Source organism: Jaculus jaculus, chromosome 1 (genome assembly GCF_020740685.1).
Source record: "Jaculus jaculus isolate mJacJac1 chromosome 1, mJacJac1.mat.Y.cur, whole genome shotgun sequence".
Classification (NCBI taxonomy): domain Eukaryota; kingdom Metazoa; phylum Chordata; class Mammalia; order Rodentia; family Dipodidae; genus Jaculus; species Jaculus jaculus.
Genome location: NC_059102.1, coordinates 207,068,355 through 207,212,533, shown reverse-complemented (window position 1 = coordinate 207,212,533; position 144,179 = coordinate 207,068,355). Strand labels below are relative to the sequence as shown.

Genomic DNA, 144,179 nt, shown 5'->3' with positions numbered 1-144,179 from the left:
GAGAGAGGAGAAGAGGAGTTACCTGACAAGTTATGGGAGGACAGAATATTGGGGGTATTGGGTGGATAAGGGTAGGGAAGGTAGGAAAGGAATTACATAAAAGTTAAGACAAAATGAATAAGTCCCATAGAAATATTAATTTTAACTAGCATCCTACAAGATATAGCTACTAACAAGAGGGAGGGGAAACACTCCAGACAGAGGGTGGAGAAAGTTTAACCTTCTTAAACCATGGACTCTGGCTGGTAACACTGCAGGTTCAGTGTTGGGTTGCCCTCACATAAGCTGTTGTCCAGGGAGAGCCAGGATGTCCCCCAAATAATGTAGGCCTTTGCCAAAACATTTGATTACCTGCCAGAACTAAAAAGTAAGACCCTATTGCTGTGGTAACAGGACATCAAATTATTGTTCTAGACTCAAAAGGGAAACTAAGTCCTTCCTGGCTAGCCCTCATAGTGCTGTAAAGCACTATGGGAGCTGCTGAAAGAAAATGGTCACAAATAGCATGAATAAGCAGGGGACCTTGCAGACTACACGATCAACTAGCTAAACAAGAAGCACACACTTGTGCAATAGTGGCACACAGCCTCTAAGGATAACTAATTCTTCTCGGATTGATATGAGGCCTGCTCAGTGAGAGAGGACTCTTAAGTGGTATAGGAAAACAAGTCAGATTCCCATAGTCAGGAAACTCATATGTCAGAGAGAAATCCCCACTCTTCTGGAGAAGAAGGGTGGGCTTGCAAACCAAATATCTCTCAAATAACTTTACACACCCTCTATAACTCAAGCTGCTCTCAACTTTGGTGACAGAATCTGCCTTATCTTACAGATGGATAAGAAAATGGAGAGTCAATATCCATCCATAAGACAATAAGATAACTAACTGGCTGCCCACCACAAGACTTGGCACCTCTTCCAGATCTGCCAGGGCCCAGAATAACTTGTAGTTGAGTGGTGCCATGAACATTGCTCTTAATGATAACCTGACAATCAGCTCCAGGGTAATGGTAGCAGACACAGTGATCAAACACAACCTATCAAAGCAGAAAGCCAGAGGTTCCAAAGAACTCAATAATAAATCATACTGCCAATGGTCCTGCCAATGCTCAGGGAACAATGAGGAAGATTGGGCATAGTTGTTAAAGCCGCAGAGTCAGTGGGAAGTCCCTGAGGCAGTCCCCCTCTCCAAGGATCTCATTGTGACTGAGGCCTTCCTGACCCCATAGTAATTCCCCAGGGAAGCATGAATAGGAGAAAGGAAATTAAAGATTATAATCTGTTAAAAATAAACAAATTGTGCTGGAGAGATAAGATAGTGGTTAAGCCATTTGTCTAGGAAGCCTGAGGACCCAGATTTAGTTCCCCAGTGTGCACATAAGCCAGATGCACAAGGTGGTGCATGCTTCTGGAATTTGCAGTGACTAGAGGCCCTGGAATGCCCATTCTCTCTCTCTCTTTCTCTCAAATAAATAAAAATAAAAGTAAATAATTAATTAAAATAATCTTGCTGTAGATATAGGAATTTTACATATTTCTTATCACGTAGAACACATTTTTATTATTTTTAATTTTAATTATTAAAATAATATACAGTGCTGCTGTATTGTTTAAATAACCTTGAGAAAAATAAATAAAACATTAAATAACCCAATCTTTTCATGTGGAGGTGGCTTCATTATTTGAGATTTGAAGTATACATTTGCAACCATTTACGTATATATGTCATAAACACTACTGTTCAGTAACTCTCTCTTCCTCTACGGAAAATTTAAAACTATCTTCCAGGTATATTGGTGCATGCTTGTAATATCAGCCTTCAGGGGACAGAAAAACAGGACAATTACTACAATTCCTGGCTAGTCAGGTATATATAGCAAGGACCCTGTCTCAAAAAATACAAAACAAACTAACAACAACAATGCAAACTTTCTTAAGCCCTCTTCTAGTGATTCTCCTTCACAAAGCAGTAATTTTTATTCTGTGTAAACATATTGCTATCTGTACCTTGTACTAGCCATATATTAGCTCTTAAGTTTAATATTAAAATTTATTTGTATTTGTATATTTCAAGATATTTTAAAAATAACTTTTATAACATATAGTTCTCATGTTCTGGTACTGACAATCCTGAACAGGTATGTTGGATTAAAGTAAAACCTATGAACCTCACAGGGAAATCTTTAATAAAGAAAGAGGTAATGATAAAATAAACACTTTCTATGTTCTCTGCTTTGCACTAATTTTCTTCCATCTGGATTATCATTCAGGGAAAGAGGAAATCAATTTAGTTCCCAGATGTCTCAGTTACTATCTAAGATTGAGTATAATTATTTATTCATTTATTCATCCACCCATTCAAACATTTCTCATTTACACTTACCTAATAGAGGTAAACAATTAAAAAGACATGAAAGGCAGAACCTGTTTTTCTTATGGGACAGATAAGAGTGCACTCAAAGATAAAGTCATCCCTGGCTCAGCACATGAAGAGCCAGCCAACAGAGGCAGAAAGGTGCACAGATTTGAAAAAAGAACGTTCTAGGGCAATATGAAGGTTGCTTGGTGGGGAAAGGCCAACCTTGATAAAAGGAGTTTGATGAGTTTGGGTTTTTTTTGTTTTTTGTTTTTTGTTTTTTGTTTTTTTTTTTTTTTGGCTTTTCGCGGTAGGGTCTCACTCTGGTCCAGGCAGACCTGAGATTACCTATGTAGTCTCAGGGTGGCCTTGAACTCATGGAGCTCTTCCTACCTCTGCCTCCCTAGTGCTGGGATTAAAGGTGTGCACCACCACACCTGGCTGATTTTTTAATTTCAGATTTATTTCAAGTACAGGAATGAAAGTTATATATGCAAGAACATTGTTAAACCATTTTCTTTGGTTCAGTCACCTCCTCCCCTCCAGGAAAAGCCAGATTCAAAAGTTCACAAGCAGGTAGATTTTGGGCTTCATTCTACTATTGTTTTTAAAATGTGGTCCTACATAGAAATCTGTAAAGGGAAAAAAGAAAGTAGAGAAAAACAGTTCTAAGAGACGCCAAGTTGGTCAGTGTTATAGGTGATCTATCTATATTCAAGCCCAGGCCATCCCAATCACAATTGTTGTCAGAAGCAGCTTACTGTTGGAAGAAAATTTATCTATTGTTTCTTTTCTCCACTCGTCAAGATAGTCCCACCTCATTAAACCCAAATGTCCCAGAGATCCTATGAGTAGCATTATCAGTGAAAACCTACAGAGGAAGAAAGAGGAACATGGTGAGCATGGAGTGAATGTAGGTGTTGTCGAGTTTTTGACATGTTCTTACTGTGATCTGTAACAACCAATAGCAGATGAGGCAAATCAAAGGCTTAGTGACACTGTACTATGTTATAGCATGCATCTGATAAAGTATCAAGTACTATAAAATAAAACGTGTTTTTTCACTGGAACTATAGCTCAGTGACAGAGTGCTCAACCAACAAGCATGAGATTCTGAGTTTTATACCCAGTATGGATAGTTGATAGACATCAGAATTCTCTTATTACTATAGGTCTCTAGGAAAGAGAAACATGTTTAATATCATTTGAGCTGGGTGTGGTGACACACACCTTTAATCCAAGCTCTCGGGAAGCAGAGGGAGGAGGATAACCATAAGTTCGAGGCCATCCTGAGAGTGAATTTCAGGTCAGTCTGAGCTTGAGTGAGATTCTACCTCAAAAAAACAATGAATACGGCTGGAGAGATGGCTTGGCGGTTAAGCGCTTGCCTATGAAGCCTAAGGACCCCGGTTCGAGGCTTGGTTCCCCAGGTCCCACGTTAGCCAGATGCACAAGGGGCGCACACGTCTGGAGTTCGTTTGCAGAGGCTGGAAGCCCTGGCGCGCCCATTCTCTCTCTCTCCCTCTATCTGTCTTTCTCTCTGTGTCTGTTGCTCTCAAATAAATAAATAAAAAAATAAAAATAAAAAAAACAATGAATAAATAAATAAATATCATTTGAGCTATTTTAACAATCTTTACAGTTGGGTGAGAAGAAAACTAGGAAAGGAAAAAATATGTTTCTCTATTAGTTTTTGAAATGTATATTGCATTACTTTCCTGAATGGTTTTCTGGATTATTTTGAATATCTTAAATAGAATTTGGACTGTTGAATAAATCAAATAGTGAAATGAGATTTTGATTTTCTATAAACATAGATAAAACGATACTTAGTGCATGTGTTTAGAAATTATATTTGCAAATATATATTGAGACAAAATAAACAAATCTAAAATTCTAATCAACATTATAGTACATTTAAAATTCTGACAGGAATGAAAAGCATTCAAAATGAGTAGAATAATTAGATTTCTGAATCATTTTTATTTTTATAAATTTTTATTGATTAGTTTTGTATTCAGTGTATACAGTAAAGTTGGTGCCATTGTTAGGCTCATCAATGTCCTACCTCCTCTCCTCCTTGTTGAGGTATATGGGTCATGCATTGTGGAGTTAGCTCACAGTCATGGGTAGGAGAAATGTCTGTGCATATTATGACCAAACGTGTGACTCTGACATTTTTTCTGCCCCCTCTTCTGCAATATTTCCTTGAGCCATGTTGGGTTCATTTTGGGTCTGTTCTGAAGCATTTTTAAAATATTTTATTTATTTATTTGAAAGCAGAGAAAAATAAAAGAGAAAGAGAGAAAATGGGTGCACCAGGGCCTGTAGCTGCTGCAGATGAACTCCTGATGAATGCACCACTTTGTACATCTGGCTTGCAGAAACATTTTTAAAAATTAGAATGGTTTCTGTGATTGAGGAAAGTACAAGAAATCAATGTAACATTGTAAACAGTAGCGTTACAGAAAAAAAAATCACTGAAAATTAATGTAACTTTAAAGTAGATGTTACATCAATCTACAAAGCTTAACTTTTAATTGTATTTTTATTTGAATCACAATACTATCTTAGGAATACTATTTGTGTCTCCATGAGGATTCAATGCTTCTGGATAATGTATACTTTCTACTGTTAATTTCATTTATTTGTTTGTGTGCATGTGTGCATCTCTATATGCATGTATGTATGAATGTATGTATGTATGTATATATAAAATGTTTCTGCAAATATAGAGAGTACATTTTGAGAACTTTAATATTTTGTCATTACATTTATAATAATACTGTTGGGGATAGGAAGATGGCTCAGTTGGTAAGAGCATTGCTCACAAGCATGAGGACTTGAGTTTATACCTTAGCACCCAAATTAAGAAGTTGGACATGGCCACAAATGTCTGTAACCTCCGAACTGAAAACAGTGAAGACAGGGGGATTGTTGGGGCTCATTGGTCAATCAGTCTAACTGAAAACTAACAACCTCTAAGTTCAGTATGAAGCTCAGTCATAGGGAAATAAGGAGGGGGAACAGGAAAAGGAGTCACCAGTATCTCCTCTGGGTCCTCAGGGACAGGGTTGGCATGGGTGGGTATGCTCATCTGCCAAATACTTAAATAAAAATAAAACAACTAAATAAAGGCATCTATAATTGATTGAAAAGTTGTCTTAATGTAAAACCATAGGAAAGGACACAAAAAAATTAAAAGTTTATGCTGGGCATGGTAGTGCATGCCTTTAATCCCAGCACTTGGGAGGCAGAGGTAGGAGGATTGTCATGAATTCAAGGCCAACCTGAGACTACATAGTGAATTCCATGTCAGCCTGAGCCAGAGTGAGACCCTACCTTGTAAAACCAAAAGAAAAAAAAAAAAACTTTAAAAGTTTAAACATCATCCCTCATTACCTGGGATGATGAAAATTTGAGCCCAGCATGAGCTGTACAGAGAGATCCTGTTGCTAAAACCAAACAAGCAACAACAACTACAACAAAATAAGTAAAATAAAAACTTGAAAATAAAAAGAGGCAAAATGCTCATTTCTTTCAAATAAATGGAAAGATTGCAAATCCTATATATAAAGAAGAAAATGATGTTATTTATATGAAGTTCAAATTTATGGGAGAAACTGTGGACTAACTGAGGACAGGACAGAAACAACATTTTGATACTGAGGAAAAAACCTTTATGTCAATCAATATTGTAGCTGTCAGGTTGTTTCCATATATAAAAATTTACTGAATTATATGTGTAAGATTGGCCAATTAATGATAATGAGAAAAGTACTCTGAGATAACACCACTGATATTCTTAAATAAACTTATCTAATTTCTTTATCATAAAAACAAATGAAGTATTTCAATTACATAACTAGAAAAAAAAGAACAAAAAAGCAGACAAAAAGTAAGAGAGTCAGAAATAAGAGTCTTCAAATTAAAAACTAAAGTATACTTTTATTTTGAAAATTTGGCCATTTTTAATTCCTTACCCAAAAGTACTTACTTCTTCCCTTTTTTAGGGGAAATATTTTATTTTGTATTTTATCTCATTCAACTGACTTGGTAACAACTGATAAATCAAATATATTATATTATATATTCTTTATAATATGTTATAACACAATACTCCACAATCAGAATAAAAATCCAGAATTAAGGGCTGAAGAGATGGCTTAGCAGCTAAGGCACTTGCCTGCAAAGCCTAAGGACCCAGGTGTGATTTCCCAATACCTATGTAAGTCAGATGCACAAGGTGACTCATGCATCTGGAATTTGTTTGATATGGCAAGAAGCCCTGGTGCACCCATTCTGTCTTTAATAAATAAATAAATATATATATATATATATATATATATATATATATATATATATATATATATATATATTTTTTTTTTAATCCAGAATTTGAAACACTTCTTGTCACAAGTAGTTCAGATAAAAGTGTTGCCAGGGTCTTTTATGTATAGAGTCATATCATCTGCAAAGAGATTGTATAAAAGAAGGGTGGGGGAAAGATCTATCAAAATTCAAGATATTCTGAATAAGATATATAAAAATCTACTTTTTTTAAATAATGGCATATCCAGAAGATATAGACTGTTACTACAAAATTTTCAGTGCCAGGGATGGGATACCTTCAAGTGAGTAGTTGGCCAGGGAGGTCCCTGTTGCCTCCAAAACATTATAGGCTATTGCCAAGGCCCTTGGTTTCCCATGAGAAAGAGATGTTAAGACCCTATTGCTAAAGACTTCACATGGCTGAGTGCAAAGTCATTGAGAAATCAAGCTGGTGCTGAGCAGAAAACCTTCTCCCTATAGCTCAGCCAACTGAAATCTGGAAAAAGGTACACTGTATGCAGCCTTATAGGAGACAGATGTCATTAGCAGTGAAAACAGTGGACACTGGATGCCTCAAGTTTGGCAGACAGACCAAATGACTGAATGAGTGTAATATTGACATGTCTGCTCTGGGGGAAACTAACTGCTCTCTAATTGGACTGAAGGCCCACTCTAGGGGCGGGAATACATGCCTGGTACTGAAAACTTAATCAAAAGCCTATGGCAGGGCTGGGGAGATGGCTTGGCGGTTAAGCGCTTGCCTATGAAGCCTAAGGACCCCGGTTCGAGGCTCGGTTCCCCAGGTCCCACGTTAGCCAGATGCACAAGTGGCGCACACGTCTGGAGTTCGTTTACAGAGGCTGGAAGGCCTGGCATGCCCATTCTCTCTCTCTCCCTCTATCTGTCTTTCTCTCTGTGTCTGTCGCTCTCAAATAAATAAATAAATAAAATTTTTTTTAAAAAAAGCCTATGGCAGGGGAGATCATGAACCTTAGGGGTGTAAAGCCTACTCTTGCCTGGATAAATGTATATATTACTCTTACCAAATTGCCCTGAAAGCACTACCCTTAATGTTCATATTCATATATTAATGCTAGTCTCACTTCTGGTTAGAGAAGCTTCTCTTTTCACATGGCTTTGACCACTGGGAAAACCCAAAAGTCACCATAGTGCTGAGAAGAAGGGACAGAGGAGTGTCCAGCACTGAAGCATCTCACACCCTCCAAGTCTCAGGTCCTTTGAGGAATAGGTAGTGGAAAGAATGTAAGAGCCAAAGGGAGGGTACCACTCCTTAAATACAACTGTCCAGACAGAAATTGGCCATGATATCCAAGACTTCTCAATGCCTAGCAATACCTACACAAGACGCTCATAATATGAGAAAAAGATGATGACATCCAATTAAAAGAGAGACTATTGGAGAAAGGAAAAGGATATGATGGAGAGCAGAGTTATGAAGGGGAAAGTGTCAAGGAGGGGAGGGAAATACCGTGGTTTGTTGTCTGTAAATATAGAAGTTGTAAATATATATGTGGAGTCAGGCGAATGACCTTGTGCATTTCTTCTTGAAAGGAAAAAAAAAAAATCTGCCTACTTCCAGCAGGACAGCATTCAGCATTTCCACCCCTCCACTTAACTCAAAAACAGGAAAGCCACATGTGGTAGCACACACCTTTAATCCCAGCATTAGAGAGGCAGAGTTCATAGGATTGCTGTGAGGCCAGTGTGAGACTAAGTACGTAGTGAATTCTAAGTCAACCTCGGCAAGTCAGAACCCAGGCTATCCAGCCATCTTGATGGCACCCACTGTATCCTGTTTGCTGCTGGTTTTCTTTATTTTGATCTAAGCACTTACCTAACAACTGCTGGTGTATATTTCTCCTATTATTTGATTAATTGTCAGGAACCTGAAAACCCAACAGGTCATGGAGATCCCTACTGACAGTGGGATGTTCAAAACTACTGATCATCAACTCTCAGGTGAGAGATACTTTTATCTGAGCTACTTTCCCAATGGACTTGAAGAATGGAGAATCAAATTTCTGTATTTTTGTTCATTTAGTTATGATTCAATAATTCGGAAACAAAAATCACCCAAAAGAACAACTCATATCTGTTATTTATTATAATGATTTGTATACAAAAGAACTATCAAAATTTAACTTGACAAAATGAAGTACAGTGAGTCATGGTAAATGAGAGCTGAATCAAGCTGCTGATGAAGTGGTATTATTTAACTACATTGTAGTAAATGAATCTCACAGAAGAATTATTTATTCACAGTGCAATTTATATATAATGTTTAAAGAATATAAATTAATTTTCCATATTACTATATATATACATATATACATATATATGTATTATATATATACATATATATGTGTGTATACATATTTTAAAAAATATATTTTAATATATATATACGTTCTCTTTAAAATGAGTACAGAAACTAAGTATGGATATATATATGTATATACTAATTCTAATTCTAAAGTAAATTTCAGAAATAGTAACAGGAGTAAGAGAACATTTACAAAGTGCTGCAGCTAATTCAATTCATAAAAAGATAAGCATAAAAATGTCAAAGCAAGCCTGGTGTCATGGTGCATACCTTAAACAGCACTCAGGATGCAGAGGCACAGGCAGGAAAATCATTGTGAGTTCAAGGCTATCCTAAGACTACACAGTGAATTTCATGTAGGCCTGACCTATAGTGAGACCCTACCTTGAAAAACAAAACAAAAAACCCTAAAAGCATAAAAAAATGCAATTGAAGAATTGAAAGGCATACTCTGCTTGTTGAAACTTTTAGTGACCAAATTATTCTTAATGTTGTTTTCCTCTGGATAATTAAGAAGTAAGACAATTATTAGACCAAGGACTGAATTGCAAAAAAAAAAAAAATTAAAAAATAATTATGATTGGTATGGTAAACAAAGGTTTACTAACTTTTGACAGATTATTTCATTCCCATCTCTAATTTCTCCATGTTGTTTGGACAAACACATTAAAATAAGGATTCATTTGCCAAAATATTAAAGAATTATAATTTAATACTTTTACTTATCTATAGCTAGAATTCTCACACTTCTTATAATATTTTTAAATGTATAACACTATAAGCTGTCAATAGTACTTGCAGACTAGCCACTCATATAAAAATGTTGGTAAATTGAAAAAAAATAATTTTTAACTTATGAAAGAAGGACATTAAAAATTTTTGGCCCACAGAGATGGAAAGTATTTTTTCAGCTGCAATATGCAGCTAGACAATACTTTTTTAGATAATTTTTAGAAAGCTTCTGTGATAGACAGGTTTAAAAATATTAATTTTGAGTAGGCCATTTATTTTATGTTGAATTATGATAAATCACTGTATCATTATTCTATTTTAAATTTAAAGTTTTTGAATCTTAAAAATGGCTGACAGTCATGCTACTAAATGCAAAGTCATTATAAAATAGTTATTTGACATATCTGGAAAGAGACAATTTGTACATTAGAATGTCAGTACTAAATGTATATTCCTTATGAGTCAGTTATTTATCTCACCTAACCATATGTAGTCTTATGTGCATGCTAAATCTAGTCACAAATTATATAAGTAAATAAAACTTGTGTTTATGCATGGTGAACATTTTTCAGCAATAGTATACAGTTATGACTGTATTACTCCAAAGTTTGAAGTCAGCAATATTTTAATTTGTAGATCTACGCTCCACCCTGGTAAGATCTGGAATTCATTGTGACATTCATTAGTCAACAACCATGGAAGGAATCAGTATTGCTACAAAATCTTTCAAAGATAAAAAAAAAGAAGGCATATAAACAGATTATATCTATGTATTTTAAAATATAACAAGGATATATAATATTGTCCCATAACTTTAAGCCTCAATCAAAGTTTATGACATGGCATAAAATTTGATATAATTTGGTTCAATTTGTATTCAGTCAAAAAAGTTTACAAACATATTTACTTAGTAGTTTTATAAATAGTAAGATAGGTTAATTAGCATTCAATAGAAGTTTAAAGAAATGACAACACTATTTTTATCAGAAAGCCTCATGCATTTGGGGAGGGGATCTTGAGGTATGGTCTCACTGTAGTCCAGGCTAACCTAGAATTCACTATGTTGTCTCAGGATGGACTCAAACTCATGGTGATCCTCCTACCTCTACCTCTAGAGTGCTGGGATTACAGGCATGTGTCACCATGCCTGGCGACTCATACATTATTAAATTCAATACTGATACATGTTACCTCATAGTAATAATAACCTTGTTTTCCAAGGTTAAACACAAAAACAACATGACCATTTCAATAGATGCAGAAAAGGCCTTTGACAAAATACAACATCACTTCATGATCAAAACACTGGAGAGAATTAGCATGGTTGGTTCACATCTTACCATAAGAACGACTAAATACAAAACTCCTAAAGCCCAAATAATACTTAATGGAGAGAGAATGGAGGAATTCTCATTGAGATCAGGAACAAGACAGGGGTGTCCACCCTCACCTCTGCTCTTCAATATAGTACTGGAAGCCCTAGCTCAAGCAATAAGATATGAGAAAGAAATAAAAGGGATACAATTGGGCAAGGAAGAAGTTAAGTTAGCTCTATTCACAGACGACATGATTCTATATGTAAGAGACCCTAGAGACTCCATCCCAAAACTCTTGAAGGTGATTAACTCCCTTAGCAAAGTAGCAGGATACAAAATCAATGCACAAAAATCAGTAGCTTTTCTATATGCAAATGACAAAAATACAGAGAAAGAAATAAGGGACATTGTCCCATTTTCAGTAGCAACAACAACAAAAAAATACCTTGGAATAACATTAACGAAGGAAGTAAAAGATCTATATAATGAAAACATAAAAACACTCAAAAAAGAAATTGAGGAGAACTTGAGAAGATGGAAAGACCTCCCATGCTCATGGGTAGGCAGAATTAACATTGTGAAAAAGGCAATGCTACCAAAGGCAATATATGGATTTAATGCAATACCAAATAAGTCCCAAAATTGTTCTTCACAGAAATAAAAAAAATTGATCTCAAAATTCATATGGAAAGGCAAAAGGCCTTGGATATCCAAGCATATCCTCAGCAAAAGCAATACCTCTTTAGGCATTACCATACCTGATGTAAAGCTATATTACAAAGCCATAGTAATAAAAACAGCATGATATTGGCATAAAAACAGGAGTATAGAACAATGGAATAGAATCAAGGACCTGGACTTTGGGTCAAGCAACTACAGCTACTTGATATTTGACAAAGGCCCTAACAATACGGCTGGAGAATAGACAGCATCTTCAAAAAATGGTGCTGGACAAACTGGATAACCATGCACAACACTGAAGTCGACATGGATCAAAGATCTCAATATAAGACAGGAAACTTGGATACTACTGGAAGAAAATACAGGAGAAACTTTCCATGATATGGGAATGGAAAAATACTTCCTGAGCAAAACCCCAGTAGCACAGGATCTTAAACAGCCCCTGAACCAATGGGATCATATGAAGCTGAGGAGTTTCTTCACAGACAAACATACAATAAGCAAAGCCAATAGATTACCCACAAAATTGGACAAAATATTTGCTGAATATCCAGCTGACAGAGGCCTAATCTCTAGAATCTACAAAGAACTCAAAAACCTAAACAATAAAAAGTCAAACATTCCACTCACAAAATGGGGCAAAGCACTGAATAGGCAGTTCACAGAGGAAGAAAAACTAATGGCAAACACACACTTAAGAAAATGTTCATCATCCTTATTCATCAGGGAAATGCAAATTAAAACAGCTATGAGATTCCACCTTACCTCAGTAAGGATAGCAAACATCACACACACACACACACACACACACACACAAATAAGTGAAAATAAATGCTGCCAAGGATGTGGATAGGAACCCTCATCAACTGTTGGTGGGAATGAAAGATGGTACAACCATTTTGGAAAGCAATAATGAGACTCCTAAAAAAGCTGATTATAAAGTTACCAACAGACACAGTTATTTCCTTACTGGGCAGGTACTGTAAAACCGTCAAGCCTTAGTTGAGAGAGATTTGCTCAATCATGTTTATAGTGGCTCAATTTGTAATAGCTAAGAGCTGGAATCAACCCATATGTCCATCACTAGATGAACGGATAACTAAGATGTATATCTACACAATGGAATTCTACACAGCAGTAAGAAAAAAAAAAAAAACGACACAATAAAATTTGAAGAAAAATGGTGAAACATTCTTAGTGAACTTACCCACAATCACAGAAAGATAATTGCCACATAGTCTCACTTATCTCCAGCACCTAATCTGAACTCAAGATGCCCACATACACAGCCATCATTTGAGGACCGGTCAATATGGTGGGTGGGGAGGGATGGGAGAGTAAGGGAGGGTGTAGGGGACCCAAACAACAATGGTACCATAAAATTCTACAACCAAAAAGGCAGACCAAATGATTGTGCCTTTTACAGGCCCTTAGAGGGAACCCCTGAGTCACAAGGCACTGGAGAGGATATGATGAAGACTGACCTTAATTTTCTACTGCCTCTGTCTCTCTCTCTCTCCCTCTTGTCTCTAACTCTTTTATATTACTTAACATTTTCTTCCTTCTCTTTGGGGTTACTGACCTCTAACTTCCAATACCAAGAGGTGGCTATCATCCACAATGAGCTTTTGCTCATAGAGACCTACAGGGTTTCCTAAAAGAATGACAGATTTCTGTTAGGGTACTTGATGACCCACCAAAGGTTAGTGGTAAAACCCTACTGCTGAAGACACCATGTGTGATTGACACATACATGGAGTGTCATGGCTGCAAGCCAGAAGAGAATGAATTCCCGGCCAATCAGTGTGTCTAGTGCCAGAAGGTGTTACATGGGTGACTGGAGGAAAATGACCAATATCTGTCCAAGCAACCCATGGTCTAATCCATGTAGCTGCAAATAACCTGTCGTGATGCTCACACAAGTGAAATAGTGGTGCACAGCCATGGTGGGAAACCAACTGCTCTTGATTTGGCTAAATGATCCTCTCAGTGGAACAGAACCCATAGCTGGAGCTGGGAAACAAGTCACAACCAGATTCAAAAATGAGCCTGCTCTCCATTATCAAAGCTATAACCAATCGTGGGCTACAGGAGGCCTACACCTATTACATTCTGTCTAACAAAAATAATGGTTATCCCATTTGTCTGGTGCCAAATATACTCTCCATTGGAGAATCTTCTCTTTTTCAGATAGACACAGATCCTAAGGAGAGAACCACCCTATCATACCTCAAAAGGGCCCCAGCTGAAACTCAGAATAGTTGGTAAAACAAGCAAGGATGCTGTTTTCTTGGTGAAACAGGTACCAGCACAAGGGTGAAGGAAATCAACACAGAGAACAATCGACTCCTACCAAATCAGATATCCAGAGACATATAGCCTCCCAAGACCTCATCACTGAAGCAGACCTAAAATGAACCCAACGTGGCTCAGGGAAATTTGTGGAAGAGGGGTCAGAAAGAACATTAGAGCCACACGTTAGGTCATGATACACAGAGACATTTCCTCCTACCCATAACTGAGGGCTAACCCCACAATGCATGACCCATATACCTCAACAAGGAGGGGCCAGTGTTTGGGGTGGGACAGGGAGGAGGCTAACAATGGTACCAACTTCACTATATTCACTGAGTACAAAACTAATTAAAATAAAAATCTTGTTTTTAATCTTCTCATTTATGAATGTTGAAGATCTTGCTACACTTTAAATTTATTATCAAGATGACTGGGTAATTATTTAAACAGAATTTATTTTCAACCTATCATTTGAAACAGAAAATTCAGTTTTTCTTTATTTAGAATGTACACATTTATATATGCTGTGAATCCTCTAGTGATTCAATATTAAAGAAACTGGTGAGACACACACACACACACACACACACACACACACACACACTTTGCCCTCAGTATTTTCACAATTCCTTTTCTGAGTTCCCATAACAGTTTTTATAGATTTAATTATTGTATTATTTTCACAAACATTTCTGAATCGAATGTTCCTCACCTTGCTATCCATATATCCTTACTTTTTGCTTTCATTCAGCCCTCCTCAACATCAAAAGCTCTTCTCCATATGTACTAGTGTCTAATTAGAACTGGCAGTGTAGCTTAATTATAAAGGGTGCTTAATTCAAATCATAGCACCAGAAGAAAAAAAAATAAACAGTAAATGAGAATGCCTTACTCTGACCAAATCACAGCATCTCTTCTATAAATTAATATGCAATAAATAATATAGGTATATATTATATGCAAATATTTATAAGGAAATAGTAACACACACGTTTACATACCTTTTAGCTTTGCAAAATGCCCTTGGATATTTTTCTAATCTAATCACCACAGATATTATTGAATTCAATCATGACTATACCATGAAAAAAACAAGTATATGCCAGAAATTTCTGAAAACCAATATATGTATGCTAATTATATAAATTATTATTATTTCAACTTAAGTACAAATAATATTTATTTCTGTTTATATTCCAGCTCTATTACTTCTCAAATTATAATAAGATATAAAAATTACAAGTATCAGTCTCAGCCATCATGAAACTTACTACACCTAAATGGGAATGAAAAATCAAAGGCCTAGGATCGAATTTGATCCCACTTTGTCCAATTAGGGCTCGCCAAAGTGATAAAAAAATGCATTGTTTATCCTGTCTCATATAATTATATTTCCTAGTTTAAACACTATTACCTAGGAATATTTTATTAAAATGTTAATGAGTTAAATTTTTGTAGCAAAATGATCTGTATGTTATCTTTTATCTTTAATTAATATTCATGAATTTAGAATTGACTCAAATAATTCTTGCATTATCAACTAAGTTTTTAATTTTGTGCAATCAGCATGTCTTTTGTTTATCAGTGCTATTTGATTACATTCTTCTCAAGGCTTCTCTTTATAAACTGCAGAGTAAATTTCTAAGTTCCCATGGTAGGAACCATAATAGTCACATTGAGGATGCTGCACTGTTGATGGTGCATGATCCATTAGCTTTTCTCATTAGCTAAGAGATAGATACTTCTATACACCAGTTCTACAGCATATGTCAGCCAAAGTTTTGCCTCAGTTAATTTGCAAATTGCTATGTATTCTGAACCTTCAAGTTATTTTCAAATAGTCAACCTCAAATATGAAATGCTGACTCTACCTTTCTCGAACTATCCATCCTTCTTGTGCATTTGGGTTCTATTGCTGCAGAAAGGTATAGGGGAAAGCTTTATCCTAGATGTGAAAATTGTAAGGCAGATGATTAAGGGTATCTCATTGTGCTGTGTTTGGAAAAGTCAAGAAGACTATAAATAGGCTACAGTGACCCAGGGATGAGTAAAAGATAAAACAAGTATAGCAATAACTCTCCAGCAAATGTTTGCTATGTCCTTATTTTGCTATGCTGGCAGGACATTCAACATGTCCAGGGAGCATCAAAGAACTATACAACTGCTGAACCTGCAAGGACAAGAACAATTCTATTGGGAGGCAAGCAAATAAAAAAAAAAAATAGAAAACAGGATAACCATTTCATTCATATCAAAATAAATTCAATTAAACATACTGGAAAAAATGGCATGCTAACACTTACTCCCCAATATTTAGTAAAATAAAATGAAATAATCTGACCAATAAGCCAAAATATATATCTTAATAGATCACTCATTTAGGAAGTTAATATGGATCTCAATGATAAAGAATTAATGTTGTTTTGTTTTTTCTTAGTTTGTTTTGTGTGGTTTCTACTCCACACATTTATTTGCTTTTTGCTTTTTTGAGACAGTCTCACTGAGTAGCCAAGGCTGATGGTCTGGAACTTATTATGTAGCCCAAGTTGGCCTCAAACTTACCCTTAATTTCTCTGCCACAGCCTTGCAAGTGCTTGGATTATGTGTGTGAACCACCATGCCCAGATTTCAATGTTGATTTTATACTGTTAAGTTTTAATATTTTAAGTTACACTTTATGATTTAACACTACTCCAAAAGAGGGTATGTTAGGTATCAAACACATTACTCATGCTTTAAAAGCATGGAGTTAACCGGGTGTGGTGGCGCAAAACTTTAATCCCAGCACTCGGGAGGCAGGTAGGAGGATCACTGTGAGTTCGAGGCCACCCTCAGACTCCATAGTGAATTCCAGGTCAGCCTGGGCTAGAGTGAGACCCTACCTTGAAAAAACAAAAACAACAAGAACAACAACAACAACAACAAAAAAAAAACCCAAAAAACCATGGAATTAGCTACTGGGTTCAATCCCAGCACCACAATATTAATATTAATTTTAATAACAAATTAAAACTAAGTAACTGATAACACAAAGTAAATTCCAGAGGTAGGAACGAAAACCTCAATAGCTTTGTACTACCTGGTAGTAGCCAGACACTACTATCTTCATATTACTCAAGAAACCAGGCTGTTCAGAAAGCTAAGGCAGAAGAATGGCAAGCTCAAGGCCAGCATGGGATAAATACTAAGACCCTTCTCAAAAGAAAAGAATCTAGAAATAGGGAGTAAATTATCATAAAATTGTAAAACATATTTAGTTTCTATAAAACACTGAGGACTTTAAAATGGGTTTCTTACATAAAACCACTTCTATAGCAATGAATTTTTGCTAACTGATGTGTCCTCTGTCATTAAAGGTACTGCATAACTCATTTTCCTCATATTTTATCAATACAGCAACTGATTTGAATGCAAGGAGTTTATTGCAAAATGTAAAATATAATTATGTCAGTACCAATTTTCAAGGAATTCCCTTTAGTTCTCCTCAACTGATAGGTATTTGTAAATAACAAATGTGCAGTGTCTTGGTTATAAGTTTTCAGATGGAATAGTTTCTATAGCAGTCTGTGCCTCAGTAAACTAAAATGAAATAGCAAATATGCAAACAAAACTCTCTTCCATCTTATATAAAAACAGCCAGAGATACTTGCTCCCTTGGGTTAAAATAATGTCATGTAAGGTGCTGTGTGGATTTCTTAAAGCCATTATGACAAATATGGAAGAACACCTTTAGGTTTTCATAAAGCTTATGCCTTATAACACAATTTCCTTAAAATAATTTATATTCCTACCCAAATAATTGTAGCCTAAGGAATAAGCTTTGTGATTTCATTTATATTACAAAGAAAGATTGCATCTTGAGCCAATCATTCTAGTTCCATTTCTTCATTTTTCTAAATTATTATTTTCTTTGAAGTATTATTCAAAACATGGTGTTGCTGTTTTGTCCTCTGTGGAACATCTCATACTTTGGGTAATGATAAAATGTTGCTCTTTTCTTTAACCCAGCAATCAGGAGACTGAGGGGCTCTGGAAGATGAGTTCCAGGTTATCAGGGCCTATGTTCTAAGACCCTGAATCAAAAATAAGTAAATAAAGTATCTTTGTATCACTTTTCATTCAAAGTAATGTATGAGAAATATGTGCTGGATGGGAGTGAAGTTCAGTTATACACATGCTAGCAGACAGGAGGACTTGGGTTGATTCCAGCACACATAAAACATTAAGTTTTATTAACTACAGACCTGTTATGTGTGAGATGTATGGTATGCAATAATAGAGATGGTTTGTACACTAGGAAAGACACAAACATGAGGAATTACTAAAAACATTTTAATGTAAACTATATTAGGAGTGTGCATGTCCTTATTTGTCATTCTGTTTGAAAATTGGGGCTAAGAAATAAAAGATTAAAATTTTTAATAATTGTAATAGTAAGAAAGTCAAGAGCAAAATTTAAAACTTAAGTACTCTTTCCTGGGAAATTTTATTCCTGAAGCTTTGTAACATGAACTTTCTCTCTAAAATGTGTTCCTTTACCAGAAGTAAGAATGTGTTGTATCCTTCACTGTTGAATAAGACATTCACAGTTTCTGTTGAATGTGCTGAAGTGGGACATCCACAAGCCAGGAAGTCAAGTCCACCTTCTTCAACTGGTTGTTGTTGTTTTGCTGTGGTTAGCTTGATTTGGTTTGGGATGGCTTGCAGTGAGGATTCAGCACTCCTTGGACAGTCAGATTGCTGCATGTGCATATGATAGGTAAGGGGATCCTACCAGGAGGCTTCAAATCATTGGTACTGATTGTTGAACTATTGAAAACTTAGTATGGGCAGGATCTAGGTTGCCCTTTCTTAAAGAAAGTCTGTGAACCACTTTCATTTCTGCTGATTGGCTGTTTTGTGTGTGGTGGCTGGGGAAAGGGGAAAGAAGAATCATTTTATCTCAGATTATTTGTCTGGGGTGAGTGCTCTTTAATGGGCATGTCTCATATATGAGAACTAAATATTTCATACTATTGCCCATTTTGAGTTTGATTCTCAACTTTTCCTCAAAATCACAACCTGAGAAAAAAAGATATTTAAATATGTCCCTGACGTCACTAATCTTTTCACATATGTGGGTGCAGAATATAGAGATTTCTGTCCTGGATTACTCTGCCCAATGGAGGATGTTCAGAACTTCCCATCTGCCCCTTCCAACAAAAGTTTCCACTCCACAGCTCAGAAATCAATCTTATGGATCAGATTATTTATACACTCTTAACACTCATAACTCCAGGATGGGGCGTCAGTTCCTAAGTGGTTGTCAAATTTTAGTACACATTTTTTTAGCCTTTTTTTATGAGAGATATAGAGAGAATTGGCATGTCAGGGCCTCCAGCCACTGTAATTGAATGTGTGCCACCTTGTGCACATGTGCCTGTGCAAACTTGCATGCTTGTGTCACCTTGTGCATCTGGCTTACATGGGATCTGGAGAGTGAAACATGGGTCCATAATTGCTCAGCCATCTCTTCAGTCCTTTGAGCCTTTTTTGATAAGTCACTTTGTTCTGTTTCCTGACACCGTTGAAAGATGTCTTCAAGGAAGGTTTGCCAAATGTTTTTCATTATAGACAAAATGGATATTTTAAAATCTTAACACCCAATCTCTCAGGATTTGAATATACTTGTATATATTGACATAGCTGATTGATATATCCCTTAGTGAATGTTATAGTCATTATAATTTCTCATCTTACTGTATATTTCAAACACACAGAGGTAGTATCTTTAAAGAGGAAATTAAGCCAAAATGAAGCCAGTATGTCAGGCCTTAATTTTGATATGGCTAATGTCTTCATATGAAGAGAAAATTATACACACACACAGACATATGTGCTCTCTCTCTCTCTCTCTCTCTCTCTCTCTCTCTCACACACACACACACACACACACACAGACAGACACTTGGGAAACACATTCATGAATAGAATGAGAATATATGGAGAAGCAGAAATATAGAAGTTATGTGACATATGAGAAAGATACCTTAGAAGAAACCATAGCTCCTGAGACTTTGGTCTTATGCTCCTGCATCTATAATAATGAGGTACATATGTCTGTTACTAAGCCACTCAGACTACATATACCCATAAAGTTATATTTGTTATGACATCCAACCACTGCAATATGATCTTTTATTAGTTTGCTACTTTTGCTGTAACAACTTATCACAAACTTAAGCTTAAAAAACAAATTTTCTGTCCTAGAGGGACAGATGGGCAGATGTTTGAAATGGATCTTTTCACAGCACATGGCCACTTTTTTGTTCTCAATGTTTGAGGGAGAGTCTATATTCAGTTTTCACATGTGTACTTTTAGGGAGTGCTTTCCTTCTCCATTGCTACAGCCAATATCCAACCATATATTCCTTTGACCATTCTTTTCCTATCACATTGTCCTTGACTATATTCTGCCTTCATCTTCCAGTTTTGAATATCTTTGTAATTACAACGAACTCCCACAGATAATCCACAATAGTCTCTTTTTAATATCATCTGAGCAAGTTTATTATAAACAGTTTCCCATACAACCCCTTTATCCTGTACTGCAACAATTTTTCTGACAACTACAATGTGCACATCTTGGTAGGAAGGGAGTTATTCTGCCTATTACATGTCCTATTTTCAGCTTACGCTGGGGTCTTCCTCATAGAATCTTTTCTTTGAGAAGTGGCAGATTTTTCAACTGGCATAATTCTGGTACTAACATATTTTGAATTCCCCAAATAATAATCAGTCTGTACCTACTAGACCTTGAAATTTTCTCCTTATACAGATCAAGTAGTTCTTTTAGAGACCACAGAAGTTCTCAGACTATAAACACTTGCTTTGTTTTTTGGATAATTTGTATTGTGGTTCATAAGACATTAGCTAGTCTTCCTTGAATAAATATTCTGCTAAACATACCATTTACTAACACAGACAGTAGCTAGAACCCAAGAAAGACACTTGACTCTGACTAATTAGCCTTCTGGAAAAAGCAGAAGGGTGAAAGAAAAGGGGATATATGTCTAGAGACCTTTTACTCTCACAGAAACCAAAAGATAGCATCCTTCATGAATTTTAAAGAAATGACTTTCAGGTTCTTCTGAAAGATAATTCTGAGCTGAAGGAGATATATGTATACATCTTGAAGGGACATATCAAAGACGGAAACTTGAAAGTCCCCATAATAAATGCTCTGGAAAGTCTAAGGCCTTATTGTCAAGCATGAGCTAAAATAAACTGAATTTTGATCACAATCCAGAATCCTGTACATGAACTCAGACAAGAGCTAGAATGGCCTTAATCTGCTGGAAGTCAAGTCAAAATTTGCTGAAATTTCTATTTTCAGAGGCTAGAATGGAGTGTGCTCAGCGAGAGATTCTCTAGTACTTATGACCTTCCCTACATGGTTCCTAGTTAGAATTTGCCAGTAAATGGTGCTCTCAAGATCTGTTGGAGACAAAAGCAAATTCTTCATTCTTCATTCTATAACTGAAGCCAGATCAAAGAGTAAAGGAAATATTATAGCTTCAGAGATACTTCTAAAAATTATCAGCAGCAGTTTCTATAAATAGGTGGAGGGCAATGGAGATGGGTGGAACGTATATGGCAAATACTCAGGGAGGCTAAGTGACCCAAGTGTCTTAATGAAAAACACTCAGAGAATATACATCTGGTAAATGCTCTGCCATTCTCCAGGTGACACTAGTAATATGTGGACTTGCTTTTAACTTTTCTCTTTTCAAAATAAAAGCTGGTAGGGTATGGAGCTTGTGAAAGGGCTATGAGGTAAATAGCATCCACTTGGCTATAATCCACTTGACTAAAGTGTAATCTTATCCTATGCTTGAGTACCTAGGCCACTATCCCTTGAGTTCATAGACTATTCAGACTGTTCAGTAAGAGTGTGATAGATATAAGCTGCTCAGTCCTAAGTTAATTAACTCTTTTCTATTTATTCAAAGTGCATGGGTCCTTCATTACAATTTCAAAAATAGCACTTCCCTAAATTCAGTACAATGTGTATTCATACTTAAAAATAGTCACTAAAGTGGTTCACATTTATTTTCTTCCTTATATGCCTGAGTCTTTTTATTTTTGTAAGACTCTGTCATGAAGCAATGGTGAATTGCAGATATTGCTTCCAGTAGACAGCTGAGTTTGCAAGGAAATTAGTCAGTATTATTTGTATATAGTTGTGTATTCTACTTAACTAATTGTCTAATGAGTGTGAGATCTGTAGGACCTAACAAACACTTCCTTCTCAGTATGAGGTTTTGTATTAATCAAGTTAGTAATGGAGTTGTGCTTAATGCCCAGTCTCAGAAGCTAAATTTTCTTCCAATGTCCTTGTTTTTTGTGTGTTTCCCTACAAGCTTCTCTTATAGAAACGACCAGTTGCTCTTTCAGTAGCACTAGTGGTAGCTGAGAACTCTTTCTGGAATGGTCAGGTGTGGAGTGAAATGTTCTGTAATCTTATAGTTAAGTTCTGGTGTTGTAGGAGGCCTGTGTCTCCAGACAATGGTCTCTATAAGAGTTTCTTAACTTAGTTTTTTCTTTTCCCTATCAATGACTGACAGATGCATTTTCTATGTATTCTAAATTAATCAAGTTGACAATGAGCATTAACTATCACACCACCCTAATATCAAAAATATAAGATTTAAAAGTGTGGCCATATTAGGAAGAACAGATGAAGGGATCCAGGGATCTCAAGTTTGACTTTGGGGTATAGACATGTGATTTTTGTCTAAATAGAGGAAGAATTACAGCAAGTATAAAAGATGCACATTATTAAGGAGGCCAAGGTAAAAGTGTTGACTGATGGATCATTGGCCATGCTAGATCAGCAAGGCGGTTTTCCAATGTCTTTATTCCTTGAGGAAAATGACCTTGTTCCCCTGAGATGATTACTCCTATTACAGGACATAGCATTAGTGAATGCAAAATACTGACCCTACTTTGAGTTCATCATACTTCTACGAGCTTCTACCAGTACAACTTACAGCTCATAGGCCTTATGTAGGCAAGGATAGCTATGACTGCAGCCCAACATAAAAATGTAAACTTACCTAAAACATTATGAGGATGTGGAGTGTGTGTGTGTGTGTGTGTGTGTGTGTGTGTGTGTGTGTGTCTTTTTTTGGTAACTTGACTGCATATCTCTCAAATGAAAACCTTGTAGATGACAGCATTGTCACAATGTAAAAAGGTTGGACATGCCTACACCACAATAAACCTTTAGGAAGTCAACTCAGTTCTCCCGAATCATTTTCCTATTTGACTGTGAATGTGCATTTGAACACCAAGAAAAATTTTATGTAGCCATTCGTCTAAGTGCATATGTGAAAAGGTTAAAGAAATTGAGTGACTGGGATCCATGCCATCACAGTAGCTGGTGACCAGCCAGATAGCCTGGAATATGTTCATGTTTGTGTTTTGTTTTTGTGTGACATTTCTGATGAGAGGTTTTGAATGGTATATATGCTGACCCCAGATTAAGAAAGAAAGCATTTTTCTACATTTGGAATCCTGTATGTTTACTTGCCAGTTCTTCTAGTTCTATGATCTTGAAAAGATGTCTAACGTGTATCTGTAAGCCATACTTTCTTAATCATGAAAAAGTCCTGACAAAGTTGCTGAAATTAAATAGTCCCAGTCACTCAGGCATTGCTTCTGTTCTTTCAATAGATTTTTATTATTTTTTAATTTTTTTGTTTATTTAATTAATTAATTTATTTTTGAGCAACAGAGAGAGAGAGAATGATAATGGGTGTGCCAAGGCCTCCAGCCACTGCCAACTAACTCCAGATGCATGCACCCTCTTGTGCATCTGGCTAACATGGGTCCTGGGGAATCGAGCCTCAAACTGGGGTCCTTAGGCTTCACAGGCAAGCACTTAACCACTAAGCCATCTCTCCAGCCTGATCAATAGATTTTTAGATTGAACTGAATACTCTCTACCTGGTTTCCTGGCAAGGTGTTTTACATATCATATTCATAATAACTAATATATAATATGATGTTGTATGAGTAATTTAGAATCATAATTATGTGCCAACAAGATGTATAGATAGTGGATACTTATATAGATAGAAAGAATAAGAGAAAATTTTACATGAACAATTCTATTGACTAAATAATGTGAAAGTAAGCAAAAAAGGGAAATTATTAACATAGCACAGTATACTTAGATGCATAACAATGTTAGAAATATACTATAAATACGAACCTTGAAATTCTCATTAAAATAGAATTTTGGAAAGTTAGTATTATAATTTGTGAATTCCCATGTCTGACTCTTCTAAACCTGTTGTTTAAAAAACATATCCAAATCCAACAATGTAAGGAAGGATTCTTTATTTCTTAGGACATGATCTCACTGTGTATCCAAGTCTGATCTCAAACACCTTCCTGCCTCACCTCCTCACTATCAGCATCACAGGAGTATATCACCTGGAGAAAAGGGATTATTATACTCCAAATACTGTAGATCCCATGTTATAAAATAAGGCATATATTGAAATGACTATTAAGGAAATTGAATGAGTTCTAATGTTTGCAGTTCCTCTTCCCCAAGAGTTTTGTGCAAAGTTAAACCATTATAGCTATGAAATGGAACAATAACCTTTATGCTGGTCCGGTCTGGATGAATTTGTGATTCTACCTTTGGTATAAAGCTACCCAGCTTGAAATTATATGGCCTGTCTTAATGCCTCTTCTATTATTAGCCTTTCATTTATTTTTGTTTCTTTTGTGTCTGTGGTTTGAATAATGGCTCCCCCACATGCTTTGCCACTAAGCTGTACCTTTTCCTCAGTCTTAGCATTTTACTGATTACCTAGGAAAGGCTGGACTATATTCTGACTGTTACTATCATTACTGTGAGTGTTGTTTTTCTCTCAAATGCTGTGGTTTGCTTTTACATTCTTTGTATCACACATATTTCCTTATGAAAGGTTGTGACTCTGAGCTTCTGGCCTTGGCCATCTTTTGTTAGGAAGTATAGTTCCTTCTGTTTAGAGTACTAAGAGTACTTTTGGAATATAATATAAACATCTCATCTCAGAAATGTTAGTTGAAAAAGTCCTCTTACTGATGTAATATTGAATGTTCTTCATATTGTCATATTTGACCTTGTTGAATGAGAGGAAATGAATGCAATAAAGTATGTGCAACTCTGCCTTGAGAATGCAAAGGGTTTGCTTACTTATGATCTCAGACCTGAAACTCCCTTTGTTCTATGTTCTCCTTGGGGGCAAATAAATCATTAGGTTACCAGGAAAGATGATGCTACCATTAGGAAAGAGAGAGCTGAGGTAAGCATTATTAGATTATTGCTTTCATTTCTTTAGATATAATCTACTTTCCTTATGTTTTGGATATTTGACTTTACTCTGTTTATAAGAGTGCAAGGAAAGTGACAAAGAAGGCAAAGAAGCCTGAAGTCTTCTGTCAACATTGCTTAGTATGAAAGATTTAAGGGGCGTGTTACAGATAGCATACTTCACTTATTAAGAAGGAATGATCAGTGCAATGTTAATTATGTGCCCTGTGCTAAAATCCTTCTTTCTGTTCTTTTTTACTTCTGTATTTTTTTCCTTTTTCAATGTTCTACATGAGAATAGAAATGAGCAAACTGACAAATTTAGATTTTGCAAGCGTGTGCACTGGTGACTACTATTGCGATGTACTGCAAAGAAGGATTTTCAACACACTGCTCTGTCACTTCCTTTCCTTATGAGCCACATGCTGAAATGCTCTGAGATAAAGATTCTAAGTTTGAATTCAAAGCAGAAGGAAGTGGACAAATCAGTGCTGCTTTCTCGACAACCAACGGTAAAAGAGGTTTATCATGATTATTTTCTAAAACTGTTTCTGTTGAGTTTTTATGTCTATTCTGTGTGTGAAAGCATGCACAGGTGTGTGTGTATGTGTGTGTGTTAAGAGAGGGAGAGAGAAAGAAGCAGAGATAAGGATATACAAAAAGATATGCTGCCAAATTTGATCAATAACTTCTAGTAGGATGCTCTAATCTGTCACTAATAATTTGGGTTTGTTGTATGAACAGATAAAACAATAGGAAATGCCGTTAAATTCTATGAGTTGACATACATTTGTATATGCATAAATGTGAATGATATACTCCACTTTGTGGTTGGACTAACAAGCACTGCTTCATATGTTTAGGTATGTCTTATGCAAATAATACTAGAGTTATTCAAATTATGTTTACCAAGGTTCAATTATTTTTCTTCCTTTTCTTTTCATATAATATTTTAATTTAAATATTTATTTAGTTATTTGAAAGAATGAGAGGCAGCTAGTGAGAGAATGAGTATGGATGTGCCAGGGCATTTTGCAACTGGAAATGAACTCGAGACTCATGTACCACTTTGTGCATCTGGCTTTACATGAGTACTGAGGAGTCAAACCCAGTCCATCAGGCTTTGTAACCACGTTCCTTTAATGTTTGAGCCATCTCTTCAGTCATATATTTTCTTTTTTAAAATTTAATTTAGTTGTTTTATTATAACTACTTGTTCTATAAGGGATATTACTGGGTATCTACTATGAGGAACACCTTAAATTAGATATGTTGAAGGGATACAAAAAATAAATACAGTTTCTGTTTCAGGAGTTTCATAATCAACAGCTTATAGAGCAAAGAGATCTAATGAAATTGAGGCATCCTACATAAAATAAAAGTTTCATGTAAACTACCGTGAGAACATAAGACAGACGACAATCACTTCAAGGAGAGAAAGGACAATCAAATATACTCATGGAGTTGTTATAATTTAGGTTCATCTTAAAGAATGAGTAAAATTTTCATAGCATAAACTAGAGGTTGGTGTTGGCATTGTCATTGGCCATGTGGAACTAGTAGAAAAGTCAGAAACAGAAGTGATAGATGTTTTGGAGCTAGTCTTCTAAAACATACTGTGCACTTGCATAAACATTCCAGAATCACTAATCTTAGTTGGGTAATATTCACTATTTAAATGCTTTAGACCTTAGCTTCTTATGTTGTGTTCTAGAAATTATAACTACTAAGAAACTCAAATAAGAGAAGTTCTCAAAATAACATATAATTTTAAACTATTGTCACTGAATTTATTGCTAGATTTCTGTATACCAGGCAATTTAAAAAAATAACCTTCATAGCAATACTTGAAATTTATATTTTAGTCATATTTACTTATATAAATAAGCCATAATTAAAGGTTCCAAAATATTTACTTGAAATCAAATTGCTGGGTAATGTCACAAGGATTTTTGGATTATTGATTCTCATTCGCTCTCACTTATCTCTTCTCTCATCTCTCTTCTCTCGTCCCTCTCCCTCCCTCCCTCTCCCTCCCTCTCTCTCTCTCTCTCTCTCTCCCCCCCTCCTTTACTGAGAAAGAGCATCCTGTCATCAAGAACAATGTCCGTCCATTTCCAAGTAGCATCCTTCTTCAGACATGTTCCTTCAGCGTAGATTCTAGTCCCACACTTATGCTTGTGTTTTAAGTAGGAATTGATATGCAAGAACATGTAGTACATATGAAAGGATAGATCCCTGTAACCGGTGTCACAGGCTTGTGATCCCAGCTTCTATAATGGATAAAGTAGGAAGATCACAATTCCAAAGTCTGCCTGGCTAGCAAATACATTCAAGGTCAGCCTGGGTGAGATGCTTTCTAGAAATAAAAGTAAAAAGAGGGTTGGGAGTCTAGCTCAGTTGTAATGTGGTCACCTGGCATACACAAGGCCCTAGGTTTCATCCATAGTACCATGACAGCAGCAACTGGACATAAAGTTCTATTTATACTAGATATAAAGTGTGTATTTGGTCACACACAGGAATTAGAAAGTTCCACAGTATATAAAAGCAATAGGTATGGGTACCTAACAGTTAAAAGGGAAAAGAAGTAACAAATAATTACATGGAAATATCTTTTCCACACAAATAATAAAAATGGAAACAAAAATATGTTAAAATAGCATTTAACTTATTACCATCTAAATTATTCCAAAATACATAGTATTACCAATGATGATGAATTCAATTAAAAATTCCAGACAAATATGTTACTGAAATATATATAAATCTGCACCATCTTTTTAAATAACATTCATAAATTAATACTAAAAATTTCAAAATAGTTTTTCTTTATCCTAAGAGCTCAGTGTTTGTGAATTATCCTACAGAACTACATCAGAAGAATAAGGCTAGTTTATCAAAATATTTATGACATCATCATTTATAAAATGATGTATACCAGGAAAAGTGGGAGAAATTAAAAAAGTATAAGATACTTGCATTTGATTAAATATTATATAGTTCTTAGTTTATACTTGAAAAAATATCACTTAAGAAACATAATTTTAATGTAAATGCATTATACAAAATATCCTTATACTAACTGTGAAACATCAAAATATATGTATACAGACTCAATTTCATCTGAAAAGTGCAGGCATTTTTCTTATATCATAGTGAGGAAGTAAAAATTGTACTTAACTTCAGTTTTAGTATCATCACTTTTCTTTTTATAACAAAGTGACACAAATTGTACTTTACTTCACTTTTAAAATCATCACATTGTTTTTATAACAATCAAAGGAAATGAAGGTGATGGGTCCAAACTTGTCAACCTCAAAATTCTTTCATTATGGTTTTCCTGTTGTTCCCATGAACTTCTAACCCTTTAGAAAAAGCTGACATTGCAGAGATATGTTTCACTTCTCATGTGAACTCACTTTTAGTAGATTATACAAGCTAAAAAAGTTTAAGCCTTTTCTTGGTGAGAAAAGTAACTTAATAGGAAATTATTATTTTGTCTTATAAATCATATTGAAAGTCACACTAGAATGTTGTAAATAATTTCACCCACATAACAGGTTTAACATGTGTATATCTATATATTGTAATATTTAAAATATTAATGTCAGGTGATGATTCCTTTGAGGGATAGAGCTTTGCAATAGTTAAGAATAAATATTCTGGAAGTACTGTGTCTTCATAGTGAAAATTGCATTGTCCTCTCCCACCTTAGGAAGAGTTATCATTTACTTAAACCTTTTAGCTATTGGTTTCCTACACTGTAGATAGAGAAATACTACAATATGCCTCATGAAGTTAGAACAGAGATAAAATAAGAAAACAAACCATATAAAACTTGAACCTTCACAATAATAGTGCTTTATTTTCTGGTGGCTGTTATTGATGGGGGAAGGCTAAAAATGTAAATAGGAATGTTACTTACCCTATGATAACAACATCGTGGTTTTCCAACATGACGCCCGACTCACACACTATCCAAGACAAGCCATAGCTCCCCTGACCTTTAATAATAGTCCATAAGAAAGTACTCATTACAGGGATCCCATCCCCTACCCTGGTAGGCCTCCTATATAGGTTCTAAAAGAAGCTAGAAAGACATGGCTTAATGTGTTGCCCTCCCCTGTCTACTAGCTAGCATGCTGAGCACTGCTGTCTCCATAAAAATCCAATAGCTGAGTATGCTGAAGTATGTGGATGTGGCACACCTGAAGAGGGCATGGAGGCTCCCAACTCTTTCTCCCATACCTAACCTCATGCACTCCCTTGATCTATCTGCTTATTTATGTGTTATGCTACCCTTTCCAATGATCCACTCAAACTATTTTATGGAACTTGAGGAGGAACATGTAAACACTCAAAGTTCTAGCTGGTGGTTAGAAATACAAGTAAAATAACTTGTGGCTTGGTACTGGTATCTGCAATCATGGCTGACATCAAACTTTCAGTACAACAGTATTTCCAGGTAGTGAAGCTGAGTCGGATGAGTGGCTACTCAGATGGTGTCTTCTATGGCAAGTGGCTTGTTTAGTGATGAGGAAAGTCCCAACAAGCTTTTGAGGTCACACATGTAACATGTTGTAAGCAGTTGCCAACATCTCCTGAGTGGGAGGTGGAGCTATTTCAGGAAGCTTAAGATGCTCAAGTAAAGCCTCTTCTTGAAGGATGTCTGATTCAAGTCCAGAGTGCGGTGGGAAGCTGCCCTGCAGTGCTAAGAACATAATCTGACCCCCGATGAGGGTATTTCATCACTATTTGATGAATGAGGTGGACAACATAGGAATGGAATGAGATTAGTTGGACAGCTTTCAAAACAGTCAATGGTAAAAGAAGGTCAGGTTTGGACAGGATCCTACTGGGGACGGAGGCCATCACAAATCTGTTTCAGCATTGCATGAGAGAAGGTACAGCATGAAGATGAACCTTTATTATAACCCTGTTACAGAATATATTGATACATAAGGCAGCTGTATACACAGCTTTGGAGTGTGAAGAGAAGTCTGGGCTAGAGATAAACCATGAGGTATGAGCCTCACGGTCTACATTTAAAGCAACAAGGCAGTGAGAGGAGAACTCCTACTTAATTCACCACTTCCTGGGCCATGGTGTGATAGCAATAGCTTTTCCTGTGCAAGGTAGTCATCTTTTCCTGTCATTTGGATGGGTCTTGGGTCTCCTCAGTATTCATTGCCTTCTGTAAAAAGCAGATTCTCTAATGAAGAGATCAGCAATGATCAAAGAGGATAAGCATATACATTTAGAAGGCCTTCCTATGTCTAAAACCTCTCAAATCTCATCCAAGAACAAAGGAAGCTTCCCTCTGGGGTATATAACTTCCCAAACCATAGGCTTTTCACCTGGTTCTCAGTACCAGGCATGAATAACTTCCCATTGACTGGGACTCACATCCAATCAGAGAGCATTTTATTATCCTGTAACTTATGTGCCACTTTTGCATGGGTGAGTACATAGTGCCTGGCTAGCTGATTTTTTAGTGTGGGGGATCTTCTGCTTGTATATGCTTATTGTGATTGTTATCCCCAGAAACTTGAATAGCATGTTTCAACACTATGAGCTGGTTCCCATTTAAATCCCACCTTAATTTCTCAATGTCCTGTCATAATAGCTTGTGGTTTCTTTAGAAATAGTCTTAACATGGGCTGGAGAGATGGCTTAGTGGTTAAGCGCTTGCCTGTGAAGCCTAAGGACCCCAGTTCAAGGCTCAATTCCCTAGGACCCACGTTAGCTAGATGCATAAGGGAGTGCATGTGTCTGGAGTTCATTTGCAGTGGCTGGAAGCCCTGGTGTGCCCACTCTTCTCTCTCTCTCTCTCTCTCTCTCTCTCTGCCTCTCTCCCTCTCTCTGTCACTCTCAAATAAGTAAATAAAAATAAACAAAAATTTTTTTAAGAAATAGTCTTAACTTTAACTGATATATAAAAATAGAAATTGTATGTATCAGTGAGAGTCATGTGGCATTTTATTTTGTATGTATTGTACATTGCCAAAATAATTTAAAATATATCTACTAGTTCATCATTGTTTTTGGTAGAAGACTTTCATGGTAGCTTTTGCTAGCTTTTAAAAAATGCACAGTTATTTACTGTATCTATGACTCTACTGTGGTGAAATACCAGACCAGAACTTCTTTCTCCTACCTTTGACTTAAACCCATTGATATAAAATTGCCAATTTTTGACCCTCTCACCTCAAATACCAGAAACTCTGCTGGCATTTGTCAGATGATTGTGATACCTGTCTATAGAGAGTTAGTCATAAACTGTGCAGCATAAGTATGATTGTTCTGAAGATATAAGGACAGGTATGTGTTGCCACCATTGTGTGATGAAGAAGGCAATATAAATAAAAAAAGGTAGAAAAGAAGGAGGGTCCAGGGAAATAAAAGTGAAGTCTTTCTTGTGCATCCCAATATAATCAGTAGACTTTACCTTTCTAAACTGGTAAACACATGGTTTGGGAAAGAAAACTTGGATTACACTGGACTTTGCTTAGAAAATTCAATTTAGAAACTCACAGGAAATATTTGTTCCAAATGTGCATAACTATATACAGACTTTTTTGCTTCTCAGATAAACTGTTATTTTTAGCTCATAAAGTATAACTATCTCTTATCATATTAAAAATACACACATATAAACATATGCAATTTTAAAATATTTCTGGGAGCAAGAAAGAGACAAAGAAAGAGAGAATATGGGTATTCCAGGACCTCTTGCCACTGCAAATGAATTCCAGACACATGTACCACCTTGTGCATCTGAATTTACACAGGTCCCAGGGAATCAAACATAGGCAGTCAGATTTGAAAACACTTTTAAATAATGAAGTACATGCAAACTTTTTGCAGATAAAAATATATGATTATGCTTCTAGTAATTCTGTTTCCATATGTTGAAAGTATGACAAATTTTTATATAGCATTATATATGACATATGTTTATTTAATTTCATATTTCCTTGGTAAGATTGAATTTCAATTTTAAATCAATTTGGAGAATCATATCAAAAGGACCTGGCACTGTGGAATAATATGTATTTTCATATGTGTAACAGAAGAATGGAGCAGAACTGTATCTGCCCTGATCAACAGGAAGAGAGTGATGCCTACTCAGAGTCTGTGAAGTTTGATGCTCACTCAATGACAGCCTTGCTGCCTCCCAGTAAGTACATGGGGACAGAGTGCCCACATGATATAGGGTAGCTTAAATCAGTAGAATTTTTTCCTCACAATTCTGGAAGTTGAAAACAAGGTGTCAAAGATCATAAGCCCTCTGAATTCTGTCCTGGAAAACCTTCCCACAGCTCTTCATTGCAGCCAGAGGCTTCTTGCAGTCCTTCATGTGCCTATTGTATCTACAGCTATGTGACCTCTGATTTTTCTTCTACAAATGGTATTTTTCCCTTTGTAACTCTGTGTCCTTGTAAAGATCCTAACCATTATATTAGCCCCACTGCATTCCAATACAACCTCATTTTAACTAGAGCACATTTGCAACAACCCTATTTCTATTTAAGATCACCATGGGTATCTGAGATTAGGAGTTCAATATATCCTTTTTGAATACACAATTCAAGTCACAACGTATGAAACAGGCAATGACAGGAGCACAAAGAAAGCATTATTCAGCTGTATGAGGAAAGACATGTTTAAAGTGACAGAACAGAATTGCTTAGCATTCTGTTAAACCTTGAAGGATGAAACCTATATTCTTGAGAATTAGAGGTTAGGGAGGAGTCAGAGAGACTGTTCAGATGGAGGAAGCAACACACAAAAATGAATGGATAGCACATGAGTGCCTACAGAGCAAAGCCTGGAATATAGACCACACCCCCCAGTGTTGGTGAATCTGTGTACTCTCTAATGGAGATGGTAGATATGGCACCAGTGAGATACAAAAAAGAAAACAAAATTATGTAAGAGCTGTGATAGACATGATGAATGACTGAAGAAGGAGGGTGAGGTATGAGGAGCAGAAGAAAGAACAGAAAATTCTAAGACCTGTTTAAAGGATAGATTATACAGAATTTATAACAAATAACAAAAGGGATGACAGTAAATGGTGAGTTTAAGGTTTAGTCCACATGAAACATGGACTCTCCATGTTACTTGCCTAATGGGTATTCTCTCTTCATTTAAAAATATTTTCATAAAGATTCATGTGAAACTAAGGTTTGGAGTTGCCATGGATGCTGAGGAACCGAACCCAGGCCACCATGCTTGGCAATCAAGCACCGCTGACCACTAAGCAACCTCCCCAGACCCTATTCTTTGTTTTTTCACTTTCAGCTTTTCCTTTCATTTTTCCCTTCCCTTCCCTTTCCTTCTTTTTATTCCCTTTGTGTTTTTTATTTCCTTCCCTCTTTTTTTCTTTATGTTCTTTTTATACTTTTTAAAACTTTCACTTTTCTTTCAGACTTCCATAAACTATTATTGAACAACAATTTAAGTTGTATCTCAGAAGTTTGCAAATAAAATATGAAAACAACCATTTTATTAAATAATAAAGTAGTCAAAGAGAAAACATTGAAAAATATTTTATTCGCCGAATTATAGAAGTCATTTCCAACTATTGCTTTTCTTCTATGTGAACACATTTCTACTATAGTATAGTTAACATTCTCTTGTGTAACCCTTGTTCCATATAAATATGTGACTAAGAGGCAGCTGTTGTTACCATGTCTTGAAATATCCAGAGGTTGTGAAAAATGTTTTCATTTTTTCCTCCACTCAAAATTATTTTATATAATATTCATATGAGGTAACCTAATAAAACTCCTGGGATTGTATCTGATAAATGATTTTTGTAAAGAATAATTGAAAATAATATTTCTCTCATTTGATTTAAAACTAAAAATATCAAAATTATTTATATGCTGTGGGATTCTATTTTACAAAGTACATAGATTATATGCAAGATAAGATAAAATTTGTACATATCAGTATTAATATTAAAATATTGCAGGCTGGGGGCATGGCTTAGTGGTTAAAGCATTTGCCTACAAAGCCAAAGGACTCAGGTTCGATTCTCCAGAACCCATGTTAGCCAAATGCACAAGGGGCACATGCCTCTGGAGTTTGTTTGCAGTGGCTGGAAGCCATGGCTTGCCCATTTGCTCTCTCTCCCTCTTTCTCTGTCAACTAACTAACTAAATAAAAATAAAATATTTAAAAAATATTGCCCAAACTTACCAATTAATTAATTTCCTTCTACTGTATTATACTTTGGCTTTTTCTTTCATTTCTACTGGATTAATAAAGATCTATTTTTGCCTCTATTTTCCCCATACAGCTTGGTTGTTAAAACATAATTAGAGATTACAAAATGTTTCAATCAATTAAGAAGAATTAATTTTCTAATTGTTTTATATTTTCAGAGCCCAAAAATAGCCCTTCCCTTCAAGAGAAGCTGAAGTCATTCCGAGTAGCACTGATCACCCTGTATCTTCTTGTGTTTGCAGTTCTCATACCTGTTGTTGGCATAGTGACAGGTATAGTTTTCCAGTATTTTAAAACTTATTGATTCATTCTGCGAGTTGCTTCTTTTAAAGGAAAATGTGGCACTTATTTTTAGGTGATACATTCATAAAGTTTATATGTATACTGTTCCTAAAATTTATTCACTTTGATTTAAAAATGCATTCTACAATGTTAGGTAGAAACAAATATTCTTTTTGAGTGTTTACATGCAAGTGTGTGTGTATTTAGTGAGCATGCCACCTCACACATGAGGAGGACAGACGACAATTTCTCATGTCAGTCCTTACTTTCCACCTAGTTTAAGGTGAGATCTCTCATTGTTTGCCAATGCATTAGCTAAGTTAGCTGGCCCATGAGTATAAAGGAGATTCTTCTGTCTCCACCTCCCATCTTGCTACATGTACACACTAGGATTACAGATGCTTTCCCTACTATTATATCTGACTTTACCTGAGTTCTAGAGAACACAGATTCAGGTACTTATACCTACACAGCAGGGACCTATCTATCCAGCTCCAAATATGTATTTTACTTGGAAAAAATGACTAAAAAAGATTAAGGCAAAAATATTAACATGGAAAATCAACATGGCAAAATTTTAGACTGTATCAAAAGTATGCTATCCTCTAAAGTCCTATACACTGCTTTGATGGGCTACAACCTTCATGCAAAGTATTTCAGCTGGCCTAAATAAGTGCCGTCATCTACCCTGACAATGTCTGCTGTACAAAAACATAATTAAGTTATTCAAAAAGTCTTCCATATCAAGTCCTGAGAGCATACAGAAATATCCTGTTGTAAAACAATGGACTCTATCTCATTAATATTCATATAGCTTGCCTCTATCTTCAAGTACATTTTCCTCTTGGAAGTCTGACTTAAACTGGGAATGGCTCTGTAAATTTCCACAAAGGTGGATGGCTTATACTTCAAACATACATGGAAATCTGATACATATACATCATGTTTTCATGGACTTTGATTTTGGGATAGAGTTTCATGTATCACAAGCTGAGCTTGAATTCATAATGTTGCTGAAGATGACTTTGAACTTCTGATCATCCTGCCTCTATTTCCTGAGTTCAGGGATCCCAAATTTTATACAACCATATGTGGCTTATGTAGTGCTGGGAATCAAACACAGAAGTTCACACATTTTAGGCAAATCTAGAAACTGAGTGACAATCCAGCTTAGATTTGATGGATTTTAATTGAAATTTGAATTATTTGTCCTCTCATTCTCCTCTTCTCTTTGGCTGAAAATAATCATTTTCATGTGTACTATCAAGAGATGGGCTTTGAGAAGATACATTTTATGTTATACTAGTCCATCTAATTATAAAAGCGTCCTAAATGCAAGATCAAACTTTCTTTATGAAGTGTCAATTTTAAGGAATATCTCAAAACAGATATAAACTTCCACTCAGAGAAAGGAGGATGAAGTCAACAGCAATTGGAGAAAGTAGTAATAATTTGATCATTTTGAAACATTTATTATGCTCTGGATCTGAAATATAAACTTTCAACATATTATCTTAATACAGCTTTACAGTTAACCTTTGAGAGGACACTGTAGTTGTCCTCATTACACCAGAAAATGATGACTACTCAAGAATGAAGCTTGGGTTTCATCTATGACTTTTGTATCTTAACCTCTTTCTTCCAATATATTAAGATTTTTACAATAAAGCAGGATCACCAGAAAAAAAAATGGAGTTCTCATAATTTTAACCAGAACAATATCACAAAAGAAAATTGCAAGTACTATTTTAGTCTTTAAAATCAAATGAAAACCAAAATGCAAACATAACACCAAAGCAAGCAGGAAACACAGAACAGCCATCTCAATGAAAGAGATGGATGTATTTGTTATTGATGAGCCCTCATGAACCAAGGTTACCTGCATGGTGTTCATGTATAGGTGCTTATATGAAATCACACACGCAGAACAGACAGTAAGATGTGTCTTTGCTTGGGATGATCAGCTACACTACACTTAGAATTGGGATTCATTTCATGCCTTTTCCAATCTTATAAATTCATGCCCATTTCAATAAATTCACCTATCTTGATGCAAAACTTATTGTGTCTACCATGCACTCATAAACAAGCAGTGATAACTCATTTGTAACTAAATTCTTGGTCAGTTTTTTTATAAAGGAACTAAAATTCAATGCATATATAGACATATGATATGAAAACTTCAAGTGTAGAATGATAAAGTTTATTCTATTTTGGATAATCTTAGTGGTTGAAGTAAAATATTGCACATAAACTTTATTCAAATTTAAAGTACCTTATATTTGGAAAGGCATTCTCTTAATTGTGAGTTTTCTCCATATGCTACCTTTTCTTTAAAATAGCTTCAGGTCCTTGCTGGAGAATAACATGATAATAACTTCCGAGGCCCAGAAGATACAGTTTAAAAATGAGGTGAACAAATTTCTAATAAATACAAAGACACTTTACTCAAAATTATATATATTTTGATAGAAAAAAAGAGATTGCTATCATGAAGGAGTAAACATGATCTGTAGAACAAAATATAACCTTCTCCCTAGCTCTTTGCATATGTCATAAACTTATGTCTTATTGCAAATGTGAAATAGAAAAGTCACAAAATGTCATCTTTCCCAGAAAAATGAAAGAAGTGAACTTTTGAAAATATGAAGTCTGTCACTCTTTACCTGGCTTTATGATGGAGCTAATATTTAATGAGTTGATGCTCTTTAGTTATTTATTTAATTTTCTCACTCATTCTCCCACTACCATGTTGGATATTGAATCTAGTGCTTTGCATGTGTGCTCCAGGACAGCACTGCACTGATAAGCCCTGGCCCCATGCAAATCTAAGCGGTTTTAAAGAATTTAGTTGAAATTACTTTCATTCAGGATTAAGGAAACAAGCAATGCTGTATTTTAAAATAACTAACCAAAACATGGCCTTTACCATCTACTCATTCTTTTTTTTTTTTTTTTTTGGTTTTTTGAGGTAGGGTCTCACTCTAGCCCAGCCTGACCTGGAATTCACTAAGGAGTCTCAGGGTGGTCTTGAACTCACAGCGATCCTCCTACCTCTGCCTCCCGAGTGCTAGGCTTAAAGGTGTGCACCACCATGCCCAGCTTGGTTGCTTTTTTTTTTTGACATCTACTCATTCTTAAGTTGTTATATTAAAATTATTGTTCACATAACTGCAAAATCATCTCTTTTCATAATGTCAGAAATATTTGTTATATTAAATACAACTTATTTCTAAAATATAATATTGTGGATCAATTATTGCATAGGCCTTATAAAATAAAACACAGAGCGCTGTCTTCACAGGTACATCTAAGTAGAAATTGTTTATTTATGAAAGACAGAGAGAGAAAGAGAATGGGTATGTCAGGGCCAATAGCCACTGCAAACAAACTCCAGATGCATGTGCTACCTTGTGTAGGCCCTGGGAAATCAAATCTGGGTCCTTAGGATTCACAGGAAAGTACCTTAACTGCTAAGCCATTTCTCCAGCCACAGAAATTATTGTTATGTTGCAAAATATTGAGTCCCTGTCATTAATCAGAATCAGAAATATACTGATCAGAGATATTGGGGTGATACATATTAAATCAAAAATAATAATATAAACCCCGCAATATCAAATGTTTATTGGGTGGTAGCTATGAAGTTGTCTGTATGCTTTTTATCCATTTTCTCTGATTGTTCATGCACTGGCTGTTAGTTACACTGATGGTTAGATAGAAGAAGCACTGAAAGACCCAGTTCTTTGTCTGGCTCTAGTGCTTACAAAGGAGGAAGCTGCCACCGCTACTCCAGGCAGTTTTCCTCAAAAACCTACAGTCTCAACTACTCTCTAAAACACCAGTAATCATAATGGGCCAATTTTTAAAGAGGTTTAAAAAATGTTTATTGAGGTTTCCTCATATTAGGATCAAAAATCCATTTCCATTCAGTGTTTTTTGCTTGAAAACACATAGAAAGTAAAACTTAGAATTGATAAACATAAGTATAAAGCTGCCAGTCAAAAGCATGCTCCCCCTTCTGGATGTAGAAAATGTGATGACATTACAAGAAATAAATATATTTTCATGTACAGTTTACTGACAAGAAATACAGACTAACACAATCAGTGGGGACTCTGTTGTAGATAATATCAAAGTGTTATTATCCATATTTTATTAATTAAATAGCACAAGATTATAGGAATGTAATCAGAGAAGACATAATGCATTATCATAAATTGGAATAGCTATCAATCAGTCATTATAAATACCACTTCTTTAACAGAGGGTACTGACTACAATGGACTCTATAAAATAATATCTTTCATGTGCAAATGACTTTGTAGTTAGGTAGAACTTTCATAGATAACAATTGTGTGCTATGAAATTTACATATTTGGTCAACTCAGTCTCAACAAGTATTATGATTAGGAATACCGTTAAATCTTTGAGGAAATCTAAACAGAGGCAGGTTAGGTGACTTTCCTAGAATAACCCATTTTCTAATTAAGGTCTAGAAGTGGATTCTACAACCAAGCATATTGGCCCAGTGTTGACACCCAGCTTTCATTTATATAACAGCTACACTGAGTTACTAATAGAACAAACGGCTAGTTGTAATTGTATTTGATTTGCAAAATTTCAAAAAAGTGGTTCCAATTTCATATCATTTAATAAATAAAGCACACAGATTCATATTTAACTACTCATTTCTAAGCCAATCATAAATACTCTTACATATCCAATTTTCATGAGTGGAAAGTCTTAATTATTCAAATTAAGAAAAATGTGAACAATGCATGTAGATGCAAAGATACACATGGACTTACATATAATAGATTTGGAAGAAAATCACAAAATATTAACATTATAGATTAATGATGAAAAGGCATTTAATATTTTCTGCAGTGTATATAATTGTGTATTAATCACAAATGTTAGTATTTGTTGTTTTCCCTCCTTTTCTTTTCTTTTATTTCTTTTCTTAACTCTCAGTATATTATTCTAGTTCATTTTGGAAATATAATTGGCTGATTTAGAGAATGTATGCTCATTTGGAAATAATGTATTAGCTCAATGTGAGCCCCAACTGCCATTTTAGTTTTTTTCATTTCATGACATAATTTATCACAAGATTATTTGTCAAAATATTGAACATATTACTGAAAACAGAAGCAAAGTTAATGTAGGGAGTTTGCTAAACTAATAAAAAGTTTCCAGGCCATATATATAACAATATGATTGTTCAGCCATATTAGTGATGCATGCCTATAAACTCAGAACTCAAGTGGCTGAGGCAGAAGAACTTTGAATTTCAAAACTGTCTAGACAACATAACAATTTCAAGGCTAACTTACTATACTGTCTTTGTGGTATAATAACACGATACTGTAAAGGGAGACCTAGATTTTTATAAATACACACCAAACTTTTTGAGCTTAACAGAGGATAGTAAGATTCATGGTAATTTATTTTTCCTTGTTCACCATTTTTAAAAAATTTTTTCTTGTATGAGTACAAGGTTATATAGGCAAATAGTACACTTATGAGAAATGTATATATTTTAAAAAAATTATTTATCCTTATTTATTTATTTGAGAGTGACAGGCAGATAGAGAGAGATAATAGGAGCTCCAGGGCCTCCAGCCACTGCAAACAATCTGCAGACATGTGCACCCCCTTGTGCACTGGCTAATGTGTGTCCTGGGTAATTGAGCCTCGAACCGGGGTCCTTAGGCTTCACAAGAAAGAGATTAACTGCTAAGCCATCTGTCCAGCCCAAGAAATGTATATATTTTTAAATGGATAAATGTATTCACCCAATTTACTGTACCAGCAACTGTGAGTTAAGCCTGATGAAACTACCATGACAAATCTCTGACAGCTTCACCAAAAAAAGTGAATCAACAATTCACTTGTTCTCAGATGGCACGATGTATCTACTTTTCCTTTGTATTGTTTTGGTCATCAACCTCCTAATAGCAAACATATCACACAAACTTACCTCAGAAAGGATGTCCAACATGACCCTATTTTAACAAAACAGTGCTTTAGTGTGCAGTGCATTTCAATCTGTGGAATATTGTTTACTAGCAAAGAAAATTCAATGGCCAAGAAAAATTACATAATTCATAAAGAATAGGCATAATCCCATAACTACTAAAATAATGTGGGAAAGTTGGACTATGAACTGTATGATTTTTCTTAGGGTGAGCCATACAATATATGTTTAAAATAAATACTTGCTTTAGGCTGTTGTTCAATGTAAAAGAGAATGAAACAAACTGAATGCATATAGAAGGAAATGATATTGCACATAATCATCTAAGTTATGGCTTGGTTTGTTTTCAGCTCAAGTCCTGAAGTGGAACATGAAGAATTGCCTAACTGGTTCAATTAATGGAAGTTCTACCTCCTCAAGTCTGACGGACAAAGGAAATGCCAGCGCAGATGAGATGAGCTCTGGAGAAGGTGTTATGGAACGCATGAGAAACATGGAGAAGAGGATCCAGTACATTTCAGAAACAAAAGCCAATCTCCTAGATTCTGAACCCTTCCAGAATTTTAGTTTGACAACTGACCAGCGATTTAATGATGTTCTTCTTCAGCTCAACACCTTGGTTTCATCATTCCAGGAACACAGGAATACAATGGATGACATCTCTAAGTCCTTACTAAGTCTGAATGCCACCTTGCTGGATTTGCAGCTCAACATAGAAACACTGAATGGCAAATTCAGAGAGTCTGCAGTTAAGCAACATGAGGTAAGAGTTTTTGTATTGGAAGGTCATATTCTGCAGTTAAACATATCTAGATCTTGTTTCCTCAGGTAGCCCAAGAAAGAAAGAGCTACAAATTTGGTTTCAGTATCATTCAACTTGTCTTGAGTTCTCTGACAATCTTAGAAAAGTTTGTAGATGGATTTATTTACTGCCTTTTTGAGACTCCTAGCCAAATGGATAGTTATTTTCCATTTTATCCAGACTCTCTTAAGGCACTTTAATATTTAAAATATTATTTTAGGGTATTATTAGGCTCTCCTAACTACCTATAATTTTTATATGGTCTTAGCATGTCTGGAGAGGTAGGCACCCCATATTTGTAAACTTCATAATCATCATAAGAAGGGAAACTTTACATGTATGGATATCTTACATGGGATTTTAAAAGAATTTCTACTGCTACCCTTCACGTTCTTGTGGATTGTTAACTACAAATAAATTTACAGTAATGTGTACATATTATTATCTGGATTTTTAAAGATCATATCTGTACTGTTTTCTACTTCTGTTCAAGGCATGGTATATTTATTAGTCTCAGAGAAACAAAGCAACATGAAAAGCAGTATCATGCCAGGTGTGGTAGCGCATGCCTTTAATCCTAGCACTTGGGAGGCAAAGGTAGGACGATTGCTGTGATTTTGAGACCAGCATGAAACTATATAGTGAATGTCAGGTCTACCTGGGCAAGAGTGAAACCCTACTCCCCACCCCCAAAAGGTAAACCAAAGAGAGAGAGAGAGAGAGAGAGAGAGAGAGAGAGAGAGAGAGAGAGAGAGGGCACTATTATAATCAGGTGGTAGAATCATATCGCCATCTCTATGTGATTGACAAATTTAAGGCCGTTTGTCAGCAGTTTCATTGTAAAGTGTCAGATGGAAATTTTTTCAGCTGTGAGACAATCTTTTCTGTTTCAACTACTATGGGCACTCATTGTAGGTCAGAAGCAACCAGGAAATATGTAGGTAAATGAGAAAAAGCTGTGATACAATAAAAATTTAGTTATAAAAGGAGTCTATGAACCTGGCCCAAATGATAAACTTCTGGTCTACACTATTCTGTAACCAAACTCTACTTAAGATCTGGATTAATTTATGCTAATGAGCAAGAAATTAAAAAAAAACTACTATTTTTTGAAATTGTATTTTTGTTGAGCAATTTTGTTTGTTTCTTTTCATGAAAATAAATGTTTGAGAAGCATTTCACTAATTTGTGAAAATATATCTTCATTTTATAAAATGCCTACATGAATAATTATGCAAAACATATTTACATAGTTATTTAAATAATGCTAGAATTATTAAAATAGAATTTATTTGTGTAACTCATTCTTAAACAGATTGTTTCATGAATGAAAACATTATTGGGGTAGAGATATGATTCAATTATTGAGTCCTTGCCTAGCATATGCGAAGTCCTAAATTCAATCCCAAGCACACATACACAAAGCATGGACATTACCACAGCAGCACCAACTTTTAAAAACACATATTAGGGCTAGAAAATAACTCAGTTGGTGAACTCCCCATAATACTAGCTTGGGAACTGAACTCAGGACTTTAAGCATGTATGGCAAGCATGAACATGTTCACAGGTGTGTACATATACACACACACACAAATGCACACACACACTATGGAAAGCATGATGGTGCTGCCTGTATTTTCAGCACTGGGGAGGCAGAAACAGGAGGAACAGGTATTCAAGGTCATCCTTGAACATAGCAAATCCAAGGCCAACCTAACTTATATAAGACCCTGTGTCAAAATAAGAAAAATCAGACACACACACACACACACACACACACACACACACACGAGAGAGAGAGAGAGAAACATAAAATAAGGAAGCTTCAAGTGTGGAGGCAATAAAAAATTGAAAGTAAAATAGTTTCAGTATGCAACTTTGACATTTCATTGGGCAAGTAAATCTATCTTTCATGTCATCATCTATGAGAATTAGAACATTAAACTTTGGTTGTTACTCCAAAAAATCAAATATAAATCTAGGTATTTCATAGCATTGAAATATGTTGTCACTATAAATATACTGTAAAGGAATTTCACTTCAGATAAATTATAAGCCAGATGATAGGTATTTAATTTAAAATTTTAGCATTTTGACATCTGTATGTATGGGAACAGAAGTATATCTTAAATATATACCTGACTGATTTTTTGTTTGTTTCAACTTAGGAGCAAGGGGGTCTGTGAAAACTGAGCCATTAGTCTACAGAACAGAAACTTTACCACCAAAGAATTGAGTTTTAATTTTTATATTCTTATTCTATACAACCACTTTAATACTATATGTTAAGTATCCCAATTCCTGAGACTCCTTGAACTTACACATTTTTAAATCTGCACTAACCAAGGTTGTGGCTGCTCCCTATGTTTCCTAGGAGCTCAATAAATTGGAGGAACATGTGCAAAAAGCATCAGCAGAAATTCAGTCTCTGAAAGAAGAACAAGGGCATGTGGAACAGGAAATTAAGAGAGAAGTGAAAGTCCTGAACAACATCACCAATGACCTCAGGCTGAAAGACTGGGAACACTCTCAGACACTGAGAAATATCACTTTAATCCAAGGTAAGATTTCTTCTCATGCCTCCAGAATACTACATATTAATGCACCATTTCATGCAGATATTTAGTGTTTGAAATTCTGACAGTTAAAATCAATCACTTTTGATCATACAGTTTCTAAAAATATACAGAAGAAAGGAGTTTGATATGAGATCAAGACATGCTAAGATAACCAGTGCTTCATATTCTTTAATATGAGGCAAAGATAGACATGGTAGCTCATGCATGAAGTCTCAGCACTCAGCAAGCTGAGGCAGGGGGATTACCACAAGCATAAAGAATCTTGGGTTGAGAGTTAGATAATCCCTCACAACACAAAACAAAACAGAAAAAGGCATCTAAATCCCTTACTGTTGAAAATACTCCAAAATACAGAAGACCAGTATTGGTTTTATGTCATTACAATGCTTTCTTCATGATTATAAATTATGTTTGTTAATTACTTTTCAAAACTTCCAGATTATATTTTACTTCTTACCTACTATATTCTTCATTAAAAAACCCACTTGAACTTTTCAAAAGAACTGTGGATTTATCATTGTCTTCTTTAGTTCATATTGATAAAACAGATGGCTCTTATTTTTAGGAAACAAAAAATTATAAAAATCATCCACATTTCATATTAGCTTTTAGACAATTGTATCCAGTAGATATTATCTATATTTTACATTTCTAATATACTTCATTTCAACTTTGTCTTTTATAAAAAAATGCTTATTTTTTAAATACAATCTAATCATCTCTTTTTACTGTGTTTATTTCTGTCATGTTAATTTTATGCTTGTTTTCCAGGTATTTTTTAAATGTTTCTTTGGGTATTGTTTACTTTTTTTTTTTTTTTTTTGCTAATAGATAATGAGTTCTTTTACTGATATTTTTTCTTTCTGCAAAAGTTAACAAAGGGAATTTGGAAACTTTCCTATGTTTTTGACTGGTGCTCTTGAGTTTTACAATAACCTACTTTAAGGTTGATCAACATAACATTAAAATATACAAGGAACTGAAAATGCTTTGTCACATGATCCTTTCCCTAGTTTCCTGTCACTTGTGACCACAGGTCTTTCTAGTTTCAAAACAAGGTTTAGTCAGTTTTATTTACCTGAATTATTCAGAATTGCCCATAAAATATCTAATTGTTCCTCCTAAATCTACTTCACTTATCTCTTTGGAGATTATTTCCTACTGCCTAAGCTCAATAGTTAAAGTCAATAATAAGACTTTTGATTTCATTTTCTCCACTGTGTTCTTGGTCTTTCAAATTGCCTTATACATACATGTTTAAGTCAACAGCTATTGTGGTTATTTCTATGAGTACCAGTTAGTCCTTTGGAACCAGTGGAGTTTGTCTTTTGGATACCAGACCCTGTGTATATCCAAATCCATCATAATGTTGAAAAGTATCTGAAGATAAGCTAACTACTTTATCTTGTATATCTTGAACACTTACAGGTTAGTTATGAGACCTAACAAATTCTACATGTTATGTAATAGTTGCTAGAACTGGTTGTTTAGGAATAAAAATAAGCATGTTTAACATAGATGTGATTTTCTCCCATTCAGTGCCAGGCACATGCTGAGCAAACACAATACACTACTATACACTAAACACTACTGATATAAACATATCCTTTATTTTTGTTATAATTTTTAGTAGATTTGATTTGAAGTTGGTTGAGTTTGTAGATAAAAGCATGGTGATAGATACTGACTATATTTTGGAAAAATTCCACTGGCTTTTCATATTGTTCTAAAGGGACTCTTAGTGATGATACCCTCATCACTATCTTCTCTCTCTCTCTCTTGCTTCTGTTTTTTTCTTTCTTTCTTTCTTATTTATTTATTTATTTTTTTGAGGTAGGGTCTCACTCTAGCCCAGGCTGACCAGGAATTCACACTGTAGTCTCATGGTAGCCTCGAACTCATAGTGATCCTCGTACCTCTGACTCCCAAGTGCTGGCATTAAAGGTGTGTGTCACCATGCCTGACACTATCTTTTTCTATATAGTTTTTAAAAACGTTTTTATTGACAGGTTCCATAATTATACATAATAAAACATGATCATTCTTTCCCCAACCCCACTTTCTCCCTCACAATCCACCCTCCATCTTTTACCTCCCCTGTCAATTAGTCTCTTTTATTTTGATGTCATCTTCTTTTCCTCCTATTATAAACATCTTGTGTAGGTGGTGCCAGGCACTGTGATGTCATGGATATCCAGGCCATTTTGTGTCTGGATGAGTGAACTGACAACAGTCCTACCCTTCCTTTGGCTCTACATTTTTCCCACCACCTCTTTGGCATGGACGCCAAGCCTTGGAAAGTGTGATAGTGATGTCTCAGTGCTGAACACTATACTGTCACTTCTCAGCACGATGGTCACTTTTGGGTCATCTTAGTAATCTGTAACGAGAAGCTTCTCTAACCAAAAGTAAGAGTAGCATTCATATATGGTTATAAACATTTAGAAAAGTGCTTAGAGAGCAGTTTGGTGAGTATAATATATGCATTTAGCCAGATCACAGCAGGTGTTAATCTCCTAAGGCTCATGACCACCCATGCCATAGATTTTTGATTAAGTTTTCAGTACCAGGCATGTACTAGTTGGCCTGCAGTCTAATTAGAGAGTAGTTGGTTCCCCATAACTGTTGGCACACGTAGCCTGGCTGGCCAATCTTAAGGCTTGAAATGTGCACTCTCCTTTAGGACCATTGATGACTTCTCTTTCTCATAGGGCTGCATGCTGCTTAGCTTTTCCCAACTTTCTGTCACCCTCATCATTATCTTTATCTTTCCAATCTGTGATTTACTAATCTGTGTGTCTTTTTTTTTAAATTTGATTTATTCGTTTTCTTTTCATCAAATACAGGCAGTTTGGTACCATTGTTTAGGCTCATCTATGATCTACCCCCTCCCATTAGGCCCTCCTTGTTGATGTAAACGGGTCGTGCACTGTGGGGTTAGTCCCCAGTTATTGGTATGATAAATGTCTCTGCAAATCATGACCCAACATGTGACTCTGACATTCTTTCCACCCCCTCTTCCGCAAAATTTCCCTGAGCCATGTTGGGTTCATTTTTGGTCTGCTTCAGTGCGCAATCTGTGTGTCTTTTTAATAATACATTTGACCAAGGAGATAGCTTACTCAGTAAAACACTTGCTGCTCAATCAAGAAAAACTGAATTCAGATCCCAAGCACCCACATAAAATGCTTTCCCAGTGGTGTGTGGGCTTCAATTTCAGTGAGACACCTTGTGTCCAACATAAGGTATAGATAGATTGAGGAAAACATCTGATGTGAACCTGTGGCCTCCACATGTGTACATACACCCATACACACTTATATAATAACTGTGTGCACACAAACACATATGTACACATGTGCAACATACACACACACACACACATTCACAAAATTTATAAATTTGCAAATGATAGATATCCTAAATAGATACATTAAAAAATTTTATCATCATTTTGGGAATTCAGTTTCCTATATCTCTCTTTTCTCTCTCTTTTTCTCTTTTTTCTTTTTGTTTTGTTTTGAGGGGGACTCAAGGATTCAACCCATAGGCTTGCACATGGTATGCCACTTAGCCACAACCCCAGACCCTGAAATCCCTTTAAAAATACTTCTTGGCCTAGAGAGATAGCTCGTCATTTAAGGTGCTTCCTTGCAAAGCCTAAGGACCCAAGTTCAATTCCCCAGTACCCACGTACCAGATGTCCATGGTAGCACGTGTTTCTGGAGTTCACTTGCAATTGCTAGAGGCTCTGATACACCCATTGTTTCTCCCTCTCTCTCTTTGCCTCTCTCACTCAAATAAACAAAATAAAGTTTTATAAAATTACTTCTTTGCAATTCTATTTTTCTGTGAAACTAAATTTTTATTGGGCTTTCTCATTGTACCTCCCACGTTCATTAAGCCCTAGATCTGACTTTAGTAGTCTTGTTTGCACAATTTGAAATAGAGAAATAGAAATTGGCAAATGCATATTTTAATTTACATACAGTGAGAAAATTCAGTTATGATAATACAAGTGTTGTTAAAAATCCTCAAAAGAAATCTCTAGGAACTTTGCACTATAATTTAGTCCTTATGAATTTATTCACTTTTTCATTTACTTATTGGTGCTGAGGTTAAATCTGGGACTTCACACATGCCAAACAGTATTCAATCCTGTTGCCTAAGCTACATCTGCAGAGCCTATTTTTACTTCTAATGTTCACAATTTAGCATATTTAAAAGATATGTATTTACAGAAATATTGATATATAAAAATAGTGATTGTTTTGAAAATGAAAGAAAATTAGTAAAACAAACTCCAGTGAATGCTTAGCTCTAAAAATGAAGTAAATGAGTAAAAAGAGGGTGCTTTGATATTAATACATATTCCTAAGGGTGTGATGTTGCAGGAGTAGCCTCTTTATTACTGTATGTTGCTTATCATGTAGATGACTCATTGAATAGTACATTAAGCTTAGTAAAGAAAATAGTGAATTAATCTGTTTTAGTCTATTAAATACCACCATTTGAATTCCAAATACACATCTAAAACTTTTAAAATATTAAACCAACCCTTGACTCTTAACTGGCATGTCCACCCACTTTACCCAAACTGTTGCTTTTCCAACCTTTTTGTACATTATGTTTCTACACAAGTAGTTTCTCACTTCAAAATGTCTTTGATTTCTGTCTTGTTCTCATGCTCTCTAAAGCCCAACTGTGGGTGCTCCTTCTCTTTTGTGCAGGCAATGATGCAAATAAACTTTCTGTCTGTCTCTAGTGCAGCAGTGTGCTTGTGGAGGACAGAGGACTATCTTTTAAAACTTATCATTGCCTTCCCCCTCTTTTAGGTACTTGTGCTGAGGGCTCCTATCTCTTTCTCCTATTTCATTATATGTATGCAGAGATTACAAAAGCCTGTCACAGCTTCTATCTTTTATGAGGAATCTGTGGATATGAACCTAGGTACTCATACATAAAAGCAAGCATTTTATCTACTTATATATCTCCCCAAGCTCACTCTATTGCCACTCTTGATATAAACTACCATTTGACAGTCGGATGTGCTATATCAGCTTTCCAATTTGTCTCCCTGGTCTAGTCTTTACTCATTCTATCTAAATCTAGACTGTCCTACTAAAATGTAACCCCCCAAATACATGATTAGATCTTTTATTTCGCTCATAACTCAAGATCCTTCAATAAATTTCCATTAGATTGGAGTCAGATATAAACTTTACTTGGTTAGACACAGGTCTTCTTTTCTACCCTCATTTTAAAGCCTCCAACAACTGTGTAATGCCACAATATGATAGAGAGACAGCAACATGAAGTTATATATGTTAAGAGGAAGAAGGGCCAGTTTCCCTTCATACTGTCCATCATAAGCACTCACTAGACTCTCTTCTCAAGATCTTCCTTTGACAACTGTGCCTTTTCTCAGGTCTGCTCAAAATCAACTTTGTACATATATTTCCCTCATTATCATTCACATTCCTACCTTCTAACTCTCTATACTATTATTATTTGTTTTAATTTCCTCATATCACTTACCACTATATGAAATTATTTCACAGGTATATTTCTAATTTGTCTTATGTCTTAAATGGAATAGGAGATCCATGAGGTTGGGTCTTTTCTTTCACATACTTATTTTTATCTGATACTTATTATCATTCCTGGGATATAACAAGTGAGTAATTATATATTCTTGGAATGAATAAATGAAGCCTGCCCTTTTTTCCTTATGAAATGGTAGTGTTATCCACTTAGGTTTCCAGGCTAGAAGTTTCAGTAGTTTTTATCATGTCGCCAACACTATCATGCATCTTATATTTTGCATTCTGCACTGCCTTGTTCCTTCCCTGCATTTTTCATCAACTGTTATCACCATTGTGCAAAACCTTTACAATCATCTTCTGCCCCAAGCTTTTAAACTACAATCTTTTCTATACTCTTGTTATAATACAACCTCCCTGAAGGGAAACATTAGATTTAAAAATAGTTTCCATATTTTCTCTGCCTTGGAAATAGATTTCTATCTGCTATATTGAAGTTATTCTGCAGCGTGTCTCTTAACTGCTTTTTGTATTGAATCTCTTCTTTTTCACTTTTTAAACCAAATATTTCAATCAATTTGGCTGAGATCCTGAATTGCTCATTACTTTAGATATTGTCTCATGCCTTTTCCTTCATTTAAAATAATCCAACTCTTCTATGGCTACTTGAATATATATTTGTCAGTGCTCACCCAAGATATGACCTTTTATATGAAACTGTCTCTGGTTTTCCAAAGTAATATGCAGCTGATTATAATATCTTGCTTAGTACTAAACATTTATCATTGTCTTATAAAAGACTACAAAATGTTACCATATTAGAAAATATTTTTGTGCTTTCTGATATAAAGTGTTAATACTTCTTAAAATTTGTCATTTAAATTTTCAGAACATCATTTTTAATCTCTATAGTACCTAGCAATAACATAAATTTAATATTAAATTACAAGCCAAATATTTATATGTATTAATCAGTATTGTTTCTACCAACAGCTAGAAAATTGAGTAGAAATGCACTTGTTCCAATATCTTTATATTATTATTTGCTATTTAACAATGAAAAAAACAAAGATCTTATTTTTATTTTTTTGGAATGCAATTAAACTCAGGACTTTGTGCAGGTAGAACATACAGTTTATGTGAAACTATACCCTAGTCCCCCAAATTTTATTAACAGTTTCCCAGTAACAACAGTAACTGGAGTATAAGGCACTAAATCAAATTTCAAGGTTAAACTAACGAAGCAAAGTATGGTGGTGATGTGAATAGCAATGTTTAAATAAATAAATGTGTAAAAAGCTGTGGAAGAAAATTAAAGTATTAAATTCTCAGTTGGTTTACTGGTAAGATTAGATAGCATGGGACTGGGGAAATGGCTCAGTGGGAATGAGTCCTTGCAGCATAAGAATAATGACCTGAGTCCAATCCTCATCACCCATGTAAAATCTTTGCATAACTATAACCACCATGCTGGAGGAGGGCAAACATGAATAGTGCCCTGGTCAACTAGTCTAACTGAAAAATGAGGGGCTGAAAGCTTAGTAAGATATTGTCTCAGGGAAATAAGATGGAAGATCAAGGGAAGAGAAAATCTGGCATCTTCTGGCCTCCACATGCATGTTCACTGGGCATGTGCATCTGCAGACGCACATGCATACAACACAGACAGAAAGAGAGAGAGAAACATATACTACCCACCCATGAAAACAGAACATGGTATTTATTTCAAAAAATTCAGCTATTTTTTGCTTTTTAAACATATATCAAATTTCAAATATATCAAAAATGCATTAGTTTTTATGGTAGGGAAAAGAAAACAGCAAGCAATATATAGAATGTCAATTTGCAGTTTTGCAATCTAATGCGATTAAAGAAATGAACTGTGCTTTAATCTAATCACAGAATAAAGACAAAAATATAGAACAGCAATAATGGAGAAATAAATACCCCAAATGAAGTCAGTTTGATTCAAATGTATAGCATAAAACATAAGGAAAGAAGAGTGGTAATTTTTATTTCACCCAATCTAGTTTTAATTCCTGAGCACTTCACTGTTTCTGATTTAAGTATGTTTTATTAAGCTCTGAAAATCTAGGGAGATATTATTAGTACTGTGCTATCTTCCAATGGTGTTATATACCAGGGCTAATATTCCCTGTAAGGTAAATATTTTTTGATCTGAGTTATTTATTATTATTAAGTATTCTAATTCAGAACATTTCTTGTCTATGTTTTCCTTTAAAAATCACAGGGGTACAGTAAATAGGATTTTGTGTAGTTGTTATATGCAAGTAAATTTTAATGATAAATAATGTGATTTCTCATGGCTTCTTGAGAAAATCATACTTTTGTGAAAATACTAATCCAACTTACTTTTGTTTATGTCATCAGGGGCTAACAGGTAACATGTTGTTTGTTTATTGATGTACAAAGGGAGATATTGATGTCATTAGGAGGTAGAATGTTAAGAGCGTAAATTCTTAAGGGCAAAGATGGTACCTATCATAGACACTATCACCCAACTGAAATATTCTTCAAACTTGTTTTCTATAACATGACAAAATTAATTAATTTTAAGAGTTGATAGACATTCTTAAATTGATTCTTAGTTTTTAAAGCCAAGTCTAGAGAATTATGGGAGTGAAATAGACACAGCGAATTCATAGCACATCAAAAGATATCACACTAATCCAGCCACAGGGTGATCTGGATATGAGAGTCAGTAACAAATGAGAGAACATGTTTTCAGAGTGACTGACTATCAAGATGTTGCCAAGGTTCTTAAAGCTTCCACCTATTAATAAATGGCATGTTCTATTTCTTAAACATCTAAGAGAGATTTAAGTCCTTCTCATTTGTGTGTGGAGGCATTAGAAAAGATAAAACCACATATAATATCAAACCTTATATTAGTTGAAATTTTACATAAAGTGCAGTAAATGTATACTACTAAGTAGAACCACTTAAATTTTTTTTTACCAGTTTTGTTCCTCAATGTTTGGATTTCAGATATCATCATCTGTTCATACAAACACACAGAGAAGAGTCCTTCACTCTAAACTTTATAAAATAATATGGATGTGTTTGCTGTGAACAAGCAAATACTAAAAGATGCAATACTATAAGATCCCCTCAGTTACATGCAAAATAACTTACATAGTAATCAGCAAAGTTTCATTTCTTACTATGCTCCCATAAAGGGTGGGAGGTCTGTACCTTGCTTTATCTCCAAGACTAGTAAATCAAAATATTTGATTGAATACTTGTTTTCAAAATTTTGTCCTTGGTAACCTTAAGTTTGCTTTCTTTCTGTTTGCTCAACAAATCTCTGGCTGTAAATTGAGTCTTTTTTCCCTACTTGCATCCTCATATGTCACTGTGTAGTGATAAATGGCATAGAATTTGTTCATGCTATGCATTCTTTAAAATATCCCTTAAATCACACTGTAGTAGCTTGAATAGAAAATGCCCCCCCATGGGTTCATGCATTTGAACACCTGACCCCTAGTAAAGTAACACTATTTTGGAAGGTGTAGATCATTAAAAAGAATGAGCTTTGGGGCAAAAGAGATTGCTCAGTGGTTAAGGCACTTGCTTCCAAAACCTAACTACCCAGGTTTAAGTCCCCAGTACCCATGTAAAGTTAGATGCACAAAATGGCACATGCAACTGTAGTTTGTTTGCAGCAGGTAGAAGCCTTAGTATACCCATCCCCCTCTCTGCCCTTGGAAATAAATACAGAAGAAAAAAAAAAGAGAGAAAAGGAGCTCTGCTTGAAGGATATGGAATGGAGGGCTGTTTGCTTGCTCTTTCTTCCTCTATTCTTTGGTTCTTTGTTTCTCTATTTTTCTCCTTCCCTCTCACTCTATTTCCTTCCCCCATGCTGCTGGGAAGATGTGATGCTGGCTCACTGCTCTGCTACCATATTTTCCCTACCATGATGGACTCAGCCTTCTGGAAAAAAATAAACTGAATTAAACTCTTCCCTTCCCTAAGCTGACTCTGGCTGTCAATTGTTGACAAAAATGAAAAGTAACAGATATACTCACTATATTACCTTGAAGTATTTTTTATACATTGCCACAAATGTTTCATATTCACCTTTATATTGCTGAAAGATATCTGTGTACATTCAGATACAGCAATATGGCATGAATTTTGTTTCATGTAGCTTCTCACAAATTTTATATATTTCCTTACTTAGGCAATTTCATACAGTAAACCAATATAATAAAATTTTCTTAATATGTGAAAAATATTGTGTAGGTTTTGCCATTGGCCCAAGTTTTTGGAACCTAGCAAAATGTTCACCACACAATAATATTTAATACAAATTTTAGTGGTTTAATTTGGGACTATGTCACATTAATTAGTAAAAGGCATTGTAGCATTCAATAGCAGAGTATTCTTCCAATCAAGAAGGGCATTCTATATCATTATACTACAAATAAAACATTAAAACATATTTCTACTTAACTGTTTTGATAAATGATGAATCTCTTTACCTATATCTTACAACTAATTTTTTAAAGGGCCTCCTGGACCTCCAGGTGAAAAAGGAGATAGAGGTTTCACAGGAGAAAGTGGTCCACCTGGCATTCCAGGTCAAACAGGTAAGGTAACTACTCAATTATATACTAAGAGGGTAATGTTCATGCATATTTTCTGTGGAGAGAGAGAGAGAGAGAGAGAGAGAGAGAGAGAGAGCACATATATAAAAATTTGTATATATTGGGAAACCCTGATCATATAATATAATAAATGGTAAGTATCAACTCTTAATTTTTGTATAAAATTAAATGTTTTAGCCATGGAGTTTTCATGAGTCTGAGTGGTACCATGATAAATTATATAGAGAAAAGAATACATCTAAATGTAGGCTACATGTGACTGAGAATAAAAAAATCACCTTCACATTGAACAACATTGCAATATTTATTAAGGTACTGAAATATATTATTTTACAAAGCATAAAAAATTGAAGTTTAGTTCTTACAGAGTTCTTGAGCAGAATATGTCTGTTTACACTCACAATGTCTGGGAGTAGGTAGAGGCTAGACTAGAGATGACTTTTACCTTGGCTGTCAGCCATGCTGTCAATTTTATACTTAGAGCAAAATTGTTTCAAATTATTTTCCTCTGCTTATGTTGTAATCTTGAAAGCAGTGTTTTGAAAGAAGGTATTAGAAGACAAAGAAAAGGAGAGAGAACATGAACTTTCTTTGCTCTTAAAAAATTGAAGATAACAATAATGTAATTGTCATGCTATGCTTGGCTGGAAATCAAGCACACTGCATGCTGCTTGCAAGTGCAGAGCATGTTGCATTGTCTTGTTATAACTAGATAGGTTGTATGGACAAAAATTTAACTATGTACTTTGTACTTTATTTTTTCTCCTATTATATAAAATATTCTCCATTTTGAGCAATGTAGTGACTACCTAAGTTATGTGAGACAATTTTCAAAGATTAAACAAATGAAATTGATACCTCTCTGGCCATCATATCATTATTCATAAAACTCAAAATATAAATATATACATTTATGTTTTAAAAGATGCAAAGCTGTTATAAATACTTTATCTCTAGATATTCATAGGTAGACATATATACCTACATTTTATGTGTACATGCATGTGTTTGCAACTTTGTGCATGTCAGTGAGTTTTGTGTACCTTTAAAAGTGATTTTAGGTAGAAATTTTTCTTCATTAAGGCCTGACTAGCACTCTTCAAAACAATAATACCTTAATGCACTGAGTAGGGGAAGTGTGTGATTTAGAAGCAGGTGCTAACATTTTACCATTTAGATTATGTTTATCATCAATATCATAGGATACCTGCCAAAATTATCTGAGAAAAAAAAGGATTTTTTAAAATATCTATTTATTTATGACAGAGAGAGAGAATATGGGTACACCAGGGCCTCTAGCCACTGAAGATAAACTCCAGACTTTTGTGCCTTCTTGTGCATCTGACTATGTAGGTACTGGGGGATCCAACCTGGGTCCTTTGGCTTTGTCAGCAAGCACCTTAACTGCTACGCTATCTCTCCAGCAGGAAAGAAGGAGTATTTCCTCATGGTTTCAAGTGGTCCATCATTTCAGGGAAGGTAATATGATGGGAAAGGTTCAGGCTGTGGTAGTGAGACATGGGCCAACATGCTGTTAGCATGCCAGAACTAGAGTTGGTTATAACCATCAAAGTCCATCCCTAGTGACCTACTTCCTTCAACTTGGCCCAGTATCACAAATGTTCCACAGTCTACCCACACAGTAATACCAGAGGAGAACCAAGTATCCAAACACATAGGCCTGTAGGAAGAACATTCCATATCCAAACCTTAATTCCTTTGTCACGTTATTATAGAAAGGTCATTAAATGACACCTGAAAGTGTAAGTGCATCTTGTGTCCTGGCACAAAGTGCATTAGTAGTGCTCATATTTGATGGCCACTCTTCAAACATCATTATATAAATAAGCTCTAAAATTCTATAGGTCATAAAGTATCTGCTTAAACTTCTCCCTTATAGTCTGATGATTGGCTGACCTCTGTAAAAGTGTTCCCTGTGCTGCATCGTGGACTTACTTTTTTAGCTGTTGTTCCAGAAAAATTTGAATTTGAAGTGTGATTATATTGTGTTCAACGGAATGTTATCCAAAAAGTCTTGCTTGCTTCTATCTAAAAGAGATGTCAAATAATTATCTATTAGGGTACACCCTCAAAATTACCTTCTTTCTTTAGTTATTACCTTTCTTAGAATCTATGCCTCAACATTGGAAGATATTTTTGCATAAAATTATGTTAAACTGGGCTGGAGAGATGGCTTAGTGGTTAAGCGCTTGCCTGTGAAGCCTAAGGACCCCGGATCGAGGCTCGGTTCCCCAGGACCCACGTTAGCCAGATGCACAAGGGGGCACATGCATCTGGAGTTCGTTTGCAGTGGCTGGAAGCCCTGGAGCGCCCATTCTCAATCTCTCTCTCTCTCTCTGTCTCTTTCTCTCTCTCTCTGTCACTCTCAAATAAATAAATAAATAAATAAATAAATAAATAAATAAATAAACAAAAAAAAACCTCTGCTTGTAAATAAATAAAATTCAAATTTCATGAAATCATCATATTAAATGTTATAATTTCTCATGTACTTTTATTTCTTCTAAAAGGGTGTTATTTATTGACTACTTTAACATAGTCAATGCAGTAATGTTTTATATATACATCTTATATTGTCTTTCACTGGAACACATGAACTTTTAGGAAATATATTATTATCCATTTAATTCATTAAATGCTCAGATATGTGTGGAAAATAAATGTTTACATACTTCTGTTTTCTTTGTTAACATTGTAGGTCCTCCAGGTGTTAAAGGTGATCGGGGAGCGATTGGCTTTCCTGGAGGCCGAGGATACCCAGGGCCTGCAGGAAAGGCAGGAAGGTCAGGTAGGCCAGAATATGCTCTATATTATGGAATATCATCAATAGTGTTTCTTGGTCAACAACAAAAAAAAATGTTCCTCATATGTATAGCAGCAATCAATCAGTTTACTTCATGGTCTGAAATAGCTTAAAACTAACTTTTGTCCACCTAAGGAAAATTTTATAAGCAAAGGGAAAATATTTTAACACACACACACACACACTCTCTCTCTCTCTCCATCCAATCATTGCTCACCATGAATAATTCAATATATAATATAATAAATATAACAGAAAAATTAGGAAGAAAAACAAGCAGAAAGTATAAATCACCCCTTTAATGACAACTAGCCAAACTTTGGTAGAATATACTTGGAAAGACATGATGGCCCTATAATTAATGCTCTCATATGAAAAATACACTGACTGCAATCACTTAGTAGTGCTTAGTAATCAGTGCTGTTCAACACTTTGATTTACCAACATGATGATACTCTGATACTATTTCCACTGATGAGGAATGGGCCTAGCTTGGATTGTGGGCTTTTCACAGCAATGGTAAAAAACAATAGCCCTATTTCTTTTTCTTTTTTTTAAATTTCAAATTAAAATGTCGCCAAGAAAATATATCATATTTTAATATAGTTTTTTGAGTAGATGATGGGTTTCAAGCATTTAGAGAAAAATGCATAAAAGAGCGTCCCCATACTCCCTTCAGCTAGCTCACATTTTTCCCTATTATTAATATCTTGCATCTAGGTTTCATATGTCACAGCTGATAAATCAGATGTGATAATGATTATTATCAGAAACCCACAGTCTACACTAGGATCAGCTTGTACTCTATCGTTTATGAGGTTTTATGAGTCTACAAGTCCATCATGGTTACACAGGATAGTTGTACAGCCCTAAATATCTGCTTGGATTCAACTACTCATCATGACCCCTTGGAAACAAGGAATATTTTTTCCGTTTCTATAACTTTTCTTTTTCCAGAATGTCATACATACATACAGCATGTAGTCATTTGAGTATAGCTTTTTTAAATTTAATAATATATGGTTAAGGTTTCTCTGAATCTTTTCCTAGCCTTATTGTTCATTTCTTTTTATTAATCAATAAATTCCGTTTATGGATTTACTGTGATTTGTTTATTTATTTACTATCAAAGGGTATTTTAGTTCTTTGCAAGATTTGGCATTTATTTGTAAAGTGGTATAAGGATTTATGATAATGTTTTTGTGTGAATAAGTGTTTTTAGTCTGGGCATGGTGGGAAAAATACCTTTAGTCCCAATACATGGAAGGCAGAAACAGGAGGATCAAGAGTACAAGGCTACTCTGGGCTTTATATAAAGGGCCTGACTGGAGATTTTAAAAAATGAAATAACAGCAACAGAAAATAAAAATAACAGAGTTTGCCTAGGTATATGATTGCTGAATCACATGGAAAACATGCTTATCTTTGTAAAAAGAAATGCAGAACTTTCTTCCAAAGTGACTGTACTATTTTACACTCCCTTCAGCAATGAAGGAAAACTACTATTGTTCCATGTGCTATTGGTATGTGATGTTTCCAGAGTTTTAAATTTTAGCAGCACTAATAAACATACTATGGTATGGCTGATAATGCCACTGCCTATGAGCTGTGTGGATACCAATTAGCTTAGAATAAATCCAGCTAGCCGCATGAGCAAACTGCCATTAATCTCCACAAGGGACCTAGTTATCTGATGTGAGCCGTGATTTATCTACTGACCAACTCTAAACTTTCTAGCTTCCATTGAGCAACTTTAGTAACATGGGAAGAAATGGTTGCTAATTGGCTTGAAATTAGTACACATCAAGGACAGATAGGTTTCCTATATGAGCAACTTGAAGCCAACAGAGAAAAATATATTTAAAAATTTAAATGACACAATTTAAAAGCTACTTATAGATTCCAAAATAACTTAAAATAATTTTGTGAAGTCATATATAATGCAATATTTATATATGTATTGTTATTATAATACATTTTATGTTTAAAGTAAAAATAATGTATTATTCCACGAACCATGTCAGCTATTAAAGATCATTTATTCTTCTGAGAAAAAGCAAAGTAAGGTTTTGATTTGGAATCTTTGTGTACTTTCCTGCCTACAGTAAAATAATATTAAGTCTCAGGTGAGCAAGTACTCTGGCTTGGGCACTTTTCTTTCAAATACCCAAAACATTACTATGTGAAAAGACTTTAAAGAATCATACAGTATCTTTCTGCTCCCTAACTGTAAAATTAAGGCTGGAATCAAACTGTTTATTATGTCATTTTTCTTGTAAATAATTAGAACTGATGAAATTCACATTATTTAACTCACCCTTCTAGATTTGTTGACAATTGAGACTTTTCTACTTGAACTATATGAAAATTGGGTACCTTACTTCATAAAACAATACCATAAAAACTTTTTTGTAAGTGTTGGGTATGTTGCTAATGCTTATCATTTTTCTAACCCCCATACAGAAGTTTTTCAATTGATATAATGTGTGTCCTTTAAGCGCTTCAAGTCTCACCCGAACCATTACATATTATGTATATTTCAATTTGGTAAATTGGGAATCAGAAATCTTCTCTGAGAGGAATATAGGAATGGATGTCATAAAATCACCTTTTAAAAATATTTATTTATTTATATATGTTTATGAGTGAGTGAAAGGCAGCTAGAAAGAGGGAGAATGGGTGCACCAGAGCCTCCAGCCAAAGCAAATGAACTCCAGATGCACATACCACCCAGTGCATCTGGCCTAATCAGCCACTGGGAAATCAAACCTGGATCAGTAAGCCATCTTTCCTGCCCAGAATAGTTATTTTTAAAAAGGTAGAAATAAAGACATATTTACTCAGAAACCTAAAATAAATAATCAATATTGAAAATTTTTCAATATTGTGTATTTATTTATTTGCAATCACAGAGACAGGGAGAAGAGAGACACAATGAATGTGCCAGGGCCTGCAGCTACTGCAAATGAGCTCCAGATGCATGTGCCACTTTGTGCATCCTGCTTTACGTGGGTACTGGGGAATCAAACGCAGGTCATTCAGTTTTGCAGGCAAGCGCCTTAACCACTGAGAAATCTCTCCAGTCCTGAAAATTTTTAATTAAGTTTAAAATAATTATACTACAAAAATGAGCAAAGTGAAAAATATTAGTTTTCTAAATACATTGACCATAAGATTATCCTATTCTAGCTAAAGAGTGGGAGATGTAAACCTGAAACAGTAAAGGGAGGAGCTGTCTCTCATGAAAAGTGCAGTCTGTATGAATACAGTTGCAATAGGATGTAGTATTTTCATTTTATTTAAGAAACTTTAGTTCAAAAAAGATTGTTCTTAGCTACCAATCTGGCATGTGGCAAAGCAGAGTAATTCAAGACAAAGGATTTTTAAATCATTGGTATTTTTCCAAATCCTTCAATTTTGTGGAATAATATGTGTGTGGTGTGTGTATGTGTACAGAGAAGATGCATGTATGCATCTAGATGTGTAAACCCCATACACCCACATGCAGAGCAGCCAGACGAGAGTGAATTTTGCTATCCTTCTCTATTACTCTTCTGCCTTGATTCCTTAAGACCGGATGTAGGGGTTGGCATGTATGGCTCTATATACTTAGGCTTGCAAAATCTGAGTCTCCAGCAGGTTGACCCTGATTGGGAAGAGGTATGTAACTGGGGGTGGATCTTATGTCTAGCATTAGGTGTGTTGAAGGAAGTTTAAGTTCTGGCTGTTCTTGGTGCTGGTTGTTTTGTGAGGCTGGCTGTTGGTATTGTCTCTCTGCTTGGATCTATGGAAGTAAGTCACATTCTTATACCATTGATGGTGTTCCCCTGAAATTTGTAAGTCTGAAATATACTCTTTCCTCCCATAAGCTGTTTCTGGTAGTGCTATGGACTGGCAAAGCCAGGACCACCAGTCCAAGGGAGAACAGGGCCTTGGGAGGTGGGCAAGGAGTCGGCCAAGTGACAAACAGACACACACACACAAGGTTGATGTATCTGAGTGTGTATTACTAAAGTAGAGAATCAAGTTATATACAATTCTGGCTGCATAAGCTTAGCCTTTGTTTATTCTATGAATAGCCTGTTCCAGGAGAGGCACAAATACATTGACTAAAGATTACAATCACAAATTTAATAGTTAATATCTCACCCAAATCAGTGTTAGACAATCAGTGGTTACAAATGACATTTGGTTTTTAGCCTGCTTCAAGCATCAAGTATTTTTAACAAAATTCTAACAGGGCGACTTCATAACTCTAATATATTTTCTTCCTTAAACCATGCCATAAAAATGTAAACAAGCATGAAGGTGGCCTCAACCTAGCAAGTCTGTCCACAAAAGTTAAAGATTACCAAGAAATATGCTTCCCACCATTGTTTACTAGCATAACCCCATTCCTATACTGTATATGGTGATGGTTCATTGATTGGTTCTGGTCCTCAGAATTCTGACTATGGCTTAAGACAATAGCAGGGTCTTTGGAGGAAGTGTCACACCATCAGGTGACTCAATTTTTGGAAACTGTTCCATATCTCATTTTTACTAAATTGTGAAAGAACATCATATTGCTGTCATATGTCAGGAACAGAACAGTAGTAATGAGGAAAACAGCTATTAGAGAGCAGCAAAAGGCACTACAAGCCTGGAGAATGCACGTCCTTCCAGAAGGCTGTCTTCCTTGAAGCTTTTGCCTTGGCCTTGTGCACAAGTCACACAGACTCCACTGGAGTTGGTATGGCATGGTAGGATATTTGTCCCAGCAGTGAGAAGCTGACTCTAATACAGGGTCTCTCAATGAACCAAGATCTTCCATTTTTCAACTAGATAAGCCAACCAGTGAGCCCTGATTCTCTTGTTACCATTTCTCTCAGCACTGAGGGACCAGGCATGCATGAATATGTCCTGCTTTTGACATGGGTGCTTTGGATCAGATTTAGGTTCTCAAGCTTTTATATCAAGCACTCTTATTCGTGGAAACATCTCCCCAGACCCAAACCTGTGATTTTTTTTTTTTTTAATATTTGAATCTCCTTAACTTTTTCCTTTCTTTCTTTCTTCAGTAGAAACTTTGTAGGGATATATTATGTGATGGTGCCATCATTTCCCTCCTGCTTGTCTCCATTCCACTGAGGTCCCTCCTTTGTGGGGTTGCTGGTATTCACCATGGGGTTGTAGTTTATGAGTTGTGAGAGCAGCAGTCAGTCTTTGTGGGGAAGCAATGCCTCAGTATACTCCTTACCACTTGGTGACTCTTGTAATATTTCCACCCCATCTTCTACATAATTCCCTGAGCCATTGTGGGTGTATTTTAATTTTACTTTCATGTTGAGCTCTGAGTAGCTTCTGGATTTCTGCTTTGGTACATTTTGAGTCTCCTCAGTGTCTGTCTCCATCACCCTGGTGCAGGTTGTCAGGCTTGTCATGGAATAAGCATTCTTGCTCATCACACCAATTCCTCTCTAGTTTCACCAGGGCCCTGGCTGATGTAAAGGGGTGGTTTATCTCCTGTGGGGGAGTCAGTTATCTTTTCTTATCTTGTTGATAGATTTTTGTTGTCCTCAGTTCTTTTTTTAATGTAATGCAAAATTTTTAGGAAGATTAATTGCAGTAGCAGATAGTACATTTGTTTGTAAACAGATCCATACAAATAAAACTTCTATAATTTTATTTATTGATTTATTTATTTATTTTGCATTTTAGATATAGGACTCATGTATGCTTTTGGAGATGGCTGATATGGAAAATCAGGGCTGGGAATGGAGAATTTTACCAATCAATTCTTTCTTACTTTGTGCTCTAGCTTTTTCAGATTTACTGTTAAAGTAGTAAGAATATCACTTTGCTTTTTGTATTTTTATATAGATTTCAGTCTTGATATTTCATAGAAATTAAGTTCTTTATTTTTAATGTTTTGTTATTATTATTAACATGCTTCATACAGATACATGTTGTGTTGGTACCCTCGTCCTTGCCCCCATTCCTTTGGGGCCTCTCCTCAGTGGGGTTGCAGGCATTCCCATGGGATTGTAATTTATGCATTGTGGAAACAGTAGCCAGTTATTTGGGGGTGGGGAGGGAATGGCTCTGGTCATGATGTCTCAACCTGTGGCTCTTACAATTTTTCTGCCCCCTCTTCCAAAAAAACTCTCTGAGTCATGGTGGGTGAGTTTTAATTCTATCTCAATGATGAGCTCTTAGGAGCCTCTGGATCTCCACTTTGGTTGGTATTGAGAATCCGCAGGGTCTGTTTCCTACACCCTGGCACTGATTATTAGGAACAGCATGTAAGCAGCACCCTTGCTCATTTCCCCATTCCTTTGTGGCTTCAGCTTTGGCTTAGCTGGAGTGGGAGGGGTAGTTTATCTCCTCGGGTCTCACTACCTTCTAACTAAGAACAGATTCTCCAAGGGAGAGTGAAGTGAGCACAGTATAACTGGGATAAGCAGTATTACTTCAGGGAGAATTTGATGTATGTAACCCCTCTTTTAGCCAAAGACGAGTGAGTAATTGACACTGGAGAACATAATCTTTGTCTTCATAGGACTCTGATCTGGTTCCAAATTCCAGATATGGATTTCTTTACACTGAGTGAATCTCTTAGCCAATCAGAATACTATTGGTTACCCACTGAGGCTGTGTGCCACTATTTTGCTGGCATGTACGTTGTGTTAGGGTGTTTGCTTTTGAGTTGCTTAAATCTATGGTGGTTCAGACTGTTGGCCATTTTCACCCGGCAGCTCATGTGCTTTCCAGCACTAGACAGGCTCTCGGGGACTACATTTCCTCTGAATTCCAGCCAGGTCTCTCCTTGCTCTGTGTCATAAGCTTATGCTGTCTTCAGCAATAGAGTCTGAGCTTTTGCCTCAGGCAGGTAATCAAGTGCTTGGACAAAAACCTGTCTTGATTTGGAGACCACATATGTCTCTCTGATCAACAGCTCAATGTGGGTAGAAACCAATCTCTGGTATTGGAAGTTACAGGCTAGGGACAGAAGAAAAAGTTTTCTTTAAAGTTTAGGTTTCATCCCACCCTCACCAGAGCCCTACTTTTCAGGTGCTCCTCCCTTACTCCTTTTGAGGGTTATTTCTTTTAGGCTATCTCCAAGAATATAGGTCTCTATGGTATCAGTTCAATTTGGATTAATTTTGTATGTGTTTCCCCCACACACCATTTCTTTCCCCTTCCAACAGACCCTTCCATCCCTAGTGTCTGAGCTTTGAGTTGCCTATCACATATGTTAGTAACTCCAGCTGTTCCAGGTCAGGAACAGCAAATAAGTGAGACCATGTGACATTTGTCTTTCTGTGATTGTGTGAGTTTGCTGAGTATGATCTGTTCTGAGTCTGTCCATTTTTCTGTAAATTTCATTGTATCATTTTTTTTCTTACTGCTGAGTACAATTCCATTGTATAAATGTACCACAAATTCCTTGTACATCCATCCAATAATGGGTATCTGGGTTGATTCTAGTACTTAGCTATAATGAATTGAGCAGCCATAAACATGGTTTAGCAAATGTCTCTAGCATGGAGCATTGATGTCTATTGTGACTTCTTTTCATTTCTGATATTGATAATTTGAGACCTCTCTCTCTTTCTTTCTCTCTCTGTCTGTCTTTTGCTTAATCAAATTGGCCAGGGGTCTATCAATCTTGTTTATTTTTTCAAAGAATGAGCTCTTTGTTTCATCAATTTTCTTAATTGCTTTCTTTGTTTCCAGTTCATTAATTTCTGCTCTGATCTTTATCATTTATTTCTATGTGGAGCTCTTAGGGTTGGATTCTTCTTGTCTTTTCCAATGCCTTTAGGTGGACAATTAGTTGTTAATTTGAGATCTGTCTTTGTTATCAAGGCATTTAGTGCTATCATTTTTTTCCCTTAGGACTGCCTTTATTGTGTACCATAAGTTTTGGTAAGTTGCATTTTCATTATTATTCAATCCTAGAAATTTTAAATTTTTAAATTTTCTTTTTTTAAATTTTTTCTGCAACACATTCATTGTTTAAAAGTGTGTTGTTTAGTCTCCAGGACCTGGTGGAGTTCTTGATGTGTCTGTTATTGCTTTCTAGCTTTAAACATTGTGATCTGATATGATGAAGGGTATTACTTCATTTTGCTGATCTTATGAAGGCAGTTTTATAGCCTAATATATGGTCCAATTTGGAGAAGGTTCTGTGGGCTGCTGAGAAGAATGTGTATTCTGTAGAGTTGGGGTGGAAAGTCCTATCTATGTCCATTAGGTCTAGTTGATCTATGGTGTTGTTGAGTTCTATTATTTCCCTGCTGATTTTCTTGGATGATCTGTCTATTGATGATAGTAAAGTATTGAGGTCTCCAATATGGTGGTGTTGGTGTTTCTTTCTATTTTTGTCAAGTAGGTTTTGTTTTATAAACTGTGGTGCCCCCATGTTTGATGCACATAGATTTATGGCTGCAATGTTCTCGTGTTGAATCATTCATTTGATGAGTAAGAAGTAGCCTTTCTTTTCCTTTTTGATTATTTTTGGTTTGAAGTCTATTTTATCAAATATTAATATAGCAACACCTGCTTGTGTTTTTAACAGTTGTTTGGAATATCACTTCCCATCCTTTCACACTGAGGGGGTGTCTATCTTTAGTGGTAAAGTGGATTTCTTGAGGACAGCAGAGAAATGGTACCATTTTGTTTTTTTGATCCAGCCTGATAACTTGTGTCTTTTGATGATTGAGCTCAGACCATTAATATGTAAGGTTAGAACTATGAAGTTTGAATTAATACCTGTTATGACAAGGTGTTTTATGGGATTTGGTGTTTCCCTATGTTTTGTACTTTTATCAGCCTGCTCAATTTTTGGTTGCTGTGCTCTTTTTTCATGTTGGCTTTTGACATTGGTTATTGGACTCTTCTTTGTGAAATATTCCCTGAAGTAGTCTCTGTAGGTTTAGCTTTGTGTTCGTATAATCATAGTGTTGCCATTTTCATGGAAAGTTTTCCTTTCACCATCTATTATGAGGGATACTCTTGCTGGGTAGTATAGCTTAAGTTGGAAGCCATAGATTTTTAGTCTTTGAAGTGTTTCATTCCAAACCCTTGAGGCTTTCAAGTTTTCCATTGAGAAATCTGAGGTAATTCTAATAGATTAATACCTTTATATATATAGTGAGTTGTTTCTCTTGCTGCTTTTAGAACTCTCTCTTTGTTTCAACTGTTAAGTACTTTAACTAGGTTAACAAGTTTAACAAGGTTGTGCCTTGGAGAGTTTCTACTTTGGTCCTATCTCTTTGGTGTTTGTGGGCTCCTTGTGTCTGGATGGTTCTCCCTGTTAAGAGGCTTGGGATTTTTTTTTCAATACTTTTGTTGAATATGTTCTCTATGTGTGGCCTGGATTTCGTCTCCTTCTGGTAAACCCATGACCATTTTGTCATTCTAAGGTTTGCTATAGTTCCCTTGTATTCTGTTCACTTGATTGTTTTGAACTTAGCAGTTTTTGGCCTCCTGATAAGTTTCTTCTGACTTATCTTCTAGGTCAGAGATTCTATCTTCCACATGAATAACTCAGTTAGTGAGGGGTTATAGAGAGTTTTTTTTAAAGCTCTATTAGATTTTTGTTTTCTGTTATTTGCATTATGTCTATCTCTTTTTTGAGGAGTGATTTTAGTTAAAGTTCTGATTTTATTTATGCTTCCTGTAATTCATTCTTGTATTTGATCAAGTCTTCAATAAGTTTAATCAATTAGTTATGGAGATCTTCCATTTGTTAACTCACCTTCAATTCACTTATATCTCTGTTGAAGGTTCTAATGTTTTCTTCAATCAAGTTAAGCCTAGTGGCAAAAGCTGAATGCTCTAAGAGATGATTCTGTTCAATTTCATTGATACAATTGTTTGATTTTTGATGGTTGCTTCCAATTCAGCAATTGTTGTGATCAGGGTTACATTGATTATTGTGTTTTCATTTTGAGATTGAATTTTTGATTTCTCTATGATTTCATTGGATGCTTCCATTGTGGGACTAGGCATCCTTGGTGGATCTCTCAGTTTTTTGACTTTTGTTGGATTTTAGTGTGTTGTCCACCCATCCTGGGGAAACACTGTATTATCTTCTTTGTGGGGTCTTCAGGGGTGATATATTTTAAATGTGAACCAGTGTACTGGTGTACAATGATGTTATAACCACGGATGTGCACACTGTGGAGATTGCAGGTACATCAAAGTTACCTGGGGACTGGGAGCTCTGGTTTACTCACTTCACTTGCTCATACTCTTGAGCACACGGGGACTATGGGTTGAAGAACCAGGATCCAGGAAGTGGGAGAGTCAGGAGCAAGTGACCAGCTTCTACAGTGGTCCATATACCCTCTGACTTAGAGGAATAGGGATTTGGGTACCCAGGACCCAGTCAGGAGACCAGAGGAAAAGGCCTGCTTAAAGAGCTCACACACAGGGACCAGCATTTCCAAGGCATCAGCAAGGGTACCAGAACCAGGGAACTGGGAGGTGGGGGACCAACTACCATCCCTGGCCTACTCATTCCATGCTATGTGCATCCTGTGGCACAGGGTATCCAGGGATTGGGGACTCAGAGACACTTCAATCGGGAAGGCAAGGCAAGGGTCTTACTTCTTCAGCAAGCTCACAGGATCCAAGCAGCCTCAATCCAGTAGGGTTCAGGAAACTGGGAGTTGCTGGGGAACAGGGAGCTTTGGCCTACTCACTCCTGAACACACACCCTTCCCCAAACCTGTGATTTTTAAGCTGTCTTATAAGGTAGTTTGTATAGAAAGTTGGAGAGGTGCTTTAGGGGAATCAATAATATTAACAAAGATTTTGACTGAAACACACAGAACTGAATACAATATGCATTGATGCTAAGAAGGTAATTAATATCACAGTAGGTATGTGATGCTTTTTGGAATAACAGTTAATAATCAAGAGCAGGACTTATCTCATGACATGAATTTTTTCCCACTGAAATTTCTTGTTGTACCAATTAAATACCAAAATCAACAACCCTTTATAGGTGGATCTGGGGGTGAAGTAGACACCTATTTTCAAAGATCAGATCCAGCAACATTTTCACATCTGTTTGAATCCTTGATCTCTGAGAGTAAATGAAATAATAATTCCACACTCCTTTGTAAATGGATTGGAACTCTAACATCCAAATATGACCAGACTAGACACGTAAATGCCTTACAAATCTTTAAGAATTGGATCATCAGAATCTTTGAATATTCTAAAACCCAGGCTTTTAGATACATTGCTCCAGAGAAATGAATGATGAGATGAACAAAATAAAAATGAAAAAGAAATAGTGAGATTTCAGATAAGGTAAAAGACACTGGACTTTTTTGGAGTGGAAAAGCGCAGTCAGAAGAGAGCAGCAACACTGATAGCTAAACAAAAAATCAAACTGTATAAGTGTTGCCTGTTTTATAAATATGAGACACTTCACATCCTTGTAAAAGGCATAATACTACATTCATAACAGACTTTCAAAATGTTAGCTATTATTAACAAGGAAATTATTTCATATTTAAATAAGTTTATAAAGGTTTCTGTAAGTGATGATTATTCTGTGATGTTTTATCTCTGTTTAAAGCAAGATTTGTGGAGCTGGGGGTATAGCCCATAGTACAGTACTCCAGAGAGAGAGAGAAAGAAAGTTAACCTGATATAATTCTTCATTTTTTTCAAGGCTATCCTGGACCAAAAGGTCAAAAAGGAGAAAAAGGAAGTGGAAGCATGTTAAGTAAGTCTATACTTTCTTGTTTCCCATATTCACTTTTGTAATGAATAAAATTCTGGTAGTTGTGGTCTGGGCATGACACAAATGTTGAGAATCTCACCATTGGTCCATAGAGATACTGAGAAGGCAGCCAGAGTTTTCTCCAAATAAAACAAACTAATTGGAGTGAACCAAGAGAATAGAAGACAAAAATCTTCCAACCATATCCTTTTGCATTCTGCTTTAGTGACAAGGGTTATTAAAAAAAAAAAAAAATCCTGAAAAAAACTGTTCAATTTTCAAGTCAATTTCTATCAACTGAAGGAAAATCAAACTTATAAATAGAAACAATTAAAGCCTCCCTTCCTCCTCAGAGAGATAACCAAAGCTTTATATATAAAAATTTGGACAACATAAGAACCTTAACAATTTAATTCTCTGATAGCCAGTGTTTTCATTTTATTTTGCTAAAACCTTGAAAAGGTCTTATTCCATATTCTTGACTTTCACTCCTTCAACAGAAGAGATCTCAGAACAGAGAGCTTTGCCACTAGAATATACACCTCATGTGAAAACAAAACAAACAAACAAAAAACAACTATAAATTGGACTGTAAAAATTAAATATCAGGGCTGGAGAGATGGCTTAGCGGTTAAGCACTTGCCTGTGAAGCCTAAGGACCCCGGTTAGAGGCTCGGTTCCCCAGGTCCCACTTTAACCAGATGCACAAGGGGGCGCACACGTCTGGAGTTCATTTGCGGAGGCTGGAAGCCCTGGTGTGCCCATTCTCTCTCTCTCCCTCTATCTGTCTTTCTCTCTGTGTCTGTCACTCTCAAATTAAAAAAAAATAAATATCAAATTAGGTCAATTAATTTTATAACCTTTATGCAGTTAGCTGTGTGTTTACACCAAGTCTATATTAATATAAGGGTTACAAATAGCAATGAGCCATAATTGCTTTCTTGTAATCAAAGATCTTTTACCCTGTCTTCCCTATGTGACATGCATGTATGATTATGGGCATAGCAGTTTTAAACACAAAAATCATGATCTGTTTAGGTAAGGGTCTGTTTTAGACAGAGTACAGCAAATTGTTAGATTACCAAGATCTTGTTTACAAAAGCATATTCAAAATTTTGAATGAGGTGGCATAAACCTTTAACACTAGCATTCAGGAGATATAACTAGGAAAATTACTGTGAGAGTGAGGCCAGTCTTAGACTACATAGTATATTGAAGCTCAGCCTGGGCTAGAACAAGACCCTACCTCCAAAAAAAACATTGTAGGTCAGGAGAAATTGCTCAGTGTTTTAGGCATTTACCTGCAAAGCCAAAGAACCCATGTTCAATTCCCCAGTACCCATGTAAGTCAGAATAACAAGGTGCCACATGCATCTGGAGTTCATTTGCAGGGCTAGAGGACCTGGCATCTCACTCTCTATATATCTATCTGATTCTCTCTCTCTCTCTCTCTCTCTCTCTCTCTCTCTCTCTCTCTTTCTCAAATAAATAAACAAAATAAAACATATATATTTTTTAAAGCATTGAAATAAACAGCTTCAGGACTCTGAGATGAACCTCCAAACCAGGCACAATTATGGAAGAAGGGATTTATTGAAGCTTACAGATCAAGGGGAAGTTCCATAATGGCAGTAGAAGTTGACTGTTTTTCACAGGTCTAAGGGAGAGAGAAAAGCCATCCACCACCATGAGCAGCATGCAAGGATATTTGGAAACTCCAAGCAAAGTCAAAGTTCTCTGCATATCTTTAGACTGGAATTTCAGATCCAACTCCACACGTTAGGGCTGGATAATAGGATCCACACACAGTGACACTTCCTGCAGCCAAGTGCCATTGATCTAAATGACAAACTGTAATAAAATCCTAAATATATTAGAGGCCATATATTCAAAGTACCACATTCTGTCCATAGTCCCTACAGTCTTTATCAGTTTAAGATACTTCTAAAGTCTGAAATACAATCTGAGATTTAATATGATCTTATAATTGTGAGTCCTGTAAAATCAAAACAAGTTATATATTTTCAACATACAAAGGCAGAAAGTAAACATTTTCAATTTTTATAAGGCATAGTAAGGAGATATTGAAACAATGCCAACTCAATAACTATCAAGCAAACATCAAGCTTCTATAGTTCCAGTCCAGTATAATCAGCGACCAGTGAGGAGCCTCTGGACTTTTCAAATTCACCCCTCTAGCTGGGCTGAATAGCCAGAGAAAACTTCCATCCTGAGGCAACAGCCTTCATGATTGTCCTTGTATAGGTCTAATATATCCAAAAGATCTTAAGGTCTCCTTGTCAACCATTGTCTATCTTTTAATGGCTTTGCCAACTTCTTTCTTAGGGACATCATGTCCCATCTATATTCCGTGTCTCAACAGTGGTTCCTGGAACCATGCCACACATTTTTTATGTTTCCAAAACTAATACCATGTGTGCAGGACACAGCCATATTTTCAATTCAGGGAGAAAATAAATTGTAACCTTGAAAACAAGGTTCCTTTTCTATTCAACTCTTTCCAAAAGAATTTACATTCCTATCATAGTCTTTCCTCAGGCATACTTTTTGTAGTTTTAATGTAATGCAGTTGGGTCATCTTCTTTAAGAATGCTAATGTGCTTGACAATATTAGCTACAGAAAACTAAACTCAGTCTGTGTCAGTCAATTTTAAACTTGCTTGAAATTTTCCAACTTAAAATCTTAAATCTCTCAATCTCTATCTTTAGCCAAGCATACCATTCCATTAAAAATTTAATCTTGATCAAACTGTTTGGGCCTAGGCAGCAGAACACAGCCAGCCCTTATGCCAGTAGCCCAGTTCCAATTCTCTCTCTGTAGTCTTTCTTTCCCCTTACAAATTTCATAAGCCAAACTTCCAAATGCAATTCTTTCTTCACTTAGCATTCCAAAACTCTCATCAGAATAGTCCATGAACTTGTCTTACCACTCTAGGTGTCTTCAGTTGCAAGCACCAAGTCCATGCCTATTCTTCCAAAACAAGTTTCAAAAGACCAAAATCCTTATGGTCAGATTGCTCAGCCAGGTACCAATTCTGTAGTACACAGTTTCAGGTCACTGAGATAAACCTCCATACTAGGCATAGTTATGGAAGAAAGAATTTATTGAAGTTTGTAGATGAAAGGGAAGTTCCACAATGGCAGAAGTTATCCCTCTTTCACAAGATCAAGGAGAGACAGAGAGAGAGGCCACAAACCACCACCAGCAAGCAAGCACACTTAGGGACTCCAGGCAGAGATTAAGTACTCTGTATATATTTGGACTGCAATTCAATATCCACCCCACACCTAAGGGCTGGGCCCTAGATTCCACCCACGGTGATTCCAGCCAGGTGGATGTTTTAAATTACAAATTGTAATAAAATTCTGAACATATTGGGGACCATCCATTCAAACTACCACAAATTCTTTTTTCATAAAAATCATTGTTTTAACCTAATACTATGAATGAATAGCACCTTAAAAAATGTAGGGTCATGGTTGTGAACACTAGTCATTAGAGACTTGTGTAACCATGACACTCAACATTGAGTAATACAGAGCAGTGGCATCTTCTCATATCATGTTCCTGTTTCCCATAGTTATGCTTAGAAGAGTAAAGAATGGAAATGTGAGATATATTTTATCCTCCTTTGGATCCATGTTTTTCCTAAAGGAACAAATTTTTTTCCTGCTGCATGTGTTTATCACTCCTCTCATCCATTTAATTTCAGTCAAGTTTCTTCAAGTCTTGTCTCTATACTTACATGGATCTTTATCTCTACTGTTTTAAGATATATCTTTATTCCTGATCTCCTTTCCCTTGGGTTTTCTCTGAGCTTCTAACATTTGACTCTCCTTGAGTTTGTCAGGTAAGTAACTTCTTTATATTTTTAGTCTATAAACTGAACATCTACAGTCGTTTGATACCACCAGAAGTTATCAAACGCTTGCAATAGCTTTTCAGCAATATTTAGAAATTTCAGTTACAGATTTTTCATGGATATTTTGGAATTTAGGGCTGGAGAGATGGCTTATCAATATGTGAATACTTTGTGTGGATAAAGCAGTAATATTTTATATGCACACTAGCACACAAAACCCCTCTGTATTCTTGTCCATGGGTCCCCCAAGAAGTATACAACTCCACGCTACTTCAAAAGTAGAATCAGTCATGTGCATGCACATCTGACATAAATAGGTACTGTCCTTTATGTGTTCAATTGTCAGTGCCATTTCATGTGCCTCGTTCTCTTTTATTTCAGCCAGTATACATTATTTTGGCACAGAGTGTCTGAATTAATAGGAAACAATGATTAATGAAATTTATTAATATATTAATATTATAATTATTATAATAGCTATTTGGAACCATTGTCTTGAGTTCTTAATGATTTTTACTTATTTCCAGTATATTTGGTAAACAATGTGACATTCAGCATTCTCATACTATATTGGGAGAATATTTTTAAATACATTTATTGATGGATTGACCTTAAATACATTTATTGATGGAGAGCGAGAGAGAGAGAGAGAGAGAAAGAGAGAGAGAGAGAGAGAGAGAGGGAGGGAGGGAATGATTGGGTGCACTAGAGTCTCTAACCACTGTAAACAAACTCCAACACATGTGCCACCATATACATCTGGCTTTATGTGGATACTGGGGAGTTGAACCTGAGTTCATAGGCTTCACAGGCAACCTACTTAACTGCTAAGCCATCTTTCTCCAGCCCTGTGAGAATATTTTTAACAGAAGGTTTACTATAGGTAGAATCAATAGTTCAAAGGCTGTACTTCAAATGGATCATAAAGCTTATACCAATATTTTCTGTACAAAAATATCATATTCCCCACAATTTAGTTATTCTATATGAAAAGTCTACTGAGTAACTTTGCATAAATTGTATGTGTTTCAGACATGATTTAAATATCATAACATAATCAATGGCTTCCTCTGTGTCAGGACCAGCATAACTCCCTGATCATATTAGGGCAGCGCCCTTTTAAGATCAGGGGGGATGGGCAGGACATCTTGAGCTACCATCTCTCTAACTGGCCTTTCACCTCTGGACAAGTCATCAGCACAACTGACTTCAACGATCCCTTTGCAACTCCTCCATATGACCTTGGCTCCTGTGTCATGCCATGCCTCGTTCGTGTATCTACATGTCTTCCTCTCCTGATCCTGGGTGTTGTTTGAGCCTCCACTGCCATGTTTATACAGCTCTCCTCCACACTCCCTGTCTGTCCCTGATGCCCTCAGCCTGGATGACACTATATTATGACTGGTGGTATATTGCACCTTCTCAACAGCCTCTGTCATCTGTTCAATCTGCCCAGTCTTATTGAACTCAATTTAATACACTAGGTTATTAGAAAAATCTTATGGATACCAAGTTTATATGGGTTTTTTAAGCATAAAATATTGTGATCAAAAGGAATAAGAGTGGCTTAGAAGAAAATCTATCCATCCACTCGTTCATTAACTCATACATCAGCATGTGTTTATTCCATACCTCTGGGAACAGGCAATAGATAGAAAGTTATATATTTTCACTGAACTTTCAGAGATAATTTCCCTTAAGAGTTGCAAATATCCAGGCATTTACAACACTGCAGATCTATATTGAGAAAAGATCAGGGCTATGTTTGTGTTGAGAGGAGATAAATATTTTAATACTTTCAATATTAAAATAGATTTATTCTTATTTGTTTATTTCACTTTCTAGCCTTCTTATTCTTTAAATTACTACATATATGCATATGTGTACATATAAATAAATATATAAAACATTATAAGCCCCCATATATATATATATATATATATATATATATATATACACACATAATGTTTTAAAGTGAAGTAAAGTGGAATTTGAATAATTTATTCAACTATCTGAATGAAACCCAAAGTTTATTTCCTTAAATTATGTGTCCATTTCAAATCAAAAACCACATTTTGGTCATGAAAACAATACTAGACATACCATAACTTTTCATTCCAGAAATCTTTTTGTGTTTATGTTTTAAGTATATATCCTGGATAATAAAAAAAAAATATGTTGGTAGATTTGAGGCTAATTTGTTTAAGCAGAGAGGGGAAGAAATTTTAAAAGAAAGATGAAAGAAAAATGACAAAAAATTAAGAAAGTACAGGGGGAAAAGTTGAGAGATTACGTTTTTTAAAATTTTTGAGTGCCTCTCTTTGGCTTAATGAAATACATTTTTGAAAACCTACTTTTTTTTTTTCAAGTTTTAACACATAGTCCCATGGTTCTCAGTACTAAGGTGGTAGTAGAATTCTACATGGCATGTCTGTGTATATCTCACTATTCCTATTTTGTGTCCTGTCAAATGACAACATCATATCTTACCTTAGGAACAACTGAGATATTGCATGTGAAGATACTCTAAAGGCATAAACTTTTGGCAGCCATATTTTATGAGTCATAGTATCCTCCCTGAACAAAATAGCTGTCCCTCCCTTGCTGGTGCAATGCAGATATGTGAAAAGCAATCAAAATAGGAGAAAAGCAAATTGGAAATTCCAGGAACCACACTAATGTCATGGATGAACAGAGAGATGTGAGAGAATGAAACAAGATTTTATATTTGGTTGATCAATACAAGTATGACTAGATCACAAGTCAATGAGTTTGTTTTTGCTGAGCAGAAGAGCATTAGTCGTAAATAATAGAAGTAGCTAAACAGAGTGCATGCCACAAGCCAGAGCCATCAACGGAGATCAGAAGAAAATGTCAATCTAATAAAACAAGAGTTTGGGATTTGTAGGACAAAGCCCGAGACCAAGACATTTCTGTTGGGAAAAATTTTTAAAGTGTAGTTGCAAAATAATGTGGTCAGCGGTATTAGCTGGGTCTGGCCTTGCATGACACTGAAATGTTATCAAATATATTCATAGAAATAAACAAGAGAAAGACCAAGAGAATCAGAAGCCCTAAGTGTTCTGCAGCATTAATATACTAGCAATATTAAATTGCTAGTTTAAGCAAAAATACAAAGAAAATTGGGTCTGTGTGAGTGGTTTACTTTATCATCCAATCCTTACTGCACTGGAGGCTAGGTCAAGTGTGGGAGACTTCTTGAACCAATACAGTAGGCATGGTTTTGCAGTACACTAGCTGCACACAAAATGGTCCTGACCCTAGAGATCCTGGAGACACTTTCAAACAATTCAGTCTCAAGTCAACTCACATTTCAAACTCTATAGAAATGGTTAGGAGTGGGATACTAGCCTAAACCTTCCAAATGAGGGGAGAATATCTAGGCTTTTATTTTTAGATGAAAATAGATGGTGAAAATTCTGTTAAAATGCACAAGTTATACAAATCTTAGAGTGGGTGGTGGAGAAAAGTTTTTCTTTGTTAAGTTCTCACCCTAAATGGGAGGTGTAAGTGCTTTAGTCAAGCCAAGGAACCAAGCACACAAACAGTGGGGGACACTATCGTAGGATTCCATTACTTATTTATGATCTTTTAGTGTGTTTTAATGTACTTTGGTCTTACCCAATGGTAATTTGTGTTTTCATTTATAGTGAGGACAAATCTCATTCTTTTTTTTTTAATTTTTTATTTATTTATTTGAGAGTGACAGACACAGAGAGAAAGACAGGTAGAGGGAGAGAGAGAGAATGGGCGCGCCAGGGCTTCCAGCCTCTGCAAACGAACTCCAGACGCGTGCGCCCCCTTGTGCATCTGGCTAACGTGGGACCTTGGGGAACGGAGCCTCGAACCGGGGTCCTTAGGCTTCACAGGCAAGCGCTTAACCGCTACGCCATCTCTCCAGCCCAAATCTCATTCTTAAATAAACTTCTGGTCTTTCTCAAGGCATCTGTTGATCAAAGTAAACTCTTTTCCAATCACGAATCAATCAAGATAATGAACATTTCCAGGGCATTTGCTATGTAACCAGGTGTGCTTGATACATTATCATATCTAGTACTCAGAAAAGTTACTGGGTAAGTACCATGAGTATTGTCATTTAGTAAATTATAATCTGAAGCTTTCCACTAATAAATGGAAGAACAGAAACTCAATGACACACCTATCGACCTCCCAAGTCCCATGACTCACTAAATACTCTTCCACTAGTTTTATTTTTTATGCACATTATTGCAAAAAATTAATATGAAGTATGTGAATGTGAATTAAGAGAGGTTTGTAATAAGAAAATTTGAAATTTGAAAATTCCATTCTCTATGAATGAGCCTAACAAGTTGAAGAAACTAAGGAGACAGAAATTTGTACAATAGGTCATATTCCAAAGCTTCCTTCTTGAGTCATCTTTGTTTATATTTCCTTCTTCATAACTGTTGCAAATATTGCCTGAGTTTCTCCTGTAAGTCTGTTACTCAGACATACTGTCTTCCTGAACTGTTCACAAAGTTTCCATTACCACCAATGAGAGTTACTTATGTGCGGTTTGGGAGGAGCAAACTGATAAAACTCTACCTTTATTTCAGTAACTAGCAGAGTTTTCATATTTTCAGTATCAGCTGTCAGCTTTGAATTTTTTTTTCTAGCAGCATGATTTATAAGCTAGTAGATCAGTATACCCAAACAATAAAATGAAATAAATACTGCTTTTTGTGACAATTATATCATGTTTAAAGCTTTATGCAATGCCCCTAGTTTTTGATAAAAAGCCTACTTCACTCCACTAACATAATAGCTGTGTCCCTAGTAGTGTGACGTCTTGTAAATTGAAATAGGAGTGTTAAATCCATAACGGATCAAGTGGTTTGTATTTGTCCTGTTTGGTTCCTATCTTCAATGCTTCTTGGAACCTAATTTGCACTAGAACCAAATAGATGTGTAAATATCAACGTAGTTCCCCACCCCAGAGTCTGCACAAGAAAATTTTGAGTTCAGCCAGTACGTGCAGGACACAGATGGAAAAGGACCTCTAGCACTGTCCTCACTGCTTCCCATCTCCCGTAACCTGTCAGGAGCAAAGTGCCTTTCTCTTTGCTCTCCAGAGAATTGGCCACCACTTTCTGTTCCACTGTAAGCAATTTTGCTTTCCATGAACACACCATTTATTTTATTCAAATTAAAGCACATTCTGAACATAGGTTGTCAAGTATGGTTGATCCCCTCAGTTTGTCTTCTATGGAAATGTGCTTCCCTAAGAATGGGAATCATATAACCAAGTCCTCCAGAACAGAATAACTAGATCATATGTGCAGTATCCCAGAATCACCCTCACTCCATCATGGATCATGGGATAACATACAGATCTACAGATGTTTGATCTTTGTTGGAGTGCTAAATTTGCTCTCATTGTCTACTTTCCTTAAAATTTTACAACCTGCTTGATCCACAGCTAAGTAAAACACTGAATCCTATGCATCTTAGGTAGCAATTTAAATGTTTCTAATGTGAATTGTGTAGCAAAATGGCACTACTTTCTAGCCCTATATTGTATATGTCTGAAATTTCACTTTTTAGAAATGATGGCAGGTAAATCCTATTAACTGACTACAAATTTTCAATTTCTATACATAAGATTTTCATGCTTTATCAGGTAATTCATTTGTCCCTTAATACCCAACATTACCTTTACCCAGAAATACAATTTGCCAACAAAGAACAATGTAACATATAAATCATAGGGAGTAACCCATTCAATCATTCAAAATTATCATTAGTATAGTTGGCACAATTGTCACACACACACACACACACACACACACACACACATATGAAAATTGGAATTATTACATATGTATACATGTTAAAACATATGTATATATACTATATATATTTAAGCCCAGAGCCTTGTACATTCAAGTACTATCCCTCTGAGGTACACCCTGTCCTTAATTAAGAGAAATAATCCTTTTTGATTTAAATTTTTTGGAGACAGGCTCTCACTGTAGCCCAGGCTGGCAGTATATGTATAATCCTCTTGCCTTAGCTCCTTGAATGCTAGGATTACAAGTATAACACCACACCCAGATAAAATATGATCATAGTTGGAAGGGAGGTTTCATGTATTCAAATCACAGCATAGCAGTTATAAAATCCTTAATATCCATCTATACAGAAAAAGCTTGCACTGTCAAATTTATGTCTGCTGGGTTTCTTATTATCATTTTTTATTTCTTCTTGTTTTAAAATACTCAAAAATACAGAAGGTAAGTGGAAATGAAAATATATTATTGTACTTTCATAATCAAAACAAATCCAAGCCATGCATGGTGTGGTGGTACACACCTTTAATCCCAGCATTTGGGTGGCAGAGGTAGGAAGATCCACCAGGAGCTCAAGGCTGGCCTGGGCTAACATAGGAACCTACTTCAAAAAAAAAAAAATACACAGAATACCCCAGACTAGATAGCTGGTATAACAAATTTACTCTTTCACAGTTCTAGATATCAGAAGTCAGAAAGGAAGGTGCAAGTAGGATGAATTTCTTCTGAAAGTCCCTGCTTGGCTTGTACAAATGGCCTTTGTCAATCATGGCAGCAGGGACCAAATTTTCTCTCTTAAGACACCAACACTTCTCTATTTCACTCTTCTCCCTTAGTTTAAATTCAGTTACCTCTATGAAGCCTTAACTCAGATGACAGTCACACAGCATACAGTGGCTCATTGTATAAATTTGAGACATAACTGGAAGTCCAGAATAGGAAAGTATCAAAAATTGACCCTGACCCCAAGTCCCAGTGAATGATATTTCATCTTTATGAATGAATGAGTACATGCTAATCAACACTATGACTATGAACATTCTTGTGTTAGCATCTTTACAGAAAAAGGATGCCAGTCTATCTAGAAATTTCTATCAGTTTTTCTTAAAGACAGCCTTAATCATATCATAAAAAAATTTGAGTTATTTTGATCTTATAATATATGAGAACGATTTCAGTTTTGTTTCTTAACAAAGTTATGTTTTTACATTTCAATAAACTTGTTTTACATTATAATGCATCATGAACTCAAAAGTATTAACTCTATTAATGTAACTTAAGAGGATAAATACTGGTATTGATTTGATTGCTAACAGAATGAACTTGGCAATAATTACATTTTGCTCAAGTAATTTTGACCAATCCATCAGATAAAGCAGTTAAGTAGGGTGGAGGATAGTGGCCCACACATATAATATTAGCAATTGGGATACTAAGGCATGGTAATGACAGTTGAGGCCAGCATGAGAATAACCTATTGGACTTTTGTTAAACACACATTGTAGATTTGACATAAAGAGATTCAAATTTTAGGGGATTTGTACCCTGTACTGGTTTAGGGTATATAAATACATATATATTACATATACTGTTTTGGAGATTGGGCTGTTGGTAGTGTCATTAAGGTAACAGATTTTTTAAATCATGTAGTGTTTTTTAATATTTATTCTTGTTTATTTATTTGAGAGCAACATACAAAGAGAGAAAGAGGAAGAAAGAAAATGGGCCTCTAGCCACTGCAAACAAACTCCAGATGTGTGCACCCCCTTGTGCATCTGGCTAACGTGGGTCCTGGGAAATCAAGCCTTGAATCGGGGTCCTTAGACTTCACTGGCAAGCGCTTAACCACTAAGCCATCTCTTCAGCCCTTATGTAGTGTTTTATTGTTGCTATCACCCTTTTGCAGACATTCGACCAATAATCTGAATTTTTATTAGTTATGGACATACTCAGTATGTAAACAGCACATGTTGATACCATCCTTTCCTTAATCCCTGTACAAGCTCCAAAGGATGCCAGTCATCCTTGTGGAGATTATGAGTTGTGCATTGTGGGGTCAGCCATCAGTTATGGGGATGAGGCAATGTCTCTGTGCATAATGTTTCAACATGTGGCTCTAACAATTTTTCCACTCTATCTTCTACAAAATTCCATGAGCCATGTCCAGTATGTTTTAAGTCTACTTCAGTGATGGGCTCTTAGGAGCCCCTGGATCTCTGCTTTGTAGGTGTTGAGTGTCCTCAGTGTCTGTCTCCTTCACCCTTGTGCTGATACTGGGTTCACTGAGAAAGCAGCACTCTTGTTCAATTCCCTATTTCATCTGTCATTTCAGCTAGGGCCCTGGTGAAGTGCTATGGGCTGCTTCCCTCAAGTCCTGCTTATATCTGAAAAAGAGAAGCAGATACTCAAAGTGAAAGTAAAGACAACACAGGTTAAATGGGATAACCATTATTAAATTAGAGATAATTTAATGGATGTAAACCCTCTTGTAGCCCAAGATTAGTGGGAAGCTTGATATTGGAGAGCAAACTCATTATCTAGAGGAGTTTCTGACTTGTTTCCCTGTTCCAAAAATGGATTCCTTTCCACTGAGTGGACCTGTTAGCCAATCCAAGAGCAGTCGGTTACCCACCATGGCTATGCGTCACTATTGCACTTGTATGAGCATCACATCCGGTTGTGTGCTTCTGAGTAACTTAGACTTTGACTTGCTCAGACAGATGTTGGCTACTTTTTCCCAATAGCTTATGTAGTACATTCTGGCACTAGACAGGCTAACTGTCTGGGGACTCTTCCAGATTCCAGCCAGGTCACTCCATGTTCCCTACTGACATATGGTATCTTCAGCAATAGGTTCTTAACCATTAACCTCTAGTGGGAAATCAAGTGCAGTGACACAAGTCTGTCTTGATTTGGGAAACCTTGCTGCTCTCTCTGATCAACAGCTCATTGCGGGTGTTAACCACATCCTGGTTTTGTGAGTTACAGGCTATCACCAAGGCCAACGAAAAAAAGAAAAAGAAACAAAATAGAAAAAAATAAATAAAGGAAAAAAAAAATAGGACAAATTTATTCTAAATTTTTAAGAAGAGTATAAATAATCCCTTTCTATGCTAAACATTATACAAAGCTCTTTATACACTATCTCTGTTTCAATGAACTACCCTTAAAAAGAAACTATCACTTTGCTGAATGTAGAGAAACTCAAACTTACCTAGCTTTAAATTCTGTATATAACTTAAGGGCAACATTAAACTAAAATTATATTTAACTTGTTCCACTCAAAATGCTTTATAATAAAATATGGGTTAACTCAGTCCTCACAACAGCTTCATAAGATCATTACCAAAATTAGCATAATAAATGAAGAAACTAAAATGGAAATTAGCAAAATGGTATGTACATAGTCACCAAGCAAGTTTGTTGTACAGCTTGGACTACAGCTTGGTCCTTGGGTCACTGTAAAGAATCACCCTCTTTCAAGCTATCAGACTTATCCTTCTCTGATGAGGGGCTTGAGCTCCTCTTGAAATAAAACATTGGGTACATTAATCTATCAGCCTACATATGGAGATCCACCGGCTACGAAAGTTGTTATTCTCTCTCTCTTTTTTTTTTTGTTATTCTTCAAGCAAAATGTGCCAATCCACATTTATTCATATTTCTAGTGAAAGCTTCCACTTTGATCACACGACAATGGTCAATCAATTATTTTCTGCTGGAAAAAAATGGGCTCTTTGTTGGAGTTTAGAGCCGTCAAGTTATGTGTCACTAAATACGTGTAGGCAAAGCTGTGTACATGAATTACGGCCACTCCTGTTGGGCGCTGACGTCATGAAAGCCATATGCATGATTGTCTTCTCTCAACTCAATTAAGTCAGCATGATAACAGAGTGTGGATACCGGGGCAATTCTGCGCATAAACAAGATATGCTACACAATTGCATGCTGGATGTATATTGAGTTTCAATTGCCTCCAACTGAAATTCAAGGTTGGAACACCATTTGTTTGAGAAAGGTGTTTTATTTTCACAAACGTCAGGAAATCTCTATACTGACTTTTCAGCACTGCTGATAACTGAGCAGATTAAACTTTAAAGGATCACATTTGGAGCATTTTTCCTCTTGACACACATCTCAATTCCTCTATGGCCTATAATTTTACAGAACACTTTTGAGAAAATAATTAATAATTATATTACTAGTGCTTATGTAGAACTTTACGCATTAAAAATTTTTTTCACAAATTGTCACATATGTAACTTCACCATGGGGAATAGCTGTTCTTATGCTTAATTTGTAAATAAGCAAATGAGGGCTCAAAAAGGTTAGACTACTTACTAATGTCTCAAAAGCTTATAAAGAGGGATATGAAGACTTTAGTAATTTTTTTTTTTCTGAGAAGTTCATTTTAAGAAACCAATAGGGATGTTAGAGGAAGGGGAAAAGAGGGTACCAGAAAGGGAATATGACCATATGAACAATATGTTCCTATATTGAAATTCTCAATAAAATTAAGAAAAAATAAATGAAATCATGTTAGTTTATTGGTATTTTTCTTCTTTTTTAAAAACTATTTAGTAGCCAAAAGAAAGGTAGGACTCCTTACAATGTGCTCTTCCAGACACAAAATGGCTTGGCTATCGATGACCTTGCAGTGTTTGGCACTACCTACACAAGACCCTCATAATAGAAGGAAAAGATGACATCAACATAAAAGCTGAGAGGAAAAGGAGATATGATGGAGAGAGGAGTTGTGAAGGGGAAAGTGGAGGTGAGAAAATTACCATTGTATATTGTCTATAATTATGGAAGTTGTCAATAAAAATAAAAAATAAATATAAATATTAAAATTAATTAATTAAAAAATTAAAAATAAAAGGATGGGCTGGAGAGACAACTTAGCAGTTAAGGTGTTTGCCTGCAAAGCCAAAGGACCTTGATTTGTTTGCAGTGGCTGGAGGCCCTGGCGTGCCTATTGTCTCTCCCTACCTCTTCCTCTTTATCTCTCTCTCAAATAAGTAAATAAAAACTGGTGGTGCACACCTTTAACCCCAGAGCTCGGGAGGCAGAGGTAAGAGTATCTCTTTGAACTCAAGGCCACCCTGAGATGACATAATGAATTCCAGGTCAGCCTGGGCTAGAGTGAGACTCTACCTCAAAAAGCCAAATAATAATAATAATAATAATAATAATAATAATAAAGTTTAAAAAATAAAAATAAAATGAAAGGAGATAAGACTTTAAAAACTATTTATTTATTTATTTGGGTGTGAGAGAGAAAGAGACAGTGAGAAAGAGAATGGGCTTCTAGCCACTGCAAATGCACAACAGATGCATGTGCCATCTTGTGCATCTGGCTTTACATGAGTACTGGGGAACCAAACTCAGGTCCTTAGGCTTGGAAGGCAAGCACCTTAACCACCAAGCTAGTCCCTCAAAAATATTTCTATTATGGTATATTTTAAAATGAGTTATGTTCACAGTTTGAGTGGATAACCTAATCATTTTTGTGTCCTAGGGTTCTCAAGGAAAGTAAAAGTTTAAATAATCCACAGATAGGTAAATTAAATTCTTCTATAGAATATTGAAAAAAGTTCTCTGATGTTGCTCTATAAATTGTTAGAATGCAACCCTAAGTCATAACCATATTTCTCCAAAATAATATCAAATATTCCAACATAGGTAACAGCATACTTATTTAAAGACAGATATTTTATTAACTTGGAAATTTAAATCCTAAATTCTATTTTCATTTGAAATATTTACCACTGCTGTCACAACTGCTATTTTAATATGCTATGGATTCAATTTTACATTGGAAAATAAAATAAATAGCCTTTTCAAGTTTTTATAAATTGAAGTAAGTCACTTATAATTAGAATGGCAAAGGCATCTGAATATACCATCATCTACTTGGAAGGATTAAGTACTCAATTTTTATCTCAACAATTTCTCAGTGGTTGAACTATGAATACTTAGCATGATCATGCTCTACACTGGGAATTAATTTATTTCTGGAGTAATTAAAATAGCTAGTACCCAGTTATTATATAAACTTCAAATGTTGAGGGTCAGTTTATCTTTTTTTAAAATTTTTTTGGCTTATTTTTATTTACTTATTTGAGAGCGAGAGACAGAGAAAGAGGCAGAGAGAGAGAGAGAGAGAGAGAGAGAGAGAGAGAAAGAATGGGCGTGCCAGGGCCTCCAGCCACTGCAGACGAATTCTAGATGCGTGCAACCCCTTGTGCATCTGGCTAACGTGGGTCCTGGGGAATTGAGCCTCGAACTGGGGTCCTTAGGCTTCACAGGCAAGCACTTAACCGCTAAGCCATCTCTCCAGCCCCAGTTTATCTTTAATATTAAAATAAAGTTGATTATTCTTAACATGTTCTAAGACAATGAAAGTGTCATGTGCCAGCAATAGTTTGAAATTATTTTCTCCTGTGTCTTATTCAAATTTCTGTCATTTCTATGGTCAAAGGTTTAATAGGATTTTTTGGATAGCCATGTCTACCTGAAACCTCAAAAAGTGACCTAATCTGGAAGAACAGTTTTGTAGACATAATTAAACTTAAATGGGTTCATACTAGATTAAGATAGACATTAATCCAATGGGCATATCTGTGAGATAGGGAGTACTCTCCCACACCCAGGTAATAAAACCTCAGAAATATGAAGGCAGAGACTAAGATGCTACATCTACAAGCCAAAGAGTACTAAGAATTGCTTAGAGCCATTTGACACTAAAAAGAAAAAGGAATTTCTAGAGCCTTCAACTAACTCCTTGATTTTAGAGCCCTACTAACTCCTTGATTTAAGACTTTTGGCCTCCAAAATTGGGAGATAATGATTCATTTTTTAAAGCCTAATGTGTAATCAATTGTGTTGGTAATCACACCACACAGTTGATAAGGATGGTCATCTTTAGCTTTACTTTCTGTCTATATTTCTTGCCAATAAGCAGTATGTTTTTCCCATTATCTGAAGAAGAGTCCTGGTTTACCTTAGGATTAAGAGAGTCATACTAAGATTTACACAGAGCAGAAAAGTGTAAGAACAAGTGTTTACAACTTCGCTTTGAGCTTCTATGTTACTACTTCTATTTCCTGCTAGTGCTGGTAACAACATCACTGTCCTCATTATCCTGCTTGCCACTCTCTTCTCCACCATCGTAATAAAGTATGACACATTACCTCTCCACTAAAATTCTTTCCTAGTTTTCTTCCCTTTGCCTGAGATCCTCAAAGTTCTTCTTGTCTCTTCAGACTTCTAGAGTTAGACCCAAAATCTCTTAAAGTATTGCTCTAAGGGAATTGAACTGTTTTCCAGGTGCATGATATTTGGGATGTACATCTCAAGCACACTGACAGATTTTAGAGAAAAAAATGACATATTATAAAGTCTCTTTGGGTCAAACTTCAAACAGATAAACATATTTTTAAATTTCTACATTTCACTTGTGTTTAGTCAGTTCTCTGTTGCTGGGATGAACCTTAAACCAGACACAGTTTACAGGAGGAATGAGATTTATTTCAGGCTTTCAGATGCAGAAGTTCCATCACTGTGGAAGAAGCTGCCCCCCTTTTACATATCCACACACAGAGAACAAAAAACCACCAGAAGCATCACCAAGGCAAGCGCCAAAACTAATAGCAAAACAGCAGGGATGCTGGCAGAGCTTACTCTGCACACTGTAGGATGGAATTGAGAACCACCCCAAACACACCTTAGCTGGACACCATGATCCACCCCCAAAGACATCTCTTCTAGCCAGGTGGTTGGAATACAAGTTACAAGCTGCAATAAACCCCCTCAGTCTCTTGGGGGGCATAAATTCAAACTACCACAATTTGGTATTCAAATATGGCAACAACCATTATAATAAATTTAGCCCTAAACCAAATTTCAATGAGAAGAGAGAGAAAGGAGGGATAGAAATAAAGCTAACCTACCAAATATATCAATCTAGTAATATAACACAGTGTAGTCATGGTTATTTTCCCTGGACATCTCGAGGCTGGCCAGGAGCTGACACTTGCGTCTGCTGTTCAACATCTGAAGGGAATGAGATAGATGTCATATCACTATCACAGGGAAAAATAGAAATTAAAACTTTTAAATTCAGTTTCTACTGAATGCATACTGGTTTTGCACCACTGTAAAGTCAAAGATCATGAAGTCTAGCCACCATAAGTTGGGGGACTGTCTATAACTGAAATTACACTGTGAACATTCCTTCATAAACATTCACTACTTTAGTTCTTCTCAGTAACAGTGATGATTACAAGCAAAAAACGTTATCGGGGCTTGAGGTTTGGCTTAGTGGTTAAGGCACAAAGGACCCAAGTTCAATTACCTAGTACTCACATAAGCCAGATGCACAAGGTGGTGCATGCATGTTGAGTTTGTTTGCAGTGGCTAGAAGCCCTAGCATGCCATTCCCTATCTCTCTATTTGCCTCTTTCTGTTTCTTTCAAATCAGTAAAATATTTTAAAAATATACCAAAGTTCACATTCTCCCTGATTTCTCTATTCAAATTAGAATGCCAACTGGAGGTTCATAATAATATATTACTTTGCATGAAGCATTTCTATAACTTCCCACTTATCAGTTAAATTAATCGTAGTTCAAGCATGATATAATTACATTAAGTAGGAAAACATAAATATTCTATGCCTGGTCCATATGCACAAATACCTGAAATGTTCTAGGGAACTTCATCTCAGTCTTATTATCTAGCAAAAAAAAAAAAAAAACTTTTTGTATAAGTATAATAAAACTTGTTAATCTTAATATTGTCATTTAGTATCCATTTTTACCTTCCTCCAATTTCCATGTGTTCAATTTGACAGTTATGTTAAATATTTATACAATGTGGGCTTGGGAAATTCTCAGTAGTTAAAGATGATTAGTCTAAAAGCCTTATGACATGAATTCAATCTCCAGGCTCCATGAAAAGCTGGATACACAGTGGCACAGGCGTCTGTAATCACAATATACCTATAGCAATGGGAAGGTAGAGCCAGGAGCTAGCTAGCCTTGCCTTGCCAGTGTCAAAAAGTAATGAGAGACCCTTTCTCAAATAAGGTAGAAGGAGCGAACCAACACTTCAAGACTATCCTCTGACTTACATATGGGTGTTATGGCATGTGCATGTCCATGCATACATATTCATGCAAACAAATACATAAACACTTAGGCAGATAAGATTTAAAAATAAATATTTTTTGAGGCTTGAGCAATGGATTAGTAGTTGGGCATTTGCTTTTGAAGCCTAAGGATTCAGGTTTAATTCCCCAGCACCCATGTAAACGAGATGCACAAGGTGGAGCACACATCTAGAAATGGCTGGCAGTAGCTAGAGGCCACTGTGTCCTCATCCATATTCTCTATTTCTTTCACATAAATAAACAAAGAAAATATTTTCTAAAATATTCATAAGCTGTGTATCCTGTAATTAATGTAAATGTTCCTATTCCAAGATATTTAATATATCAATATGTTACTCAAAGTTTAATCAATCTTAATAAATAAAATTTAAATATACACTGGAATTGTTAACTCTTATTTTGTATTTGCAGTTATCATTCAAAATTACATTATAAAACTATTTTATATTTGACAATTATCTACTCTGTTACTTACTTTTAATTTAGTGACTTTCATTTGTAGAAATATGGATGGACTATTTATGTAATATTTTTTAATGTATATACAGATTTTTAGAAAGTATAAAAGAGTCATCAGTACTGCATTCTTTCCTTAAAATCTGGCCAGTAAGAAGAGTGACATTTCCTTTAGAAGGTTATACTACAGACTGAACATATACTTTAAGAGAGCAGAGCTGTGTCACACCTCTGATCTGATTGAATGCATTAGCACATATAGAAGAGCAAGACTGGGCCATCCCCAAAGGCAAAACTCTCAGTATATCTCATTACAAATTAATGAATTAATTTAACTAATAATTCACTGGTTGCGATTTGGCTTTAAGCAGAGTTTGCCCTTGAGGAAATAATGCCCTTGTCATACAGACTCAAATATTTCAGTTTTTGAGGCAATTACATTTTCTATTATAAATTGAATTGGCATTTAGCATGAAAATTCTTTTTAACATGAGTTTGCCACTCAGTAAAAAACCCTTTCCCTGAGCTGACAAAAATCATGTGTTAGGATATGTAAGTCTGTTATTAGTAAGACCATCCCACCTACACTTTCTACTCTGGTGGGGTCTCAGTGTTGGGCTCTGAAAGGCCCAGGCATGAGCAGGCCTGGTCCTTCCTCAGCACTACCTGCCTGCCGACAGAGCCCGACATCTCAGGAGCTAACACTTTGGTTTTTCCTATAGGAGAGCTCCTATCTTTTGTTGTTGTTTATTTTTATTTATTTATCTGAGAGTGACAGACAGAGAGAAAGAGGCAGATAGATAGAAAATGGGCCCACCAGGGCCTCCAGCCACTGCAAAGGAACTCCAGATGCATGTGCCCCCTTGTGCATCTGGCTTACGTGGGTCCTGGGGAATAGAGCCTCAAACTGGTGTCCTTAGGCTTTCTTAGGCTTCCAAGCACTTAACCACTAAACCACCTCTCCAGCCCCAAGAGCTCCTATCTTTGCCACTTACGTTAATCTTGCCTGTATTATTTCCCTTGATTTTTCTACTTTTAAAAGTATGTTTTCTCCAGAGACATAAAAGTATTAAAGTTGGGCTGAAGCTATGTCTTCAGCAGTTAGGGCACTTTCCTGTATAGCCTAAGGACCCAGGTTTGATTCCCCAGTACACATGTAAGCCAGTTGCCCAATGTAGCACCTGTATCTGGAGTTCCTTCACAGTGGCTGGCGGCCAGGACATGCCCAACACACACTCTCTTTCAAGTAAGTAAATAAATAAATATAAAATATTAATGTCCATGCTCTATTGTTTGATCTTATAAACATTTACCAATTTGATCCACTCATATCTTGTAATGCTCACATCAACATGGGCTTCCCATTCACACATTCCATCCATTCATCCATCCATCCATCCATCCATCCATCCATCCATCTGTCCATCTCATAACTGTTAAGCATGTGAATACTAAGCAACAACATGCATTTTATTCTGTTTAGTGCAGCACAGGTGACCATAAAGATCTCAATCTAATGGGGAGACTAAGGAAGTTGACAGTGCTTTCATACAAGCCAGTAGTGCTGTGGGAAACCTGGGAAAGATGATATATGTAAATGTGGGGTTGTGGATGGAGAAATGAAAGGGAAGAAGGAGGAGAAAAGAAAGGAAAATTTCAGACAGGGACCAAGATCCAGAAATAAAGGCAAGTGATGTTTATTTGAAAAAAAAAAAAATGTGAGCAATTATATAACTGGAATAAAAAATTTCAAGAAATGAAGGGGAGAAAATTTCTTAATGGGTTGAAAAAGAGTGGAAATTAACATTGATGACCTTAGTTATTCTTGGAAGAACATTTGGAAGACATACCCCACTGGAACCTTCTATCTCCTTAAGCTCTTTTGTTTCTAACTGCACCAAGGGTGTCAAATTGCTTCTGTTAAGGACAAAACCTTTGTTTTGAATACCAAGCAGTCTCTGTTATACCATTTATCTATGTTGTTCAAGCTTGCAGATGGCTGTAGGTAGCATGCAAATTAAAAAGAAGGATGCATTTCAATAAAACCTTTTTAAAATATGTGGTAGAATTGACCCATGGGTCAGAGTTGTTCCCTGCCAATTTAGAAGAGGCTCCTGCTAAGTAATCTCTTTCCTAAAATCTTAGAGCATGTGTTCTCCACAGTACAATCTCACTGTAGTATGCTAATAATTCCTGCTTGACAAGGAAAAATGCTAAATGAAGAATATAAATAGAGAAAGAGAGAGAGAGAGAGAGAGAGAGAGAGAGAGAGAGAGAGAGAGAGAGAGAGAGAAGATACTCTCATTTTCTTGCCTTTGGGCATCACATTACTTTTTTTTATTAATTAGTTTTGTACTCAGAGAGAAATACTCTTTTTAAGATATTTTATTTATTTAATGAGAGATAAAGGGCATGTTTGCACCAGAGTATCTTGTCACTTCAAAAGAACCTGAGAAGCATGAGCCACTTTGTGCATCTGGCTTGATGTGGGTACTAGGGAATTGAACCAAAGCTGACAGGCTTTGCAAACAAATGCCTTTAACCATTGGGTCATTTTCCCAGCCCATGACAATATATCCCATTGTTTTAAATTGCAGAATAAAAACCTTTAACCATGTAGAATTAAAAACAATATTTGCACAGAATTTTAAAGAATGTATTATTTTCTGATTTCCAAACTAACTAACTAACTTTGAAGGCATAATTGCATTTTAGTCACATTTTTTACAGAATTCAGGAAAGTCTGGCATAGAGAGTTGTGTTTAAACTCATTTGACTAATAACAGGCACTATTTTTTCATCAAATATTAGGTCCCACAGGAAACAAACTAACAGTGTCAGAAGCAGATCCAGAATCAAATTTCAATACTGCTGTGCAATCAAAGACATGAGAATTTAGGAGTAAGCATATATTAAACTTGCAAAAGTACAGCATGTTTATAAAAATATCTTGCACAGTATAAACTTAAGATTTTTGTCCACTTAAAACTCTTCTTTCAGCAAGGAAACACCTTGAACTTCAAACATGAATAATCTGACCTGAACTATACCTTAGAAAGACTTGGCTATATATATATTGCAGTGACACAAAGAAAACATAACTAAAAATATGAACTTGGAGGCTGTAAGCCAAATTACCTTATTCAAACTAGAGATCAAAGATAAACCAGCCATAATATAAATAATGAAATGCTGGATGAAGTCTGCAGAGATATGGAATGAAATCTGCAGAGATGTGGGATAAAGCCAGGAGAGATGTGAAATGAAGCTGGAAGAGATGAGGGATGAGGCCTGGAGAAAGGCAGAATAAGGCCTGGAGAAATGAAGGATAAGGCCTAGAAAGGTGAGAGATGAAACTTGGAGATATGTGAGATGAAGTCTGGAGAGATGAGGTTTGAGACCTGGGTAGGTGAGGAATTAAGGCTGGAGAGATGAGGTATGAAGCCTGGACAGAGGTGGGATAAGGCCTGGAGAGATGAGGAATGAATCCTGGAGAGATGAAGGATGAGGCCTGGAGAGATGAGGGATGAAGTCTGAAGAGTCAAGCGAAGAAGACTAGAGCAATGTGGAATATAGCCTGGAGAGGTGAGGGATGAAGTCTGGAAAGATGAGTGATGAGACCTGTGGAGAGGTGGGAAAGGCCTGGAGAGATGAGAGATGAGGGATGAGGCCAGGAGAGATGTAGAATGAAGCCTGGAGAGATGAGGGATGAGGTCTGGAGAGATAAGGAATGAGTCCTGTAGAGATGTGGGTTGAAGCCTGGAGTGATGAGGGGTTAAGCCTGGAGAGATGTGGGATCAGAGAGATGAGGGATGAGGCCTGGAGAGATGAGGAATGAGGCCTGGATAGAGGAGGGATGAGGCCTGGAGAGATGAGGGAAGAAAACTGGAGATATCAGGGATGAAGCCTGGAGAAATGTGAGATGAAGTTTGGATAGATGAGTGACAAAGTCTGGAGAAATGAATGATGAGGCCAGGAGAGTGGTGGGATAGGTCCTGGAGAAATGTGGGATGAAGCTTGGACAGAGGGGAGATGAAGTCTGCAGAGATGAAGGATAAGGCCTGGAGAGATGAGGGATGAAGTCTTGAAAGATGAGTGATGAAGTCTGGAGAGATGAGGGATGAGGCCTGGAGAGATGTGAGATAAAGTCTGGAGAGATTGGGGTGAGGACTGGAGAAATGAGGACTGGAGAGATGAAGGATGAGCCCCGTAGAGATGAGGGATGAATCCTGGAGAGGTGAGTTATGAAGCCTGGAGAGTTAAGGGATGAAGCCAGTAGGGATGAGGGATGAGGCCTGGAGCAATGAGATATAAGGCCTGGAGGGGTGAGGGATGAAGCCTGTAGAAATGCAGGATGAGGTTTGCAGAGATGCTGGATGAAGCCTGGAGAGATGAGGGATGAGGCCTGGAGAGATATAAGATGAAGTCTGAATAGATTTGTGATGAAGTCTGGAGAAATGAGAGATCTGCCTGGAGAGTGGCAGGATAAATCCTGGAAAGATGTGGAATGAAGCCTGGAGTGATGAGTGATGAGGTCTATAGAGATGAGGGATGAGAGCTGAAGAGATGAAGGATGAGACCTGGAGAGATGTGGGATGAAGGCTGGAGAGATACAGAATGAAGGACGGAGAGATGAGGGATGAAGCCTTTAGAGGTGAGGTATGAGGTCTGGAGAGATGAGGGATGAAGTCTCGCAAGATGAGTGATGACAAATTGAGAGACGAGGGATAAGGCCTGGAGAGATAAGGGATGAAGTCTGGAGAGATGAGTGATGAAGTCTTAAGAGATGAGGGATAAGGCCTGGAGAGAGGCCAGAAAATTCTTGGAAAGATGAGGGATGAAGCTTGGAGAGATGGGGGATGAAGCCTGGAAATATGTTGGATGACTCTGGAGAGATGAGGGATGAAGTCTGGAGAGATGAAGGATATGGCCTGGAGAGATGTGGGATCAAGCCTGGAGAGATGAGGGATGAGGCCTGGAGAGATTAGGGATGAGGCTTGGAGAGATGTGGAATGAGGAATGGAGAAATGAGGGATGAGGCCCAGAGATATGCGGGATGAGTTTTGGAGAGATGCAGGTTGAAGCCTGGAGAGATGCGGGATGAAGCCTGGAGAGATGCGGGATGAAGCCTGGAGAGATTTGGTATGAGCCCTGGAGTGATGAGGGATGTAGCCTGGAGAGTTGAGGCATGAGGACTGGAGATATGAGGGATGAGGCCTGGAGAGATGAAGGATAAGTTCTGGAGAGGGGTGGGAAAGTGCAGAGAGACGTGGGATGAAGCCTGGAGAGATGTGGGATGAGTCCTGGAGAGATGAGGAATAGATCCTGGAGAGATTTGGCATGAGGCCTGAAAAGATGAGGGATGAAGGCTGAAAGATCAGGGATGAAGATTAGAGAAATGTGAGATGAAGTCTGGATAAATGAGTGATGAAGTCTGGAGAAATGAAGGATGAGGCCTGGAGAGTTGTGCGATAAGTCCTGGACAGATGAGGGATGAAGCCTTGGAGATGAGGGATGAGGCCTGGAGAGATGAGGGATGAGGTCTGGAGAGATGTGAGATGAAGCCTGTAAAGATGTTGTATGAAGCCTGGAGAGATGATGTATAAGACCTAAAGAGATGTGGCATGAAGTCTGCAGAGAAGAGCGATGAGGTCTGGAGAAATGAGGGATGAAGTCTTGAAAGATGAGTGATGAAGTCTGGAGAGATGAGGGATGAGGCATGCAGTGTTGTGGTATCAATCCTGGAGAAATGAGGGATGAAGCTTAGAGAGATTAGGGATGAAGTCTGGAGTGATGAGAATGAGGCCTAGAGAGAGGTGAAAAAAGGCCTGGAGAAATGAGTGATGAAGCCTGGAGAGATGAGGGATGAGGTCTGGAGAGATGAAGATTGAATCCTGAAGAGATGAGAGATGAGGTCTGGAGAGGTGAGGGATGAGCCCTCTAGAGATGAGGGATGAAACCTGGAGAGTAGAGGGATGAGGCCTGGAAAGATGAGGGATGAAGCCTGGAGAGATGAGGGATGAGGCTTGGAGAGATGTGGGATGAAGCCTGGAGAGATGAGGGATGAGGCTTGGAGAGATGAGGATTGAGGTCTGGAGAGATGTGGGATGAAGCCTGGAGAGATGAGGGATAAGGCTTGGAGAGATGAGGGATGAAGCCTGGAGAGATGAAGGATGAGGCTTGGAGAGATGTGGGATGAAGCCTGAAGAGATGAGGGATGAGGCTTGGAGAGATGTGGGATGAAGTCTGGAGAGGTGATTATGAGGCCTTAAGAGATGATGTTGAGGCCTGGAGAGATGAGTGATGAGGCCTGGAGTGTTGAGGGATGAAGTCTGCACAGATGAGGGATGACGCTAGGAGATATATGGGATGAGGTCTGGAGAGGTGAGCTATGAGGCCTGGAGAGATAAGGGATGAAGCCTGGAGAGATGAGGGATGAGGCTTGGAGATATGTGGGATGAAGTCTGGAGAGGTGATTATGAGGCCTTAAGAGATGATGTTGAGGCCTGGAGAGATGAGTGATGAGGCCTGGAGTGTTGAGGGATGAAGTCTGCACAGATGAGGGATGACGCTAGGAGATATATGGGATGAGGTCTGGAGAGATAAGGGATGAATCCTGGAGAGATGAGGGATGAATCCTGGAGAGATGAGGGATGATGTCTGGGGAGATGTGCAATGGAGCATCTAGAGATGAGAGAAGAGGCCTGGTGATGTGAGGGATGAGGTTTGTAGAGATGTTGGTTGAAGCCTGGAGGGATGAGTGATGAGGCCTGGAGAGATGAGGGATACAGCCTAGAGAGGTGAGGGTTGAAGCCCCGAAAGATGCAGGATGTCGTCTGGAGAGATGCTAGATGAAGCCTGGAGAGGTGAGGGATGAAGCCCAAAGAGATTAGGGATGAGGTCTGGAGACATGAGGGATGAAGCCTGGAGAGATGTGAGATGAAATCTGAATAGATGAGGAATGAAGTCTGGAGAAATGAGGGATGAGGCCTGGAGATTGGTGTGAAAAGTACTGGAGAGATGAGGGATGAGGCTTGAAGAGATGATGGATGAAGCCTGGAAAGATGAGGGGTGAAGCCTGCAGAAATGAGTGGTGATGTCTGGATAGGTAAGAGTGAGCCCTGTGGAGATGCATGATGAAGCCTGGAGAGATGAGGGATGAAAAATGAGGCCTGGAGAGATGAGGCATGATGTCTTGAAAGATGAGTGATGAAGTATGGAGAGATGAGGGAAGAGGCCTGGAGAGATTAGTGATGAAGTCTGGAGAGATGAGTGATGAATTCTGGAGAAATTAGGGATGAGGCCTGGAGAGTGGCGGGATAAGTCTTAGAGAAATGAATGATAAAGCCTGGAGAGATAAGGGATGGAAGCCTATAGAGATGTTGGATGAGGCCTGGAGAGATGAGGAATGAGGCCTGGAGATATGTGGGATTAAGTCTGGAGACCTGAGGGATGATGCCTAGAGATATGAGGGAAGAAGCCTGGTGAAGCCTGGAGAGATGAGGAATGGAACCTTGAGAGATGAGGGATGAGGCCTGGAGAGAAGAGGGATTAAGCCTCGGTTATGAGCCATGAATCCTGGAGAGATGAGGGATGAGGCCTGGAGAGATGATGGATGAAGCCTGGATATAAGTGGGATGAGTCCTAGACAATGTTGAGCAGATTTGTTGTGACTCAGCTCTTCTATACTCCTCAGTCTAATTTTATGCCCGCCTTCCATAAGACCTCAAAATACATTATCATTTCCATTTTGTTTAAGTAACTTTGCTTTCTCTTTCTGTTTCTCTCAATTATAATGATATAAATAATGTAAGGAATAATTCAGTATATCAATAATGCTTATCTGTGTGTATTTGATGTAAATCTGGAAAAATTCTGTCTTAATAAGTTAAAAATGAGAATCAGAATAGTTATAAAGAATATATATATATATATATATATATATATATATATATGCATATATTTATGTGTGTGTATGTATGTATACAGCTGGAGAGATGCCTTTGCAGTTAAGGTTCTTGCCTACAAAGCCTAACAACATACATTCCATTCCCCAGTACCCAAATAAATTCAGATGTGCAAAATGGACATGTATGTGGAATTGGTTTGAAGTGGCAAGAGGCCCTAATATGCCCATTCTTCTTCTCTCTTGGAAATAAATAAATGAAAATATTTTAAAAGAATATTTTAAACAATCCTAATATATATGTGCCATATATATTTTTTTTTCATGTGTTTATATGTATGTGTACCAACACAAGGGTGAGGGAGATAGACACAGAGAACACTCAACTCCATATATATATATATATATATATATATATATATATATATTTTTTTTTTTTTAATTAATTAATTATTTATTTATTTGAGAGCAACAGACACAGAGAGAAAGACAGATAGAGGGAGAGAGAGGGAATGGGCGCACCAGGGCTTCCAGCCTCTGCAAACGAACTCCAGATGCATGCGCCCCCCTGTGCATCTGGCTAACGTGGGACCTGGGGAACCGAGCCTCAAACCAGGGTCCTTAGGCTTCACAGGCAAGTGCTTAACCGCTAAGCCATCTCTCCAGCCCTATATATATATTTTATAAAATATACATTTTTGTGAAAAAATTCCCAGATAAACGACTGTGCCTTACTGGATCTGTTAGCATGATGTCAAGGAAACATGGACATTATTTTCATTCACAGAATGAGTGGGCTAATTCTGAAAATGTAGTCTTTCGGGGAAAATGTTATCACTGAGATGATATCAAGCATCTCTTTAGGCTTGTGGCAAAGTGAACATTTCTCCATTATTAACATACAGCTTTTGGTAATACTGTGGTCTGAACCCAGTGCCTCATGTGTGGAACATATGTATCCTAGCACTAAACTATATCCCCAGCTCTCTTTTTGTAATTTTCATTTCATAACAGGACCTCAGTCAGTTAGGCAAGGTCTTGAACTCCTGCCTCGGTGCCTGAGCAGCTGGGATTACAGGCCTGCACCACTGGGCCTAGCTCAGAATAACTGAATAGAGCGTGGGACACTAGCTCTCCAACACGCCAGTTAACATGCATCCTTCCTTAGTGCTCACTCAGAGGTGACTGATGGTTAGCAGAGCTGGGTCATTTGCCAATGGTCAATCTATAATTAAAAATTTCATCTTCCACTTAGTGTTTCTTCTCAAAGTGTGCTCTCTGGACCAGCACTGTCAGCATTGTCTTGAACCTTGATAAAAGTGAACCACCAATAGCACAGCAGCTAGGGCCCAGGTGAAAACAGAAAGGAATTGGTGAGATGAGCAAGATTGTGCTTTCGTGGTGAGCCTGACAACCTGAGCCAGGGTAATGGAGACAGACACTAAGCATACTCAAAATGCACCAAATCAAGAAAGCAGCACTCTTGCTCATTTCCCCAATTACTCTATTATTTCAGCTAGGACCCTGATGAGGTGCGATGGGCTGAATGTCTCCTCAGGTTCTGCATCCATCTGAAAAAGATCAGCAGATTCTCCAATGGAGAGTGAAGTCAGCACCAGATAAATAGGATAACCATTATTATTTTGGAAGAAATTTAATAAGTGTAGGCCCACTTGTAGCCCAAGTTTGGTGGGAGCTTGATATTGGAGAGCAGACCGGAATTTTGGATATGGTTCTGACTTGTTTCCCAGTTCCAACTATGGGTTTCATTCTCCTGAGTAGATTCTGCCAATTCAAGACCAGTTGATTACCAACCATGGCTATATGCCACTGTAACATTTGAACCTGGTACCAACACAAGGGTGAGGGAGATAGACACAGAGAACACTCAACTCCTACCAAACCAGATATCCAGAGACACAGAAGCTCCCAAGACCTCATCACTGAAGTAGACCTAAAAGGAACCCAACAAGGATCAGGGAAATTCATGGAAGAGGGGGCGGCAGAAAGATTGTTAGAGCCACAAGTTGGGACTTATGCACAGAAGCATTGCTTCCTCCCCATAACTGATGGCTACCCCCACAATGCATAACCCACAGTCACTAACAAGGAGGGTTCCTTTGGAGGGGGGAGGACAGGTAGGATGCTAATGATGGTACCAACATGGCTCTTTACATACTATGTACATAACTAAGAAAGAAAAATTGTACCAAATCAGAAATCCAGAGGCTGCTGAGAGCTCAACATGAAAGTAGACTTAAAGCACACCAACCAAGGGTCAGGGAATTTTGTGAAAGAGGGGGCAAAAAGAATGTAAGAGCCACAGGGTGGGAGAGAATAACCAGAATCATTGCCTTGCACCACAATGACTGACTGCTACTCTCACAACTCGTAACCCACAACTCAAGGATGAATGCTAGCAATTTCATTAAAAGGATCCTTAGTGGAATGGGTGCAGGGAGGAGGGGAATCATGGTACCAACACTTGATGTAGCCATGCAAAATTTCAACTTAATAAAAAAAAAATACAATGTGTAAATTTTCATATCATACTCCACTCTAATCTCCTAATTACAGCAGCAATTTTATTCTGCTGTATGGCAGTTTTCAAACCATTGTTTCTGGGCAAGCAAAGCTCCCTCATGACATTTTGAGATGGGGAAGACACAATGAGAATGCTTACTTACATCACTTTTCAATAACAGCCAGCCTTACATAATCATATACTTGACTTTGCCAGCTTTTCCTGGATCACACATGTTATGAATGGCAGGAATATAATGCTATGAATACATTATGGCTCAAATATTTTAAAAAATACACAACCTAGTCTGAGATTATTTTCTTAGACACACAGGAAATGATTGGGTCATGTAGGTATTTTGCTCAGTAATTGAACATTTGGATACTCTAACAGAAAATTATTCATGTTTTAAAAATGTCTAACATTTGCCTTAGAAATTCTTATGCACTTTGGCCTGATTGCATTAAATCAGTATTTCAGCATTTAGCACTCAATTATATGTTGATGAATCAAGAACATAATTGTAATAATGGTCCCTTTTATGTTTTGGGGTGGCTAAGTTATCTTTTTGTAGGAAATTGTCAATTTTTTTAAATGTCATTGAATTATTGTTTCAACAAAATTCACTCAAATTGGGGGAAAATCTCACTGAATAGTTCCTAAATTAAATGAACTGTAAAAATTAATACCATAACATTTCATTTTATAAAATTACAGAGTATACTTTTGTTGTAATAATTACTTTACTGCTTTTATAATAGTGTTCATCAGGCTTTAAATTGAAATATTTTTAAACAGATGTCTTTACTCATTGGCTTTTATGGTTACTTGAGAATATTATTACTTTTTTAGTACTAAATAAAGCTTGAAAAGGTATTTTCTCTGCCTCTTCTTCTAGCCTTCACACAATCAAAAAATATTTTTTTTATATTTATTTGAGAGAAAGATGGAGAAAGGGGCATCCAGAAAGAGAGTGAGGATGAGTGTGTCAGTGCCTTCTGCCACTGCAAACAAACTCCAGACAAATTTGCCACTTTGTGCACTTGGCTTTGTGTGGGTACCAGGGAATCAAACCCAAGCCCCTAGACTTTGCAGGAAAGCACCTTTACTGCCGAACTATCTCACCAAGCCCAACACAAATTATTTTTATACAAATATCCACTGTAATAGTATAGGCTATCTAACTTTGTTGCTTCAAATTAATTTTTTTATAATATTAATTGTATATATTTGTCAGTTGCTATATTCAAAATGCATGCATTTTACAATTGTAAACAGTATACTTTATTGTAAAAATTACTGCTTTAGTCACTTTTTAAACAGACAAGAATTTTCTGATTTTTATCTCATTAATTTATTCCCCCCCACACCCGACACACACACATTCATGCTAAAATAGTAGAGCAAATATTTGTGGAAAATCCAATATCATCATAATGAGAACATCTTTAATGTTTCTAGATGACTGCTGTCACTCTGATGTGCCTTAGCAGAAAGTGTGAATTTTGTTGATCACGTTTCTTGGTTTGGATATGAAGTATGCCCCTATGCTGTTGAGAGTCAGGGGATTGTCTCACAGTTCTGAAAACAGTGACTCACTTTGCAACAGACCTTTCTAGATACAATGACAACCTATGTTAAGTAACATACTAAGTAATCCTATAGTAATAAATCCATTTAAGTTAAGTAATTTTGTGCCTTTTAAATTGAAGTCATTAAACCATAATTTTTGAAGTGTTCTTACACTTAGAACATAAATATTAAAATAGATTTTGTGGGCTGGAGAATGCTTAGCAGTTAAAGTGCTTGCTAAGCCTCAGAATGCATGTTCAATGGGCTGGAGAGATGGCTTAGCAGTTAAGCACTTGACTGTGAAGCCTAAGGACCCCAGTTTGAGGCTCAATTGCTCAGGACCCACATTAGCCAGATTTGTCTGGAGTTTGTTTGCAGCAGTGGCTGGAGACCCTGGTGTGTCCATTCTCACTCTCTATCTATCTGTCTCTTTCTCTCTCTGTCTGTGGCTCTCAAATAAATAAGTAAAAAGTAACAAAAAAAAATCTTTTAAAAAAGAATGCATGTTCAAATCTCCAGGTCCCCAATGTCACACATGTGCAAAAAGGGGCCCACAAATCTGGAATTCACAGTAGCTGAAACTCTCTGGAACCCCTGTTCTCTCACTCTTAAAAATAAAATAATGAAAAAATAGATTTTGTACTTTTAAAAATTACCCTACTCAACTTGTCTCCATGAACTCCAAACCATGTCTGTGTCACCAGTGTACGTGGAAACCTTTATAAATATAACTCCTAGGTATGATTTCTTGTATAATTATTTGCCATTTTGTTTTTGTTGTTCTTTCCTTCTTTTTCAATGGTTTTGTTTCAATCCCTTTAATTTATTTAATTTATTTAATTTTTTATGCAGCTTACCTATAAGAATAAATTCACTTCTCCATTTGAAAGGCCCAAGAATTCAGAAGCCCAGAAATACTATCACACACCAAAGGGCGCTTAAGTGGGCCCCTGCATACCTCAAACTCCAGGCTTTACTCTCTGTTGGAAGCAAGTAAAGAATCCCTCTTCTCATTATATCAGAGCCCACTCCTAATATAAAACTAGGTAAAAAGGGCATGAGATAGCCCTCAAGGATGGGAAATGAGTAATGAAGTGAACCACTTATTTGGTTTCTGTAAATAGCCTGCACCATAAGCCTTAATAGCCTACACTGTAAGCCTTAGTAGCCCACACCATAAGCCGTAGCAGCCTGCCTCAGACCACCAAGGTCATAAGAGACTGATACCACACTCTGCTACCCCCACCCAAGGACCTGCGCAAATGCTGACCACCAAGGTCATAGGAGACTGATACCACACTCTGCTACCCCCACCCAAGGACCTGCGCAAATGCTGACCACCAAGGTCATAGGAGAATGATTGGTCCACGAGGGGCTTGAACAAATTAAACTAATTGGCTTAGAAGCTATGGAGTGGCACAAACTGACTGGCTCGCACCCCATGGGCTCCTGATGTTAAAAAAATGAGTGGTCTAATGCACAGGCTTTGTTAGAAACCCTATAAAAACTGTCCCATTCCTACATTCAGGGCTCTACAGTCCTCTACCCCTGCGTGGTGTATGACTGTGGGCCCCAGAGTGCTTGGAATAAAATCCTCTTGCAGTTTGCATCAAGACCGCTTCTCGTGAGTGATTTGGGGTGTCTCCATATCCGGGCAGAGCGTGGGGTCCCCATGTTGGGGTTCCTTCATTGGGGTCTCATCCTGGATCTGAAGGCCCCCAAAAAACCCCGAGAACCGACTTGGAGGTAAGGGGGACCCCTCTGGAGTGAATGTGTGCCAGCTGAGTATCTGTTTTCTGGGACGCGCGCTTTTGGCTTGGTTTGATTTGCAGCCGTCCTCTAGGGCCGTAAAGGGCCAGAGGGCCATGATAAGCAGACGTGCTAGGAGGATCACAGGCTGCCACCCTGGGGGACGCCCTGGGAGGTGAGGAGAGCCAGGGACGCCTGGTGGTCTCCTATTGTCGGTCAGAGGACCAAGTTCTGTTGTTAGAGCAGAAGTTTCCTCCTTCACGGCCGTCCGATTCTTTCGCCTGCTTGTGAAAGATGTGGACGGGTTGCTTGTGTCTGGATTTGTTAGTCTCAGTTGTGTGTGCTGTTGTTCTTTGTGTCTTTGTCTATAGTTCTAAAATGGGACAGACGGTGACAACACCCCTTAGCTTGACTCTTGACCATTGGACTGAAGTTAAGTCTAGGGCCCATAATTTGTCAGTTGAGGTTAGAAGGAGACCCTGGTAAATGTTTTGTGCCTCTGAGTGGCCAACTTATGAGGTCGGATGGCCATCAGAAGGAACCTTTAATTCCAAGACTATTCTGGCTGTTAAAGATATTATTTTTCAGAATGGACCAGGCTCCCGTCCCAACCAAGAGGCTTATATCCTCACATGGAAGGATTTGGTGGACAACCCCCCACCATGGGTCAGGCCGTGGCTGTATAAACCAAGGAACTCAAGCTCCAGAGTCCTGACTCTCAAAAATGAAAAAGCCCTCTCCTGAGGGAGCTAGACCTCCCCCTCGCATCTATCCCTAGATTAAGGAGCCCCAGCATGGCCGGAGACTCAGCCTGCCTCTCCCCCCCTTACCTAGTCCCGGGAGCCGAGAGAGGGCCCCTTGCCCTTCCTGAAACTCCGCCCTCCATCATTCCCAAGCCTCCGCCTCCCAGCTTACCCAAGCTTCCTCCCTCCACCCCTCCTGAGCCCCTGGAAATTGGAGGGCCAGCTGCAAGGACGCAGAGCCAGAGAGACGCTACCCCGGAGGGAGCAGATGGAATTGTAACACTGCCGCTACGCGAGGCAGGTCCTCCCATGCTGGGGGGCCAACTACAACCCCTCCAATATTGGCCTTTTTCCTCTACAGATCTTTATTAGAAAGCTAACCACCCCCCTTTTTCAGAGGAACCCCAATGCCTCACGGGGCTGATGGAATCTCTTATGTTTTCTCATCAGCCTACTTGGGATGATTGCCAACAGCTGTTGCAGACACTCTTCACAACCAAGGAATGAGAGAGAATTTTAATAGAGGCCAGAAAAAATGTCCCTGGGGCCGACGGGCGGCCCATGCAGCTTCAGCATGAGATAGACATGGGGTTCCCTCTGACTTGCCCTGTTTGGGACCACAATATGGCTGAAGGTAGGGAGAGCTTAAAAATCTATCGCCAGGCTCTGGTGGCGGGTCTCCAAGGTGCCTCCAGAAGGCCCACCAAGTTGGCCAAGGTGAGAGAAATGATGCAGGGGCCAACAGAGTCTCCCTCAATGTTTCTGGAGAGGCTCATGGAAGCATTTAGGAGGTTCACACCCTTTGACCCCACCTCTGAGATTCAAAAAGGCTCAGTAGCATTAGCTTTCATAGGACAGTCAGCTCCTGATATCAGAAGGAAACTTCAGAGATTGGAGGGATTACAGGAAGCTGAGCTGCATGATTTAGTAAAAGAGGCAGAAAAGGTATATTACAAAAGGGAGAGAGAAGAGGAAAAGGAGCAAAGGAAAGAAAGAGAGAGAGAAGAACATGAGGAGAGACGTGAGAAAGAGAGAGAGGAAAGGGAGGATAGGCGCAATAGACAACAAGAGAAAAATCTGACCAGGATCCTGGCCACCGTGGTAGAATAAAAAGGAGAAAGAGTGAGAAATATTTGAAAATTTAGGACAGGCCCTAGGCAGATAGGGAACCTGGGCAACAGGACCCGACTTGATAGAGATCAATGTGCCTGTTGCAAGGAGACAGGGCACTGGGCAAGAGACTTCCCTAAAAAGAACAGCAAAGGACCTAGGGTCCTAACCCTTGCAGAAGATGAAGACCAGGGAGGACGGGGCTTGAGCCCAGGGTAACTCTGAAGGCTGAGGGGAAGCCAGTCGAGTTCCTCATGGACACTGGCGCTGAACATTCAGTACTCTTGCAACCACTGGGAGGGATAAAAGATAAAAAATCCTGGGTGCTGGGTGCTACTGGACAACGGCAATATTCATGGACTACCCGAAGAACCGTTGACCTGGGAGTGGGATGGGTAACTCACTCATTCTTAGTCATTCCTGAATGTCCAGCGTCCCTCCTACTAACCAAGATGAGTGTTCAAATTTCCTTTAAATCAGAAAAACCAGAGTGTCTGCTGGAGGTCGACCCATCACCGTGTTGACTCTCCAACTAGATGATGAGTATCGATTATACTCTCCCCCGGTAGAGCCTAATCAAGACCTAAAGCCCTGGTTAGAACAATTTCCCCAAGCCTGGGCAGAAACCGCGGGCATGGGCTTGGTGAAATAAGTACCCCCACAGGTCATTCAACTCAAAGCCAGTGCTACGCCGGTATCAGTCAAACAATATCCCATGAGCCAAGAGGCCCGAGAAGGAATTTGGCCCCATATCCTAAGACTGATTCAACAAGGTATTCTGGTACCGGTTCAGTCCCCCTGGAACACTCCCTTACTGCCAGTTAGAAAACCAGGAACCAATGATTACCGCCCAGTACAGGACTTGAGAGAAGTCAATAAAAGAGTACAGGACATACATCCAACTGTCCCAAACCCTTACAACCTCCTTAGTGCCCTCCCACCTGAGCGGATTTGGTATACAGCGTTGGATCTAAAAGATGCTTTCTTCTGCCTAAGATTACATTTGGACAGCCAACCTCTTTTTGCCTTCGAATGGAGAGACCCAGACACAGGAAGGACTGGGCAGCTCACCTGGACTCATTTGCCCCAGGGATTAAGAACTCCCCAACCATCTTTGATGAAGCCCTACACAGGGACCTAGCCAAATTTAGAGTTCAACACCCCCAAGTAACCCTCCTTCAATATGTCGATGACTTACTCCTGGCAGGAGCTACCCAGCAGGACTGTCTAAAAGGTACAAAAGCGTTACTACTGGAGCTGACTGACCTTGGTTACCGAGCCTCGGCTAAGAAGGCCCAGATATGCAAAAGAGAGGTAACATATTTGGGGTACTCCTTGCGGGATGGACAAAGATAGCTGATGGAGGCACGAAAGAGGACTGTAGTACAAATACCGGTTCCAACTACGGCCAGACAAGTTAGAGAGTTCCTGGGGACAGCTGGGTTCTGCAGACTATATAGATCCCAGGGTTTGCAACCCTAGAAGCCCCCTCTATCCACCAACTAAGGAGAAAGGAAAATTTACTTGGACCTCCGAACACCAGGGGGCGTTTGATGCCGTCAAGAAGGCACTATTAAGTGCTCCTGCCCTAGCCCTCCCTGATGTGACTAAACCATTCACCCTTTACATAGATGAGCGTAAGGGGATAGCCCGAGGAGTCATAACCCTATCCTTAGGGCCATGGAGAAGACCCATTGCCTACCTATCAAAGAAACTTGACCCTGTGGCTAATAGATGGCCTATATGTCTAAAAGCCATAGCGGCAGTGTCCACATTGATCAAAGATGCTGATAAACTAACTCTAGGGCAGAGGATAACTGTCATTGCCCCCCATGCCCTGGAGAGCATTGTCCGGCAGCCCCCAGACTGATGGATGACTAATGCCCTTATGACTCACTACCAGAGCCTACTCCTCACCGACAGGATAATGTTTGCCCCACCTGCCATCCTCAACCCTGCTACTCTTCTGCCTGAAGAAACTGATGAGCCAGTGACTCATGACTGTCATCAACTGCTGGTTGAGGGAACTGGGATCCGAAAAGATCTTACAGATGTCCCACTGACCAGAGGAACATTAACCTGGTTCACAGATGGGAGCAGTTACATTGTAGAAGGTAAGAGGATGGCTGAGGCGGTGATAGTAGATGGAACACGAACAGTCTGGGCCAGCAGTCTGCCAGAAGGAACTTTGGCACAAAAGGCTGAGCTCATGGTCCTCACACAGGCCTTACGACTAGCTGAAGGAAAGTCTGTGAATATCTACATGGAGCGCAGGTACGCTTTTGCTACTGCACACGTACATGGGGCCATCTACAAACAGAGAGGACTACTTACTTCAGCAGGGAAAGAAATTAAAAACAAAGAAGAAATTCTAAGTTTGCTAGAAGCTCTACATCTACCCAAAAGACTGGCCATTATGCATTGCCCTAGCCACCAAAAAGCCAAAGATTTTATCTCCAAAGGGAACCAGATGGCTGACCAAGTGGCCAAGCAGGCTGCCCAGGGGGTCAGCCTTCTGCCCATAATAGAAAAGCCAAAGAAGCAAAAAAGTGAGCAACGATATACCCCAGGTGACTGGCAAGAAGTTAGAAAGTTAGGCCAGTTCTCTGAAACTCCGGAGGGGGCCTGTTTTACCTCAGAGGGAAAAGAGATTCTACCTCAAGCAAAGGGACTAGAGTACGTTCAACAAATACACCACCTAACCCATCCGGGGGCCAAACATCTACAAAACTGCTGCAGATGTCTCCTTACCATATTCTGAGGTTGCCAGAGATAGCTGGCTCAGTAGTCAAGCATTGTGTACCTTGCCAGATGGTCAATGCTAATCCCTCAAGAATGCCTCCTGGGAAAAGGCTAAGAGGAGACAACCCAGGTGCTCACTGGGAAGTGGACTTCACTGAGGTAAAGCCAGCTAAGTATGGTAATAAGTATTTACTAGTTTTGTAGACACTTTTTCAGGATGGGTAGAGGCTTATCCTACCAAGAAAGAAACCTCAACTGTGGTGGCTAAGAAAATACTGGAAGAAATTTTCCCAAGATTTGGGATACCCAAGGTAATAGGATCAGACAATGGTCCAACCTTTGTTGCCCAGGTAAGTCAAGGACTGGCCAAAATACTGGGGATTGATTGGAAATTACATTGTGCATACAGACCCCAAAGTTCAGGACAGGTAGAAAGGATGAATAGAACCATTAAAGAGACCCTCACCAAATTGACCACAGAGACTGGCGCTAATGATTGGATAGCTCTCCTACCCCTTGTGCTCTTTAGGGTCAGAAACACACCCAGACAATTTGGACTGACCCTCTATGAATTGCTATATGGGGGGCCTCCACTGGTTGAAATAACCTCTATACATAGTACTGATGTGCCGCTTTCCCAGCCTCTGTTCTCTAGGCTCAAGGCACTCCAGTGGGTGAGACGACGAGCGTGGAAGTGACTCTGGGAGGCTTACTCAGGAGAAGGAGACTTACAGGTCCCACGTCGCTTCCAGGTGGGAGATTCAGTCTATGTCAGATGCCACCGTACAGGAAACCTTGAGACTCGGTGGAAGGGCCCCTACCTCGTCCTACTGACCACTCCAATGGCCATGAAAGTTGAAGGAATACCCGCCTGGATCCATGCATCTCACATCAAGCCAGCTTCTCCACCAGACCCCGAGTGGCAAGCTGAGAGGACAGACAATCCCCTTAAACTTAGGCTTCACCATGTGGCTTCTCCTTCTCCAGCTAGGTGATGCCTCCAATCCCCATGCCCCCCAAAAAGCTGTCTTGGCAAGTGCTCTCTCAAACGGGGGATATAATATGGACTGCAACTAGGGAAGCACCCCCCTGGACTTGGTGGCCTGTCCTGACCCCAGATGTATGTGCCCTGGTACCAGGGTAGAATTTTAGGATATCCCAGAGCTCACCCTGGAGGAGGTCCCTAGAGAAGTCCACTCTCATGTGGCTAAATGGGCACTCACACAAGGGGTCGTCTCCCAAGGCCAATACATGGCAGACAACCCGGGGTGCAGCTCTGGGTCAGCCCAACATAAGATGCAGCATACTCCATTTTATGTCTGCCCCCGAACTTCTAAATGAAGTTGTGGAGGGATTGTGAGACTACAGGCAATACCTACTGGCACCCAGTTTCCTCCTGGGACCTGATTACTGTGCAGGAAGGATTAGATGGATCTATTTCACCCCCTAAGGTCGAGAGTCCCAAGACTGGATAAAAGGAAAAACTTGGGGACTCAGGTTTTATATGACAGGATGGGATAAGGGCCTAACCTTTACTATACGACTTAAGATAGAGCCTCTCACCCCAAGACCAGTAGGACCTAATAAAGTTCTAGTAGAACAGGTAGCCCCTAAAGTGGCATTGCCCAAGCTCCCACCCACAATGGCAGCCAAGACCCGTCGCATAATGACCGCTAGAAGCCCTTTGACTAGCCCACTCTCGGAAGCCCCACATGGGACAGGACAGAGGCTCTTTAACCAAATCCAAGGGGCCTTCCTCGCCATAAATGCCACCACCCCAACATTACCTCTGCCTGCTGGCTTTGTTTATCCTCAGGACCACCCTACTATGAGGGGATGGCAACTATGGGAGAGTTTAATATGACTAAAGAACATAATAGCCAGTGTTCATGGGGGACCAAAAACAAGTTGACTCTCCTGGAGGTCTCAGGAAGGGGGGCATGTATAGGAAAGCCCCCCCCCCGTCCAACCAACATCTTTGTAATGTTACTCTGACCTATAGTCAGACCTCAGACAACCAATATCTAGTGCCAGGGTATAACACATTCATCTCTTATTTATTTATTTATTTATTTATTTATTATTTATTTTTCTCAATTTTTATGAACATTACACAATTATAAAAAATATTCCAGGGCTGGAGAGATGGCTTAGTGGTTAAGCGCTTGCCTATGAAGCCTAAGGACCCCGGTTCGAGGCTCGGTTCCCCAGGTCCCACATTAGCCAGATGCACAAGGGGGTGCATGCGTCTGGAGTTCGTTTGCAGAGGCTGGAAGCCCTGGTGCGCCCACTCTCTCTCCTTCTCTCTCTCTCTCTCTCTCTCTCTCTCTCTCCCTCTGTGTTTGTGTCTGTCACTCTCAAATAAATAAATAAAAAATTAAAAAAAAAATATTCCGGATATACAGGACTTCCGGTTAAGATGGCGGCGTAGGTACCACACCAAAGCCGCCTAGGGGGGAAAAAGACTAAAAGAAACTCAGCAAAATACACACTTTTACTAAAAATGTGAGGTGTATAGGAAATTGAAGCAGCAGTGGAGAAGTAGGAGAGTTCCAGTGCATCCAGAGTCCACACAGGCCGGCAAAAGTGGCCCCGGCAACTCCGCCAACAGCAGCAGTGGTAGCGCACCAGAAAGCCGCCAGGCTCAGCTCCAGCCGCAGGAAAAGCCAGGTGCGGGAGCTTCCCTTCACCCCAGCGCACTCCACAACTCAGGAAACGTGAAGGGAAAGCGGCGCTGAGCAACAGAGGAGCAGACCACGAGGTAGAAGAACATGTGGAACAGTGAGAGAACCAGAGCAGCTGCGGCTCCCTCCCCTCTTCCACTGCCTGAGCCCAGCTCCAGTGAACAGAGCAGCGGTCCCGGGACACAGCCACACCAACTTGGGCCAACAGTGGGACCCAAGCAGGAGCAGAGTTTGGCAGCAACATCAGTGGCTCCTGCACCTGTAACAGCGGCCCCAGCAATAGCAGATCCAGTTGGGGCAGCAGTGGCAGACCCAGCAGCAGCAGACACAACAGCAGCAAACCCAGGAGCGGCAGCAGCGGCAGATCCCTCAGCAGCAGCTTCAGTGGCAGTAGTGGCAGTGGACACAGCAGCAGCAGCTTCAGCAGCTGTGGTGGCTCCAGCAGTGGCAGCTACAGCAGCAGCGGTGGGCCCAGCAGCAGCAGCGGCTACAGACACAGCAGCGGCAGCTTTAGCAGCAGCAGTTACAGCAGCAGGGGTACTGATCTGCAGGGCCACACTTGCCAGGCTCGGTTTGCCCCACAGGAAAAGCCAGTGCCCAGCTCCAGATATCAGAACAGCAGCCTAACAACCAAGGCAGCAACTTGACTGAGACCAAAATCATACAAGGTAACTGGGATTGCACCAGGGAAGGGTCTCACTTGCTCGCAAGCTGACTTAGATCCCTCAACAGACCAGAATTCTTAACCCCTTTGTTGATAGAGGATCTGGTCATTATAATAACTACTCTTACATACATTCTTGGGGCTATTTTTGATTGAATGGGTACAGTGTTTAGTTAAATTTTAGAATCTACCTGTATTTTATTCCACTCAGCCTGCTTGAATACTCCCATAGCAGGGAAACTCAACCCCTAGGAACACCTTTGTAGATACTCTGAGAGTCTTAAGAGCCACACCTAACACCTTAAGCTCCTACCCTGAAAATATATAACATCAAATCAAGTGATACAGCTAAGAATACCCAGCTAGCTAGAAAATCCAAGCATTAACTTAACCCAAGATGCAAAAACATATACATTATAACATAAGAAACACTAAAAAGCAAGACGATATAAATCCACCTAAAAGTATTAATGCATCAGAAATGTCCTCCAGTGAGAAAGAGTTAGAGGAAATGCCTGAGAAAGAGTTCAAAAGAATAATTATAAATATGTTCAAAGAGGTCAAAGAACAAATCAAAAGAATCAAAGAAGAAATCAAAGAGGAAATCAAAGGAATCAAAGAAGATGCAGGACACCAATTTAATGAAATAAAGAAGGCAATACAAGACATAAATAAGGAAATAGAAATAATAAAGAAAAACCAGTCAGAATTACTAGCAATGAAGAACACAGTTAATGAAATAAAAAACTCTGTAGAAAATCTCACTAGTAGGATGGATGAGGGAGAGGATGGAATATCTAAGCTAGAAGACCAGGTGGCAGATCTAATACAGTCCAACAAAGAAAAAGACAAACTTATAGAAAAGTATGAGTGGGAATTTCAAGATATTTGGGACACTATGAAAAGATCCAATATAAGAATTCAGGACATAGTAGAAGGAGAAGAATTCCACTCCAAAGGCATAGTAGGCATCTTTAACAAAATCATAGAAGAAAATTTCCCCCAAATTGGGAAGAGGTGCCAATACAGATACAGGAAGCCTTTAGAACCCCAACCAGACAAAACCTGGAAAGAACCTCTCCTCGCTATATTATAATCAAACTTCCAAACACACACACCAAAGAAAAAATATTGAAAGCAGTTAGAGAGAAAAATCAAGTTACCTACAAAAGCAAGCCCATCAGGATTACAGCTGATTATTCAACACAAACTTTTAAAGCCAGAAGGGCTTGGAGTGATATATTCCAAGTTCTGCAAGATAACAACTGTCAACCAAGGTTACTTTATCCTGCAAAGTTATCCATTCAAATAGACGGAGAAATAAGGACATTCCATGACAAAAGCAGGTTAAAGGAGTATTTGAAGACAAAACCAGCTCTACAGAAAATACTTGATAGAATCCTCCATGCTGAAGAAAAGGAAAAGCACACATATAAGGAACCTAGAAAAAACAAGCAATATTCAAATACTAGTTAACAGAAGAGAGCACAGGTAGAACTGGAACCAAAAAAAAAAAAAAAAGGCAAACATAAATACACACCTTTCAATAATATCTCCTAATATCAACGGCCTCAATGCCCCAACGAAAAGACATAGGTTTGCAGACTGGATTAAAAAGCAGGATCCTACAATAAAAAATATCCCATGGTAATACCCTCCCTCCCCCCACTTTCCTTTGAAATTCCATTCTCCATCATATCCCCTCCCCATCTCAATCAGTCTCTCTTTTATTTTATGCCATGATCTTTTCCTCCTTTTATGATGGTCTTGTGCAGGTAGAGTCAGGCAACTGTGAGGTCATGGATATACAAGCCATTTTATGTCTGGAGGGAGCACATTATACCCTTCTTTTGGTTCTTACATTCTTTCCACCACCTCTTCCGCATTAGGCCCTGAGCCTTGGAAGGTGTGATTAAGTTGTTACTCAGTACTCCAGTCACTTCTTTCCAGCACTATGATACCTTCTGAGTCATCCCAACGTCACTGCCATCTGAAAAGAGAAGACTCTCAACACTCTCTACCCAAAGTGAGTGTAGCGTTAATATAAGGGTATAAATATTAAGAGAAGTGCTTACCGGGCAGTTTGATAAGCATAGAATATACATTTATCCAGACATCAGCAGATGTTACACCCCTAGGTTTAACATGACTCATGACTACCCCTATTTTAAGTTTTCAGTATCAGGGATATATTCCCTCCCATGGAGTGGGCCTCCAGTCCAATTGGATGGCAGTTGGTTTCCACCATGCAGTTGTGCCACTATTGCACCTGTTGGCTCATTTGGCCTGTGTGGCTAACTATAAGGCTTGCAGTGTCCACTGTTGAGTATCTTCACTGGTGGTATCTCTTTCTGCCATTGAACTACATGTAGAATGGCTTCTTCTAGCTTTCTGTCAGCTGGTTGTCAGCTCAGTTCCAGCAGGATTTCTCAGTGGCCTTGTAGTCCAAGTATGTGATGTCTTCAGCAATAGGGTCTTACCATCTATTCCTAGTGGGAAACCAAGGGCCTTGGCAATGGCCTATAATATTTTGGGGGCATCAGGGACCTCTTGACATCCACCATAATATCTGGCCTTTTCTTTTCTTTCTTTCCTTTTTGGAGGTAGGGTCTCACTGACCTGCAATTCACCATGTTTTCTCAGGGTGGCCTGGAACTCATGGCAATCCTCCTACCTCTACCTCCCCAGAGCTGGGATTAAAGGCATGTGTCACTACTGCAGGCTAATATCTGAGCTTTCACCAGTCACATGTCTACTTGTTAAGTCAAGTCTATTCATCTTTCCTTTCATATAGTCAGACCTTGACAACAGACTAAGGAAGAGCACTTTCGCTTCAAGATTGTAAATAGATATTTTTCCTCCTAAATTTATAGTGCCATTATGTCTACATCCTTAGACTATGTGTAATTCATTTCTGACTATTTTGCAAGTTGGATACCTAACATACTTTCCCAAATTGCTAATAAATTATATATTGTTTAAACTTCTCATTAATTTTATATGCTCTCTGCTATTGTACCATATGGTATATTAAAAACCTAAGCATAAAATAAAAATTACAAGTACTGGAGTTAAGCTGTGAACCAATAGGTGGCGCTAGGCAGTTTATTATTTATTCCAATAGTTTAATTTATTGAAGAAATGTGCTAAAATGCTTTTCTAAAAAGAAAAGTTCCTACTTAGAACCCAAGCAATGGAAAACAGTGTTATGAAACAACATAAACATAACCAATCCGTGTTTATTTTACAGCTCCATTTAAGACAGTTCGACTTGTTGGTGGCAGAGGGTCTTACGAAGGCAGGGTGGAGATCTTCCACGGTGGTCAGTGGGGTACAATTTGTGACGACCACTGGGAAATACGTGCTGGACAAGTAATATGCCGAAGTTTGGGATACCCAGGTGTTCAAACTGTGCACAAGATGGCTTATTTTGGACAAGGTAATCTGAAGAATATCTTGATTAAAAATTAAAATGTCACTCCTTAATCTTGTGGGAACCGAGCAGGTACGATGAGAGAAGAATTCCGTGTAAGATTTTTTTTTTCAATTGCCCTTTCCTGCAAAGTAAAAAAATAAAGATTAGTACCCTAAATAAATGACATGTTTTCTGACCTGTCATATTCAAATATCTTTTTAACTCAATTGGGTAGCTAGCCGAAGAAAAGAGAGCAATTTATGAGGCCAATAAAGAGAAACAAGGAGGAGTGAAGTATTGATATGGAAGGACAAATCCTGGAGGGCTCAGTTTACATAAGTGAGGATGGAGACAAATGCGCTCAAACCCAGTCATTCTTTTGCCTCCCTGTGAGTCCCACAGAAGTGAAGTGCCATGTACACCTGGTAGACTGTATACCTTGGGGACCATGAAAGAGAAAGAAACTATTTCTGCACCTTATGATTCTGCTTTATCTTCCTTTAAAGAGCATGGCAGAAATTAACAGAGAAGGTTGCTTTTCCTCATTGAGGTTGCTTCATATACATTTGGGTATTGTACCTTGATGATTCAGCAATTCCTGTGATGACTATATTAAAAGAGTTATGGAGATCATTTGCAGGCAGAAATATATTTAAATGTATATCTATGCAACTTTTACTGTCAATTTTCATTTTTGTAATAGGTTGTGTGTATTATTAAACATGTTCAAATGATTCTGTTCTGAATGACAAAGCCATTAAGAAAATGTACACCCATTAGTATTTTAACCAATATTTTCAACTTATCTTCAAATCTGAAAATCAGTTTTGCTAAAGTTGATATTCACAAAAATATGACTTTAACCTTCATGATTTCACAAGTATTAGTCTTGATGCATGTGGTCAGGCAGGCAAAATAGTGAGAAAATTTTATATAAAATTATAATGATAAAAATAGCACCATTTAGAGATCATCTTATCTATGTTGATAAAATGAAAGTGTGTCAAACCACCATATCTGGTGACTATAACACATAAAGTGGACTTTTAAAATGCATAAAGGACATTTAAAATGCTTAAAAGAAATAGCATATAATAATTTATTTAATAATAAGTACATTTGTAGCATTATACGAAAGACCTGAATAATCTTGGTAATAGGTCACAATTATATCCTTTATCACTTTACCTAAATGAATTCTCATATCAGGTAGTAAGAGATAAATGGAAGCAGTTCCCATGTTATAAGTCCACAGAGGCCAGAAGGGAACTATAATTTCATGAAGAGACTGTACGTAAGTTAGCATAAGTGTAGTGATGTGTGCAATTTGTATGCCCAGATTCAGCCCCTAGGCACCAGTTTTTAACTTGTTCCTTAAAATTTTGAATATAAAATCAAACAAATAGAAAATATCGGAAATTTGTCATAACACAATAAATATTTAGACTTCCAAATTTTCAACCCCTGTCCTACTTCCAGAAATTTTTCAGCATTTTCTACATGTGGGCTTAGCCATTAGGGTGTCACAAACCTATATACCCAAAACTAGGGGAGTTGAGGAAGAAGTATCTTGAGGTCAAGACCAACATGGTCATCTGTAAGAACCCTATATCAAAACAAACAAATAAAGTAAGAATAAAGAAATGTGGAAATAAAATCAGACTTGTGCATATAAATTTTATCTCTCAAAGTGAAATATTTTCAAGGATGATAAGTTAGTTTTTGCCAGAGAAGAGATAAAATTTTAAAAGTCTCTGAATTCTTAATCAATAGAGAATGAAATATAGAATCAATCACTTAGCTGAGACTAGCTGCCAATCTGAGTGTCCATGTGTTGTACTGGGAAGAAAACATATTAACAATAATGATGGTGGGAAGAAACACTTTATTTTTCATACATGCTTATTTAAAACATTCAAGTGGCTGTGAGTATTCACAAATCAAAATCTTCAGATCTAATGAAGAATATACCAGGCTCATCCATGATACCTTTTTACCTGGTGTAGCAGATGGCTTCACACTGCTGAAGTGAACTTCCAAACCAAACACAGTTATAGAGGAAGGAATATTTATTGAACATAGAAGGGAAGCTCCACAGTGACAGAAGAAATTGGCCCATGTTCACAGGTCCAAGAAGAGAGAGAAAAAGCCACCAGCCATCACCAAAAAGCAAGCAAGTACACAAGAAGAACTCCAGACTGGACTCTAGCACTAAGCATATCTTTAGAATGGAATTCCAAGTCCACCATCACACCTTAGGCCTGGACCCTGAGAGCCACCTATTGACACTTCCTCCAACCAGGTGGCTCCTGGTCTAAATTACAAAATTTAATAAAATCCTGAATATATTGGGGCTCATCCATTCAAACTACATATTCCACCCCTGGATCCCAATAGATTCATAACCATCTCAAACTGTGTATTGTCAAATTCAGAGGTTCATACAGTTTTACCGACTTAATAGTTCCAAAGTCCTAAGTCTCATCTGAGATGTAAGATTGTAACTTTGATGTGAGTCCTGTAAAAATCACAACAACTTATATACCTTCAACATATAAAGGAACAGAGTAAACATTTTCAACTGGTATAAGGCATAGCAAGGAGAGACTGGAATAATGCAAACTCAACAACCATCAAGCAAACATCAAACTTCTGCAGTCCAAACCCATTATCATAACCAGTGACTGGTAGTCTCTAGATTTTCCAATTCCACCCCTCCTGCTTGGCTGAGTATCCAGGGAAAACTTTTATCTCTAGCCTTCATGGTAGCCCTTTCACAGTCCTGTTATACCCAAAACATCTTTGGGTCTCCATGAAAATCATGGTTCATCTTCCAAATGCTCTTCCAGCCTATTAATGAGGGTCATCATGCTCTGCGTATATGCCACAGCTCAGAAGCAGATCCTGGAACTGTGTGCATTTCATGACCATTCCATGCAATTTTTTCATGCTCCCAAAACCAATACCAGATATACAGGATACAACCATATTCTTAATATAGGATAGAAATAAATCATAACCTTGAAGAGCAGGTTTCTTCTTCTCCCATCAACTCTTTCCAAAAGAGTTTGCATTTCTATCATAGTCTTTACTCAGGCATTCTCTCCATTGTTTTGGTGTAAAGTACTTAGGTCATCTTCTTTAAGATTGTTACTGTATTTGACAATAACAGTATCAGCAACCAAAACACAGTCTCAGTGCCTATAATTTTGACTTGCATGACTTTTTCCAAATTACAATCTTAAATCTCTCAGTATAATATCTTTAGCCACACCCATCAGTCTATTACAAATTTAACTGCAATCAAACTTTCTAGGCCTGGGCAGCAGAATGCAACCAGCCCTTCTGCCAGCAGACCAGTTCCAACAAGGTTTTCTGTGGTCTTTTCTTCCCCTTAGAAAGTTCATAATCGAAGCTTCCAAGTTCAATTCTCTCTGTACTTAACATTTTCAAACTATCTCAAGAATAGTTGATAAAACTTGAACTTGGTTTGCTGCTCCAAAAATCCTCTTCAGTTGCAAGCACCAAATCTATGCCCATTCCTCCAAAACAAAAGTTCCAAAAGGCCAAAATCCACATGGTCCAATTCATTGCAGCCCACTAATTAGTATCACTTCTGTAGTAGACAGCCTCAGAGTGCTGAGGTGAATTTGCAAACCAGGCACAGTTATGAAAGAAGGGATATTTATTGAAGATAGAAGGGAAGTTCCATAGAGGCAGAAGAAATTTTCCCACTTTCACAGGTCTAAGCAGAGAGAGAAAAATCCACAAGCCACCACCAAAAGACAAATGAGCACACTACAAGAACACCAGGCTGGACACTAGCACTTTACATATCTTTAGGCTGGAATTCCAAATCAACCACCACACCTTTGGAATGGACTCTAAGTTCTGCCCAGTGACATCTTCTCCAGCCAGGTGGCTGCAGATCTCAATTACAAACTTCAATAAAATCCTGAATATATTGGGGACCATCCATTTAAACTACTACACCTGGAAAGTTCTGCAGTTTTAGATTAGTGTCATGTGAATGAGTTGGACTCTCTCAGACTGCGTCTTTGTTGTGAGAAAATAAATGCAATTTACCTGTTCCCATAACCATGATGGAGCATTTTAGTCTATAAAAGGGAAAAAAAAATCCTAAAATATATCTCATGAGGATAAGCTTGCTGGTGTTTATATACTCCACAGTTGACACCTCTGCATTTGGCTTTGTTTCTTTTAGACACAAACCAGATAATAGTTTATTTATCTTCTTTCTTGAGGTAAGCATTTCATCAATTACAGACAGAACACCTAATTGAATGCAACAAAAACATGATACACACTTTTATTCAAGGAAAACTAATGACTTTTTGCAAAATATATGCCAAACCTTTATTTCCCTGAGCATAAAAGCTTGCCATGGACTTCAAAAATGTTCTCATTGGTGTTAAAACCTAGGAGGGAAACACAGAGTTGAAAGGATGTTGCCCTAATAGTACATTAACTTAAGCACATAGCCTTACAGATAGAATATTATTTGTATATTAACTTTTTGTACTTCTGTGACCATAATACCTGACCGAAGTACCTGAAATGAAGAAAAACTCATTTTGCTAACAGTTTCTGAGGATTCAGTCCACAATGGCAGGGAAGGCAAGGCAGAGAATAGTGGTTTGCCCCAAGGTGGCCATGAATCAGAGAGAAGGAAAATTGTAACTCTTTCCTAGCTTTCTTCTTCCTCATTTTTATTCTGTTGGGACCCCAAGCCATGGAATGGCATTACTCACATTCAAGGATGCTCTTTTACATCCCTATACCCTCTCTGGAATGCACTTACTGACACGCCCAGAGGGGAATTGAAATCTGATCAAGTTGACAATGAATACAAACATTATACATTTCCTCAGAGTTATAGCTCACCCACTATTATATCTATGGGGACTTGTAATCCAAAGCACTGGTAAGAAAAGAAGGAAGGGAGTATCCTGAAATGCTGGCAAGAAGATGCTTTCTCTTCCAATAGAAGTAAAATTACAGGACTTAGCCTCAATTAAATTATTTACTGGGCTACTTGACAAGTCTTTCAAGCTAGTTATGTCAAAACAAAAAGGATTGAGAGACTTTTCAAGTAGGTGAGGAATATAAATAATAGAATGATGGTTATGAAAAGTAAATAGCATGATCAGCATCATTAAGGGACAGTCTTACCCTATAAACAGTTTAGGATTATATATAGTGAACAACACTATAAGTAAAAGTATTTAAATACTCCAGTTTTTAACTCCACCACCTTAAATTTGAAGCTTTATATGGAAATTTGGGAGTCAGGGAAGAGGTGGAATGGAAAGGAATTTTAGAACTATGAATGAATGCATGGCTGGGGAAGACAAACATGCATGAGTATTTAATTATTTGTGACACAATTGTAAAAAGAATAATAATAATATTAATATTATATTGCATGCAATTGTCAAACTTGAAACAAAAAGAGGGAAAATCAAATACATATTCTTTATCTAATTTAGTCATTACAGAATAAATATAATTTTATCAACACAGCCTTCCCCAACACACACAAACACATGCTCATATATGCTTTTTTCTGTTCTTTCCAGTTTAAAAATAGCAAACCTAGCTTACCAGAGAAAATCCTTGTTGGCTTTAAGAACAATTAGTTTTACAACTCTAAGCAAAATGATTTATTGGAATAAATCTTAAAGAATTATCCTTTTAAATAGGTTACTTCATTTGGAAGTACCTTTTGCATAAAGTGGAATGTTCTTTCTCCTGAGTAGACAAAACCTGTAAAATCAAGAAAGCACCTAGAGGCATCTGGTATTTGTCCTTGCAAGTGTAAGCATCACACAGGTATCCCTTCTATATCCCTTCCAGCCTTTTCCCTCTTTACTCCAGTGGTCACTTGATTACAAACACAGATGTGATACTTCCATATATCTACTTTAAGTATCTGTAGTGCTGTATTGATACTAAAGTGGAAACTATATCTGGACAAAAAGTACTTTCTCATCCTTTCCTCAGGTTGTAGTGCTGAGCTCCAAACTGGAAAATGGAAATAGAGCATTCTCATCATAAGCACTATCTCTCTGTCATTCCTATAACCACTATCACATTTCAGAATCAATTTTCTGGTGAATTTTTTGTTTATATTATTATTTTTTATTTTTTAAATTTTTTTATTGACAACTTCCATAATTGTAAACAATATCCCATGGCAATTCCCTCTCTCCCCCGATTTTCCCATTTGACACTCCACTCTCCATCATATCCCCTCACCCTCTCAATCAGTCTCTCTTTTATTTTGATGTCATGACCTTTTCCTCCTATTATGATGATCTTGTATAGGTAGTGTCAGGCACTGTGAGGTCATGGGTATCCAGGCCATTTTGTGTATGAAGGAACATGTTGTAAGGAGTCCTACCCTTCCTTTGGCTTTTACCTTCTTTCTGCCACCTCTTCCATAATGGAAGAGCCATGGAAGGTGTGATTAAGATATATCAATGGTGAGCACTGCTCAGTCACTTCTTCTCAGCACCATGGTGCCTTCTGAGTCATCCCAAGGTCACTTCCATCTAAAAAGAGAAGGTTCTCTAACCAAAAGTAAGAGTAACATTAATATATGAGTATGAATGTTAAGAGAAGTGCTAACTGGGAAGTTTGGTGAGCATAGTATATACATTTAGCCAGACAGCAGCAGACATTACACCCCTAAGGCTCATGACTACCCCTGTTGTAGGTTTTCACTATCAGGGATGTATTCCCTCCCTTGGAGTGGGCCCCAAGTCAAATTAGAGGGTGGTTGATTTCCCCCATAACAGACATGCCACTATTGCACTCATTGGCTCATTTGGCCTCGCTGGCCAAATATTAGCCTTGCAGTGTCCACTGTGGAGTATCTTCACTGGCGATTTCTCTTTCTCCCATTGAACTACATACAGTGTGGCTTCTTCTACCTTTCTGTCAGCTGGTCTACACGAAGGAGGTTTTCAGCTCAGTTCCAGCAAGAATTTTCAGTGACCTTGTAGCCCAAGTTTGTGGACTCTTCAACAATAGAGTCTTACCATCTATTCCTGGTGGGAAACAGAGGGCCTTGGCCAATGGCCTATAATGTTTTGGGGGCATCAGAGACTTCCCTGGCCAAAAACTCACTGGAAGGTATCCTATCCCTGGTACTGAAAATTTTCTATTAACAAGCTATGGCTCCTGTGTGTTCCATTGTCCAAAAAAAGTAGGTTTTCATATGACTTATTTATATCCTCTTAGATTTTTATTAGCCCTCCTTGTACATTTCCTTTACTCAATCTCTTCCCCTGATCCCCATTAATCTGTTCTTCTACTTACATATATACAATACCTTTCTATCAAATCCCCCCTCCCTCCCTCCCTCTCTATTCCCTTTATATCTCCTTCTAGCTTACTGGCCTATGCTATGGACTTTTCTTCCTAATTATGCAGAAGTCCAATCATTGGTAGCTAAGATCCACATATGAGACAGAACATAAAGTGTTTGGCTTTCTGGGCCTGGGTTACCTCAATTAGCATAATCCTTTCCATATCCACCCATTTTCCTGCAAGTTTTATGACTTCATTTTTCTTTACTGCTGAGTAGTGCTCCACTATTATAACTGTGCCATATCTTCATTATCCACTCATCAGTTGAAGGACATCTAAGCTGGTTCCATTTCCTAGCTATTTTGGATAGAGCAGCAATAAACATGGTTGAGGTAGTGAGATGAGTTAGGATATATTCCTAAGAGTAGTATAGCAGGGTCATACTAAAATCAGGAACAAGACAAGGGTGTCTGCTGTCCCCACTTTTATTTTATTACTGGAAGTCTTAGCTATAGCAATACGGCAAGAGACACACATAAAAGGGATACAAATTGGAAAGGAAGAGATCAAGTTATCATTATTTGCAAATTACATGATTCTATACATAAAGGACCCTAAAGAGTCTACCAGCAAACCGTTAGAGCTGATAAACACCTATAGCCATGTAGCAGGATGCAAATTAAACACACAGAAATCAGTAGGCTTCCTATATGCTAACAACAAGCACATAGAGGATAGAATCAGAGAGTCACTCCCACTCACAATTGCATTAAAAAAAATAAAGTACCTTGGAATAAACCTAACCAAGGAAGAAAAGGATCTATACAATGAAAACTTTAAAACACTCAAGCAAAAAATTGCAGAACACGCTAGGAAATGTAGCCCTGTCTATCTTTTAGATGATGTTAATAAAAATTGTCCTGAAGATAAATGAAATACTTCATCAGAACTCAAATTTGGACCTATGACTCCCTCCAGTTAAAAACTTTGATATGTAAATGTTTAGATGTTTGTTATTATTTAATAGAATATAGCATCTATATAGTTTATAACCCATTTGTTTTGTTACTTACCATAAGAAAGTCAACACCATCATGAACCTGCATTATTTAATAAAATCTTACTATATGATCTAAATTGGTATTGATGGAATTCTATGAGAAACAGATATAATAGTAATATTTTTTATATTGTAAGTGTGGCTAATAGAGCTCACAAAAGTTGCTCAAATTTACAGTCATTACAGAGAGCTTGAAGGAGGAGGTGCCTACTTCATTCTTAATCTGGCTATAATTACTATGCTCTCTCCACTACACAGAGCATCTTCTCAATTCTATATAAGAATTTCCTTTATAAAGACCTGGCTTCTTCATAACACAGAATCACAGAATGCCAAACCCAAATGAAATCTCAGAATTATGTTACTCTTATCCCTTTACTGTGTATGATACAAATGACAGAAAATACATAGTTTCTTAGAACCACACATAAGAATCTTAACCATAAGCAGGATATGGTGGCACACACCTTTAATTCCAGTACTTAGGAGGCAGAGGCAGGAGGATCACCATGAGTTTGAGACCACCCTGAGACTACATAGTTAATTCCAGGTCAGCCTGAGCTAGAGTAAGACCCTACCTCAGAAAAAAAAAAAAAAGAATCTTAAGCACAGGGTCTACCTACTCTGCTTTATTCTGATTGCATAGTCATTTTCAACTTTGATTCCAAACACATTTTTCTTCCTTTTTGGTGAATACTTTCACAAATCACTTCTTAACTGAAAGACATAAAATGTCAGATTCATTTCACCTAGCGCGCGCGCGCTCTCTCTCTCTCTCCATATATGTATGTATGTGTGTGTATATATATATATATATATATATATATATATATATATATATATGTATATATTATAATATATATGCTTGGGAATGCAGTAATATATTAAGTATGTATGTGTTATGCATAGTTAGAATTTTGTCATCTCTTTCCTCTTACAGTTTTAAAATTTCTCTAGAAAATTGCCTGTGGAATATGGAAGTGGTTACTATAAAAGCAAGTATGCCAGACACTTTCAGCCATTAGTGATTTGATTTATTTTGGTATCCCATCTATCTCCTTGGCAGGTAACCTTAGTTACTGTTGGTTAATAATAAAACCCCAATTACAATTTCACCATAAAATGGAGTTAAACTGAAGATCAGACTAAAGCTATTAAGAATACTTAATAAAATATTAATATCAATATTGTTTCAAAAATATTGAGAGAAAATAGAATCATCAAGCAATGCAAACCAAGCTCATAACACCTCAGAAACCATAGACGATGCTTTCATTGCTACCTGATCTTAGAAACAAAAATTAAACTATTGGTACTTCCTACAACCCTCCAATTGCAAATCATAGATGTATCAATGCATGTATTTGGAGATGGAGCAGATAATGATAAATAAATAGATAATAGATATTTAGCTGATAGATAGAATGAGTAACTTAGACCAGAAAATAAAGCATATCCAAAATACACATTTCTATTTCAGTGAGTAGAAAGATCAGATCCAAAAACCCACCCTGACACTAGCAGCAACAAAACTTCTTGAATCACTGTTATTATCTAAAGAAATAAAAACAAATTTGTTTTTATCCTTTAGGTTTAGATGAGGATAAAACTTTATGAATTTTATACTACCTTTCCATTAATTTTTAAATGCAGAAAAGAATTTAGGATGAGATGGGAAATAAGCTTTAAATATTTTTTTCCCTTAGGCTTAATAGTCCTGAATATATTATTGCAATATTAAGAAAGAATATTTGGGAATTATTCCTCTAACTCAATTTGGGTATTAATGTAGTCCAATAATGTCACTTAGTTTTAGGTATGTGGTTGCTATGCTGTTTGAGAGAGTCATACATCATTCTGAGTCCCAGTATATTTATACAATTATAATATAATCAGTATATTAGATAAAATTTTCATTATTTCAAAAATAAGTAAGCAGAATTATGTGAGGGGAGACCTACTCTGTTGTTAACAAGCACTTAAGCCATGCTTATCACACCAGAATCTTTTCCACACAGGAAAAACACATAGTTATGATAGGCACCACATACTTGCCACCATTCTTGGTCCTCAGGGCAAGAACTGGAATAAGAATCAGTGGTTATAATTGCAAATATATGCTACTGTATTCATGATGTCAGATATGTCATCCACTTAGGACATAAACCCCAACAAATCATTCCAGAGAGTATGGAGTTTGGTTCTACTCACATGTGTGGGCACTCAAAGCTAATTCATGGTATGATTATATCTAAGAATGCTTGGGAATGCAGTAAATCTTTGATTAAAGGTGATAGGTCTGGGCAAATTTAAGGGAATAATGCTTATTTTTCTAATGTTATTGGAGGATTCAATGAAATAATAGATCAAATAACGAGTCTTTGCTGTCATGCAATGAGTCTTTGAAAGAGGAACTTTAATTCTCATTATTATTACAGGTAGGTATTCTAGCACTCACTAAGTCCTAGAAGGTGATTTCTATAAATGATCACATGTTAGCACAATGATGAAGTACTTTTGTCGCTGTATTGTCCCTTCTGGAACAGAGCTGCAACCTATGAAAAGATTTTCCCTCTTGATTCTCTTTCTTTGGACTATAAACTCACAATCCTGCTGAGATCTGAATCTAGTTCATAGAACAACAAAATGCAAAGTGAGAGCATCACAGTGGCCTGGGGACAGATGCCATGTGTCACTTCATTCTCCTGCTTCTCAAACTATGATAGAGCTACAATAAGCATCATACCGGTTTATTATGCAGACTATAACTGTTCACAACCTTGGTAAATATAACTTGCATGTCTCATGTTGTTTTGCCTTCATTACATGTTAGCATGGTAGTAGTTATACTATTTACATAATTACTATTTGTCTACATGTTTGAGTAGCCCTTTGCAGATTTCTGGAGCTTTCTAGAAATACACACACACAAACACACACACACACACACACAATATATATGTATGTATGTATGTATGTATGTATGTATGTATATATACATACACATATTCAAAAGCAAACATGTCATACCTAATATAAATTTAAAACTAAAAATATTCCTGGCAAGGTATTATATTTTATTACATTATCCTTTTACCTGTCATAAAATTTCAAGGCTCAGTACTGCTATAAATTACTCTTCAGATTACCATTACTCCTTTAACACTCGAATGCCCAGGAAATCCTTTGCTGTCTCATGATAAAAACATCATGGCCTGGAAGAGGAGCTCAGTGAACAGAACCCAGGATTCAATCCCAAGAACCCATAACTAGTTTTAAAAAATAATCCAAAATGAAACAATGTTCGGATTATAATAATTTTATTACTAGTATATGAAAAATATGACATTCATAATTGCCTTGATAAAATATACTAAAATGTAATTCCATCTCACATTTTGGTCTTTCTACTACATGTATATTACAAATTTAATGACTCTACCTACTTATTTTATATTTGGAAAACAAACTCCTTTTTAATTCTAATAACCAATTTAAAAAATAAACCTTTGGAGCCAGGCGTGGTGGCACACGCCTTTAATCCCAGCACTTGGGAGGCAGAGATAGTAGAATTGCCAAGAGTTCAAGGCCACCCTGAGACTACATAGTGAATTCCAGTCAGTCTGAGCTAGTGAGACCCTGCCTCGGAAAACCAAAAAATAAATAAATAAGCCTTTGAAAAAATTCCCATACATGAATTCTATTAACTTTCCATTTCCAAAACATATCTAGCTTTAGGTAATGAGAAGTTGTTTAAGATTAACTCAAGTGTTACCCACACAGTACATCACAACATCATCAGGAGTTGCTTATTTACATATATACACATGGCACTATGTGATTTTATATATGGTTCGCCATACATATGTTGTTATAGTTTATGAATTCATCTCACAGACCATTTGAAAAATCCAGGGAGAGTAATGACATAATATATGGGTCTATGAAAAATACCTCTTTAGTTTACCCATAGTTACCAAACAGAGATCAGTTTTCTAGGTTGGTATTGTTTCTAAATGTGTTTTTAATGACTTTAGTGACTGTGAGAGTACTTTTCAACATAATATTGGTCTACTCTAGGAGAGTCATATAAAGATAGTTTTGCAAAGGTGTTTGTTCAAATTTAGCTACTTAATTGTCAGTTTCCTTTTTTGTCTGTCTTTTTTTTTCTTTAAAATTATCTTTAAACTTTTTTGGACGACTTCCATAAGCATAGACTATAAACCATGAGAATTACCACCCACTACCCCATTTCACCCCTCCCAAATCCACCCTCCATTGAATCCTTTCTTTTTTCCAGTTAGACTCCTCTATTTTGATGTTATAATTTTTTTCCTCCTATTATGAAGGTCTTGTGGAAGGCAGTGTCAAGCACTGTGAGGTCATAAATATTAAATCCATATAGTGTCTGGAAGACAGCATTGTAAACAGTACTACCTATTCTTTGGCTCTTAAATTATTTTCTGCCATCTGTTTTGCAATGGACCCTGAGCCTTAGAGGGTATGATAGAGATGTCCAATCCTGTCACTTCTTCTCAGCAGTATGGTGAGTTTTTGAGTCACCTCCGTGGTCTCCACCATCTAAAAAGAGAGGCTTCTTTAACCAAAAGTGAGAGTAACATTAACATATGGGAATAAACATAAGTTCTTAGACTATAATTTGGTGGGCAGAGTACATTTATTTACTTAGACAATAGTCATTACTTCTCTAGGGGTTATGTCCCCCCCAGCAATAGAATTTTCACTAGGTTTTCAATACCAGGGATCTATCCCCTCCAGTGGAATGTTACTCTAATTAGAGGGTAGTAGGTTTCTCTTATGACAAATATACCACTTTTGCACCATTTGGCACATTTTGCCTGACTGTAAGACTTTCAGGATTTGTTGCTGGTTGACATCATTAGTGAATCATCACTTTCTTACTGATATGAAATTTTCTTTTTTTTTTTTTTTTTTTTGGTTTTTCGAGGTAGGGTCTCACTCTGGTCCAGGCTGACCTGGAATTAACTCTGTCATCTCAGGGTGGCCTTGAACTCATGGCAATCCTCCTACCTCTGCCTCCCGAGTGCTGGGATAAAAGGCGTGCGCCACCATGCCTGGCTTGAAATTTTCTTAAAAACACATTTTTATTAGCTGCAATGCCATGCAGCTAATAAAAGCTAATGTAGCCATATGTTGGAGCCATAAGTTTCCAAAGGTTCTGTTTCCAAGGGAGAGATACAGTGGGCTGGAGAGATGGATTAATGGTTAAGGTGCTTGCCTGCAAAGCCAAATGACCTAGGTTTGATCCTCCAGGACCCATGAAAGCCAGATACACAAGGTAAAAACTGCTCTGGAGTTTTTGCCTCTCTCTCTTTCTCTCTCTCTCTCTCTTTCTCTCTCTCTGTCTCTCTCCCTTTCTCACATGCACATGAATAAATAAAAAGTAAAATAAAATATTTAAAAAGAGAGATACAGGGACACACTAGTAAAAGTTTTAGAGATAAGAAACATTTATTAACATTTATTTTTAAAATTATATTTTCATAACACCAGCCCCTTTCCAAATAATTGATTTCTTTTTAAAAAATATTTTATTTACATAATTTCAAGCCGAAGGAATCATAAAGAAGAGAGGCAGAGAAAGAGAGAGAGAATGGGTTCAGCAGGGCACCTAGCCACTGCAAATGAACTCTAAATGCATGCACCACATTGTGCATCTGGCTTCACATGGGTACTGGAGTATTGAACCAGGGTAGTTAGGCTTTGTAGGCGAGCACCTTAACCTTTAGTCATCTCTCATCCCCAGAAAATGATTTTTTTTTTATTAATAAAGTGGAATCTTTATTTGGAAAGTGGAAGTAAAGTCTATATTTTTAAATGAAACATGTACTAGGTAGCCTACTGGTAAACCATTCTCTGTCCTTATAGTATATCTAACAATTAGTAAGACAAAGTACTTCAGTCCTCCATTTTAATGTTCTAGATGTGCACCAAGTTTCAGACATCCAGATGTACTTTGGTCATCATAAGTTCATAGTTATAGCTTCCTTTCCTTGTTTTGTTTAGATTAATAATGAGACAGTGCATCCTTGGGGGGGGGGATTAATTATTCCTCATTCTGTGCTTTCACAGAACTGAGTCAGTAGCTTTGTTATAACTGTTATTACTATGTAGTTTAGTTTTTTACAGGCTTGTATAATAAGGAACTTTCTGAGGCAAGAATTTCAATTTTATAACCATAATACTTGCATGTAGAGAATGATAAACACCTCAGTGTTTAATTAGTGAATGATTTAATGACCACTGAAACATAAACACTTTGTTACACTTACTAATGCAGTTGTATCTGATTATTCTAGGTACTGGTCCAATATGGCTGAATGAAGTGTTTTGTTTTGGAAGAGAGTTATCCATTGAAGAGTGCAATATTAAGCACTGGGGTATAAGAGGCTGTTCACATTCAGAAGATGCTGGAGTCACTTGTGTTTCATAATGTATTCATATTTTCATTCACATATATGAAATCATTGTTGCAAAATTATTATTTTTTACCTTGCCCCACTAAAAGCACTATAAAATTTAAGGGATTCATGATATTGTCCTAGGAAACAGGATATTTATAAATGACTAGATAAACCTGTTGATCACCTTAATATCTATTTAATGTTTATTTATAAAACTTTTGATTTTACTATGGTTGATATTATTACCTAAAAGAATCACCTAAAAGACAAACATCTGGGTACATACATGATAACATTTCCAGAGGGGATTAAAATGAGGTAGAAGGACCCACCCTGAATGTGTGTGGCATCATTTCATAAGCTAGAGTCCTCAGCTTAGTAGCAATATGCATTTCTGTTTGTCTCTTGACCAGCTCCCACATTCATGCTACCATGACGAATTGAGCATACTCTCATACAAAATGTCAAAATAATCCCTCCCTTCATTTGCTTGTCTGTGTGAAATATTTTGTCACAGCAACCAGAAAAGTAATACTACAATAAAATGGTAACAGGAATGAGGATGTCACTGAGATAAGCCTGAACATGTAGTTTATAGGCCTTTGGAACTTGTTTCCAGGAAGCATCTTGAAGAGCTTGCAGATGTGGCATACAGAGGCACTAGAATGCTGTAAAAGCAGTGCTTAATGGGCCTTTGTGGGCAAAGGAGGATCACAATGACAATTACAATGTAGACAATGGAAAGACAAGTTACTAAAATTTCAGAGGTAAATAATGATTCTATCAGGAACTGAGCTAAAGGTCATTCTGGTATCATTTTGACTTATACTTAGGAGTGTCACTAAATAAAAAGTAATGAGGTACTTTGTTGTCAGCACAAATTTCAAGACATGATGCTATTCAGATTGTTCCATAGTTGCTACTCATTCACTCTTTTTATCCAAGTCTGCATGAAAGAGAGCCACAAGGGAAACAGAATGAAATTAAAATGTCCAGTTTGGCAAAGTAATAAGCATGGTCTAGCTTAACATTGCTGGCAAGGTATTAATAGAAAATCACTGCAATTATTAAAGAGATTAGCGCAATAAAAGAGAAACCTCACACCTTGAAAAAGATGATCACCTAAAGAAGGTTCTAACTTATAAAGATATAGGTTTATTTGAAAGGAGAGGACCTGAACTAAGAATGTGACTGAGATATTTCTCTGCTAGAAAAAAATTGCTTAGGGAAGATCTGTCCCAGGTTCAGTCAGTGTATTGAGGTGGCCACTATAGCTGTGGTAAAAAGAGGGCCAGACTACATTACAGGCCAACAGGAGAATTTGGCAGCACCATCCTCAAGATCATGGTTTTATACAATGAAAGAGTGTGGGGCTCATGGAGACTTACACAAAAGTTACCAAAGGAGGTTGGTACCAGGCAAGGTCACATTTCCCTTAACAAAACCCTTTACTGAAGCTGTGAAGGATATTGCAAAGTTTCACTTGAGGCCCTAAGATATCAGAGATACTAGGTCATCTGCTGAATAAAGCTTCACGTTCAGAGTAGAACGGGGCTAAGGCAAGCTATGTGTGCTACATAAGCATAATTAGACGAACAGGGTCATCCAAGGCTGTTGGGGGCCAAAAATATGCCATCATAACACCTAGATACCAGATATGGATGTGTAAGATTTAGTGTTCACCCTGTTGAATTTCAATCTTGCTTTATCTCCATCTTTCTTTGTTATGCCTTTATTTCTGACTTTTAAGTTCACTCTCTACTACTGTACAGTGGGAGTAGGTAATATGTATATTTTATTTTATAGGTACTCACTGTTAAGAGATTATGTGAGTCTCAGAAGAAATTCTACACTTATACTTTTGCACAATTTTGGATGTGTTGTGATTTTGGGGGACTTTTGGAGATGGGGTAAATGCATTTCACATTAACAAATCAAGGTGAAATGTTGAGGACAAGGGTAGAGTATTATAGTTTTACAGTGATTTGTGGATGCCAAGTGTCAGGAATGAACTTATGATGGATAATATTCTATTACCTGTCAAGTTGATAAGATTCACAATAGCCACAGGAACAAATTTCTAGGAATCTATGTGACAGCATTTCCAGGAAGGTTTAACTAATGTGCAAAGACTCACCTTGGATATGGGTGGCATTATATGATGGCTTGGAGTTCTGGGATGGAATGAAAAGGAGAAAAGAGGTGGAGAACCAGAATTTACTTCTCCTTGTTTCCTAACTACAGATGCAATATGACCAGATGCCTTAAAACTTCTTGCATTGCCTTCCCTTTGGATGAGACAAGATCTTCCTTTTGTTTTATTTTTGTGACTTCATTAGTGTCAGAGAGCTTCCAGACTCTCCTAGCTCTGCCTGTCATTACTGTAGGCATATTGGAATCACAGATGTATGGACCACTTTACATTCAGCTTTACTTGGGTGCTAGGAAATCAAACCTAAACTGGCAGGCTTGTAAGCAAGTTTCTTTAACTGTCGTGCCATGTCCTTTGCTCTGGATTCTACTCATTACATTCTCAGAAAGTCATAGTAGGCAATAGAAGATTAATGCAACTTATACACCCTGACTGTGCTGCAGGGTCAGAAAACAACATTTCCTCTGGAGTCTCCATTAGCCATTAGCTTCTCTCACTCCTTCCTCTGGAACCTCTGTCAGCTTCTTTCATTCCTAGGCCAAGTGCATATACGACCCTGGGGTGAAATCATCACCTTCTCCTAAAACCTACCTGGTAACCAATGTTGGGAGGGGGCATATGAAATTCTACTAAGTTCCATCCTCATGAATTCTGTTTGTCCTTTCCCTTCCCTTCCCTTCCCTTCCCTTCCCTTCCCTTCCCTTCCCTTCCCTTCCCTTCCCTTCCCTTCCCTTCCCTTCCCTTCCCTTCCCTTCCCTTCCCTTCCCTTCCCTTCCCTTCCCTTCCCTTCCCTTCCCTTCCCTTCCCTTCCCTTCCCTTCCCTTCTCTTTTCTCTCTTCTCTAGTTCATAGCCACCCACCTTCTAAACTTCTGTTTATGCTCATTTCATATCCAGCATAGCCACAGAAACAACAGACTTGCATAAAATGTATCTGAGGTCTCTAGGCACCTCAGTCCAAATCTCTGTAGAAAATCCCTCATCCTTTTTATTTGCTTCTCTGCTCATACTCTAGCCACCACAACCACACAGAGAGAAAAGACTACAAGTGTTTATTTTTTCTCTATAAAGAGGGCAGATGTTAAATAGATTTGCTCACCAAGAAATGGAAAAAAAGGTGAGAAAGGGAATAGAAAGAAGTTGATGCATGTTGGGACAAGATAGTTACCTGGGATTTTGAGCCGGAAGCAGGAAAATGAATAAGAATACAGACCATTTTAGAATTATACCTATATGCTACCTTAGGTTCTATTCAAATTTATAAAACAACCACATTTTAAAATGGATTTTTAAAAATATTTTTGTGCTGGTATCTGGACCCATATACCTCAACAAGGAGGGGCCCATGGTAGGTCATGGATGAGCCTAATAATGGTACCAAACTGACTGTATTTGCTGAATACAAAACTAATTAATAAAAAAAAATTGTGCCTAAACTGTGTTTTATGAAGGTGATGTATGCTGATATTGAATCATATGGTTCCAGATTTTAAGGGTTCTGTGAAGCATAAAACTATTGCTAATTTTTTTTCTATAAAAATATCAAATACACAAAAAAGCAAATGACTGTATTTATTTTTAATATTCTGGAATTCAATATAATCCTTAAGTTCTTTGGGATTCCTTGGATAAAAAAAATAGAAATATATGCTAGAGTAACTTTTAGAAATAAAGCAAATGACTGAAGTAGAGTGTTAATCATTATTAAGAACCTCCTTGGGCCAAATGACTTCAGTCAAACTTCCATAAACATTTCTTTTTTAATCACAAAATGACTGTTGCTTCATTTCCTTAAAATGACCTCTAAAATTAATGACATAATATGCTCATTTTTTTTCCTTAAATTGCAAAACAACTCTCCAATTCTAAAGTTATAATGGCATAATAAAGGGAACACAGCTATCATCTGAATGGGGGGTGACTTCCTTTCTGGGAGAATGATCTGTGCGTCCCAGTCAGCTGCTGGAGTGATGAGTGAGTAAGGGGTCATCTGGAAAAGCCAAAAATGAGGAATGGAAGGGTGAAAAAGAAGGGTTGAAAGAAAATAGAAGCAATTCAAGAAAGAAGAAAATTTCAAGGAATAACACATTTGGTAATCATCTTTTCATTATATGTCAGACATTTCAAATTAGGAAGTAAGTTTAGTCTGTAACTTTTTAAACATCTTATGCTCTAGGAATAAGCTGATAAATTAATTGAAGGAGAAGGCCATAAAAATGATGGTGACATTAGACAATTTTTATTTTTATCTTAGTATTTAAATTCTAAAGATTGTAGCCACTTTTAGAGTTTTCTTCCTCAGTTCAGGTAGTAAACAAAGAAGTCAAGAATTTTAAGAGCAAAATTTTTTTTTGAAAAAAATTTCTTCCTAACCCTTTATGGTAAAGCAAACCTGTAAACCCAGCATTTGAGAGAAAAGACAAAAGGATCAGTAATTTAAAAACATTCTTGGATGTGTAGGAAATTATAGATTGGGCTAAGGAGACCAAATTGTAACAGACATCACAAATTAAAAAAAAAAAAAATCCTTCTAATGTCTGTGTACTTAAATCACATTCAGAAGGTTATCTCTACCATGAAGTTTAATTGCAATGCACAGATAGATAAAAGAACCAACATTTCATATGATAAGGGCATTTTTATTAGTTTATATTACAAAATGGTAATCTTTCACTCATTAATTTTGAGAAACTTCTATCACATTAAGATAAAGCACATATGCATGACAATTTTATTCTTGTAAAAAACAGAAATTAAATGACCTTTCACTTTTCTTAAGTGTCTTGTCTATTATCACTGAGAAGAGCAGCAATTGCAGAAAGCCATTATGAGGAAGCCATGTGATAGTCAGTAGCTAAAATAGAAGGGGAAAGATGTACACATTGCCTACCCTTTGTCTGAAATACTTGGGAACAGAAATGTTATTTTTAATGCCTTATTTCCTTTGTATTTTGGAATATTTGTGTATACATAATGAGTTATCTTGGGGTTGGGATTTGTTTCAACACAAAATTAATTTATGTATCATATGTACTTGATGCACATATCCTGAGGGTAATTTTATACAATATGTAGGATGGAGCAATGACTCTGGTTAAGGTGCTTCCCTGTAAAGACTAATGACCCAGGTTTGATTTCCCAGTAGCCACATAAAGCCAGAAGCACAAACAGGCCCACACATACGAAGTTTGTTTGCAGTGGCTAGAGGCCCTGGTTTGTTCATCCTTTCTCCCTATGCTTATATATAAATAAATAAGCATATTTAAGAAATTTATACAACATTTAGTGTCATGTTGATGCTCATAACATTTCAAATTTTAGAACAACTCAGAGTCTAGATTCTTTGAGTAGGAATATTCAGTCGTATTTCTCTAGCTGGCTGCATGCTTGATATGGAAATCATTGAGCTTATAATCTTCATCCTAACATGGAACCTGGAATGGTCTTTTGTAACCTGCCAATTCAGACTGATATTTTAAGGACCCAGAGAGAACATGAGTTACCAGCAATGCAAAGCTAAAACTTTTCAAATAAATCCAGTGTTCCCTACTGCCCCACATTTGATGGTGTCAATGAAAGTAAAGAAATGAAATTGCTAAGTGGGGTCAGTGGAGTGACTGGGGGAGAAGGGGGGTGGGAGCATGGTTAAACAGAATGATAGATGTTATGAATAAGCCATATGGAAACTACTTCCTCATTAGCTAAAATAATGTGTGATAAAAGAGGAGAGAGTTTGACAGAAATATCCTGTAGGGGTGGATAATGATGTGTCCAGCAGCCATAAACACAATAAAATTTTAGTTACAAGAATAAGCTATCTTCAGGTGAGTTGTGCAGAGGTCTCTGATGCCCCCCCCCAATAATATAGTATTTTTTCAAAGCTCTTCCTGTCCCACCAGAGCTAAAAGGTAAAACCCCAATACTTGAGTTTCATGGCATTGGGAAAAACAGCTGGGGATCAGCTGGAAGCCTCCATCCTATTGGCTAGCTATCATGGTACTGGAAAATTCTATACAGCCTGTTCTGGGAGAAAATTCATCAATAGACTTCACCAAAAATGAACCCTGTAAGCTATATGGCTGGCCATCCAGATAAAATATGCCAATTGATGCAATGGTGGAATGTTAGTTATGGGGGTAAAGCAACTGACCTCTGATAGTACTTGAGGCCCATTCCATGGGAGATAATTCATGCCTGGCCCTGAAAACCAAAACAAAAGCCTATGGTGGGGAAGATCATAAATCCTGAGCTGAATTTACTACTGTTTTGTTTTTCTAAATGCATATATTATGGCCACTAAACTGCCCCCTAAATAGTTTTATTTATGTCTATATATTGATATATTGATGCTACTTTCAGTTTTGGCTAGAGAAACTTTTGTTTTTAGAAGATGCTGACTACTTAGGAGACAAAAAATCTCATCAAAGGCTGAGAAAAAGTGACAATGCAGTGTTCATAACTAAGAGATATCTCTGTCACATACTCCAAGGCTTAGGAACTAATGAGGAAAAGGTAGTAGAAAGAACATAAGAATCAAAGGAAGGGGAGAAGTGCTTTTGAATGCTGTCTTCTGTCTTCTGAACACAAAGTGGCAATTCAATTCATGACCTCACATTGGTTGAATCTACCTGCGCAAGAGTTGCATGATATGAGAGCTAAAAGATGACATCAAAATCAATGTAAGAAATGTTAAAAAGAAGAAAGAACTTAATGGAGGGGATAGAGAAGAGGGTAGTGTTGGGGGTTTGTGAAAGGGTACATTGTGTATATGAGTGGATATTGTCAATAAAATGCCTTTTATAAAAGGAAGTAGAATTACTTTCAAGTTGTTTTTGTTTCCCAATAGTGCTCTTTTCATTTTAATTTAACACTGTGATTGCCGTGTATCATAGCTTCGTTAGGGCAAAATATATTATTATGCTCTGTAAATTAAAAGGAAAGTTGATTGTTTAGCTAGTACTTTTAATTTACTCAGATTTTAATTCTAATGGAGTAAAGAAAGTACCTTCAACACTGTAAAACATGAAAGTCTGTAGGAAATTATTTCCAAGACTACCTTGAGATTGTCAGAATGGACAGTGTAGACAGACAACTCTAGGTCGCTTCAGGGCTTAGAGAATGAAAAAAAAAAGACATATAAAGAGTAATTTTCTCAAAGAATGATCCTAGGTGCATCCGTCTTAGAAATCTCAGCCCAAGAATTTCACTGGCACGGTGCTGACCTACCATGACTAGGCTACAACATTGAAAAAAAGTCAGAAACTCGACTTCCGGTTAAGATGGCGGCGTAGGTACCACGCCAAAACAGCCTGGGGGGGGAAAGACCAAAATAAACTCAGCAAAATACACACTTTTACTAAAAAGTGAGGTGTATAGGAAGTTGAGGCGGCAGCGGAGAAGTGGAAGAGTTATAGAGCATCCAGAGCCTGCACAGCCGGGAACAGCGGCTCCGGGGCGGCTCAGCTACCCGCCGCAACCGCGGAGCGGCAGAAAACCGCCGGTCTCTCGACTCGAGCCGCAGGACAAGCCAGGTGCGGGCTTTTCCCCTCACACCGCGCTCTCCGCAACTCGGGAAACGTGAGGGGAGAGCGGCAGCGAGCAACGGAAGGAGGAGCAGACCGCGAGGTAAAAGCACACGATACAACCAGAACAGCCGCGGCTCCCTCCCCTCCCCTGCCGCCTGAACCCAGCTCCAGCGAACACAGCAGCAGCCCGGGACCCGGCCACGCCAACTTGGGCTGACGGCGGGACCCAAGCAGGAGCAGAATTTGGCAGCAACTTCAGCGGCTCCAGCACCGGTTCCAGTGGCCCCAGCAGCAGCGGACCCAGGACAGCAGCGGCTTCGGAGTGAGCAGCAGCGGTGGACACGACAACGGCAGCTTCAGCAGTGGTGGGGGCTCCGGCGGTGACAACTACAACAGCTGCAGAGGCGGCGGCAGCGACTCAGTTTGCCCCGTAGGAAAAGCAAGTGCCCAGCTCCAGAAATCAGAACAGCAGCCCGACGACCCAGGCAGCAACTTGACTGAGACCACAATCACCCAAGGTAACTGGGATTGCACCAGGGAAGGGTCTCACCTGGTCACAAGCTGACTTGGATACCTCAACAGACCAGAAATCTAAACCTCTTTGTTGATAGAGGATCTGGTCATTATAATAACTACTCTTGCATACATACTCGGGGCTGTTGTTGATGGAATGGGTACAGTGTTTAGCTAAATTTTAGAATCTACCAGTATATTATTCCACTCAGCCTGCTTGAATACTCCTATAGCAGGGAAACTCAACCCCTAAGAACATCTTTGTAGATACTCTGAGAGTCTTAAGAGCCACACCTAATACCTTAAGGTCCTACCCTGAAAATATTTTACACCAAATCAATTGATACAGCTAAGAATACACAGCTAGCTAGAAAATCCAAGCATTAACTTAATCCAAGATGCAAAAATATATACATTATAACACAAGAAACACTAAAAAGCAAGACGATATAAATCCACCTAAAAGTATTAATGCATCAGAAATGTCCTCCAGTGAGAAAGAGTTAGAGGAAATGCCTGAGAAAGAGTTCAAAAGAATAATTATAAATATGTTCAAAGAGGTCAAAGAACACATGAATACAACCAAAGAAGAAATCAAAGAGGAAATCAAAGAGGAAATCAAAGGAATCAAAGAAGAGGCAGGACACCAATTTAATGAAATAAAGAAGGCAATACAAGACATAAATAGAGAAATAGAAATAATAAAGAAAAACCAGTCAGAATTATTAGCAATGAAGAACACAGTTAATGAAATAAAAAACTCTGTAGAAAATCTCACCAGTAGGATGGATGAGGGAGAGGACAGAATATCTAAGCTAGAAGATCAGGTGGCAGACCTAATGCAGTCCAACAAAGAGAAAGACAAACTTATAGAAAAGTACGAGTGGGAATTTCAAGATATTCGGGACACTATGAAAAGATCCAATATAAGAATTCAGGGCATAGTAGAAGGAGAAGAATTCCACTCCAGAGGCATAGTAGGCATCTTCAACAAAATCATAGAGGAAAATTTTCCCCAAATTGGGAAAGAGGTGCCAATACAGATACAGGAAGCCTTTAGAACCCCAGCCAGACAAAACCCAGAAAGAAACTCTCCTCGCCACATTATACTCAAACTTCCAAACACACAAACCAAAGAAAAAATATTGAAAGCAGTTAGAGAGAAAAATCAAGTTACCTACAAAAGCAAGCCCATCAGGATTACAGCAGATTATTCAACACAAACTTTTAAAGCCAGAAGGGCCTGGAGTGATATATTCCAAGTTCTGAAAGATAACAACTGTCAACCAAGGTTACTTTATCCTGCAAAGTTATCCATCCAAATAGATGGAGAAATAAAGACATTCCATGACAAAAGCAGGTTAAAGGAATATCTGAAGACAAAACCAGCTCTACAGAAAATACTTGATAGAATCCTCCATGCTGAACAAAAGGAAAAGCACACATATAAGGAACCTAGAAAAAACCAGCCATACTCAAATACCAGTTAACAGAAGAGAGCACAGGTAGAACAAGTAACACACACACACACACACAAATGGCAAACATAAATACACACCTTTCAATAATATCTCTTAATATCAACGGTCTCAATGCCCCAACGAAAAGACATAGATTTGCAGACTGGGTTAAAAAGCAGGATCCTACAATTTGTTGTCTTCAAGAAACTCACCTTTCTACAAAGGATAGACATTATCTTAGGGTGAAAGGTTGGAAGACGGTGTTTCAAGCAAATGGGCCTAGAAAACAAGCAGGGGTTGCTATCCTAATATCAGACAGGGTGGACTTTAGTCCGAAGTTAGTCAAAAAAGATAAGGAAGGTCACTTTATATTGATTAAGGGCACACTCCAACAGGAGGACATTACAATCCTAAACATATATGCACCTAACATGGGGGCTCCCAAATTCGTCAAACAAACACTATTAGAACTAAGGTCACAGATAACACCAAACACGGTGGTGGTGGGTGACTTTAACACCCCACTCTCATCAATTGACAGGTCATCCAGGGAAAGAATAAACAGAGAGGCATCTGGACTAAATGAGGTCATAGAAGATATGGACCTAACAGATATATACAGGACATTTCATCCAAAGGCTGCAGAATATACATTCTTTTCAGCAGCACATGGAACATTCTCTAAAATAGACCATATATTAGGACACAAAGCAAATCTTAACAAATTCAGGAAAATTGAAATAATTCCTTGCATTCTATCTGACCACAATGGAATTAAACTACAAATCAGTAGCAAGAAAGGCTATAGAGCATACACAAAATCATGGAAGCTAAACAATACACTACTAAATGATGAGTGGGTCAATGAAGAAATCAAAAAGGAAATCAAAAAATTTATAGAGTCAAATGATAATGAGAACACAACATACCAAAATCTCTGGGACACAATGAAGGCAGTTCTAAGAGGTAAATTTATAGCCTTAAGTGCCTATATTAAGAAATTAGAAAGGTCGCAAGTAAACGACCTAATGCTTCGCCTTAAAGCCTTGGAAAAAGAAGAACAAGGCAAACCAAAAAGTAGTAGACGGGAAGAAATAATAAAGATTAGGGCAGAAATTAATGAAATAGAAACAAAAAGAACAATCCAAAGAATTAATGAAACAAAGAGTTGGTTCTTTGAAAGGATAAACAAGATTGATAAACCCTTAGCAAATCTGACCAAAAGAAAGAGAGAAGAGACACAAATTAATAAAATCAGAGATGAACAAGGTAACATCACAACAGATTCCAGAGAAATTCAAAAAATTATAGGGACATACTATAAAAGCATATACTCCACAAAGTATGAAAATCTGAAAGAAATGGATGATTTCCTTGATCTATATGACCTACCTAAATTAAATCAAAATGAGATTAATCACTTAAATAGACCTATAACAAACATGGAGATCCGAGCAGTTATCAATAATCTCCCAACTAAAAAAAGCCCAGGCCCGGATGGATTCACTGCTGAATTTTACCAGACTTTTAAGGAAGAGCTAACACCATTGCTTCTTAAGCTTTTCCAGGAAATAGAAAAAGAAGGAATCCTACCAAACTCCTTCTATGAGGCCAGCATCACCCTGATACCAAAACCAGGCAAAGATAGAACAAAAAAAGAAAATTACAGACCAATCTCCCTCATGAACATAGATGCAAAAATTCTCAACAAAATATTGGCAAACAGAATACAAGAGTATATCAAAAAGATCATTCACCCTGACCAAGTAGGCTTTATCCCAGAGATGCAGGGATGGTTCAACATACGCAAATCTATAAATGTAATACATTACATAAATGGGTTGAAGGACAAAAGTCACATGATCATCTCATTAGATGCAGAGAAAGCATTTGACAAAATCCAACATCCCTTCATGATAAAAGTCCTACAGAGACTGGGAATAGAAGGAACATATCTCAATATAATAAAGGCTATTAATGACAAGCCTACAGCCAACATATTACTAAATGGGGAAAAACTGGAAGCTTTTCCACTAAAATCAGGAACAAGACAAGGGTGTCCACTGTCTCCACTTCTATTTAATATAGTTTTGGAAGTCTTAGCCATAGCAATAAGGCAAGAGACACACATAAAAGGGATACAAATTGGAAAGGAAGAAATCAAGTTATCACTATTTGCAGATGACATGATTCTATACATAAAGGACCCTAAATACTCTACTAGCAAGCTGTTAGAGCTAATCAAAACCTACAGCAATGTAGCAGGATACAAAATAAATACACAGAAATCAGTAGCCTTCATATATGCTAACAACAAACACACAGAGGATGAAATCAGAGAATCACTCCCATTCACAATTGCATCAAAAAAAATAAAATACCTTGGAATAAACCTAACTAAGGAAGTAAAGAATCTATACAATGAGAACTTTAAGACACTCAAGCGAGAAATTGCAGAAGACACTAGAAAGTGGAGAAACATCCCTTGTTCCTGGCTTGGGAGAATCAATATCGTGAAAATGGCAATCTTACCTAAAGCAATCTACACATTTAATGCAATCCCTATCAAAATTCCAAAGGCTTTCTTCATGGAAATAGAAAAAACAATCCAAAAATTCATTTGGAATCATAAAAAACCTCGAATATCTAAAATAATACTGAGCAACAAAAATGAGGCTGGTGGTATCACCATACCTGATTTTAACCTATACTACAGAGCCATAGTAACAAAAACAGCATGGTACTGGCACAAAAACAGACATGTAGATCAGTGGAACAGAATAGAGGACCCAGATGTAAGCCCAAGTAGCTATAGCCACCTGATATTCGATAAAAATGCCAAAAATACTCATTGGAGAAGAGACAGCCTCTTCAACAAATGGTGTTTTGAAAACTGGATAAATATCTGCAGAAGGATGAAAATAGATTCTTCTCTCTCGCCATGCACAAGAATTAAGTCCAAATGGATTAAAGACCTTAACATCAGACCGGAAACTTTGAAACTGCTAGAGGAAAAAGTAGGGGAAACCCTCCAACATATTGGTCTTGGCAAAGACTTTCTAAATACAACCCCAATTGCTCAGGCAATAAAACCACAGATTAACCACTGGGACCTAATGAAATTACAAAGATTTTGCACTGCAAAGGACACAGTGAAAAAAGCAAAGAGGCAACCTACAGAATGGGAAAAAATCTTCGCCAGCTATATATCTGATAAAGGATTAATATCTAGGATATACAAAGAACTCAAAAAGTTAACTAATAAGGAATCAAACAGGCCAATCAAAAAATGGGCTAAGGAGCTAAATAGAGAGTTCTCAAAGGAAGAAATACGAATGGCATATAAGCACCTAAAAAAATGTTCTACGTCACTAGTCATCAGGGAAATGCAGATTAAAACTACATTGAGATTCCATCTCACTCCTGTCAGATTGGCCACCATCATGAAAACAAATGATCATAAATGTTGGCGGGGATGTGGAAAAAAAGGAACCCTTCTGCACTGCTGGTGGGAATGCAATCTGGTCCAGCCATTGTGGAAAACAGTGTGGAGGTTCCTAAAGCAGCTAGAGATTGATCTACCATATGACCCAGCTATAGCACTCCTAGGCATATATCCAAAGGACTCATCTCATTTCCTTAGAAGTACATGCTCAACCATGTTTATTGCTGCTCAATTTATAATAGCTGGGAAATGGAACCAGCCTAGATGTCCCTCAACAGATGAGTGGATAATGAAGATGTGGTACATTTATACAATGGAGTTCTACTCAGCGGTAAAGAAAAATGAAGTTATGAAATTTGCAGAAAAATGGATGGACCTGGAAAGTATTATACTAAGTCAGGTAACCCAGGCCCAGAAAGCCAAGCGCCACATGTTCTCCCTCATATGGGGATCCTAGCTACAGATGACTGGGCTTCTGTGTGAGAATGAAAATACTTAGTAGCAGAGGCCAGTAAGTTGAAAAGGAGACATAAAGGGTGGAGAAAGGAAGGGAGGAGGATACTTAATAGGTTGATATTGTATATATGTAATTACAATGATTGTAATGGGGAGGTAATATGATTGAGAATGGAATTTCAAACGGGAAAGTGTGGGGGTGGGGAGGGAGGGAATTACCATGGGATATATTTTATAATCATGGAAAATGTTAATAAAAATTAAAAAAAAAAAAAAAAAAGTCAGAAACTCTCCAGGTTTTATCTTGCTTTCTGTGTGTCCATAACTGTACTTCTATCTCCTGATGTCAATTATCCTCCCATGTTCTCTGTTTCTTCACTTTCCTTCTCTCTCCCGAAAAGAACTGGGTTTTCATTTGGAAAGCTCTTTTGCTAACCATGTCTGGACTTTCAAGAGTACCTGCCAAGGCCGTCCCCCAAAGCACTTCCTCATGAAGCCTGATACCCAGCATGAGCATAGCACACCAAGCGCCCAGCCAGGTGGTGGAAAGTTATAAAAAAGTAGACAACAGGGAAGAAATAAAGCAACGTGGACACACCTTTAGAATTCTTATTAACTAAAAGAGACAGAAGTGGGTTGGCACAAAAATGCTATTTTTATCAAAGTGTGTTGTGTGCATGCATGTGTGTACATCTGTTCTTATGTGTGTGCACGTGCATGCATGCGTGTGTGCTTGCATGTTGAGGTAAGACATCTTATCAAGTATCTTCTTCAATCACTCTTTGTTTACGAAGACAAGGTCACTTGAGAGCTTGTTGCTTGGACTGGTCTCATCAGCCAGTTTATGTGGAGGACCTCCTGTTTGTGCTTGTCTTGTCTAGAGCTGGGATTAACAAGCAGTCACTAAGTCCCACTAAGCATTTATGTGGGTGGTGGGAGTCTGTACTCTGGTCTGCATGCTTGTGTGGCAAATGCTTTACCAACTGAACTATCTTTCTAGCCCCCAGCACCAAGTATTTTTAAACAGTATCACAACAGGATAAAACTACAACAACCAGCTAAAACACTGAGGTGGAAAACAAAGTAATTGTGGAAGAGTGAAAACTACCTTTCAGGGATTTTTAATTTATTTTACAAGACATCTGGGAAGTATTATATGGTGACTAGGAGAAAATCTGGCTGTGTATAACACCAGCTCAGTAGCTGGCTTTGTTCAAATTAAAGTGACAAACCACAGTCATATAGAACCTGTCACAGATGTAGATTGGAAGTTCAGCAATTCCCCTGACTAGAGGAGAGGCCAGAGGATGTTTTGTAAGTTTAGCATGTGTTCACCTTCCAATAAGATGTTTCTACTTTGATTCTCTCACATACTAACATAGTTGTGATAACAGAGATTCTGTTGTGAAAATCTATATCAGCCAAGCAAATAACATTGAAATTAACACTATTGCTAATAGTGCCATCTAGGAAGAACAAGTGAGACATACAGAAATAATTTTTATTTTTTTCTGGAAAGAAGTAAATCTGTCTTGCTAGAATTCATTACTTGGAATTAAAGGTGTGCATTGTGAATTTTCAACATGACATTTTAATGATATTTGTAGTAATAAGTATTGATTATTGAGTGGGATTATCTTGTTTTATTACATAATTCATGCATTCCATTTCCAGGTGTCAGTATTGTTTGTAATAGATATTCTAATTTCTGTTTGTTACTTGCAGGCCTTCCTCTGTGTGTGTGTGTGTGTGTGTGTGTGTGTGTGTTATGACAAGTAGTGTGAAAAGTTTTATAGATGTATTTTTTGGCACAGGCCATGAGAGAATACCTGATTTTTTACAGAGCAATATATCTTACTCTTGGAGCCTTGTGTCCAGAAGATATGAGGTTTGTGATGATTCTATCACTTTCTAGTTTCAGATCCATAAGCATCCATTTAAGAGTCTCAGTTTTTATACATGTCTATGGGAATAATTTAAAATATTCTTTTAAACAGTAAAGTAATGCAAAAGCAACTCAGAGTGATTTTTAAATGTGGATGTTCTGTATAAAGTCATTGGGAAAGGGGAATTTTTCAAAAGTAAAAGGTAATTGTGATGAAAAATGTAAAAGCTTTTGTAACACAATGAATAAGAAGAATTCTATATATTCACCATAATTCTCTGTGTTAGAACTCTAGCCTCCCATCCCTTGAGTTTTTAAAAATATACTTAATAGTAAAAGTATTAAAGTATATAATGGGTGCTAACTTTAGCATTTTAAGGGTATATAAATACATAATAATGAACAGAAGTTCTCTAACATATAGAG

The 144,179-nt window shown here is 37.4% G+C and overlaps 1 protein-coding gene across 5 annotated transcripts; it reads left to right on the top strand.

The window, feature by feature from the left end:
• Positions 1–25,279: 25,279 nt before the first annotated feature.
• On the top strand, positions 25,280–128,436 carry Msr1 (macrophage scavenger receptor 1). 5 transcript variants are annotated; one of them, XM_045142440.1, is made up of 11 exons: positions 25,280–25,401; positions 25,711–25,921; positions 32,486–32,592; positions 34,808–34,921; positions 41,265–41,677; positions 44,094–44,280; positions 54,374–54,454; positions 57,192–57,281; positions 68,974–69,027; positions 113,314–113,502; positions 128,215–128,436. In XM_045142440.1, the coding sequence occupies exons 3-11, from the start codon at positions 32,490–32,492 to the stop codon at positions 128,346–128,348; spliced, it is 1,365 nt and encodes a 454-aa protein (XP_044998375.1). In that variant the 5' UTR covers positions 25,280–25,401; positions 25,711–25,921; positions 32,486–32,489; the 3' UTR covers positions 128,349–128,436. The 5 variants fall into 5 exon arrangements, with proteins under 5 accessions (XP_044998375.1, XP_004657123.2, XP_044998378.1 ...); XM_004657066.2 differs by lacking the exon at positions 25,711–25,921 and having other exon boundaries at positions 25,334–25,401; XM_045142443.1 differs by lacking the exons at positions 25,711–25,921; positions 113,314–113,502; positions 128,215–128,436 and adding an exon at positions 73,988–74,745 and having other exon boundaries at positions 25,334–25,401.
• The last annotated feature ends 15,743 nt before the right edge of the window (positions 128,437–144,179 follow it).

Coding starts and splice junctions, on each gene's coding strand:
- Msr1 (XM_004657066.2), top strand. CDS start 25,370: ATGATGCTACCATTAGGAAAGAGAGAGCTGAG. Junction 25,402..32,485: donor TTAGGAAAGAGAGAGCTGAG/GTAAGCATTATT, acceptor TATGTGTAACAG/AAGAATGGAGCAGAACTGTA. Junction 57,282..68,973: donor AGGAAAGGCAGGAAGGTCAG/GTAGGCCAGAAT, acceptor ATTTTTTTCAAG/GCTATCCTGGACCAAAAGGT.